Consider the following 144179-nt stretch of genomic DNA (forward strand, 5'->3'; position numbering starts at 1 on the left):
TTTTCTTGCTGTATTAAGTTCATTATTGTGCAAGCCTTCAACAATGTTTTCCTTGTGTTCTCTACCTTTTTAACCCTTTTTAACCCTTTTACTGTCTGTGTTTAGGTCACTGCTTTTGTTCACCACATTTGTGTAGCTCACCCTTTGGAGATATTTCAGTTGTGGTGTGTTCCTTTGTTCTTCTTGTAGCTTTTCTTACCTTACAAAGGTAACAGCCTCACCACAGCAGCTCAAAAATATTGGAAAAGATAATGAAGAATTTTCACAGTCATGAATCATGAGGAATTTCACAGCATTTAAAATAGTGATCAGTCTTAAAACTGTTTGTCTACACAATATAAGCAACTAACTTCCTCACAAAATGTAAAAGTATTCTTGACAAATTTCAAAATTATTGACAAAAGTCAGTTATATCTGTACCCCAAAAACAGTGGTATTGTTTAGTTTAGCAGCTTTTAAAAACTCAGAGATAAACTACTTCAAGGTTACAGAAGGCTTATGGTTAATCTCTATATTAAGAAATTTAAATGTGAGTTAATAAAGACCAAGTAGCATGGAGATATCTCAACAAAATTGCTTTCAAATTATTTTTCATCTCTGGAAGATCATCTTTCAGGTGCATATTGATCAGAGGACTTATTCTGTCCTCATAGCAATGTGATTTTCTTGTTTTAATGTCAGAAATGAAGTTCTAATGATCTGAATTTATAGTTTCACTGTCAAATCAATGCCTTGTATCTATCAGATGTCAAAATGATGACTAAAAGTATGGTGTATCATATAATGCCAGCAACTTACTCTTGCTCTTTAATAGCAGCCACTGGTCATAGATGTAGTAATTGAAGACCTAAAAATATTGAATGTCTTTCTGAAGCTCTCATTTAGGAGCTTGACATTTTTCATGCTTCTATGTATTTGAGAAAACAGTATATTTGAGAAGCTGATGCAAGCGTTGATATACGGTTTCTTACTTATAGGTTTGCATTGAAAGAACATTTTTCCCATTGTTTAAAAGTATATAGAACTACATTTTTTGAAAACTTCGAACAGAACTGCAGCAAAATATTCGAAGCTTGAAACTCAGATCTTCATATATAGATTCTTTTTTATAAGGAATCAGTGCTTTTCCTAGTTTGAAGGAAAAATAAAAATAGAGTCATACATGATTGAAAAGGCAATTTTTACTTGCCTAGTTTAACACAAAGCTCACAGAAAATGTAAATATAACCACTAACATTCGACTCAGTGAAAGAAGAACTTCAAAGACGAACTGGAACATTTAAAAATCAACTTATTATGCAAGGGCTCTTGCCCCTCTCCTTTCTTTTTCTTAACAGAGAACAAAATGCTTGGTAATCTGCTGCTATTAACTTTTAAGGTCCTCACCACTGAAACATCAAAATACAATACAAAAGTAATTTTCTAATGTGTTCCAACTTCCTCTTTTTTTTTTTTTTCCAGTGAAGTACGTGGAGTTTTACTGCTTTTAGTGGCAAAACATAGCGAGTCGAGCTGTTTTGGTAGTCAAATAAAATTTTGGTTAATCTTTTATGGGAAAGTGGTTTCATAGGGAGTGGTTTCATTCCTTTTGCTTAGAAGGGAATCTCTCATCAAGAGGAGACACTGCACAAAATAGCCAATAATTCGAAACTGAAGAACACGCACTTTCAAGTCTTCAGTGTGCTTGTTTCAAGCTACTGATGTGGGCAGGAGCATGTTTGTCTAAGGTGAAGACCTAAGGTAAAGGTCTTACTGTCTTACTTGAGTGTGTGTCTCCCAGTCCTTTCTCAACTCTGGTTGAACTTTGGCCTTTCATGTCTTTCTCCTGCATATACAAACCATGGCTGTTTGTCAATTCTTTTTATTGACTATAAGGAGAACCTGATGTGACTAGCTGATATGTAGATACATTCACTGTATACATCTAAAAATTGGATGATTTCAGACAACATTACCGATGACTTTAGAGGTGCATACGTGAATCAGGGATGCATGCAAATAACACTTGGGAGCTTAACTCTGGGAGAGCGACCTCTGGAAAGCCCTTCTGTAAGGACTGATTGAAGCACCAAAATAAGAGTGTTATTTATAAGGAATGCTAAAAAGCTTTTAATTCTTCCATCAGCTGCTGTTGCCAACTATGATGGTGACATTATCTGATTCCTACCTTGTCAGTGTTGTCTTTCAGAATCTGTACACTGGCAATGCAAACAGCACAGGACTGAGATGTAGGAGATGGAAATGAGTGGAGGGTATCGAAGCTTTCTGCTGTTGTGGTACAGGGCTGATGCTGGGAGGGGACCACATGATAATATTCTTAATAGGCACGGTCTATCTTGGACAGGAGGCCTTAAAATCATTTATAATGCTTGTGTAAACCTTAAAGGACAGTGAATCTCCTGAACTTTTCCATGGCATTTGCTGGAAAAATGCAACACATTAAGGACAGAATAACTGAATGCACAAATGCAGGCTTCATAATTTATCCTTCTGTGGAGTGGGTTCTACTGAAATTGTGCATGTAAAGTGAATTCTACATGTACAACTTTGCATCTGATGCACTGAACATAGATTAAACAAATACAGTCAGAGTCAAATGTTTACCAAACCTTGGCATTGTCCATTCTTGAGTCTTGCCTCAAGTGTGCTGTGGCAAGTAACTCTCCCTAGCTGTTCATACAAGGAATCTGCTGCCTTTTATGCTGGTAGCCCAAAGATGGATAGATAGAAAGATACACATGCTACTGAAGGGCACATGAAGCACATAATTCTCAGATTGTACATGCATACTGTTATGAGGATAGATACCCTCTGGAAAATAATGAGAAAACAATTAATCTATTGCAGTAGGGATTTAGGGCAGGAGCCAGCCAACTGTTGCATATCCACAGAATCACCCAACCCTAAGAAAGTATGTCTTAATGATTTAATTACTTTTCTCATCTGAGTGGATATTGTAATTCTGATTACAGAAGCTGAGGATGAACACACTTAAAACTAATAAATACAAAGTGCATTCATCTGAAATGAGCATCATCAGCACTCACAATGAAATTTCATTTATGGGCATTGTTTCATTAAATGTAACCTCTAGCTTATTATAGGCACATTATTTTTCATTTTTTATGCATGATGTCATTCCTTTATTTAAACAGACCATGTTAAATATTTTATGAAACCATTAAAGGAACAAATAATAAAATTTTGCATTAAAAATGGATCTGTGAAAGTGTCTGGCAACTAAAATACAAACAAACAAATAAACAAAAAGGGTGGAATTATGTTGCAATCTGTCAGAAATTCTCCTGGAGTTTTATCTGTGATTTGGCCACTGTTACTCTATTTCTCACTCAGTTGGCCTATTAATATGAGATGTGTAAAATGGTAGAAATATGTGAGCTACCTTGGGGCAGAATATGATGATCTTGTTCTACCTCAGACTTTTAGAAGATGCTAATTGTGTGCTGGGCTTTTTGTTTCCCCAAAGCCCTGTTTCATGTATTTAATTAGAGGTTTTTTAACTTTTAAAGTATTTCCTGTGTGCACTGGCAAGTATTTTTAAGAACCATGTCCTGTGTACTGAGGCAATTGTGCAGATTAGTTAAAAGAGTCATTAAGCATATCTGCTTGCACAAGACTGTCATAATCCAGTCTCCAAGCATAATTTTATGGCTGCTGCAAAAGGCAGGGTACAGATGGGGTGTTGAACTTGCAGTTTAGCACCTCCTGTGAATCCCATTGACTTCAGCAAGAGCTGAGATAATTCTTCAATTTGCAAAATCTGACACCACAAAAGATAAAAATTAATATAATGGCAAACCCCTCAGTATTTATGTAGTGAAAACTCCTACTAAACATACTGAGAGATCAATACAGTTCTATGGAAATCAAGAGAAAGATTCCCATTGGCTTCATAAGGAGCTGGATCAAGTAACTAATTACTGAAGATATGATCCTGGAAGAAGCAGAGCCAAATCTTCATCCCCCAAAGGGAATGGTTGTGGTGGTGGTGGGAAAATTCACTGTATTCAGCAGCTTCCAGTGCTGCTTTGTACCTGAGAGATTTGAATCTTAAATGAATGAAATTCAAGACATTTTCTTTGTGACCCAGAAAAAAAGAAAAATAAAAAACAATGACAGGAACTGAAATACACAGATCTGAGTTTCAGTGCTAATGTGTCCAGCTATTACTTTTCAATTTTCTCCTTGCAGAAGGACTAGCTTTGTCAAGGTCATACCACAGATAAATCATTTCTGCTTTTCAGCAAGGTCTTCCTAAAGCAACTGTAATCAGGACCTTCTGTAAATTAGGATTTATTTCTAAGGAATATGTTCTTATTTCAAATGACCTGTTATCTCTTTTTTCTCCTTTCTTCTTCCCTTTTTAACATCTAAGTGATTTGTAAACTTCTCACATTTCAAGGACATAATTAAGAATGCTGATTACATTGACATAATTCTCAACGCTGAAGAATGTGAACAGGAGTGCACTTACTGCGTTTTAAATACTTCTGTCCCATCCTCTACAAATAAATGGAAGTAATAGAACTTGAGAAATAAAAAAGGTCATGGTCCCTCCTCAAAAGGTGCTAGGTTGAGAGTAGGTCTTTATGCATCAAGAAGAGAATGTAGCTGTTAATATGTTGTCCTCAAAAGAGAATAACCTCTGTTTATGGCAAGACTCAGGCTTGATGAGAGTAAAAGGATGCTTCTCTGATACTATTATTTCTTCAAAGTACACATTAATGTCTTTAAATGCAACTCATGGCTCTCATTAACGCTGTTATTATGAATTAATAAGACCTCCATCCCTTAGTTTGGTCACAATGCTCTTAATTAATAGGTGACCTATCTTAACCAGATATCATATTTTACATAGATTTTCTGCTGATAACCTGAGACAAATACCAATGCATAATTAATTTTTTTTAATTAATTCTCAGTGTATGATGTTGTATGGATTCAAAACCAGAAAGGTACTAATTAGAATTTTGTTTTAATTAGCCTTGCTTATGCTAAGCGTATTCTGCAGTACTCAGTGCAACAGAATTGGTGATCAGGAGGATGGTTTAAAACTCCTGATGGGGTTAATATTGCAGCTCAATAGTAACGTGATTCCAGTGCTGCTCAAGGATGATAATTGCAGATCCATATTTCCATAGTCCTTTTCCAGGCTGTGTAGTTACTATCTCCCAACTGTGATCCTAGAGCAGTTTCAAATTAGTAAAGAGGTTAAGGAGTGTTACTGTAGTGGTCTCTAAGGGCCAAGGAAAGTGAGTACCTCTTATCCAACCAAGACTTAATCTACCACTTACAAGGCATTGCAAGAGCTTCTATGTGTTCCATTCTGTGAGTTTGCACTGGTAGACAGTGAAATTCTCTATAAGGAAATTTTGCTTCTACTGAATGACCCAAGTTCATCTAAGACAACCTGGATTATGGTCCTAAATGTGACAGCAATTTGAAGGATTTTTTTCACAAGTTGCCAACAGTCAATCTCTGGCACGTGGTATATAGCACTAAGCATGAATCTGAGTAACACATCAGAGGACCTTCTTCATATTTCTCAGACTTTTTGCTTTTTCTCCATGTCTTTTGAATATTTTGTTTTGTTTTCTTTTGGTTTATTTTCTTTCAAACATTGATAGGAGCCCGAATCATTTAGATGGGTTGAAAAATATCACCTTTTGCTGCTGTGAGGATCCTGGTCTCTCTGGCCCTGTGCTGTTTCCTTCCTTCTGTTACCTTCGCAAAGATCCACAGAACAAAGTTTTTCATGCAGTTTTCTGTACTGTTTGACAAAGACAGCATTATAGTCTTAAAGGCCATCAATAAAAGCTAGATTTTGACTTGTCCTTTCTTCCTCTTGCACCCTTTTACCAGGGGTGCTCTGTGCCTGGATCTCCAGCAGTTTGTCCATGTCCCATAGACCAATCCTGCTCACCTCCTCCTGTGGGGAAAAATGTACTGAGAACTATTAGACTTGGATTCTGGTAATGAAAGCTGTATAAGTAACAATCTTTCAAAGGGCTTTTTTAAAAATTACAAATGTTCAGCATGTTAAGGGACTGTTTAGGGGAACATCTGTTCATTCAACCTCATTCAAAAAAATCTGGAGTACGGAAACAATGGATAACTTTTAAAGAATAAGAACTTTCCGGGAGATTTTCAGTGTATTTAGTTTTTTTTTAATTCTCTTTTTAGCTTCCATAGACCTTCTTCAAGGACTAGAAGTCTTTGTAATTATTCCAGGCAAGTGCTCCTAGTACAGGGCTAGATGTCCTCAGTAGAAAACAAGAAAATGCCATACTAGCAAATTGACAATAGTGAAGAACTCTATATCTGGAATTAAAGTAACACACTTTGGCATTCTTATTGAAGATTTCCATTCAGTTCTAAAGTAAGCTTATGCTGTGAATGGGAAAAGCAATTTTTATACAATTGCTCAAATGACAGTATTCTTGTAAAGTTTTGCTTTTGTATTTCCTTTCAGAAGGAAATACATATTTTTTTTTAATCTTCTGAGGAAAAGTTTGGTAGTGACTGAGGGATGGAAATATGAAATTTTCCTTTGGGTGACAACATAAATTGTTCAAGTTAAAGTTTTTAATTTTATTAATTTAATGACTATGCTTTGGAATGTCTATTTAAGAAAAAAGTAGTAATTTTCCTATTTGCTGTCAAACAGATTCACCTGTTCTTCTGTTAAGTGATATTGCCGACTGAGGATAGCATAATATAGGTCTTTCTGTGTGCATTAAAATTTTATGAGATCAGAGCAATGGAGGAAAGAAAGATTATGTTTATTATAAAAGCTTTCTGGAAAGAAAAAACCAAACATGGTAAGATCCAATTAATAAATCTTACAGTTTCTGCTTGACCTTAAAAAAATTCAGTATAATGATATACCATAGGCCACAGTAATACTAAATAACCTTTTTATTTGTGAATCAGAAGGATCATTGCTCATCAGCTGACATAATTTTTGCTTGTGATGTACAATAACAGCTTCCAAGGAAAATCTTATACAGAAGGCTATTTCTCTGCTCTCATTTATGTCCCAGAAACCACCATAAAATCATAAGCTTGAACAGCATTAGGTGTTCATAGAATAGCAAAAAGTCTTCGGTTGGAAAGGACCTTAAGGACAATCTCGTTCCAACCCCCTGTCACGGGCAGAGGCACCTTTCACTACACCAGGTTGCTCAAAGCCCCATCCAACCTGGCCTTGAAGACTTCCAGGGAAGTGTTTCCAGCTTCTCTGGAAAACCTGTTATAGTGCCTCACCAACTCCTGGTTGGTTTCTTCCTGGTGTCAAGCTAAACCTCTCCTCTTTAAGTTTAAAAACTGTCCCCCTTGTCCTGTCCCTGCGATAGGAAAGGATGTCTCTACAGTCGTGTTATCACTGCTTGTAAGATACCTTCCATATGTAGTTCACCTACAGAGAGACTGAGAGAAGGTTTCCTCTTACCTTTCTATTTGATGTTCTGCACTGAGCTCCAACCTTTGGATCAACAAAGCTTTAAGGCCTTGTTTCTTTGCTGTTGTCCATGGTGGCTGCTGTATAAAACCCTGAAGATTTCCTCCCCTCCTAGTTCAAAAAATATCTCCATTTCCTCCCCATGAATGTTCTTGCCAGCCTTGAAGAGGGCAGCCACCTCTGCAAGCAGGCTGGGAGATGATAAAGTCTTTGACCTCACAGGTTCTTTTGCTTCTCTCTACTTTACTCTTTGTGAATATGTGTAGGAATGGAGAAAAGAGAGTTCATAACCTCCCTTTTGTCCCACCAGAAGCTTTTTAGAGGACATGGCAATGCAGCTCATAAGATTGTCATAATATAATGGCCAACTGATGCCAAAAACATGTTGGTAAGATAGATATATCAGACCAAATCTGAACTCAGTTATATAGCCACAAATATAAAGATATGCAATTTTTCAGAGGTGTGGAGGAGTCCAGAATCCAGCACCTTATAACTAACATGCATCATGCAGGTTAACACTTTATCTTTTGGATTATTAGACAGAATTGTCCAAGATATAATGATGCAGCAAAGTCCAAACTATGTTTGTTGAGTATGCCAACAAAAGTTTGTTTTAATCCATCCATTATAGTTAAAACTAATAAGAATAATTTAAAATTATGAATGATTGACAACCAGGGAAAAAAAATTCAAAATTGAGGGTTAGTTTTGGCTATTATCTAAGCAGAGGAAACTGTCTTTTAGTATAAAATAGCTGTCCTGTTGAGGTGTCACAATAAATTTATCACCTCCAATAAAATGTAGAAAGTATTGTTTTTCTAATATTAGTGAAAGATGATGTCCATTCAAATTAGATTTTTCATTCATTTCTAATTGGCTTAAAATCCGGTTCAGCTACAGCTCTTTCACTCATAACTTGTTTAAAGGATTCTAATTCTCATAGATAAATAGGCATCCTGACATTTTTCATTTTCATCAATCATTAAGTTTCTTATGGCTGAGGATACTGGTTGTGTATTGCCTTTCCAATATGTTATCAACTTCTGAAGTAACTGGGTTCAGATTGGATCAATTTATTTCATTCAGTACCTTATCTACCTCTTTCCCCCACTTTTTTAAGCACTGTCGAGGGTCATATTGAAAAACTATCTCCAATTCCAACTGAAATCAACCAGGAAATGGCTTTATTTTACTTTTAGCTGCGACTGGAATCAAACAGGACTGCATCATTTTATAAAATGGTCATTTACAATACAATAGCATGTATGCTATGTTGAAAACACCCTAAATTTCTTATATATGCCTGTTTCTCATTTCATTCATTTAGAATTGCTTAAGAAGTAGAAAATGTTGTGAGAAGTGCTGGTTTTATCTGAGGTAGAGGCAATTTTCTTCACAGTAGCTGGTATGAGGCTTTTTGGGATCTGTGCTGGAAGCAGCGTTGATAACACAGGGAAGTTTTTGTTTTTACTGAGTGGTGCTTACAGAGTCAGGGTCTTTTCTGCCCCACACCTCATCCCACCAGTGAGGGGGAACAGGGGAACAGGGAGTTGGGAGGGGACACAGCTGGGACAGCTGATCCCAACTAACCCAAGGGATATCCCAGACCATGTGGCCTCAGACTCAGCATATAAACCTGGGGAAAAAGAAGGAAGTGGGGGATGTTTGGAGTGATGGTGTTTGTCTTCCCAAGTCAATGTTACGAGTGATGGGGCTCTGCCTTCCTGGGGGTGTCTGAACACCATCCTGGCCATGGGAAGTGGTAAATTAATACCTTGTTTGGCTTTGCTGTAGTGTGGGGATTTTGCTTTTCCTGTTGAACTGTCTTTGTCTCAACTCATGGGTTTTCTCATATTTACCCTTCCAATTCTCTCCCTCATCACACTGGGGGGAAATGAGCAAGCAGCTGTGGGAGGATGAGTTGCCAGCTGGGGTTAAAGCATGACAGTCCTACTGAAAAGTAGGGGGCTATTAAAAAAAGTGTATTTTTTGGATAAAAGAGACATTTCTGTATACTGGATAGAAGGAACTTTAGAAGGTACTTTAGATGGATAGAGTAATGGGCTCTGAAGGGCAAAACAAATCAAAAGAATGTTCCTTTTCAGTAGCACCGAGAGACTTGAAAGAGAATGTCAGGCTGCAGAGGTAGTTTGTGTGTTTGGATACACCATTTTCAGTAACAGTGAAAGCTGAATGGGAGAGACAGAATTAGAAATTCCTCATATTTTGCTTTTATTTACAAATGCACTTCCCCAAGGACTGCTTTCTGAGGCAATCTGTAATATGTTTTCATCCTGCTTTAATCCTTACCCTTGTTTTCAGCTATCCAGGAGAGTCATCAGGGTGACTTTTAAAGTCTGGGACTTGTTTTTGAAGAAATAGGGCTTGTTCCAGATTTGTAAATATGTAACTTAAAGGTATCTTTTACAAGTGTGAAGAGAATGAAGCAAGGACTGCAGAATAGATCTTCCAGATGCTGTGGGACTGCAGGAGGTTGAGAAGTTTTTTTCCCTGTATTTCACCCAGTTCTTATACTCCTTTTTTTTCAATTTCCCATGGCGGTTATTGATAAGGACAGCCTAGAAGATGTGTGTGGGGAAACTGTTGTTATTCTTGAAATTTATGGCTTATAAAAACGGGCTAAACTTTGGCAATGCATTTGTTTTCAGATGAGGCGGGTGCTAGACATAGACATATTAGACACTTTAGATCAGTCTATTAAAGAGACTATAAATCAATCAGTTATATTTTATAGTAGTTTCTGTTTCCTCCATCTTTATCTTCACTTTTTAATAGAACTAATTTTGTTAAAAGGAGATACTGGGAAATTACCTCAATTATGTTGCATGAGACGTTCAAGAATGGGGATGCTAAAGCAAAAATTCTTGTATGTAGATCTGATAAATCAATAGAGGAAGTTTTAATGTCTGTGGTAAAGATCAGACTTCTTTTATGAAATGTAGAGAGTGAATAATAATTTTAGTGTTGTCTCAGGCTGTTTTCTTGTTAACAGTCTTCTAAGGAACATGGCATTTCCCATCTGCTCATGAAATAGTCACCAGGTCTACCTCAGGAATGACAGCTGGTTCACTGTGCTCTCACAAATGTGTGTCCTAGATACAAACTGGCTCAGGACTCTCCAGTGTTTTTCTTGTACGCTTTTTGAAAGGTTTTTCATCCTGTACTTGCTCTGTTCCTTATACTCTTTCACACAGCATCTGGAGCTGTAAGGATAGAAGGAATATTGACCTGAATCACTACTGCAGTTCATGGCACCCCTTGAGATTTTTGGGCACTTTCTGTGTGTGCCAGCAGGACATAAGCATTATTTCAAGGACAGGGTGTCTTTGGCAAGGGCTGATATCAACATCCCTGTAGCCCTTGGCCCCTGCAGAGCAAACTTAGCAGAGAACATGCAGTCAATGCCATCATATCAGATATCCTCAGGAACAGTATGGAGGACCTCCAGGGCTGAATGCAAGAGGTCTGACAGCATGTGCTATATCTCAAATAATTCCAAGATGCTCATACTGGCTCCCGGCTCTCTGTGTGAAACTGTGTGTTGGTGATGATAAAGGAGAGCAGGTTGGAGGAGGGTAATATATTTGCTTTTTGTGCATGATTTTCCTTCACTCATCCAATCCTGCCCTTCGTAAGCCATGAATTCACAGACATTTGGCATGATGCTCTTGATGTCTGGCAAGGGGGTAGCACAGGAAAAGGAAAGATGAACAGAACAAAGCTTGATATTTCATAAGCGGTTTACAGAACATTAAGGGGAATATTTTGTTCCAGTAGATTTTAGAATTCCTTGCAAATAAAGCTGGAACAAAAAAGCAGTACATTTTAGGTTTTGGAGGCTTAGACCTCCTTAACTCTTTTCTACTGATTTATTTGAGTGAATTTCAGATTTTAAATTGCACCTCCTATAATGATTGAATGCACTTTCCATATACCCAGTATTTATGGTGCAGCTGTTGGCAATGTTAATGTGAAAAGCACATCTCCTGAACATTGTCAAGCTCTTATTGTCACCTTTAGTTCCCTGGGAGATGGGGACAGAATTTTATTTCAGATTAAAAGGAAGAAAACTGTTACCTTTCACGGAAAACATATATTTATGTTTCTCGATGTCTCTAAAGTGACTCAGACAAGGAGACACATATTTGAGTTATTGTTGCTAGATTTCATTATACTTGGTGCCTGGGTGGCTATACTATATTTTATGCTGTAAGGTTTAGAGTTGTTTTTGAAGGGAAGGGAAGCATTTTTTTGATCTTGATGAGGATGATAAAATGTAAATTCTAAGGGCAAAATTCAGAGGTGATGCCATTGAGAAAGAAAGTTCGATTTTTCATGCATGACAGTCATTTAAATTCAGGCCTCATCTTATCTTTTCTTTCTTTTCCACCTATTTCTACCTGTTTTTCAATGAGTAAATAAGTCAAAATTGGTGAAAAGTAGATACTGGTAGCCTTTAGGAGATATGAATTAAAATACGATGAGAACAAAGCTAGATTCAAACCTAGGCACATAGGCACCTGACTTCCTAATATGTTTTATATGTCTTATCAGTAAGTCTTCCTAAGATAAATGTCTGAATTGCTTATGTGGTCAGTAGACAAAACAGACGCTTCTGCTCTGGTGGAAGGTGGCCCTGCCCATGGCGAGGGATCTTCAAGGTTCCTTCCAACCCAAACTATGCTATGCTTCTATGAGAGGGAGAATCTACCAGTCTCAGGTTAGGTACCAAATTACACAGATGACTTCTCTCCCTAGAAAGCCTTTATGTTCACCTACATCTCCTCACTGATATTATGAAACTTATTTTTGACTGTCTGACTCATTAGGCCTCTGAAATTGTAGAAGCAAGTTTGATGCAAGAAAGAGGAACTTGATCCTACCCTAATTGAGTCTCCCAGGGAGCTGTAGTGAGTACAGGGAGAACATATAACTGCAAGGCAAGGGTTCCCAAGGAACTGTTTCTCCTGTCTCAGGCTGTGACACTGCAAATAGGGTCACCAGCCCAACAGAAATTCAGTTGCTAATTTAGGTTCCCAGCTGAAAGCAGGGTCAAAAGCCTAATTATGAAACCTAATTAGATATTGAATATATGCAAAATAGAGCTCCTCCTTCATTTCCATCCAACATAACATTATATACAGATTTAATGGTACAGTAATACTATGTAGGAATGCAGCACTTCTAACTAATAAATGATAATATAAAGACTTTGTATTTAAAATTGACAACTTCTGATGGAAAAACATGACCCTATTTCCTTGTAATTATTTGATATCACTGTAAGTAACAATAACAAATATTATTAAGAACTTTAACTTGTACCTTGTAACTGGTACTTATACATTGATTTATAATAAAATCCCTCTTTTGCTGCAGGGTAGCAAAGGCACAGCAATGCAGCATGTTATATGATAATATTTGTGTGACTATGGGCTCTGTAATAGTACAAACACAAACCAGCATGTATATATGCACCACACACCTCTTAACAGCTTCTAGCTTGAAAGGGCAAGAAGCTGACCATCAAATAAACTTTACCTGTTAGTAAATTTGATAATTATCTTTTAATTAACTGAAATTAGTTAGCAATGATAGTAACATTGCTATCATGAAAGGTAGGAGTAACCTGTGGTTGGATAAATGTGTGTGATAAAGATCCTCAGGTAGGATAGTATGTGCACTGTGGAAAATAAAAGCTTACAAACATATTTTGATAGTTGTGAAACACCTTGGTACTGTTGCTCCACAGTGGGTTCCTGGAATTCATTCTGGAATTCCAGAATTGAAGCCCAGGGAAGCTTCATTTGTGCCAAGTTCTTGAAGGTTAGCACAGACTTCATTTGGTACCAGCCTGTAGGCCATCAAGTAATCTTGGTCCTCCTGTTGAGGCGTATTTGGCTTTCTGGGTGGCTGCAGTTCTTCCATTGTTTTTTACCCTGCTGACCAGTCTTTTTAAGCAGTGCTGGCCCACTTGTGCACTGGTGTGTTTTTAGTATTATTATGAAAAAACTGGAAATGTGCTATTTAAAATTCCTGTGGGTGTGCTTACTGCCAGCTTCTCATTCAGCAGCAACACATGTATTTTTTTCTTGGTGGAAAAGCTTTTGTCCATCAACTGAAGAGTTACAGTATGTCTTTGTGTCACAGTACAGTGTCTTGTGGTGATACACAGCTCTGAATTAGCTGTATAATTACCTGAGGAACAGTGTGTATTAGATTCTCAAAGAACCCTTTTTAGTGGATCTACATGGTTTCTGACTCCTGAGCCTGCTTTCTCAGAGCTCACACAGCTATTGTAGCACTGCTATGGAATGCATCCCCTATTTGCATTTAGGTTATCCTTTGTATGGAAAGACATGCCTGAAGCTAAAAAAAATTATTTATGAAAATTCTGTTCTCATAGAAATAAACAAAAAAATAATTTTGTGGCTCAAGTACACTCTTGGAAGAAACAGGTCTGTCCTAGTAAAATCGAGGTGTACACGGTGGGAGCTAAACTAGTTATGTAAGCTCCCTCATAATCAAGAGACAGAATGATTCATTCTGTGATAAATTTCAAAGGTAGGTGTGCCCTTACTTTAAATTAAAATTAATTCTCACTTGCTATAACTAGAATTCCTCAAAAATTACAGAATACAGACTGTGAAGGAAAAACAGTGCAACAATATCAATGAGGTCTTTGAAAACTTACATTTTAGAAGACCTGTGAGCATATTTTGAATTGACTAGACTGAACATCATCATGAAGAAGCTATCTAGACTTTTGAAAGCCTTTCTTATTTCCCCTGGTGGATTTAAAATCACTTCTATCCAAAACCAGATATTTAATTTAGATAAACTTCAAACTGGTACAAGTTAATTGAAGTTTGTATGGAAAAGCGAAGAAATTCATTTGACATTTCTAGAAATAAAAAAGAAGTAAGAGAATACACTATAGATTTTTCCTTTATAACAAATTTTCACTATGGAAAACCTGGCAAGATCTTCCTTTATAATTAGAATTTTTTTATTATTATTTTCCTCTCTTCTGTTATTGAAGGTCTCAGTTTTCTACCAAAACACCCACAAAGTGTATGTGCCCTGGGTTTTCATTTATTGCATTATTTCAGGTTACCTCAAGTTTCAGTTTAGATGAGAAATCATGAAAATAGCACACACCAGTTATTTTCCGTAGCAGATGGCTCTCAGAGGAACTTCTATACTGCTCAGCTGCATTTATAGGGTAGAAAAAAATATTAAAATGTCACACAATAAGCCAAAAGCTAAGTTTCATCCAGAGTCAGAAATTATTTATGAACTTAACATTTAGCACTAAAATGTGTCCTTCAGCAGCCATTGTCCAATGTGGAATTTTATTTCCTTGGGCTAGATGGCGCTGGAGTATGTAAAATATCCATTCCTGTCTCCCAGCACAGAGCTTCTGTCTGCTTGGAAAAGGAACAAGCCTTTCCTACATGCAGATATTCAGTTCCTTCTTTCTGTATCAACAAACAAAATGATAACTCTTCTTGTTTTATTTTGAAGGTTATTATAAGTTCCCATTTCACTTGGTATAAATTCTCTTTTAGTGAAATGTGGCAAAGCTGCATTTTATACAAGGAGTATTATATGTATGCCACAAGCTGAAAATGTACATGAAACCCACAAATATTTTCTGTGAACATTTGACATTTTAGTTTTTTTACCCCGGAGGAGGAGAAAGCAGCATAAAGGAAGAAGTTGTGGTATTCCCTGGGATAGTCTGTGTTTCTAGCACTGGATATGAGGACTTTGAATCTAAAGATTTGGAAGTATTGAGAACTACCAGGGCTAGTGTCAAACGCTACTCATATTCTGATGGTACTCTGTTGTGTCCTATCCTACTGAGACAGGACCTTCTATCTGCTGTGCAAATCCTCTGTACCTCCTTCTCTGCCTTCTCCTTTATACCTCTGAGTGTGGAATTCAAGCCATGGCACAGTCTTTCCACTCAGCTCTGGGAAGAATTGACTGTTTAAGAGCTGAGTCCCCATCTGCATTGTCTGCCCATGTGGTGAAAGAGGAGATGAGATCTTCATGTCACCTTGTGGTGAAACTGGAACAGTCCAGTGACATTCTCCAGGAATAGTTCCCCTAATAAGATCAAGTTGGGTCTCTATTCGTTTAGAGGAAGAAGGACATACGGAGGAGAAAGAGCAGTTATCACAACCCATCATCCCAGAAAACCCCATGACCCCAGGCTGAGATGTGTAGCTCCCTGCTGCCATAGTAGCTTTCTGTGCTGTTGATACCATGAAAGATTCAGCTACTGGCCAGGCTTTGGAGTGAAGGTAAAATGCAGGAGTTAAGGGAGGTGGTCCCATGGCCTCAAGTGGCCACAGAGTGTTTTTTGTAAATTACCTTCCAAACCTTCAACACGAGGTGCTGTTCAAATGCAACTAGCCAGAGATAAGGGAAGAGCCTGAACTGCTTGTGCTGAAGTCCTTCATTAGAGGATACCTGTATAGAAGCAATAAATACAGACTTGCTTGAACAGCATCTTTAAATTTGTCTGTTAATTGTGTTTTTCTGAACACTGAATGTACTCTGCCTTGGGAATAGAAATGAGTTTCACTCAGACGGTATATGATACTTTGAAAGCTTGCTGGAGTTACTAATAATTGCTTATGAATTTTTACATACATGAAAAAGAGTTAAAGTTCAGAAGAAAAAGAGTAGTGAACTAAGTTGTAACTTATTACAGAACACTGCTTACATGTCACTTTATTATGTTTTGATGACATTGGTGTTATTGTTTTGTAGCACAGAAAAACCTCGGGGGGAATAGCTGGAAGGTGAGGTGCTCTGGCACCCTTGACCATCTCAGAACCTCGCATCCCTTATTTCTCCAGTGGCAGTGCCAGGATAGCCACTCCTAACCCTTTCATTTCTGGCTCATGCCTGCATCTGCACTGAGCTTTCTGCAGTGCTGTTGTGGGGAACTGTACAGGCTGCTAAAAACCATGACTTGGATTGCTTTCCCAGGGGGTTGGATTTAGCTGCCAGAGACAGGTTTGGCACACGCAGTGGTGCTGCTGAATATAGAAGCACAGCTATTACCTGTCTAAGTATGTTCTGAAAAAAGACAGCTATAGATCTCTTAAACCTATTGGAAGGATACTATTACAGATGAAAGAATAAATACATCTGCCATTTTTGTTAAATTCTGCTCCTATCAAATTATCTAAATCCTAACCCTCTTGTGAATTCAACTTGATCTGTGTTTATTGGTGCTCTAAACAGATATTGTCCTCCCTTTTCCACCTGGCCACGTGCAGTTCTGTTAGGGGCTCATTCTGCCATTGGATGGGCATTGGGGCTTAAACTGCCTGTGGAGTGAAGCTACCAGAAATTGGGAGCAACTGAGTTGATGTTAGTAGCACTGAACTTAGATATCCTGTCATGCTGCTTGATGTAGTACTGCAGCAGATTTAGAAATTCTGGGCTTGTTTGTTTCTGCTTGTTTGCTTCCTTTAAATTTTCTTAATGAGGTTTTTAAGTGTCCGGGAACAAAAATATTTTTTAAGGCAGTATTAAATTGCTTTGACTTTTTAGCATAAAATAGAAATTTAAATTTGTTTTGCTGTTGGAAAAAGGCAATATTGCTTACATCTCAGATCTTGCATTCTTTGCTCACATTACCCTTCTCCTGGACTATGTTCTTGTACAAGGAGTCTAGGACCTCAGTAAATAAATGATACAAAAATTATTGGTTTGAAGTCTTCCACACTGAAACTTTCTAGATGTTGTCTAGATTCTTTTGATTTCAGTTGGAATTGAGGACACTTAGCTATGTTGAGTTACTGTAAGTTCTGCAGGGAAAAACAGCCATTTCAAAAGATGTTATTAAAATCAAAGATGAAGCTGGTGAGACTGAAATAACCAACCCAATCTATTTCTCATGGCTAGCAGAATTGCTGTGATTCTCTAGCTGTTGTTATAGATGCTCTTAAAAAGGATATTAAAAGCAGCTGTCACCTATTTTTTTTAACATCAAAATATATGAATTTCAAATAGCTGTTGCTATGAAAGCTAGGTCAATATTCTAGTCTGAAATGAAGACATAAATTCTTGTATTGTTTAAAGCAAAGGATAATAAAGATAATTTAAATGTTTGTTTAAACTAGAAAAAAAGTCTTTTATTTGGCTGCTAATAAGTAATGTCAGGTAGGTAGAGGCTGACAGGAGGATCCCTGATGTGTTGCATCCAGTGAGCAATCTATATAAAATATCACCAACAAAGCATTTATTTGTGATGAATTGCAGACATTGTTGAAGACACACATCTCCTTTCCTAGTACACTGGGAAACCCTACTTTGAGAAAAATCTTGTTAGTCCTAAGTTTAGTACATCAGTGTTCATCAGCCTTCCCAAGCATGGACACCAGCTCAGTTGCCCTTTTAATCTGGGATGTTCAGTCAGACTTTGGTTTTTCTTTTCCAAGGGACCAGTTTACCAGATTCTCTGAGTGTGTTTGGGCTTTGTTGCCCCTACCCTCAAGACTGCTTCAGATCCTGTCCTGATCACCAAGATTTCTGACTACATTCCATTTGTGCATTACAAGACCTGACTAATATCTGTTACATATATTTTGAATTGTTTTTCTTCTTGGTCTTCCCTTGGATTGTTGCAGGTGGTACATCCTTATCATTTCAGCAAATCCCTCCACTTTCAGGAAACCTCATTTTTTATGTGTTCTGCTGTCTGTATATTTCTCAGATCAGAAATGAAATTATCTGAACATGCGGACAGCAGTATCTGGCAAGCAAAATAATTGTGGTAAATTTTGGAGTCAGATTAATTAGTACAAAAATCTAAAATTCATATGATCTACCAAATGTCTCAAAATCTGGCTCTGGAAGTGGTATCCTCTCCAGACACTGTTAGAAATACCTTTTCTCATGTCAAAGGCAAACTGTCTTTAGCACCTTACAGCTGCAGGAAGGAGCGCATTGCCTGCAGACTTGGGCAGGGGAATCTACTAAGTCCTCATCCATTTTTAGATCTTCTAAGTCTGTTGTGACAAAACTTTCAGAACATGGATAAAAATTAAATGGTGTAATGAGGAATTTTTCTATTGACATGGGAGACTGCCTCAAGTGACACAATAAGAACACAGAGAGGGTTCTACGAGGTGACCTCTTGAAGTCATTTCCAACATAAATTATCTATGATTTCATAATTTTTTCAGTATCAGTGGGCTGGAGGATCACTTGTTTCTCTGTAAACTTGTCTTAAAAAAAGATATTTGACCTCTGTGAGTTGTCTGGATCCATTTATACGTTGTCATTTGTATTTCAGAACCAAGTTACATTCTCTGCAGCAGCACTATCAATTATTTGTGCTAAAAGATAATACCAGCTCCAGAGCACTGCAGTATAACAAACAGCTCAAGGGTGATGGGGAGAATAACCATACAAAACTATGAATAATTTGCCCAAATTCACAGAAAAGATCTATGGCCAAGCTGAAAACATATTTTTTTTCTAATGCGTGGATACTGTTTTTTAATCTATGTTCACTCCTGACAATTTTGCCTCCAAATAAATTTAGCCCTAAGAATATTTTTGAAGCCAAATGACTAATTTCACAGCCAAAATCCCATGCCAAACAGTAGACTGTAAGCTATCTGATAGTGCTGCAGACCCAGGCACATTTTTAAGAGGAAAGTTTTTGTTTGGCAAAGAAATGAATTGCAATTGCACTGAAGGGAAGCTTACACACCTCTTCTTTCACTCATGTGTGATACAACTGCTGAAGGCAATTTGGCAAGATTTTTAGATTTTTGCACATTGTTAGGTTAAGAAAAGAGCAACCAGTCCACTTTAACCTATTTCCTCTCATAGTCTATATATAGACAAATGGAAGTCCAGCAGCTGGCCAAAAGCAGCAGTAAAGGCAGGAGACCAACTGGCTGGTGGTTCAGCGCTGGTCCGTATGGTCCCACCTGGCATCCCCTGTTTGTATCTGGTGTCAGATGTCCTTGTGGAAATGTTTCTCCATGACCTCTATTACCTGGAGGGTGGGTGGGTGGGTGTGTAGTCAGATGTTGTCACATGTTGATATCATGGTGTACCTTTCCAGCAGTTTCGGATATCATTCTCCTGTCACTTGCTGATCCATGCCCTTATTGAGCTCATTACACTTAGGACTTTTTTGCACTGCCCTGCTGTCTGCAGCTCATTATACTCAGGCGCTCAGCTCTCCATCGAGGCAAGGTTGTAGTGCTCCCACGACACATTCCTTTGCAACAATGAAGGCAAACTCTGTCCAGGGGTCCATTAGCAAGAGCATATCCCAAAGATCAAGAGGTGTGATTATGCTATTTCACACTTGTTAGTCCACACCTCAACTGTCATGTCTAGTTGGAGTTTTTCCAATTGAAGAGAGACTCTAAACATCAAAGCAGGTCTACTAAAGGGCCAGCAAGAGGATTAGAGTGTTGATGAACTTGACATATGAAAAAAGGCTGAAGGAATAGGGTTCAGCCTGGAGAAGGGGAGGCTCCAAGGGTATCTAATCATGATCTCCCAATACCTCAAATGTAGTTATGTGGAAGATGGAGGCATTCACTTCACAAGGTTGCATGCTGACAGGGCAAGAAACATCAGGCATAAGTTAAGGGAAATTCTGGAAGGACATAAGAAGCAAATTTTTCATCTTGGGAAAGATTTAATGTTGGGGTAATTTTCCCAGAGAACTGGTGGACTCTCTCTTGCTGGAAATGTTCAAGACTTGGCTTGATAAATGAGGCTAAAGCCTCTTTCAAGGGAAAGTGGTACCTGATCATCCTCAAATGTTCCTTTCCACTCAAAACACTTCTACTACATGTGTCCCTGCCCATGGCAGGGGGGTTGGAACTAGATAATCTTTAAGGTCCCTTCCCACCTGAGCTATTTATGATTCTTTAACGGTCTGCATATTCAACTCAATAAAACTTAAAAATTGGTGTTGTAGTGAGGAACACGTTTCAGGATATCACAGATTTATTGTGCCTTTAGCATGATGACACTAGTAACTGACAAAAACTTGTTTTAATTCTGTGACTTCTATTAATTATCCACTAACCCTGTGAAATTTCCCATCAGCCCTTTCACTCATTGAAACTTCTTACATGAACTGGTTGGATTTTACAGATTTTTTTTTTAACCTGGTACCTGACTATCCAATTAGAAAGATAAATAGATAGTGGAAAAATCAATTAAAGCGGAAAAGCTATAATGTGTTAAACTAGAATTGGTTCTGACCTGAAAGAATTGGGTCATTATCTAAATATTCCCAAGTCTTGGAATTGCTTTCATCCTGTGGTTGAGCACTGGTTCCACTGCATTTCTTAAGAAAATTAATCTAAATTTTATTCTGAAGTAGGAGTTTTGAAGAGTTTGAAGATTTCTATATTTACTACATCAAACAATTTAGAGGCAAAATGAATGACTTTATGCTTCTATTCAAACTTGTGAAATTATGAGGTCATGAAAAGAGAGGGGTTCTCTTGTTAACTCAACTATTCCCATAATTAACATTCATTTGGTTACTTGAGGTTTAGTATGCTATTTCATTAAAATAATGCAATTGCAGATAGAGGAAAAAAAGTTTTGAAAGTATAATTGGTTTTCATTGTCAATATAACTTAAAATCCCATTAGCCACAAAATTTCAGCATTGTTTTCCTAATGACTTGCATAATTGGATCATCAGATTTCTCTCCTTAAAAAAAAAAAAAGTCTCACTTGGTGGCTTTAAAGGTTATTATTTGCATGAATTTTCCCCCCTCAGTGTTACATTTCCACTTTTATTTCCACCAGCACTGAAAGGTCAGAGACCCAGCGAGTTAAATGAAGTCATGTCAAGAGCAACTAGAGCTCTTACTTCCCCCTCCCTCTCTTTATTTTTAGATTCTGACAGCTACTGGCAAATGCATGCATGCTACCAGTTTGATTTGATGTACTTGTCCACCTCAACCCATTAAGGCAATTTAGAACATTCCTCTGGATCTTCCATGGTGCTGTTCTCTCTATTACATGTGCCTGTGGCAAGATTTGTCACTTCATTTCAGGAATTCCAGGGTACTGTTTCTTAACTTAAATGGAAACTTTTTTTGAGACATTGTAGAACTAAGAAGTGTTACAAAGAGGTGTAGATAGTCCCATTAATAAATATTTTCCAGAAGTACTGCATTCATATAAGTAAACTAGATCTACCATGCATATTATTAGAAAAATTCCCTTCTCATGTTCCATGTGTCTCTGTTATCACAGGATTCAAACCTATTAAATAAAAGTCATAGAAGAATCACATTTCTGGAAGAGTTCTGGAGAAGTTATCCAGTACATCCCCTTACCACAAGGCAGGTTCAGCTCTTCCTAAACCATGCCTGACAGATGTTCAGCTTACTGATTCTTAAAAATCTCCAGTGTTAAAAAGTCTGTATTTTCTTTAGGCAATTTATTCAAGTGTTTAAGAATATTTGATGTTCTTTCTTCTAATATCTAATTTATACCTTCATTGCTGCATTTTAGGCTAACTGATTTGTTGCTTTCCTGTTTGGATTTGCTCCAGTTCTTTATGTAGCAATCTTTTAAAATACTTAAAGACCAACAAAATGCTCTTCAGATGCTTCTCATCTACAAAAAACGACTCATTTTGGTTGTCCTCAAAAGTTGTGTTTTATAACCTTTTGATTATTCTTATCTCTTTAATTGGTCAGCATCTTTCCTGAAGATATCCTAAATCTAGACAAAGCACTTGAGATGAGTGAAATAAACAGAAAGTTTTTTTACTTTGTCTTCTATATGATTCTCTTCCAGGATGAAGCCTCCATTTTTCTTTGAAATAGCCTAGCATTGCTGACTCATGCTCAATTTATGATCCACTATAGCCCATGCATCCGTTTTCAGAAGAACTGTTATTACTCATCCTATAATTGTGCAGATGGTTACTCTTACCTAAGTGGAGAACTTTTGATTTTTTGCCCTTGTTAAATTGCATCCCAGTCACTTCAGATAATTTATCCAATTTATAATAATCAGTCTGAATTCTAACCTCGTCATCGCCTCTCCCAGCTTTGAATCATCTGGAAATTGAGGAACTATATTCTCTACTCCATTGTGCAGTTTTTATTATTGGAAGTGTTCCATAACCTACACTTCAAATCAGTCTCCAGCAGACCTCACCATTACATCCTTCCAGCTGAAAAGTTTCTCTTTATGGGTAGTATCCCAATCAGTTGTGTCCCTACCTTATAATAATTTCAGGAAGACCCTGGATTGCATAGAAGAATGCTATAAAAGACACTGTCAAAAACTTTTTTAAAGTAAAGATATTTTTCTTTTCAATACACAGGCCTATCACCATGTCATAGGAAAAAACTAGGTTGTTTGATGTGATTTGTTCCTGATAAATCAACATTGGCTGCTTCATATCCCCTTGTTCCCATCCAGACGTTTGAATACTCGAACCAGTATTTTTTTTTTCTTGGTAACTGAAATTAGATTGACTGATCTACACTTCTTTTCAGTTTTTTTAAAGGTAATAACTATGATTGCCTTTTCCTGTTTTCTGAAACTTTACCTGTTCTCACTCCATTCTCAAAATAATTGCCAAGGGCTCTGAGATCACTTCAGCCAGTTCTCTACATACTCTCAGATGAATTTCATCAGGACCAGCCCGTTCAAAAGCATCCAGCTTTTCAAAGTAGAATTAAACCTCTGCTTTACCTTTTCCATCCCGAGTTCTTACCCTTTTGTCATTGATGCTAATTGTGTTAGACATCTAATCACAGCCACTGGATCAAGTGAAGATTGAAAAAAACCCCTACATTTTCGTCTTTGGCCATCTGTGCACCACTGAGCCCTCTTGTACTTAGGAACCTGTGAAATGTTTTGATAATCTCTGCTTTGTATAGTGACAGAATAAGAAAAGAGAAAGATAGCACTGTTCTTATTTAAACTCGTTTTTCATGTCAGAAGGAAGTTAAGAGCCTACTGTGGGCCACTGACATATGTGAGATTCATCACATCATTTTGATCAATAAAAATGCTGATATCTAATTTAAGCATGCTCTTAAGTGTCCCTCTGTAGTCAATGGAAGAGAGAAAGTGATTTCAAGGATCAACTTTTTTTTCTCTCTTGCCACACAGTTTTTTTAGATGAAACCCAACCTGTCAAGAACACGTGATGATGATAGCAATGCAAGCAGACAGGGACTGCAGCTTGGTGAGGACTTGGTGCATTTGAAAGTCTTTATTCCATTTGATGACAGGCACATCACCATAAGCAAATGGTCAGCTTTGGTTTCAGTTACATCATAAGTTTTAAGACTGCATTGCCTTATCCTCATCTTTTACAAAATTTTAATTAAAAGTTATATTCTGATTTTCAAGATATTTATTTTGTGCACAGTATAGTGTTTGACATAACACTGGGTTTTACTTTTTTTTTTCTTTCGAATTTGAATTTACTCATGAATATATGTATATATAGTGGTCAAAATAATTTGGTTCTGTGTAAGAAAGGAAGTTACCAACAGCCATAAATTGACTACAGCCCACTTCTTGTTCTGTCTTCCAAAATAACTTCCAAGTTTAGGAAAAGATTGTATTTTAGTCAGTTTTAAAATGGCTTCCAAAAGTTGTTTTTTGAAATAGTTCAGCTTCTAGCCTGGTATCAGTTTAAGACAGCTTGTTTTATTATCATGTAACCAGTGTGGTGACCTAGGTGAAGTCCAAGTCTGTTTTAAAGAGCTAAATCTTTTTTGTTATACTACCCATGTAGTCAAACAGACCAAACTTACTGCTTCAGTTTCTCCACTTTTATTCAATCTCCATCCCTTTAAAGACCATGTCTTCCCCTACGTGTCCCTAGAGGCAAGCTGCACACAAAACTGTGAATCACTGTCATATAGTTAATTCATGGTGGATGCCAAAAATCCCAATGATATTGTATGTTGGTCAGAGCATACAGTAATTCTTCAATCATCTTCAAATGTCTAGTATTGCTTGAGTTTCCTTCAGGTCTTTTTCGTGACGTGACATCATGAACTTTTTTTTGTATTTATAGAATCTACATCTTCCCTTCCTTTCTTTTCCTGCACCTGTCTAGAATTTGATGTGTGCACTGTGCATTATGCAAATCTCTGCTCATGTTGGCTACAACACAATGTGTGTGTGTTTGTGTGTGCAGGTATACATCGGGACACACAGGGGATGGATTCCTGAAAAAAATAAAAACAAAGGAGGTTTTTCTTTTATGCCAATTTGAATGATTACCCTTCACTTGATAAAGTCTGGCACATACCTTGGTGTTTCATATGAACTGTCACAATAACCTGACTATAATGCAGATTCCTGCTCCAGCTTCCAGAGGTTTGTGATATGTCTTCTTATTCCATTAGCACTTTGTCATCTGCTCCCCCTGGTGCCACTGTCATGTGGAGAAAGCTTTAGGGTGAGGTTCTTGATAGTATTGAAAAGTCTCTTTGTGTTGTACTCACTCTGTCTCTCCCCACTCTCAATTTACACAATACCTATTTGTATGTTTCTGCTTATCTCTCACACAACTTGTACAGTCTCATTGTGGAGGCTTACAAATTTAAATATTTGGGATTTATTTTTAACATGATATAGTGTAATAACAAGGCTATCATCTGTTTGCTTTGGTGTAGTTCGTTATCAGTGTTTCAGAGGGGGGCACTTTGACATGACAGTAAGAATTGGCTGAACTAGTTTCTGGAACATCTATAAAGAAGGGATCTTAGCCACAGATTTCTTTCTGGTCGGGTGAGCACATTTTTGTGGTTTTTTTTTGGTTTGTTGTTGTTTGTTTGGGGTTTTGTTTGTTTTATTGTTTTGGGGTTTTTTATTATTATTTTGTTGTTGTTGTTTTTCTTAATGTAATTCCTAATAAATTCCACTCAATAAATTCATGTCTCAACAAAGAAGGCAGTGGAACAGGAGTGACTAAATAGATAAATAAACAAAAAAATAAAGCAGAAAGGAACTGCACAGAATTTCCATCCTTTGGTTCACATATATTTAAAGATATTAAAAATATTCAAGGTAGCAAATGTAAATATCTTTGTTAAGTAGCCATATGTAATCAGTTTATGCTAATCGTATGTATTAATGATGACATTATATAAATATAATCTACATTACTGATGTAAAATGGCCATAAGTATATAGTTTTTACTCTATAAGCTGCTGCATATAAAGGTGATGTAATATTTTCATATTTGTAATGTGGATAAAGTCGATTAGACAAAGCACAGGAATAGAGGCCAGAAAAACATCACTTGAAATTTCTTTTCTCTATAGCTTAGTGCAAATAACTTAGCTGCTCTACAGCATTTTTTCTGATCTCTGAAGCAGGAACAGTAGCTGAGTGTTAGTCTTTGGTGAATTACTTAAACAAGACTACATTTCAATAACTGAAATATATGATATATTTAGAGATTTTTTTCTGTTGGATTTCTCCTTTCATTTTTCACATAATTCATTTCAGTTTGCTAAGTAACTGCTTGGTTGTCAGCCCTCAAGTGGATGTTGAATTATATTTATTTTTCTGATGATATTTGAACTGGAATCTTTATAAACACAGGTAAAAATTCTGTCTTTATATTGTATTTTGACATAGTTGTGAATTTGCATAAGGCATTGTGTTAGGGCAAGGGATCCAATATCTTTATTTTTGGAGGTTTTAAGAACAAGTTGGAAGAATCACCTTGTGGGAAAGATTTAAGTTTAGTTTTGATGCAACTATGGGAACATAGCTACAAAATTAAATGCTCTGCATTCTACCCCATGTTCTGTTACTACACGGCCTGTTTCAATATGTGGTCAATAGGACATTCCATTTACATAACTGGAATAAATTCACTGACCCCTCTGATAGCAGTCAAGGCTACCTTTAAACACAAAGTGCTTTTTGGCTCAGTTCTACGGTGCCACAAAGTCTCCTTGCAGAATAACTGAATATTTTGCTTCATTAGACAAAGCATGGATACATGACAAAGCTCTATAACATGCTGCATGTTTTACACCAGTGTGCACCTGCTTTAATTCATTGGTTCTCAGCTATAATCCATTGCTAAGATATATGCTGTACAATAGAAACCTTATAGCTCATCCCTGCCTTGGTGTAGAAATTGTCCCTTGTTGGAAAAGGTGATGGGCAGTGTCAATGCTCAGAGACAGAGATGGTGGCAGACACCTATGGTCCATATTTCTACTAAGCCAGATGTGGTATCAGTGGAAGTTCAACAGGGCTCAGTCGTGTTGGGGTTCCCCCTAGTTTCTTTGAGAATCTCTGCCTCAGACTCTGCTGGCACGGGAACATGATGACAGCTGCCACTTTAGCTGTCTTTTGAGATTCAGCCCAGGAACGTTTTTAACTTAAAATCAGAAGTCTCTGCAGCTTGAGCTGAAAAGATAGTGTCTGCAGCCAAAAGAGAAATAGTTTTATATCCCTTCTGTAGACTGGGCAGCTGAGGCAGGTTCAAAGTATTGCCAAGAGTAGTTGTAGCCCCAGTCTAAGTGGAACAGAAGCATGGTGCTGTCAGGCAAACTGGCAGTGCTTATCTCAGTGCTTATCACCATGTTATTGTGGGAATTGGGAAGGTAAATGCACATTTGGTGGATTACACATTCCTAGTAAAACCCGAGTGAACATATATTAGGAGTAGATGGCAGACCATCTAGCTGCCAAGTCAGTTCTATTAATCAACACACAAACACCCAAACCTTTCAGCAATTAGAAGACTTGCAGAAAGTAATGCTGCTAGTAGTGTCTATAAATCAAGAGAAAATAAACAATCATTAAAGTTCTTTCACAGTAACAGAATCTGATAGTGACTCAGAAGCAGTAAGTGAGAACAGACAGTCTAGCTCCAGCCCTAATGGAGAAGAATCTTTGCCAGCTAATAATTTTCTGTTTCTTTCAGTAAATAAGAGCCAATGTCCTCGGTTGCAGGCTGGGTAACTAACGCAGGTTAAATCACCTATGTTCTGAAATTTATACACAGTCAAATGGCAATTTCTTTATTACTGACATAGTAACCCCCACGTATGTTCTTGTAATCCTCATTGACATTAATGAGAAATATACTGCTATGTGGACGTGTAAGGTAGCTACTGAGTCAAAAACCTTTCTCATTTTTACATCCTTGTAAGGCAGAGGTGCAAAACTGTTTTTATTGCTAGAGCCATACACAGATTAAGACAAAAATGTGCATCTTTTTTTCTCTTCACATATAATCCTGCCTGAATGCAGGACAATGGTTATCATGAGTCATATAAATATTTCTGATCTCTCTGGGAGAAAGTGAAATGGCTCATTCATTTCACACCATATTAATATTTTATTCTGTACCAACATATTTTGTGTTTCAACAGGAAGGCTGATACATACAAGACATGCACTATGTACTTTTTATCCAACTGAGTTTAACTGTTCCCAGTGAAGAGTTTTGAAAGTTATATTTGGATCCCTCTCTAGAGTATTTTTACTTGTTTCCCACTAGTCTTGAAAATCTTAGCCTGAAAAATAACCCAAAGGAGGTCTGGAAGAAAATAAACACACCAATATTTGGGAAAGTTACACAGGACAACAGTGATAATTATTAACCTGTTGAACAATAGTGAAATGGTTGACACAGTTCAAATTAATAAAGAGTTAGAAGAGGTTACTTTAATTATTGCCAATTACCATCAGTAGGTGCTAATAAAATTTGTTAATCTAGCTTGCTACATTTTCATGAAATTACAAATTTGATTGAGGAATCTGTTTAATATAGTTAGACATCTCCAGGGCACTAGACTTGGTACAGCGAAATATTTCAATGAATAGGAAGAATGGTGCAAAATCACTGGATTAAAAAGCATGAAAAAAAGTAATGAATGACCTTCAAAATGCAGTTGTGTATTGAGTCTTGCTGGGATGGAGTTAACTTTCTCCATGGCAGCCCTCACAGAGCTGAGCTGTGTATTGGTAGCTAGAAAGGTGTTGGTAGCACACCAGTATTTTGGATACTACTGAGCAGGTCTGGCACAGCACCAAGGCTGTCACTCTCACCCTCCCCCATCGAAGGCCAATGGGCTGGGGGTGGGTGACAAGTTGGAGGGGACACAGCTGGAACAGGCGGACCCAAACTGACCAAGGGGATATTCCATAACATATGATGTCATACTCAGCAATAAAAGCTAAGAGAAAGAAGATGGGGAGCACTCATTATTAAGTCTTTTTTCTTCTGAAACAACACTATGAGTACCAAAGACCTGCTTCCCAGGAAGCAACTGAACATCACCTGCTGATGGGAAGTAGAAAATAAATATTCTTATTAAAAAAAAAAGTCTCTCACACAGACACTTTGTTTTATTTAATTAAACTGCATTTATCTCAAACTATTAGTTTTTGATAATTTTTTTCCTTCTTTCCTGATGAATATGGGGTGTGAGAAAGTGGCTTGGTGGGCATGTGTCACCAGCAAAGCTCCACCCACCCCAAGCTGGAAATGGGAATTATTAGGAAGCAGACATCTTCTCAGGGAAGCCCCAGTAAGATCCATTCTTTGCTACACATGCATTATTACAATTTGGAAAATACAGAATTGTACTGCTAAAGCTTGTGGTTGAAAAAAATCTAGGGGAATATATAAAGAATGAAGAAAATGGGTTACGAAAATTTAGGCACTTTGATTGCTTGGAACTGTGTCACAGGGAAATTATTTCTCAATATTGTCCAATACATAGTCATAGGCCAGAAAAAAAAATCAGTTATACATCCAGGATTGGAAATATATTCTTGGGAGCAGAGAGTGTGAAAAGGACTTAGAGGTCATGGGAGTTAATCTGATGAAAATGAGCTGCTAAAGATAACACTGTGGCAAAAAGGTTAATGAGACCACTACATGAATCCACAAGAGGATATGAGAAGTTATAGAGAGATTAAATGACTGTATTGTTGGGTTTTTCACTGACCCCTCTGTATTAGGATCATTTCTGATATCCAGTGAAGAGTCCTAAAAAATGTGAGAAAATTTAGAGAAGAACCATGAGAATGATTAATGAACTGGAAAACACGTTTTATTGAAGGAGTAAATTAGTTCCATGTATTTAGTTTATCAAAGAGAAGATTATGGAGTCAAAGTCTGTTTGGTGAACAAAAGGCAATAGTGCATTCTTCAAGTAAAATATAGCTTGAATCTTAGTTAGACAAACTAAGACTGGGAACATGAACATGTCTTTGAAATATGAATTGTTTGCTTTTAATGCAGCTTATCAAGAGATTCTTCACCAGTGGTAAATTTGAAATCAGGATTAGATTTTGTTTCTCAAAGCTATCTTACTGTTGAGATCAATCTTCTGCAGTCAGAAGGTATCTGTTGGCTCTGCAAAGCATGAAATATTTTTTTTGTATCTCACAGAGGTATAAATGTTACATCAAAGCTTTAGTCTATATTAGAACTGGAAATTTTATATGCAAACGTTTTGCTGAATTCCTTTGTTTTCTCTATCTCACCTCTATTAATGTTCCCTTTGCCTGATGTTCTATAACAATTCATTTCAGTTTCTGTGGTATGAATGCTTATTAAAAAAGTACCTCATACATACATAGATATATGAGGAAACTTATTTACAGAAATATCTTCCTTTACTAATTGCTACTTTCCTAGGGAATATTAGCTTTTCACACCATTTCTAAGATGCTGAAATTTAAGGAGAGAAAAGTAAGGAGAAACAGAATAAGGAAGATAATTTGGAGAAGCACATTAGGAACAGTAAAATAAACACTCGTAACAGACTAAAACCAACCAGCACAGAGTCTTACATATGCCTCATATGGTATTTTCTTGTGATGATAAGCACATTTATAGGTGTTCACTTTCTCTTTGAAAAATTTCAAAATACCTATTTTGATTATTTGGTCTTTGTCATATTTCTCCCCTTACAACTTTCTTTGACTTCTCTTTTCCTTTTCGGCTCTTCTCAATAATAAGAAAAATCTTAAAATAACCCAGAGACATAAATTCAATGGAAAACATTCATTTACATTCAAGTTGGTTGATCCCCAGTAGAATCAGGGCAAAGGAATTTATTTTATGATAGTGGAAAAAATAGAAAGAGTCCCAATTCTGAAATGATTGGAAAGAGTTGATTAATTTAATATTGAAGCAATGACTACTAGGATTAATTTTGCTAATTGTTCACAATAGTAATTGACTGGACTACAGGGATAACCTTTTTCTCTTTCGGATCAACAGAAAAATTCCTAATAATGTAAGTAGGATGTGACTATGACTATGTTAACATGGTCTGCATTAAATTTATCTGAATACCTTTATAGGGGCCAAAAAAAGGTATTTTGAAATGAAAACACTGAAGTATTGAGTAGCTTCTAGGTAAATTAACATCTTTTGAAGTTAGTAATTACTTATTTTATTGTAATGTTTCAAATTATATCACCATAGAAATTCAAAATGACCCTCATGCCTGGAGTGACCATGGCATGGAGATCCAGGGAGGGTTTGTTAGCTTTTCTCTTTTAATATAGTGAGTGTGCTCACAGTCATGTCCATCAATCTTTCATACCCTTAATCCAGAATAAATTGTACAGTGGACATGCTTTAAGTTGTGGTAGCTTTGCTTTTGAAAATGTGGAATTGCAATTTCTCAGAAACTGGAATTATCATCATAGAATTGTCATAGAATGGCTTTGCTTGAAAGAGACCTTCAATATTATCTCACTCCAACCCCTCTGGCATGAACAGAGACACCTTCCACTAAACCAGGTTACTCAGAGCCTGGCCTTGAATGCTTCCAGGGATGGGACATCCACAATATCTGAGAGATACTTGTCAGATGTCACAGATAAACCCGAAAAGATTAAAATTGGCCTTTCGTGACCTATTTCCTGAAAAATCTTCATCTGCAAATGGTGAATACTACAAATTTCTAAATGGAAGAATTTACTGAAGTCATCTGTAAATATTTATTTTCTTTTCCACTAGTGATATTCTGCATAATGGAAGGTTACAGCTTGAGTGATTCCACAGACTACTATTAATTATGTGATAATGCACATGAAAGTTTCTCATCCAAAATCATTTCTTTTCCACCGAATTAAAAAATCCAATTGATATCTGTAGCTTATTATCAATCATGACTGTATTCTGGGAACATAAATGTGGCATTCATTTACAACTTTCTGATACTTTGGTCCAAGAACATCGTGAGCAGTACAGATGGTATTATTTGCTCCACAGCTCATCTCCTTGACATGTTCTGGATCTGTGCTCTATTCCACTGATGGATGTCTTTGTGGAAAGGTTATGTTCTGCCAGCATATTTACAGATGCCCCTTTTGCCTTCACAATTACTGAAAATTGATTAGTATAGTGAATGTCTGTGCCCACTTTGGCCCAGTAGTCCTATTCACAGAATATAAGGAAAGGTTATGCCCTTTGCCACTAATATGTTCCACAGACTTGTGGAACAGAGCAAGTGGGAGGAATTACTTCTCTTTTTTCCCCATAAAAAAATAAACTTTAATAGTTCCAAAGACTGTGGAAAACAATGTTTTTACACTGTATTCAGCCTGATGATCTGCACTTAGAATCATAGAATCAACCAGGTTGGAAAAGACCTCCGAGATCATCAAGTCCAACCCTTGACCCAACGCTGCTGTGGTTACCAGACCATGGCACTAAGTGCCACATCCAGGCTCATCTTAAAAACCTCCAGGGATGGTGAATCCACCACTTCCCTGGGCAGCCCATTCCAATGTCTGATTACTCTGTCCATAAAAAATTTCTTCCTAATATCCAACCTAAACCTCACCTGGCAGAGCTTAAGACCATGCCCTCTTGTCCTACTGCTGGTTGCCTGGGAGAAGAGACCAACCCCCACCTGGCTACAACCTCCTTTCAGGGAGTTGTAGAGAGTGATGAGGTCTTCCCTGAGCCTGAGCCTCCTTTTCTCCCTCAGCCTCTCCTCATAGGCCTTGTGCTCGAGTCCCTTCACCAGCCTTGTTGCTCTTCTCTGGACCTGCTCCAGCACCTCAATATCCTTCCTGAACTGGACACAACACTCCAGGTGTGGCCTCACCAGCACTGAGTACAGGGGAAGAATCACTTCCCTGGTCCTGCTGGCCACAGTGTTTCTGATACAGGCCACCTGTGTCCTTGTTCTCCAGAGTGTCTTCAAGACAGCAGTATATAAATGGAAAGACAAGGAAAAGTAGATCAGGAAAAGACAGCAAACTGAGGGGAAAAAAATCCCAACAAAACAAAAGACTACTATGATATTAATCAGATTTCAATTAGCTAAACAAGATTCTTTTTTCCTATGAAATTCATGTTTCTGATTCTTGATCTACCTTATTCTGCTGTCATTATTTTATAATGATATCAAAGACACTAGAAGTCCTTTCATATAAAAGTAGAAAAAAACAACTTTACAACCATGTGTTACAGGCCCAGAAGCAAAACCTCCTGGCTTCTGTGTGAATATAGACAAAAGTGGCTATGCTTAGGAACACCTTGTCCTTTAATAGTTGCATTTTTTAGGGAAAACTTCGTGAGTTGAAAGAACTTCTTGAGAAGATTGTAGCCCTGCAGAAGTTTCAGACTATCTGCAGCCCTGAGGATCCAATCTGCTATTTGGATCTGCAAAGTTTTTCTTTTTGAAACTTAAGAAAAAGACAAGAGGAGGGGAGAACCTTCCCTTCATCAATTTGTTTATGAAAGATCCCTACTTTATTAACATGATTTGCCTGTTCTCTTATTTATTTAGGGCAAAATCCTAGCACAGTTGCAGTTTTGAACTAAAAACCTGTTTGATTCTGGTTTGCACAGAACTTCTTTGTCTGTCATTCTTCTCTAAGATTATTGTGACATTTCCTGAAACTTTTGCCTACTTCCCACATTTATTTTCAATGAGAATGTAGCTGTAGGCCCTGGTTGTTTAACCGATAGCTAAAAAAATAAAAGCAATGCCTCTCATATCATGAGCCCAGGTAGCCTTAACCTCTAATGTTTTGCTTGTATCCAGTTTTTCCAATATTGCTGTTTATTTTCTCCTGTATTTGAATTGAATTTCTCTTTTCACTTGTGAGAAATTTTATTTTTCCTTCCTTCCTTCCTTTTTTTCTTCCTTCCTTCCTTCTTCCTTTTTCCTTCCTTCCTCCCTTCCTTCATTCCTTCTGTTTCTCTTTCTTTTTCTCTTTCTCTTTCTTTCTCTTTTTGTTCCTCTCTCTATCTGTGTCTCTATCTCTCTCATCTCAATTTTTAGGAAACACAAGAGACTTAACATATGTCAGTGATGACCCTTTTGCTTGTGGATACAGAACACAGGCTTTTTGAAGAGGCAAGGGAAAGACCTTAGGGTGGATGTTGCTCATTCCTGATCCCTGTGGTGCTACTGGAAACACTGAGTGTCTTTTTTAAAACTGAATAGACCTAGACAGGCACAGTGGCGTAGGACGCTAGGGATTAACTCAAAAGGTAAGGTTAGAGAAAAGATAAGGTTTATAAAAATACAGATTAAAGAAAAAAGAATAAGATTAAGAGGAGAGACACCCTTACAAATCAGTACAGTCAAGAGTGAAACTGCTGCATTCTCCTCACTGAAAAGCTAACCCTTCCTTTTTTCAGAAATGTTCAAAGTAATAAACAGTGCCTTGAACTCCTCTAGCCTCCTTTCTTTTAACCTTATCCTTCTAGCACACCCCATGTTATGTCCGCCAGGGACATCTTTGACTCTTTCAAAAGCAAGTGGCTCAATTAGAAAAGAAGCAGCATTTACCACACAGCCCACTGACTACCACAGCCTCCTTTAATCCCATCTAAGCTGAAAGCATCCATTTATATGTCTGCTTAGTCACAATGGAACATATTGATTATCAATACAGGCACCACATTTTCAAACCAAGTCAACTGTAGGGTTCACCATCTACAGTTGTGACACTGTTTTTAAAAAGATCCCTGGTCTGTGACATTTATGGCCATACTTTCAATAGGTTTTGTTTCCAGGGCTTCGTTACCTTTACTGTAGTCCCTTTACTTGTCTCTGGCCCAAAGGGCAGTGGTGCTGAGCTCTTCTTAATAGCTGGGAACTGTCTTCTGTTCTGCCACTTCATTAGCATAGTGAGACTGTTATCCTCGAGGAAGCTGCCAATAATGCCACCAGAACAGAAATGCATATAATCAGACAAAAGGAGCAATAAATATTGCTAACTATTTATAAATAAAACCATTAATGTTTATACTTATTAATCACTTTTAAATTCAATAGCAAGAAGAAATAACAACTACTTCTTGCTAGCTAACACCATTAAATAACATGGTCAATAGACTTTTTAATTTTTTTCAAGTTCCTTAAGGAAAATTGAAAACTAGGACATGAATCTTTTATTGATGAGCTTTGGATACATGGCCACTTCTTTTGTCATGGGTTCTTTAAATGCTGTAAAGTTCCCAAGATTGTTCTATATGATGTACTTAACAAGACTTCTTAATCAGCACTACCACTGTTTCAACAGAACAAGCATAGTTCTGATTTACCAACCCTAGTAGGTTGCTTTAACTAAGTCAAGTTTACACTTATTGCTTAATATTGATTACTGCTGAAAACCCGTGGGGGCGTGGCTAGGCAAGGCGTTTTGGGCTACAATTGGAGTGGTGTCCCTTTGAGGGACACCACTAGTCCCTTTGAGGGTAAGTCTATAGTCTAAACTGAGGCTTGCTCAAATTTTGAAAAGGAAAAACAAAAAAGGGAACCTCGTCTTTTCCTTAGCCTTTTCCAACTATACTCCTGGACAAAATACTTTAGTAGAGAAACAAGTCAAAGAAAAAAATAATTGAATTTAAAAAATGTGAACATGAAATCATTATTTTTGTTTTAATTTTCACCTGCCCAATTTGATGGCTCCTCAAACACCTCCGGGATATTGTAGAATTACAGGGTTATTCACAGAGTGTCAATTTAGGCAAGCATGAAGGGTTAATATCTGACGTAGTTTGAAGCATAGTAATGTGATTATACCTTTATGGTTTCATCATCATTTGTCATCCTCTTGAGACAGTGATTCGATGATGAGATAGCAGCTATATGATGCAATGTGAGTGTGTTTGCACACTTCTCTGCTTGATTTCAGCTTACTTTAAGGCTTTGACCTCATGGCTTCTGTTTTTAATGAGTTACAGTCTCCTGCTTTGTTTCTGTATGAGATTCTGTGACTCAGCCTGTAACAACAGACATTCCCAGTATTTTTAAAATCTGTCCCTAATTTAACAATCTCTCAGAATTTGTGTCAGGTGGAGTCTGGAAGGATTCAGACTTTATACACACACCTTAGTTCCAGATTACTTATTCCTTAATTATGAAATGAACACTCCAAAAGGAAAACTACTAGCACCAAAACTGAGCAGAAAAAAACCTAAGAAAAAAGTACAGCTGATAGGTGAGGGAAGTTTTTCGAAGTTGTGTTAGATACCTAAAGAAATGGAGTTTTGCACTGACAAAAAGTATTTTCTTCGGTTAAAAACCAGTCCTGGCTAAAAGGGAGGTGAAGTCCACGATGAAAAAATAATGGGAAAAGTATGGGGCCTGATAGCAATGAATAAATTCAGTATTAGATAATGGAGAGAACTGATAAAGAAAACTAAAGCAGTCAGTTGAAAATCTATGGGTAATAGGGCAAAGATAACAAGAAGTTCTTTAAACAGGAACAAAATGCTTACAGTTTGTAGAACTATGGATGGTAAAATTGTTAACTCTAGTAGAGAAAATGCAGAATTAAATATATACATCTGTTTTCCAAAAGAAGAATGAAATATTTTATTTTCTCTCGCTTCTGAGAAAGAGTTCTAAGCAGCAACACTAAATATTTTCAAATCTACAGAATTAGATAATTCACTGTCAAGAAAATCACTTTTCTGTGGAGCTACCTGAATTAATTTTTTAGCAAATCTATATTCTGAAGGACTTCCAGAAGCTTGGAAAAATAGTCATGGTCCAACATTAACAAATAGTGAATTAACTGGCCTTGAAAACAATTTGCTAGTTAGCCCAAGCCTTACCTAGGAAGAATTTCTTGGATGGAAATTGAAATTACAATTGACGTCAGTCAGTGCAACGTTATGGAAAATATTTTTTTCTAATGTTCCTTTGTTTTGATGAGATCGTGAAATATTTTCATAAAGAAATCATCCTGATGAAACATATCTATGTGTTTTATTGTTTCAGAAACGTTGCGTGCAGCTGGCAGATGTGACACGGCATCCATGGGTGCAGCCAGGTGTGATGCCTGAGGTATCTGAAACCACACAGAACTCCTGTGTCTAGACAGCTGGATTGTCCCCTGGTGACCACACTGAGGGGGATTCATCTGCCTCATAAAGGTATCCAAGAATTATTATTCCTGTGTTGAAACTAGATTCCTTTTAAAGTCAACAGATAAAATATGCACCTTCCCCAAGTGCCTTTTGTGGGGTGAAGTGAAACATCACTGCAGGGGGCTGAATTTCCATCCATCAGATATGGGGAAAGATAGTGAAACTGAAACTAGATGATGGCAACCCAATGCAGTTAAAAAAAAAATATTGACAGTCTGGAAAGAGTTTGGAAAAGATCTATTGAAGCATTTCAGGGTTTGGAAAAGATACTTTGTAGTGAGAAACTAAAGAAGTGCTATCAATTTTGTTTGTCCAGAAAGGTTAAGAGGTTGCAACCTACGATTACATCTGAAGAAGTTGTTTTTGATCATAGAAGGCTCTTTAATCTTCCAGAAAAAAACCCAAAACGCACAGCATAAAATCCAACAGTCGAAAGCTCAAACTAGCACAAAGTAAGTGTAGAAATTAAAGCACACGTTATTTACAATGGAAGAAGCTGTGTGGAGGAAGCTGTGTGACTGTCACAGCTAGTGACTGTAAAAGCTTATCTTGGGATATAGAGGCTTCTCGCTGCCTTGAATGCATACCTAAGCAATGTGCTGCCATGCAAAGCAAAGAGATGAGCTTGGTTACATTCCTGGTGAGATTTTGTGGCCCAGGATGCACCAAGCAACAGACCGAATACTCGCAATTATTCATTCTGGCTTTGAAATGTATGAATTTCAAAACCTGTTTTCATAGGGTAGAAAAGTAGCATTGTACATTTATCAGTGTTGCTTCAACTTCCAAAGAGGCCTGGGAGAAATTATTAACTAAGGCAAAAAGGAAAATGAAAAATGGGGAAATGATAAGGAGGTAAAATGAAAAATAATTAGAATTTTTACTCCCACTATCATCCATTTGTTTTAAATTTGATTTTGCATCTAAAATTTTTGTTTTTATTTATTTCAAATTTAATTTTTCTAAGTTTTTGGAAAAAATACATAATATTTAATTTGATATATTTTTATTTGCCTGCCATTTTTTTTCTCTCTGTCCTTTTCATCTTAAGCTTTTTATTTGGCTGAAAATAAAATGAAAGCACATTTCCGTTTTCCTTCATGACATACACATAGAAAAATAATGAAACAATACAATGACATTTTTTCACAGCTTAATGAACTTGGAAAAATTTTTAACCAGTCCTAAATAAATAGGGACTCATGTCTTATTGTTTAATGATTAAATGATTTTCATGACACCTGTGTACTTTTACCTTTTTTCCAGTACTTTGAAGAAAAAATTACCATAGGTTTATATCCACAAAGAATTAAGTTGTTTCTTTACATCTTTATAGAGCAGCTGCTGCTGAAATACTTTTATAAATGAGACCATTTTATAAAATAGCATCTTAGAGGAGGCTCTTCTGTTTAGGTAGCTGAGAATGCAGGCAGACTTAACCCACTTGGTATTATGTTTGGAACTTTTATATATATATTTTGATTTCTGTTTACAGCTTTTTTTATTAGCGTATCTTTTTTTCAGTGCACAGGTTTGTGGAGCAAGCAGCTGTTCATTTGTTTTGTCAGTAATGGAAAGAAGACTTGAACAGCTGATGACAGGTAATTTGGGCTGATGTTCAAGTTCTTATAATAGAACTGTGTGGAAAGCTATCACTTTATCTTACAGTGTCTGTATATGTGTGACAAGACTTTCAGAACAGAAGAAGAAATTTGCACTTCACAGGGTAAATAATAAAACATGAGAAAATAGACAGTGGTGTTAAGAATGGCGTGCAGAAAAACTACACTAGGAAGCCATTTCTGGTGCACAACAAGGTGTTTTGCTGGTTGTATGCTGCTGGAAGTTTTGATAAGGGTTTGTGACTGTCATGTGTTGGCACCTCTTCTATCAGTTTTTAATACAAATCTGGAGCATGCTCAGAATATCTTTTTTTTTTTTAATTGGAAAATGAGTAACATTGCCTAACTATAGGGTTTCAGGAATTTCTAGGGAAATTTAGTTTGCTTGCATTTTGTCCATTTGGAGCCTCATTTCCCCTTGTCATTCAGTCTCTGGAGATTTCTCTTCTGAAAAGAGAAATCTGGCAGTTCTTTGACAGCTCATGAATGTTTCCAGTAAATCATCCCCACATGTTCATGGCTGTCCGTTGTTCTACACATACTTGCATGCAGGAATTTGTATTTCTGTCATCCCTCAAGGGAAACTGTTCCTCCACGGTTTCCTGGAAATTGCATTTGTAGTAATTACAGTTGTCTTGTACTTCTACCTTTCCTGACCTTGAAAGGACCTTTTGTGTACCTATCCCTGCCCTCTGCTGCTTTTCTCTGTCACTGGCAACCCTCTCACTGCCTGTCCTACCCAGAGTTCAGGGAGTTCCCTGTTACCTCCACTACAGCAGTATTTGGCTCCCTGCTGCCACTTTTTAATTCGTTCTGTCAGATTTCCTACCACTGCTGGCTTCAAAAGTTTATTTGCTGTAGGCAACAGAGAGTCCACATATGGAGTGCCTGGAGATGCTGTCCTGGCTGCTGCCCATGCCTTCTGTTAGTGTGTGTCTCCAGTTGTTCAGTTGCTTCTTAACTTGCTCACGAAGCTGTGAAAAAGCCCTTTTTCCGTAGATATCCTCGTACATTTGCATTGCAGATGGAATGTCGGTCATTGCTTGTGAAGAGTAACTCAGTGGTTTTGCTTAGCATCACAAAAAAAAATTAAAAAAGAAAATATGTTATGAAGAGTTCAGGTGATAGTACAATCATCAGGAGCCATATGCCACACAAGAATGGCAAAAGCTATTTGTTTCAGCCAGAGACCATGTAGCATATTCCTTATCATTATTTAATAGGAGGTAATTATTAAGTATTTGGATACACAGAAATATATTCTGTAGCTAGTCATGGCACTTGAAAGCTTGCCACTTGCATAGTGAAACAACCTCAGGATATATATTGGTACTCATGAATTACTTATTAACTCTACTCTTTTCTGTGTCTTCTGCTTTCCAATTTAAGTGGTTTTGGCCTTATTGTGCTACATGGTGGGACTTAAAGGTCATTTTACAACCTGTGGATTCCCTAGTTGTCACTACACTCCTTCTGGTATTGTGTCTTCATGTGGCAGTTGGATTAAGACAGGATGATACAGCTTAATGACCTAGAATGGGAATGTGGTTCTTGGAATGCAAAATAGAGAAGAAAAGCTTCATGTAAGTTAATGAAAAATTGAGGAGACAAAATAAAAAGATACAAATAAAGGCAAGGGGGAAAGGTAAGGCAATGCATAAATGGCAAATAGACAAGTCAATAATTAATGACAATAAAAAAATGACTACCTGAAAAGTGCAAGGCATAGCTTTTATTCTGTGAAAGATATTCTCATTGGCCACTCTAAATTAAAAAAAGAAAAAGAAGAGTTCTTGGATGTTTTTTGTCCTTGGTAATCTTCAGCATTCCGTTCCCTCCCATAACAAGAATTTGTCAATATTCAGACAAATAGCCTGAACAGTACAAATATTGAAGTTTTTCCTTCTAAGTATAAAGGAAATTTAAAACTATCTAAACACATTTATTTTTTGATGTATTGCAGTTGACTTGAATTCTTGTTTATATCTTCAGCAAATGTCCTCTTGATTTTAAATCCACATAAAGCAACCTCCAAAATTAAACAACCCTGTATTTCAGTCCCTGTAAATTGCACTATACAATTAATAATACATCCAGTGTATTATTTTTGAGGAATAGAGAGTCAGTTATATACTTTTCGTGAGCTGTGTTGGGATTTAGCCACCTACCTTCCATTCACATTAATGGGACTCACGCAGATAAATTACCCTCAACAACAGAAGTTTTCACCCTTCGGTCTCAAGCCAGGCCTTCAATTACAACCCAGAGAACCAAACACACCCTGCAGTTATGAAAGATGTATGCCTGGGCATTCAGCATAAAGAGGGAAATATCAAAATAAGGTTATTTGGCAGGAACTGGGAAAAAAATGTTATTTTATAAACGACAGACAGGACAGATGGAACTAAAAGTCATGCAGCTGAGAGAAGGATCAAAGAAGAACAACTATTTCCTTGATGCAGAGAAGAGAAAGCAACAACAAAGTGTGCAGTACAGAGTGTGCTCCTGACATGGCTGGGTCAGCCAGCAGCTTAGAGAGACTTCTGAGCAGGGTAAAAGGGACTGGAGTCAGACAGAGGGAGATGCATCAATATTCTGAAAAGACAGAAAGACAAAATGTGGTTTTTAAAGCCTTCCCTGTGAAGTTGTCAGCTCTTAGTCTTTCCTTATGATTATGAAATATATTAAATTGTTTTAATATTAAGGTGCTATTGCTAGTCAGTCTGATATTTATTTTCTAAAGGAAAATGCAAATAATCTAATGAACAACATTTTGAGAAAAACAAACCCTCAGGCTAGAGAACTAGATTATTTGCATGTATTTGGGAGGGTAGAATGAAATGGAAAGAAAGACAGACAGAGAGAACAAGGGAGAAAGACAAATACAATTTAAATCAAACCTATGACTTTTATAGCCTGAGATTTTCAATTCTGGAGTTGTATTTTTGTTAAAGAGTCTTATTGTTTTCAATCTTTAGCTTTTATTTAAAAATAAAATAAAATTACATTAGAAATTGTGTTAGAGAACCGAGCAGGCTGGCAAATCCCCAGGTTTTTCAGATGTTCAGTTAATGTCCAGGACATGTAACCCAGGACTCAGGTCTGGACATACTAGCCCAGATGTCACAATGTGCTTGTGCTCCATGTGATGTGAGTCAGCCTCTCTAAAGCCCTGTGGTGAAATCCAGGACACCTTCCCCCACTGTCTGCCTGGCAGTCTTTCCACAGGGGCTGTGAAGCTGGGATCTTCCAGCTTCTTAAATGTATATTACCAGGAAACAGCAAGAGGGTGTCTTTAGTCTCTGAGATTAAATGTGTTTAGAAATGGTCCCTAGAGAACTGTTTCCTTAAGATATATGTTTTAGCCAGTGCTTCACAGCTATGTGTTTTTGGAGAGAAAGAGGACTTTTTAAATGGATTTTTTACATTTTTTTTTCTCAACCCGATGCTATTCAAAAGATGAATTAAAGCTTGAGTGCAGTTACTTCATCCTGTTCCAGAATATCGTTTTATTTTTATTTAATGTATTTAGGTTGGTGGATAGGTAAATGATTGTAATGTGAACCTGTTTCTCATTGATGAATGTGTCTAGAAGAATAAAGGAAGAGAGGGCAAGAGGAATAGATATTAAAGTGAACAATATATTTCAGTGTCTCTCTTGCTGTTCCATTAACAGTGCCCATGAGAAGACCCATCTTACATTTCATAGCCGTTCTTTTTTTCTCCCATTTCCTCTTCCCTCTTGAGCATCATTTATAGAAAAAGTATATCCCTAATATTTTCTATAGTCTTTGACTTGGCAATTCATTATTTGCCACAAACTAAATTTTTTTTGGTGTTTCTGGAGTCTTAGGTGTATTTCTACTGTATGTGGGCTTGAAGCACAAATTATATATTTATTGTTAGCAATACATTTTACAGCTTAAAGCTTGCTTCCTTCTGCCAGTGCTCCTTTTAAATAACTCATGGATTATTCAGGTAAAATAATAATTATCTTCCAAGGATTCAAATAAAAATAATCTGTACTGACTGTCACTGCTTTATCATAATGTTAGATAACAGGATAAGTTCAAATGAACATTTTTAGTTTCTTTCTGTCTTGGTAATTTGCAGCTAAGATTACATTTCTGTGATTTTCATCTCCCATGGCTCAAGAATTCTGACATTTCTCCCTGCCTCCTATGTAACCCCCCCAGACTCATTCATGTACTTCTTAGGCTAAAATTAATATAATATGAATGCAAATTGAACCGCAAGACTGTGCAAGAACATTTGGTATTTGAAGGAAAAGCTCTTCTCACATATCTGCATTGTTGCTGAAAGAACAGGAAGAATTTCCACTGAATCAATAACGGTTGGAGCAGATTCAAGTGTGGTTTTAGCAGAATGGTGAGGGAAAAATTCCCTGGTGATTCCTCCTCAGAGCTCGCATTATCCAGGAGCCCCCTCTTGCAAAGAGTGGTGGAGTACCATTGACATGCAACCTTCCTCTCTAGGAGGAAATATTTCACAACAGCACTGTTTTCAAGGTTATCTGTGGGTGAGCTTGGGAAATCCAAACCCCACAAATTTCTGCTCGTTCTGTTTCAGATACTTTGCAGTTTTGTGGGTGTTTGTACCAAAGTGGTGTGATGCCTTGTTAGCAATGAAGTAGCTTCGTGCTAAGATTTATACTGAGACTGGAATCCAAATTACATGCTGAGGATGTGTGACTCGGTTCCAGTACTGTGTCCTAGGCTGGTGTCATATGGCAGTTTGCTGTTATGGAAATTACCTCAGACTGGTGATAATGTTAAATGTCTGTTCATCTGTTCAACTTATGTGGGAATTTCTTTGTTCTCAAAACCAAGAATGTGCAGAGGAAGAAGAACAAACCAAGTCTGCTTAACACTTCTCACTAACACTGAATATGCTGCTGTGTGGGTGACAGTCAGTGTAAGTCATTTGAAAAGAGGAGCTTGAAAGTAGGTTTTAATAAATTCAGTTATCATTTTTCTAACAGTGTTTTATGACTTTTTGCCAGCTGCAATAGGTAGAATATCATCTGGGAATACTGCAACATATAATTTTTCACTGATGCTGTATCAGTGGAAGATGGACCTTGCCCAAAGTTGTGCATAGAGAGCTGTGAAATGTGGCAATGGAATCTCTCGAAGAAACAGTTTTCGTTGCTGAATATGTATGCTGAAAATCAATTATGTGTAGATTGGCTGTGAGAGAGACAAGCTGTTCTGTTGATTTAGGCATGACCTGTGTGATGACGCTTCATCTCCCACTCAACTAAATATTCTTTCAAATGACATATTAATGGGAGGGCATCCAAAATACTTTCTAGGCAAATGAATGTGTAATAGCTGGATGGTTTATTTGGTTTTTCAGTAATCCTTAGAGGATCAGAAAGGGGATTTATTTAGTAAGTTATAGTGTGTAGTTACCTGTGTTAAAGTGTCTTGAAATATAGTAGGTTATAGTTGCAGATCTGTTCTGTTCTTTTCTTATTTTGCCACATTTGTAAAGCACTGTGGAAAATGTCAGCCAACTTTTCATGGCATGGTAGGAGCGCAGGTGGGGGATGTTTAAGAAATAGGGTTGTAAAAGAGATGGTGAGACAAATTACCCAGTAATCCTTCCTGCTACTCTTAGGACTATTCAAGTCTTTCATCCTCCATCAAATTCCTTCTATTCAAAATTTAGCATAAAGAGCATAACACATTTCTCCATAGTTGAAATAAAACTTACCTCGTGAGCCTACCTACATAACTCCATTTAATACATTAAATGTATTTTGGGATATCGTCTCTTTACTTGAACATATTGTGCTGAGACAGAAACTTCTCATACAATACTATACAGCTTTTAGCTCTGTACATGTCTGGTCAAATGTCCTCAGCATATACTCACTCTCTGCAGCTGGGAAAGTGAGCCACAGGTGTTACACTTTAATAAAGGCTGTTTTTTCTCCATCTGGTTCCCTGATATACAGATTGAGGTTTTTATCCCTTCATGAGCAGGAATGAGTCCCTTTGATGCTACTGTATGTTCTGCATGGAGGAGAAAAGGAAATTGAGTTTCACTGAATGTTGGATTTGGTTTGGAGCACATCTCTGCTGGGGGAAATTGAACTGTTTCTGAAGCACTTCAGAATTTTGCCTCAGAAATTTCACTTTTGTAGACCAACAGTGATACTGCTATGTGTCCCACTGGCAGCAATAGTGGACCAAAATGATTCCTGTCTATGGTACAGTTAGGAAATCAGCACAACACTTAAAAACCAAATATGTCACTCAAATAAAATGATTAAGTCTAAATTCTGTAGAATTCAAGAAAACCTCTCCAAGTCTACTTGTCATCAGATTTGTCCCAGATTTTTTGGGAAAACCTTCCCTCAGACACTCAGAGTTCTAACACTGGGAATGCACAGCAGGATCACATGTTTACTATGTTTACTGCTTGGGAGATGTCTGTCCTGGTTAATTCAGAAAACCACCATTCATACATGTAGGGTCAAACTAGAGCTCAGTTTGTTGCACGAATTTAGCTGATTTGTATTGAGTTTTACTAAAACTTCTGCAACGATGTAAGGGCATGACAGGAAGAATACACTGAATTAATTCATTTTTCACAATGACAGACAACTGGATAGTCTATGGAGAAGGCAGATCATAGGATTTTCCTCCCACTGACTTGTAAGTCTTAGACACTGCGGTGTAAGTCTTGGCTTCTTTCCTTTTGGTTTGGTGTATATGACTTAGCTCTTACAGGCAGACTGCTTGCCAGATATCTGGATATTCTTGGAACACAGGAGTTGTCTGCCTCCTCTCCCACAGGCTGGGGATAGTCTAATCCTTAGCTGCTGTAATTGACGGCCAAATCCTTCAATGGCTGACTAGGCAGAGGAAGAGGTAGAGGTCTGTTCTCAGAAATGTGCTCAGGTTCTGCATCTGTCTCACAGGAATGCCAAGTGCAGTTCTGAGATACCTTCACAGAATCACAGAATAACAGAATGGGTGGAAGGGAACACAGTGGGTCATCTGATCCAACCTCCCTGCTCAAGTAGGCTCATCCTAGATCACATGGCATAGGCTTGTGTCCAGACAATTTTTGAATATCTCCAGTGAGAGAGACTCCAAACTTCCCTGGGCAATCTGTTCCAGTGCTCAGTCACCTGCAGAGTAAAGAGGTTCTTCCTCATGTTCAGGTGGACCTTCAGTGCATCAGTTTCTGCCCATTGCTGCTCATCTTTCCTTGCTGGCAGACCCTGTGCATTGGCTCTGATATCCCTGTGTGAGATAACTCTCCCAGCTCTGAACCACATCTGGTAGGACTAACTCTCATCCTTGGTGTTCATAGAGATATCTGGAGGTTTCAGCTAACACTAGCATTTTACCTGTCTCTGGGCGCCTGACTTTAAGCTGGGAACGTGCTGAGCCTCACTATGTAGACCCCCTGTTAAATACCTGCCATGTGGCAGGAGACCATCCATCATTAGTTATGTTTTATGACATATTACCCTTATTTTCTATGTTGTCACTTCTGGTGCTCCAATCCATAGTCAATGCTGTCCAGAATATCAGTAGCATGTGGAAGCATCTTTGAGAACCTGGACATAAAAATGCCTACCAATCCTTGAATTTCGAAGGGAGTCTTTCCACCGTTTGTCACTTACCACTCACTCAGTTTTTCACTGTGAGCTATGTCTCTACATGAAATGTGAGCCATAGCTATAAGCCAGATGTCAGTAAAAAAGTGGATTATCCCTCCTTCAGCATCCCTTATTGTGATTCAATTTTCGTACATGATAGACAGTGCTATTCAACAAGCGGCAGTGTCACTGGTCAGCATTTGATTTAAAAAAACAATATGAAACCATAAACTAGAGAGGTACTTGGTCAAAAAATTAATCAGTAGGTAGATGAAGCCAGTAATACAAACATGCTGTAAGCTGAGAGTAATGCAAGAAAGCAGATCTGTGTTTGAAGTCTACAATCTTGATTTGCATGGGTGCAGTAAAGAAGGCTATTTCTGAAAGGAATAGAGATTAAAGGTGTTGAGAGAAAAGAGAATAAAGGTTCTGAGAGAAAATAGAAGCATTTTTAAAAGAAAAAGGACTGGGTGTGTGTGATCATTTTTACTAGTTTAATCTGATGATAAGAAATATAGTATTTGGCTTGTCAGCATTTGATCTCAAAATTTGTTTAAAGGATTCGGGAACAAAATCTCACATGAACAAGAGCAGCTTCTGCTTAAGTAGGGCGTTGCTTTTCTGATTGTTTTAACAGGCAATATGCAATATGCAATATCAGAGGTCAATAGAGTTTGCTGTAGTTATCAGGAGAAAATAGGGTTCATGGTGAGTTGAGAAAACAGAAATCTTTTAATATCCACAATACTATTTAATGTTTGACAAATGATTCTGTATACACACATGTGTGTACATGTGCACGCAAACATAGACACATGCAAAAAGATATTGATAATATGTTTTGAACAAAAACATTTCCTGCATGTATGACTTCCCAGTATATTTAGGAAAACTACAAAAAATCCAGTGGAAAAAAGCAAAAAGAGAGGAAAAAAAAGGCTTTCTTTTGGATAAGTGAAGCTAATTGTAGGAACTTTCAGTTCACACCATGAATCCTGCATGTTATATGGCAAAACTGTTGTCAGACTGAGAAATAGTGTCAGTTCCTGACATTACTCAAGCCTGTGACAAACTTCCCATTGGCTTTCATGAAACAAAAATTACATCCATTATGTTTTTCACTTGGCAAAATACACCTACAGCAAAATAAGATTTCAGAACCCTAGTCCCCCTCCTTTTGATTATCATTACTTTGCCTTATTGTGGTGAAATCTTTAAACAATGTGTTACTCTTCATCTCAAAAGGAAAAATTTGTATATGTTTCTTTAGAATAAATCAGTTTTCTTGCAAAAAATTATGGGTAGAGATCCTGAAGGTAAAGAGTTTTCTCTGAAACCTAGGTCAATATTAAGTAGATGGTGGTTTGGAATATCCAGTAAAGCTATTTTCAGAATTTCTTAGGGACAGATTCTGTTCGTAATAAATCTTATCAAGTCTGTGTGATGATAGTATTTTTTTTCCTTTATTGATACTGAAGCCTTTCAAATATAATAGTTACAAATACAGGTTTATTCTGTGACCTTCTTTGCTCGTTTGGCAAAATGTACCATAGAGGCAAATTTAAGAAACCAGTTTTTAGTAGACGAGAGAGGTTTTTATTGTTTAGAAAATACAATATGGTCAATACTGTTGAGAAGTAAACGTGTGTCTAAATTGAGAACTCAGCATAATTGGAATACTACAGATTTCTCAGGGAAAGCTGGTCCCACACCTGGTGTGATCAGAAGCTGTGGTCAAATACTTGATGAAATTCTCAGCTGGTTTAAGTAGATGTAATGACCCTGACTTCAACAGATAGCTGGCACAGAGGAGAATTTAATTTGTTAACTTTCTGAAAGCAACCATTTTATTTGTTCTTCAGCTCTGAGCATTTATGTTCCAGCTGGTCTCAAAAATCACATAACTGAAAGTTGTAAAGACATGCTGGGGGGGGGTGTAGAAAGTGGCAGGAAATTTGGCAGGAAAAGAGACACTGAAAACTTGAAGCAGAAACTATAGTAACCTGAATTGTTGGAGGAAGCATGCAGCATATTTTGCCAGTGGCACCTGGAGAACCAGGGTTTCACCTCAGCAGTGATGTCTTGCAGTAAGAGAAACAATTCTCTCTCTAGATTTGACATGTGTGAGATGACAGCTCAGACAGCACCCACAGATGGTGCTCTTTAAAAAATCCCAATAAAAGAATGACAGGGACAAACTGGAGGAAGTCCAGTGTAGGACACTGTTGGTCTGGTTGGAGCATGAGGAGTGTCTAAGGGAGATCTGTGTGTTCAGAGGAGGCTCTGGAGCATCCTCAGAGATGCATAGAGAGAAGATGAAGTGCAAAGTTCAAAAGCTGGAACTCAGGGCATTCAGAATAGATATGAGGAGTGGTTTTTTCCTACCATGGGGGCTGCCAAAGCCTGGAAAAGAGGTTGTTGATGCTCTTTAGAGATATTAAAAACTCAACTGGACAAAGTCCTGCAACCAGATCTGATGTGGCTTTGCTCACAGCAAAGATGACCTCCAGAGGTCACTCCCAGTCTGAATTATTCTATGTTTCTGTGGTACTGCTCAGTTTACTTGAATTATTCTCTTTATTTTCAAAGAGATGTGACAATTTCAGAAATGGATCCAGCTGTTGATTATATGCTTCAGGGGGCAACGTTAATGGAGGAGATGCGGCCCTTTTAGCCCCCTGGTAAACTCAGGCCTCAGTTTTTATTATTTTCTACCTTCAGCTATTGTGGAGCGTTGCTGAGCTCATAAAGCAGCTGCTGAGAGTGGTGCGAAAAGTAATTGCTGCATATACTTCATACAGCTTATAAAATGATTTGGAAATTACTGTAGGGAAGTGAGCTGCTATGTTTTTATCACTATAGAAAACCTCAAGATGGCAGATCACTAGATAACTATATGTATATACATATATAAATATGTATATACATATATAAATATACATATGGATCCCAACTGTTAAGATAATTCATGCTATCTTAGAATCTGGCCTTAAAATTTGTCCACAGCCAATTTTTTTCCAGAAGTAATGCTAGTGCTACAATGATAACCTGAGTAAGATGGTGCTCCAGATGACATACCTGGCTGTTAAGATGGTTGTGAGGGAAAACTGAACAAGAACTTCAAAGTGAAATTCCTAAGTATCAAGAAAACACAAGCATCTCAAGGCATCCACTAAAATGCTAATGTATAAAGAGGTACAAAAGGCAGGAATGGTGATAAAGGTAAGGCTGCTGCAGGAAAGATGCATGTTAGTGTATAAATGGTGTTAGAAGGAGTCTCTACTCTCCTAAATTCAGACTCTGCACATGGGTTTAATTAATTTCTTCCAAGATCATAGTAAGAGGCATCCTGCTTGCCTCAGCTTCTGTTTCTTTCCTCTACTTTTTAGACAAGAATGTCCATATATCTCACAGGGTGGGCCTAGACTTTTATTAATTAAGCTTTCAAGACGTTTGAAGATGAAAAAATAAAGTGTTATTATCAAGGATTATTTAAACTATGTTTTTGTGAGTTTGTAATACAGTCCAGCTGAGAACTACATGCCAAAGCCTTAGTAAGAAAAGACAACTGGTGGGTTCTCAGCCAGTACGATGTCAAATTAAAATTATGCTTCACAACAGTAAATTCAGTGCCGGTAAATCCATGTGGATTAAATGTAAGAAGCTGAAAAAATAAACCTTTACTTTTCTCATCCAGATCATTTGTCTTTCTGTTAGGGTTTTATTTTCAAAAAATCAAACCTGAAATCTGTATGTTGGGATGTAAACAAGTGCATGGGGAAAAATGTCAGTAGTTAGCGGTGAAGTTTGTCCAAGGATTACCACAGTGAATAAAACCAACTTCCCTTTTAAAAGCTGAATGTACTATTTTAGGAATGTGACCCCTTTTCATGAATAAATGACGTGGTGACATTTACAGATAAAGCAAGATTTAACTGCTATGAAAGGAGATGACAAATGTCAGGATGTCAGTAATGATCTGTGAACATAATGGTCTCTCACCAGAGCACTGAGTAGATATATAATGTAACTATTGCCTGCTAATGCTGCCATGGAAGAAGAAAAGAAAAGCAATATGAGGAAAATCAAAAACCTCTCTGGAACCAACCTTAAAGCCTGATTGATAGGCATTGGCACAACTTAGCTAATAAATTATGCTGCTAATGACTTAGTTTTTACCTTGTGCATATTACTATTCCTTACTGTGAAATTCTTGTATAACTTACAACTGTATTGTGTCAGAGGATAAAGTGTTGGCCATCAAAATGGCTTTCTGACAGTTTCTTTATCCCTGTTGTACTACTGGGGCTTGGCTGCTGCAAAAGGTTTGCTGGAGTGGAGTGGATTTACTGCAGCCAGGGCTGGTTCATGGAGCCCCGGTCATTGCAGAGCAGAGCAAGGTTCTTCCTTGGCAGAATCTTGGGATTCTGGGAAAGATCATACAACCATAGAATCGTAGAATGGTTTGAGTTGAAAGGGACCTTAAAAATCATCTAATTCCACCCTCCTCCCCTCAATGGACAGGGATGCCTTCCATGTGACCAGGTTCCTCAAAGCCCCATCCAACCTGACCTTGAACACTTCCAGGCATGGGACATCCACAACTGCTCTGGGCAACCTGTTCCAGTGCCTCACTACTCTCACAGTACAGAATTTCTCCCTAACATCTAATCTAAATCTCTTCTCTTTCAGTTTAAATCTGTCCCCCTTGTTCTATCATTATCGACCCATAAAGATCGAGACCCCCTACCTGAGGTTGTCCTCCTCAGGTATTCTCAAATGTGATGTCTCCCAGTTTTTCACACCCTGGAAGACTGTACGTTGGCCCAGCCTTGTGATTGCTGTCAAAATTGCCTTGATAACTTCCTTGGGAAACCCAGAAATATGGCAGGGGAAAAAGAGCTTGGCATTATTTATGCAGTTGTCTTCTGAAGTTGTCTCAGGCAACTGCCTCCCACCCCTGGGCCCCAGAGCGAAATCCCCATTTGTCTCACACATTGAGTGCTTCCTCCAGCTGACAGATAAATTGATTCCCGTTTGCTATTCAAAATGAGGAGAGTGTTTGGAAATCTGAAGGTTTAAAAATCCTGAGACCCGAGATCAGTGTAGCATGGAAGGCAGGGAGTTTCTTTGCATGAGCTCCCCAGCCTCCTGGCAGCTTCACAGCTCTCAGCTGTGCGGCGTGCTTTGCTCTTCTTGTGCTTTGCTTCAACAGTTAGCCGACCTTTTCTCAAAATAGGTTAGCCTGCCACAGGGCTCATGCTACCCAGAAGACCAAGGATGTTTTCAGAGAGATGGTGAAACTGTGATTAAAAGCCAGACATAGCCAAGCTCTGGTGAGATCAGCCAAGTAGCATTTGGCCGATAGTTTGTTTATGAGAAGAAATACGACTGATAAAATATAAACATTAATACAATAAAAACGCCAAGCCCTGGAACATAGTGGAGATGATGCTGAACAGTGAATAAACGTATTTCTTTAGGAGATACTCTGAATTAGATCTCCTGTTAATAGTGCACAAATGTGTCTTTAACACTAGTCGTATCAATACAGTAATCACAGTATCTCTCAGACAAATCCCCATTACAAAGGAAACCCATCCCAATCTGCTGTATCTTTTGATCTGCACTTTACAGTCAGAGCCATCTATGACAATGAAGATGGAGGTGGCATTTCGGATAAGACAGCCAGCATTGTAGCAATCATATATTGACATCCAGCAAGGATTCACCTCGATTAACTGTATCCATCTAAAAGATGTCTTCTCTAAGCGAATTCTTTTAAGCTTCCTGTAAAGTCAATGGAGAGATGTAGGCAGTGCAGAGGGTAATCGACCCTATCCTGAGATAAGTATTGTAAGATAAATTGTGCCTATTTCTTGCTATTCACTCTAGAGGGGTCCCAACTCCAGAATCAATGCCTGCTTTTGAGGTGGCTATGCTTAGGTGAGACATGTGGGAGGGGGAAGGAGTAAAGGAGTGCTGTTCTAATTTCCATGGAATCAGCTGATCTGAAGGGTCAATTGCTTTAATACAACCTTGTTGCTGTGCAGCATTAAACTATTAAACCTGATTAGGGATTTATGGTGAGGAATCTGTCAACCTCCATATCTTACGCGGACACAAGAAAATAAATACTAAGGAAAAGAAATGGACTTTCAGAATAGAAAATACATAATTAAAAAATGCACAAAAGAAGAACTAAGAGAAAACCACTTTTGGTATTATGAAAGCATTGAGCTAATTAATCAGTGTCTGTGTGTGTCCTTTTTTAAAAGATACTCAGTTAAAGAAAAGTGGCTGATCGTTTTGGTGTTGAATCTTGAGATGGTAATTCTGAAGATTTTTTTTTCTTTCTGATGTAAAGGACGCATCATTTGCAGAAGCAATATAATCATTTCAATTGTAACTTGGGAGAAGACAGTTCTCAGAATATAATACAAAATGTATTCCTGTGTGTATCATTATGGTGTTCCTGCTGATCCAGTGGGGATCACTGGGTGCATTTGTGTTGAGATGAGTGTCCCAGTAAGTAAAGGTTATCAGTTAAGACCAGGTTTTGTGATGTGAAGCAATCATTTTAGAGGCTGTACATTCGATGATTTTAGTCCACAAACCTTCTCTTGAGAATAATAAAAGGTAGTTTCTAGGTGAACTAACCATGGTCTGATTACTGCTTAGGTCTTACTTTTAACTCATCCATCTTGATACAGGGACTTCTATTCTCACATGTTTCTGACTTGTTAGATGTATATTCTAGTATTAGTGGTCCATTTCTGTTTAAACTACTTGGGATTTTCCAATGTAGGTTTTTTTACTTGATTTATTGTAATATTTAATTAACTTACAATTGGATGGATTTCTAGGTTACAGTTATTGGACTATTATTTAGCTCTGTTGGGGTGAGAAGCTCGTTACAAAGTGTGCTAACAGTTCTGCTGCTCAAGGAAACCTAGGAAGGGATTTTATTTTTTTTATTTCCAAAATACTGAGGTTTAGTCTCTGCTTTTAATGCCCTTTATACTTACCAGCGAGAGAAGGATATTAGTGGTTATCTCAGCCCTGACATTTGCTAACAAAGACTAACAACTGCTGACACAACAACCTGCCTTGAATTATTTTTGGGTAGGGGATGGAATGGGTTGGCTTAACAGAAATGTGTAATTTCAGTAAACCACCATTTTCAGAAAATGACATTGTTTCAAATTTCCTTTGCTGAAAGGGAGATGCATTTTTCCCCAGACCTCTCTCAAAAAAAATCGTGCAGAAGATTGAATAGAAAAATGGTGCCTGAGAGGAGAATTTCAGGGTGTACTCAGTGTCAGTCAAAATCTTCCATTTTAATTTTTATTCTTTCTTCTCAAATAGAAACGTGTATTCAAATTTTTATCCTTAATTAGCTGTAGAGATTACAGAAAGCATTTATTGCTATCTATTTCTTTCCTATCTCCACTGATAAGAGCTGAATTTTGAGCAGACACACTATAACCCCATAATTTGAAGATACTAGTATAGTATCAATTCTTCTGGATGATACCACACCTTGCCCGTCAAAAATGATTTGAGCTTAAATTGTCAGCTAAAGATACTCTTCATTTTTATTGCCCTGAACTTGTGGGCAGTCTATTGGACGAAGTGAATTACTTTGTTGTTGAAAATGCTTGTTATTTTGTGTGAAGGACACAATCAGAATACACAATATTTTTTCCCCTTTGCATTTCCCAACCTACTCTGCTCCTTTGGTGCCCAAGCATATTACAAAATTGCTGACATCTAAGCTGATCAATCAAACCCTTTGCAGTTCTGTAAATGATCAAGCTTAACTGTCTATGCAGCTGTTATTTGGCAGTGCTCCATCTGGAAAATAAAATACAAACATCAAAAGAAGTTCAGCAAGGTTTATGTTTCACAGAGGTTTTTTGATAGCTTGTCTGTTATATAACAGTCTCCTGGGTAAAATTAGAAGGTGGCAGATCTTTGTCCTTTCATAAATCTCTGATCTTTGAGTTAACCAGATGACAATCACCTCCCAAAATAGGGACACCTAAGCAGTGTGTTGGTGCTGTGCTGATACTCTGCACACTAATGTGCACAACCTCCCAGGAAAGCATAGGATATATAGAGGAGTTATTATATGGAAGCTAAGGAAAGCTGGGGCAGCCATATATTTTATAGAATTAAAAGGGCATATCTTTTCAGCGCTGGATCCATTTTTGCTCCTCAGTTCTCCCCAGTTCTCTACCAAGCTTAACACCATGGCGTGCAGGGACTGGGCCGGTTGCCTTTAAAACTGCCATTATTGGTCCAATGCTGGTGTACTGTAGAGAACTCTGTGTATATTAGGTTAGTCTCGATTCAGAAAAAATAAAACATCAGTGTTCATGAAGTGTTTTCCTTCTTCATACTCTGTCCCTGCATTTAAATTATGGCCTTCCTCCTTATTTTATGAGTTCAGCTAAACTGATGATACAGCTTGACCTGAACACATTAAGCAAATGTACCAAACTGAAGAAGGAACACAACATGCATGGATGGTTTGTGATTTATCTAGAGGTGAGTATGTGCCACTATCCCTTGCCACAGATATATAGAACCGGGCAGAGCATTAATGCTCTGGTAGACTGCAGGAAGATATTTGCCAGGACTGTAGAGAGACAGCAAATCTCCTGACACTTTATGCTCTGATTGGTCATGCCCAAAAGGCGTATCAGCCAACTTGAACAGATCAGCAAAGTTCTCATTAGCGAAATTCAGAGCTAACCTTTCTACTCACTGACTTGCAGAGAGGGCAAAACAGTAATCACAGTGGAAAAGGTGTCCTTAGCACTCTGAAAAGAAACCACCAGGCAATAAACATTGTTGATCAGACACAAAATTGGATAGAGGAAAGGAAAATGTCAGTGAATCAAATGTCTTCTCTTCCTGGACAAAACACAGAGATGAAATGCTGCAGTTATGAGTGAGAACACTTCACATGGTGCGATGGACACGCTGCCAGTTGGTCCTGGTCAATTAAAGTGGTTTTTTTTGGCATAATGTGCAGAAGAAGTTTTCCTCAAAGGACCGTAAAAGAAATGAAGTGCCCAATACCTTTGCCAGTTTTATAGCTTTCAGTCTATGTGGAAAATTTCAGCCAGAAAGAACTGGCAGGGAAAAGAAAATAATAACAAGAAAAACAAAACAATGTGCTGTACAAGTTGGAACGTATTTAAGATAAATTTTTTGTATTCTCTCACTTTGTGATTTGCTTTTGCACTGCATTTTATACATTGCTTAGTTAAAGACTGCAATGTCAAGACGTGGTAACATACAGCAAATTTTAAGCCCTTTAACCAAAATCACAATATGCATCTAGAAAAATAGATCCATTTTTTTTTCTCAGCAGAATTTAGAACTGTTGCATTTAGAAGCACATCCCATTTCTATCAAATATACACCGTTTCCCCTGCAGCTCTTTTTATGTTAGTCAATATCTTTTAATGTTATCTGATGGTTTCCTAGGAGATGCCCTAAATGGCTAAACTCGCTAGTTTGATGCTGGTGTTGGATAATATCTATATGCACTAAACATCTGTTTTGTTCAATGAAGTCTGCTCTGCCCTTTTTCCACTGGTCATTATGTTCCCCCTGAGGGTTTCTAATGGTTGCTAATGAGATAAGAAAAATGCTCCATGTACACTTCCATCTTCTCCGATGGTGTGTGATCAGAAGTCTGTGCTCTTTTTTAGCAGAAATTGCTTCAAAATCATTGTTAGTGTTTCTTTGTACAATAGTTTGAATGCAAATTTTACACTTAAGGACTAAAGTGCCTTTTAAAAATCTGTAAGATGCAATTAGAAGGAGAAAGATCACCACATTATAGAGTAGAGAGTTCTATTTGTGGAAGGGTGGTCTCATTGTTGATTCATGTTTTTCAGATGGTACAGTACAGGTTGCATCATTAATAGAAGATTAAGATGCCAAATGGGGAATTTTTACCTTCTGTTTCTGAGTTTTTCACTGTAGGAAATCACCCAGATATGGCTAGAGGTTGATTTTATATAACATGATGAGCAGACAGAGTGTTCCTCAAATTGAACAGAGCCTGCTGCTACTGTGGGAAGAGGGGCTGACAACTTGGGTAGTATCCATACAAAGCTATAATTTCTAATCTGTCAAAATCACTTCCCTTTAGAAAGCCTGATTTCATTAGCATGTTCTTTGTCGAATGTGATTGTCTCTCTTAGCAGCTTTCCTTTTACAGCTGTCACAAAAGCCAATCAGACTATACCAAGGGCAGGAAATAAATAAGTCTTTTTGCTATAAATTAATTTAGGCAAGGCTACATTGCATATGCTTAGATTTAGTCCCTACTTTGAAGTGGGAAATTTTAGCAGGGTAACAGATGAGGGCTCTTAGAGCAGGTATTGGCATAAATTTGGTTACAAACTGTATTTCTTCTGGCACTCTAGTGGCAGGTAGAGAAAATATACTTACGTTTAGCCTATGCCTCATAAATGGCAATCCAAGATCTCAGTTAAACTGGGAACATAGGCAAAATTGTCTTGGACAGAGAACTCAAACTAAGCTTTTCTCCAATTCTGTCTGTGCTGCACTCTTCTGGGGTAGTTCTAACACAAACACTAAGAATTCATTTAAGTTAATTTTCTTCATATTTGATCTTTGCACTGTTCAGTGGACTCCACTGCCATCTCACTAAAGTCTGAGATTTTTGTACAGCTTGCTGTACTCTGCTACCAAGGAGTCTCCAGGCTGAACTTGCCTTGGTTCTTCTCTTGCTGTGGACCTGAGCATGTAAGGTAAGGAGGAGGCAGATGTTTGATGGAAACCTGTTTATCTACTTGATTTAGCTCTGCTTCATTCAGATCTGTGTTAAAGCTTTGCAAATTTGTGAGGAAAAAAAGGATCAGATGGTTACTCTTTTCAAAAAAGTATTTCACTCTGGAGAGTAAGAAAAAGGCAGTTGTTTCATTTGCCTTCTAAAGCTGAAAAAAGAGTATTTTCAGAAGTCTTTGGTATACAGAAGAATGGTGTGATGAGTGTCATAGAAAGAGGCCAATCAGTGTGTCAGCTGGTTGGTCCATCTTTCCCTGTGTTGTTTCAAAAAGAGATGCACGAGGTGACAGCAAAGCTCATCACAGGAGCTGTAGCTTCACTTTTCAGTTGCTGTGACCCATCTGGAGAACTGGTGAAACTGTAATTTTTTATAAAGAGTCTTTCTGTACAGGTATTGAGAACCATTCTAGAAGTCAAAGCATGTACCTGTGGTGCTGTATGGTAAGTTTGGTTAAGGATTTCCTTTATTTTGGAATCTTTGTAAGTCACAAGACTCTATTGCTTGTTAGAAATATGTAACAAACATATATGGATCAGTCACCATTTCCCTTAGAGGTACTATATAGCTGTATCACCTGAGCGTGTACAATATGAGTCCCAATGTCTTTTCATTGTGCCCTGAAATAAAAGTGAAAGCCCTCAGAGTCATTATTTCTTATAACTAATTTTTCTTTCCTTTCTACAAGGTAATTGGTCTTCCAGTTTCCAATTTTGGCACATTTGCCTCTCTAAAGGCTCATATTTTTTTTTTTTAAGCTAAGAGAATCTTTTGTTTTTTAAAACTTCTCCCATTTCTTTGATTATTTGTAGTAGTCTAGCTCATTTTCTTTCTCTGCCTTTTTGCCAGTTCCATCTGGACATTTAAAAACAGTAATTCTGTATCTTTTCATGTGCTCCAGATCTTCTGCAATGCCAGTCTCTAACTGACAGTATTTGATCTGTTTTATGATTACTCTTCATCTGTTCCTGGCCCTTTCTCTGTATGCTGGTAAACAGCTTTGATCACCTCTTGGCTATAATCTGTGGCTTCTCATAATTCCTTCTGGAAAGATTCTTTGTCTTAATTTAATTACTTTTTACCATTACCTGGCTCGCATCCATTGCCTGTTTTCTGTTTTTAATTTTCGCCACTGTGAAAGCTAATAGGACTCTTCTGCATTGGGACATTTAGGAAAGTCAATCCAAATTAAATGTTAAAGTTCACACTTCAGCTGCGTTAAATCCCTGTGTTGACAGCCTTGTTAGAAGTAAAGAAGACCTTAATTTTGTTTCATTTAATACATACTATAAACGAATTAAGCTAAGTCAAATTTAACCACTTCAACTTTGAACAAATGTGTCTACACAAGATTTGTGCAATTTAGCAAATCAATTTTAGCTTCATATTTTAATTAATGGTTTTGATTTCCTAAGTTTTTTGTTGACAAGACCTGTTTTCTTTTCTATAGGAATAATGTTTTTCTTCCAAGCTTATTTTTTTTTCTCTTTGTCTCCTTTTCTTCATATTTGTCTGTCATTCCTCTGCCCTGATAGTGGCTTTCATTATTTTCTGAGGCGTAAGGAAGACTTAATGAACATGGTTATTCTTACTATTTTATTAATTTACATTACAACAAGCTATATATCTCCATTAAGTTCAGGGTCACATTAAGGTGGATGCTGTAAACATGTACACACATAGAATGGAGTTTATCTCACATAACCTTACTGGGAAAAGGCAGGCAGATGGAATGTATCCTGAGCCAGTTTGTAGATGACCAAAGCTGAGGGGACTGGGTGATACACCAGATGGTTGTGTCTCCTTCAGAGAGACCTTGATGGGCTGGAGAAATGGGCAGAGAGGAATTTTACAAACATGGGGTAATACAAACCCCTGTATCTCAGGAGGATTAAATCCATGCACCAGTACATGCTGGGGGCTGACTGGCTGGAAAGCAGCTTCCTGAGCAAAACCTTGGCATCCTGATGGACAGCAAGACAACCACGATCTAACGAAGCACCCTCACAGCAAAAGGTCAAGAGAGATGATCCCGCAGCTCAACTCAGCACAGGTGGGGCAACAGCAAGAGTACTGTGTCCAGTTCTTACTAACCTTAACTATTTGATCATGCAACACCTAAAATATTGTTATCTAAGCAGAGAAGATCCAGTTCTGACACAACCCAGCACAAGTCATGCACGCATCACTTTCAGACTTGTCTCATGTGCTCCCCTACCTTTTGAAATTTCCTATGTTTTAATTAATACGTTCTGGAGTAACCAAGCCCTTAGGACAGTACCAAATTTCCATAGCTTGGTATGGAAGCAGGACATCAGAAAATTCAGTGCATAGTGTGTGATTCCATAAATACTTCATTTTATCCCAGAGGGCTGCACTGCTTTTTCTTGTGTATTATAAAGCTCCAAACAGAAGAAGCTAAGCCCATAGTCCTAGCTGCTCCTGTGAGCTGCTGATCTGAAATTAAAGTTAATGACCTAAAGGGTCTAATCCCATGGGTTTAACAAGGTAAGTTTAATAAGTATACTGGCCTTAAAACTAGAATGAATCCAGCAGCTCCTACTGATGATGATGAAAAATTATATTCAGAAGTTTTTTAATAATTATTTTTGGGGAATGAGGAGAGACAAGGATATGAAACCTTCTGTAATGGAAAAAAAGATGAACTCATGCTGCTTTATCTATCTTTTTCACAGAATTTTTTTGCTCGCTCTTAAAATTGTTCCCAGTAAGTCTGTCTCAGCAGCAGACAGATGAACACTCCCATTTAAATCTCCTCCTGTCTGATAGGTAGACATTTGCAAGCCAAAAAAGAATCATCCTCCTTCTGAAAAGTATGGTCTGCCTTTCAGATAATACCTACTTTCCCAACCTTGTCAGGTGAGGCAGTGCTTGAAAGCTTTTTAGCACTTACCCTTTTGTATAACAAGTTATCTCAGTAGGAGACTTTGCAGCAGTCTTTAACCCCTTTTGTATTCTCATTCCATCTCAGAGATGTCTCATGCAAGCTAATAAATAATTCCATGAAGTCTCTCTTTTTTCCACAACATTAATCTCCCATCAACTAGTAATGAGCCTTTGCAGTTTCCTTGTGAGAATCTAAGCAACCACATTAATTCCTTAAAACTTTTTTAGAAATAGTGATCCTATTGGCAGAGAGTTTAGGAACATCTGATCCATACATTTAGCCTTAGGAGCTTTTGGTGGCCTGTGTTTATGTGCCTTGAAATTCCTAAAGCCCTAGGAAGATGCTGCAAGTGCTATGTGCATTGATTTCTAATAAATTATATTTCTATACTGTCTGATGTAGCAAATGAGAACTGTGCTGCTAAAATCCTGGTTTTTTCATGGTTGTTTCTTGGGCTGAATGATTTTTCTTGAAAAAAATCATGTAATCAAATATAAAGTTCATACAGGTTGGTGCATGTTTTAGAACATGTGAAATGACTGTTCTTTATGATGCTGTTTTCCCTTAAAACATGACAGAATACCAGTTAACACGCAGCTAGACTTGTCCATGTGATTTCCCACAGTCTTTCATTTTAGCTGTATAGAGAAAAATAGGTCCCTTTGGAGGTTTACAAAGGAAGTTTTTGTTGCTTAAGCTTGGGTATCTAAATTAGATGCCCAAGATCCTAGTTATCTAGCAGTCTACTGACTGCCCACCTACAGCAGTATGATGAGGTTAAAGAGAAAGGGCTAAATCCTAGCAGAAAATATGAATTCTTTCAAAAAAATCTTGTGTTTTATAAACGTTTCAGACAACATTTAGCTTCCTATTGGCCTTGCTTCCACATTCATGTCAATTAAAGCACCAAACTGATCAAATAATAAAGCTGAAAGTGGAGAAAAAAAGGGGATTGTGGACCCACAGAAGACAACTGTGCATTTGAGACATTTTTTTTTTGCATGGCTCTGACATTACAGTCTGCACTCAATTTACTTCAGCCAAACTCTGCATTGCTAAATGGAGAAAGGATGCCCATCAATTCAGCCCACACATTTCTGTTTCTTTTCAGCATCAACTTTTCAGTGAATTATTTCCTTCTGCTACAGCAGCTCTTTCAGACTGTTGTGGTATTTTATTTGTCTCTTTTCCTGGTCCCATTGTTTTATTCCATTTTTATCTTTGCTTTGTTCTCTTGTGAAATGCAGTGAAACCAGAAATGCAATTAGCATATTTAGTTACACTCATTCTGCCCTTTGACTATTTATGAAGACACTTTTTATGAACTTAAAAAAAAAAAAAAGAAAGAAAAAAAGAAAATCAATCACCCAAAACTTGAAGTGTCTTATACTTTACAATTTCCCCCTTTTCTTCTGAATGTGTGGAAGCCTGATAACACTAAGAAAATGCTATATAAACAGACTTCACATATGTGTTACATATTGTTTGCAGTGAATTGATTTTGTCATAAAAGAAAGCAAGTTGTCATTGTAGTTTGAGCTACCTTCAATATCATGAAAGCCTCCATGAGTTTTTTCTCTAAAGCTGTAATCTGAACTGAAATCTGCTTCTAAACCTCCAGAAGGATTATTGATTGGAAGAGACTATATGCAAAGGGATTCAGTTCAGATGAAACCAGGTTTTAATCTATATTACAATAACACTTCTGTGTTGCATATATTGATATAAAAAGAAATAATACAAAGGCTGTTGCTGAGACTGTGACATGAATAGGGAGCCCGGTACATTCATTATTTAGCCATGACAAAAGAATGGCAATAATCTGTCTTTTCTCTGAAATGAGAAGAAGGAGAACAAGCCATGGCTGGCAAGTGTTAAGTCACACATCTTAAAGGTCTTCAGAAAGCTCTTAAGTAAAGAGGGCTGGCACTAACCATCTGCCCCAGTGTGATTACAGAGACTGAGTCACAGTGGCTCATTGCACCGACTTGCTGGTTTGGCCTTTAGAAGGTTCTGATAATTTTTCCTCCTTAAACTCTAGGCATTTGAAGGGGTTTTTAATTGATTGCCCCAAATCATTGTTCATTTCTGAAAGCTGAGCTTCACTGTTTAGCTCGGTCCATTTGAACTTCCTTAAAGTAACTTAAATTGTTGAACAAAATTCAGGCCTTTTTGCAATAATTGCAGTCCATTGAGCAAGTGATGTCTGGTATAAACTTACAGGATAAAAGTTCCAGCAAGGGAAAAATAACTTCAAATACTGTTTTTCAGCACCTTCTGTTTTTAAATCACCCCTATGTGGATTTTCTTAGAAACTAATCATGGTAGTTATAGGGAAGTCTAATCAAAAATGAACATACATTATGTATAAATCATATTTTCCTGCACTAATATTTGAAGTTTTAACCTTCTGTATTTTAGAAATTGCATCTCAGAATAGGTAGATGTTCAGTGCTGGAAAACAAGGCTATTTTGTGTCAAGTCTCTGAGGATAGAAGCAATTACAGCTAATGAGCTGGGTTATTGTTTGATTATTAAACTTCTAGTTTTCCACAGTATGGCCATCTTTGTTACCTGGCTGTGAGCCTCTTCTCTATCAGGAAATACAGTAAACTCCCTAGGCATCTTTGACCTGGATATAGTTTAACTATGATGCAAATTTTTCTGAATATGCCTTTTTTGGGGGAGCTCTGGAGTTTTCACTAAAAAAATGGTGTGCATGTAAAGCAGGAAAGCTGCTGGATTTATTTTTTGTGGTTGCTCATCTCTCTCAGTCACACATTATTTAGTTGTATCCACTGCAACTATTATCGTTTAGCAACAGAATGTCTGTTTCGTGATATGTGCTACTGTACCTTAACAAAATAAAATTTCTATCCTCTGTCCAAGTTGATGCAATGTTTATTGCCCTTGGCTGTACTGTTTATGACTTTATACCTCTGAGTAACTGTGTATGTATCCAATCTCCTGTGCCTCTGATGAAAATGTGTACATGAATTTGGATTTAGGAGATAACTTTAAATGCTATCTTGGTGTGATCTCATTTGAAACAGTCACTACACATTTCTCCACTTGGCTGAAGAAACAACGGTAGAAACTGTTGCTAATTTTGTTTTTAATTAATTGTGCAGCATGGATTTGTTGATGTGGCATGGATAGGGGTCAACTAAACAGATTTGCCTTGGGTTAATAGAAGTTTTCCATCATCTTCTCTGTTTCTGGTGCATAAAATATTCCTTAACAATCTTAACTTCATGAATGAGTGCATAAAATCCTCACAATCAACCTGTCAGCCTTTAACCAAGGCTGCCACCACCCTTTGTATTCTTCTGCTGGTAGGAGACCTGTGAAATGCTTGGAAACAATTTTATGAACAAAAGAGTTTCAAGTGCTGAAATACACCTTGTATAAATTAAAATAATGTCTTTTGGACTTTTCATAAAACACTATATGCTCTACTCATCCCCAGAGTGCATTTCGTTTACTATTATTGCTTTGATGACACATAATTAAGTCAGATTACATTTTTATAAAGAGAGAATAGCTAAGACACAATTCTAAATTATTCATCAATAAGTTTCGCCAAAAAAAAAGGCAAAAGATAGGAATTTAAATTGTGCTCTCTGTTGGTTTTTTTCTTCCTAAAACTAGATAATTTTATAATGGTATATTGAACAAATAAGTCTCTCTCTTCCTCCCCATGAGAGAACAAGAGACTTCATTTAACGCCACATGTGTTATTGTGCTTATCTGCTGATTACCATATTACTTTGATTTGTATGGTAGATTGTAAGCTCTTGTAGGATTATGGAAAGATTTCTTTCCCCAGGCTGAACCAGTGAGATTTTCAGCATCATGAAGACAGAGATGCGTAGGAAAGAAGCAGACTGGTTATTATATCTCTATGTATTTTTTACCCACTGGTTCATCTCGTTTTTATTACTACAGAGTCAGCATGAGATCCAAGTAAGTTAATACACCTCCACAACGTTGTCACACCACTAAGTTTTAGTGTCTCTTCATCCCCTCAACATGCTTAGTGAAAATGTGAATTGCTAAAATGGTGTAGCCATAAAGAAGAGCAGGAGTAGGCATAGATATGCTTTGATTCAGCTAGGTTAAAATACCCCTTTTGATTAGGAATTAAAAATATATGATAAAGGAGTGATGATTTCCTAAACAGCATGGGTTTGTTATGTATCAGTCTTTCTTTCTGATTTTGGATGGACCCATCCAAAATTGCAAGACAAATTATTTGGCATGTTAAACTGAGCATTTCCTGGTAGAACATTGAAGGAGAAGCAGTAATGAAGGAGGAAATTTAGACCAGAAAAAAAAAAGGAAAAAAATAGCTAACCCCTTAAGCTAAAAAAATATGAATTCAGCTACTGTATCTTAGTGCTGTGTATGTAACTCACACTAGAAAAAGAAAAGTAGTTTAAAATCAAATCAGATGTAAATTTAAGATATGCAATGGGGATAATCCAGGGTGTTCTGATATACTGGAAGCCTATGGAGAAACATGAGAATGGACAGTGAAGTGGTTGACTGGTGACTGGTGGTGCCATTTTGAAGTCTCCTCTCTTTTCCTGGGAAATATTGGTGATGCATGTTTAAACTCAGTATGAGTATGTCCTGACTATGTGCAACAGCAGTGGTACGAAAAGGAGGCAGCATAATGGTCAGGACCAGACAGACTTTGCTGCATTGCTGCTGGGTTCTGAGAGGTCAGGGAAGTGGCTTTGTCTCCTGCCTTATGAAATAAACCCAACTACACTCAACTCCTGTGTAACCGAGAAAAATGAACCTGGAATTCCGTGTGAAATTCTTTTCAGCTGTATCCAAGATCAACTGAATTTATGGAGAAAAGCAGAACGCTAGCTGAAAAGATGGGCCGCATAGTGTAGGGATAGTTTTACTGTTTTCACAGTGCAAAGAGACTGTCAGTACAGATTAAGGGGAACTTTGGTAAGATCTGTACTGTTCATCACAATTACAAATTGTTTGGAAAAGCAAGTGCTTAACAAGATGACCGAGTCTGCTGATGCTACAGAATTCTTCAAGGTGACTGAAACTAACTCTGACAACAAAAGGGTAAACTGAACTTGTGATTTTGAGTGGTTGGAGATAAAACGGGAGACAAAATTCAGTGCTGATAAGTTAAAAGTAATAGATGCAAGAAAGTATAATCCTAATAATTTTCACACTGCCATGGGTTCATAAATGAGGTATAGATATTTTGAAAAGACATTTAGAATCATTGTGGTTAGCTCAGTTCTAAGTGGTGCTCAATGAAAGCTGAAGATCATAGGAACAACAAAGAAAGCATCAAGAACAGAATAGTTGTAATTTTCCTCTGAATAAAACCAGGATCAGCTCATGTCCTGAATACTGTATGAAGTTTTGTCCCCCCTTTTCCCAACAGAAAAATTGTTGAAACAGACAAAGGCAGCAATGGTTAGACATGAAGAAGTTTCTGTGTGAAGAGCAATTAGGCTAGGATTATGGGTCTTCAGGGAGAAAAAACAACTCAGGGACAAAATTATAGAGTATATCAAATAATAAATAGCAGAAAGTAGGTGAATTGCAATGTTTTCTATTGACAATGTTTGAAGAATCGAGGGCCAATTGATGCAATTATCATGCTGCTAACTTAAGATAAGGAAGCACTTTTCTCACACAGCACATTCTAACTCTAAAATTCATTGTCAGAAATTTTTGTAGTGCCCAAAGTAAATTTATAAAAGGTTTGGAAAGAAAATTAGGTAGAGAAAAAGACTGCCCTGTACAATATTAAGATTTTTTTTTTAAATCATATACAGGAGGTATATTTCTTACACTTCACCTTTAAACTATGACAAACAGTAACTTCGACAATAAGAGAGATGGTTTGTTGGGTCTGATGAAACTGATTTTTACCCACTATGACATTTTCTATGTCACAGAATTGAACCCAGTCCACAGAAGGTGTTCTGTGGCATTCAAAGGGAATTTGAATGACAGAAAACTAAATTTAAAAAAATTACCCATTTAATCTACTTCATTTACAATAAGAAGGAAAGTGACTTATTGTGAGTTGATCAGAGGATCCCTCAGTTTGGGATGGCAAAAATCCTTACAGTATAGGACAATGGAGGTGTGTTCTGGAACCTGTCTCTAAGATATAAACTTAGCGTGGGATCACTCATATCAGATTTGCATCCAAGCCCTGCATCTTATACAGCATTATATCAATTTAGAAGAAGGAAAAAATCCAGTTCTGAGAGGTTCTTTTCCCTGGTAGCCACCTGTTAGGTTGTGACAGGTGGGAAGACTGAAAATAATTTTAAATAGCACTTCTCTCACTTCACATGAGGATAACTGTGGAACTGTTGGAGCAACAAGCATTTTGGTTTTTTTCTTGGAAATTGTAAAGGTACCCAAAGGTATCAGGCATGAAACACAGGAATCTTGCCCAAGCATTGTACAAGTTCTTACAATGAAAATTTGGAGAGATGTTTAAAGATGTGCCTGAGGGATGTGAGGGCTTGAGGGAGACAGAGTGATTCTGTTCTGTCATTTTTACCTCAGCCTGAATCTTGCGTGTAGCATCAAGTTACCTTCTCTTAGGGCTGAGCCTGGAACACACACATGAGATGAGCTGGCATGCCCTGAGGTGGATCTGGAGTTCTGGCCTGCTTCCCAAGGACTGCCAGATACTGAAATTCAAACTTTATGGACTAATGATTTTCCTGCCTTAGTGTAAGCACTCTAGGTATTCTGGCTGCAAATTAAGATGTCTGTCTAAATGTAAGTAATGTCTCTGTCCAAATATTCTGTATCCTGCAGGGTTAAAAAAATACATATGTTAAAATTTGAGGTATTCTGATGCCACAGTGGTGAAGTCACATAAAATATGGAACTGTATGGGTAAAGTGTAAAATGTGTTAGATGTATAGAGCTTAGTCGAGCTGAAACCTTCGAATGCAAATTGTGATCTGAACTCACTCCCAGGAGCAAGAGCTTCGGGTCAGGTGTTACTGTTCAAGGCTATTTCCAAGTGAGTGCCTGTGCCTTTTTTTAACGTGAACCTTGTTACACTTTGATTTCTTCCTCTCTCCTGGTCTGAATTATGTTACTTTTGTTGATATGAATTCACAGCCACTAGTCAATGACCATAAAGGCCATTCTGTACCACATATTGACTTGAAAGATTTAGGTCCCCAGTATCAAAAGATGGCACTTTATCCACTCAGCCAGACCAGATCCTTGATTTTACATTGCTGTTTTCTCTCTGAGTTTCAGAAGTCCTTTTAATATTTCAGAACCATGTCAGTGCTTTCATAAACTTTCCAAAGGGTGAACAGTAGTACTTGTATTCCAGCTGCTGCTGAATCTGCTGTGTTTGTTCAGCCCTGTAATGATCTTTTAAGATGTGAAAATAAAATGTCTCACCAGTACAGAGCCATAAATGCAAAACTGACCAGGGATGCAATCCACCCAACAAAAACTACCTATTAGAACCACTTTTTTTTTTCCAGCTTTCTGCACAGAGACCTGATTCTGATTTAGCCTGATTTTTTTCCAGCAGAACAGATAAAATAATATTAATAGTTATTTTTTTAAGTTTTGAGAAGATAATGGCTATTACTTTGCTCTTAACTGTACTACGAAGCCTATTGTAAAGCCCTTTTTTTCTTGTAGAAAGCAAGCAAACCTCATTTACTTACTACAGAAATATTCCTCCAAATGCTCCAAATATTTTTACTCAAGTCACAAAGCTACTTAAGTGTAAGATTGCAAACTGATCCTCTGATTACTTTTATAGATATTTCCTCATTATGCATTATTTATTTGAATGCGTGAAAAATCATATACTTGTATGTATGCTGCAGAGATTTTCTTAATAATGCAAGAAAATGAGGTGCCAGTACAGGGAGCTCTAAAATTCGAGCGCTTAGTGTTTATTGCTAATAGAACTCACAGACTGAAATATGAACTCTCAGCAGAAGACGTACAACTCTCAAAATATTTTTTTGCTCTCTTTACCTTTATCAAACAATTATTAGGGGAAAAAAGCAGAACAAAACAAAACTTCATTCTTTAAATTAAATGCCCAGCTCAGGCAACTATAGATCTAAGATCAGACTGCTATAGAAATTTTCGAATACCACTAAGATTGACTTTTTCAGCCATGTCATCCTCTCCATGCCCTCTAGGTTTCTGTCCAGGTGGAACTTAAAAACTGAATTTTCAGGTCTACATCAGAACCTGAAGTTGGGCTACAGGTGCACAAGAATAAGGAGAAAGGGCAGGTTCAGCTGTACAGATTAACCTGTACTTGACATCATTGTGAAGTGGTCGTCAAAGAGAACATGTGGAGCAAAATGTAGAAAGTGGAAGACTGAGCTGGGAATAGGGCAGGGATTGTGGTGCTGGACTGAGAAGAATGAGGATGTTTGAGATTCATGAGAGAAGAAAGTTGAGACAAGGCAAAAGAGAAGAGTTGAAAGAAATATCTCTAGGTGTGTTAATGGAGACAGGGATGCTTAGGGTGGGAAAACTATGGATCTCCAGGGTCTTAAAAGGTATGGAACTGGAAGGTTTGAGATAATAGGAATCCTGAGCTGGTTGCAGGACAGCTATGTATAAAATTTTAATGTTGGACTTCTATCAGCAAAAGGAGGATAGTATAAGAGCCCTAAATACCTAGTGAAGTCACCTCTTGTCAACTCACACAACTACCCTCAAGTACCTGTTCTGTTTGCAGGCTTTATATGTAGGCAGGTTCTACCATTTGGGCTGCTAAGGCATCTTCTGTACTTGTAAAATACATAGTGCTCAAGTCTCAAGGTTAGACACTGCAACTCCACTGACACTTTCTCTCACAACCTGAAATGGTATAGTGTCATAGTTTAAAATTACCCCCCCAAAAAGTTCGGGGGCTCAGAGGTGATTGGGTGCCAGGGCAGTGTTCCCTGGAGAGCCAATCTCTGTCCATGTTGTTTGCTTCTGCTCAAAATCATATATCACAGCACCTGAAGCTGTTGGCAGTCTTGGTTGTTTTGCTGTTGGTGTCTGCTGCGTGTAGGTGGAGAAGGCCAGGGAGTGGCTGGGCTCCGTCTTTCCCCCTTTGGGGGGGAAGGGGAGCCCTGTGGCCCCCAGCTCTGCCTAGGCCAGAGTTAGAGGCAGCATTGAAGTGAGTGTTTGTGAGGGACATGACTCACAAATGACTGGTAAGTGGGAGAGAGAGGCAGGCCTTGCGGCTAAGTTTTCTCCCCCCGCCCTTCCTTTGCAGCCAGGTTGCAGAAAGGGGCTGTTTTTTCCCTCTCACTGTTTAGTGGGAGTGGATGCAAGGCTCAGCATTTAAGCAAAGTGGACGGGCTGATAATAAACCAGCAGAATCCCAGGCAAAATTGGAGACGGGCCAAGTGCTCAGGAGTTGCCCTGCCAAGGCTGACCGGCGGCAGCCAAAAACCGACTCGGAGGACGCTTGATAAGATGAACTACACTGCAGCAGCCTACGAACCGAGGTATGAGACCAAGAGAGAGATCACACAGCAGAAATGACACAGGATGGAGGAGAAAGGACTCAAAGCTATCTTCTTGGACTTTGTGAGGAGGAAAAACTGCAACAAACAGCTGGAGCTTGGTGAGGGAGGAGCTTTTGGGCCCCAAACACTCCCACGAGGGAGAGACTGGTTATTCCCCAGCCTGAAAAGGCTCTTCCTGGACTAAAGAAAGGGAGGGGCTTAAAGGACTGATAGAAGTGTAATGTAATATATATATATGTATATATAGTTGCCTTTAGTTTGTATAGTATTTATTTGTGTAAATAAATGTATATACTTCCCCCTTCGCCTATAGAAGCCTCTGGCCTGAAAGTTTCTCTCCGGTGTTAGGATAAATTGTGGGAAGGGGTGGGGAGGAAGCCTGGAAATTGGATTTTGGATTTCTAATGTGGCTCAAACTGCCACATATAGACATGGAAAGTTTACCTTGGCCAAAGTCAAGTGTGCTTCTAGCCATTTCTCAAATCTGAATAGTATGGATAGTTGAAATTTAGTTCCTCTACCCTGCTGCAGATTAATATACTGATATAGCACAAGTAGACCATATAAGACTTGTATCTTTAATTTTAATCATAAATCCATTGTCCATCAGGACATTTAATGTTTTCTGAATGTGCTTGGTTTAGATGTAAGGTCTATTGTGAAGTGTTGGCAATGTTTTACTTCTAATATCCCTATCACTTATTAGCTATGGAGTGGGTATAAATCCTATTCTGGGTTCCACAGCAAGCTTGTAGGTCAAAAGTGCAGTGAAAAAGTGCTGAAGTGTTAACTGGTCCTATACTTCCTTCTGTCAACATTTAAGAAGCTTCTCAGGTCTTGACTTCTGTGGGAGTACTGAAAGAATAATCTTGAGTAGCTCTTTTCTTTTTAAAGGTCTCCCCTAGCTGGCAAATGGCACCATAACCCAAGAGAAATATATGACAGACATGTTATTTCTATGGAAATTATCAGAGTTTTCAGAGTCGGTAGCAATTCTAAATATTGTACATAGCAGCTTCATTTATTTAGTAGAACTACTTCCATGCAGAGAAGGAAACAATTTTTTTATTTCTTTTCTTTTTTTCCTTTCAGAAAGACCTTTCTGGAATTAGCATAAGTTTACTTCGAATGATAGAAAAATTTAATATCTACTGGTACAAAACAGAATTTCATCTGATAAGTCAAGAAAGAACAGCATTATTAGGTGTGGCTTTATTTACTTGGGTATTGGGAAGATTGTATTGCAAGCTCAAGAGATGTTTGCTACTACTAGAGACAAAAGTGGAAGAGTAGAATCTATTTATGGTTTTGATGTCATTGAAGTTTCGTTTGATGACAGTTACTTCAGCTGTGCTTTCTAATGACCATTTTATGCTGGGAGCTAACCCAAGCAATCAGTCTTGAAAGACTTTAGAAAAACACACAAGGCATAAATACACACTGAATTTTTCATGTGACTGCTTTGCAGTGGTTTTTAAATGTTTTCTTCTCATTTACCTATGTTCAAATGCAATCACATGGCATAGAACTGAAAGCAGTCCTAGTCTTACCTTAATAATAGGAGTTCAGCAGTTGCCAAGTATAAGTTAGGTAGGGATAGACACTGAAGAAATTCTGTTCCACTTTGCCAGTAATACCAGACAGTGTGAAATGGGCTCTTACGACCAAGTCATATTTTGATAACTGTTCAGCATTGCATTTCCTTTGTACTTTGAGTTATATTCCACATCTGATCACTGCTGTGTCACATAGCTCTGAGTCTTACACTAGATGAAATGATTTACTAATGGCCTGAGCAGTGATGTTTTCTCCTTTATCCAGTTAAGTGCTGCTCACTCCCTAAATTCTCAGCTAACACTTTCTGAGCTACAATGAGTGCATATCCCCTTGTATTTTCTGAACCCTGTGGGATCTAGAACCAACTGACCTGCAGGGCTATGCAATCCAATTGTACAGGTAATGTGACACTTCTTCAACCAAGAGGTTTTTGGGTAATGAAGAACCTATTCAGAGTACCTAATGTTAGACAAACATGCTGTAATGGGCAGGGTGTGATTGGTGGAAGGTCCAAAACCATTAATAAAGGTTCCTTGTAAGGTAATGTCCATTGAAACTGTTCTGTTCTGCATTCCTCTCCCTCAGTGTGCTCCAGGGTGCATCTTGCGGATCAAATCCTGCGTGTCTCCTGCATTTTGTTACATTACCTACTAACATTGTTAATACATAATCCTGAGGACTTTGAATATACCAGTAGAAGAAATATGCTTGACAAAACCAGAGGACATTTTCTCTTCTAAGGAAAATCTCAATTGTTTGTCTGTTGAAGAGAAATCCCTTGTAAAAAGGAAACTTCACGGTGAAACTCTTGGAAATCCAACTGAGAGGCTAGAAATCATCTCCTAATGGAGCCTACATCGGAACAGATACTACAGGGATTTTATTTTCCAGTGGTAAATAAAAGGTTAGGAATCCTAAAACACCAGTAGTACATTTTATAACAGATGCAGTAAAAGAGAATCGGTGACCAGAAGTCTTATGATTCTGCTGTATATTCGATCTTTTATTAGCCTTTAACACTCAGGACAGGATGTTAATTAATGCTTGGTCTCAGAGGGTCCTGGTTAAGCCTAAAAACCTACAGGAAGCTGTTAAATTTAGGGGCATTGATAGTTTCAGTAAAAAGAAAAAAATATTCCAAAAATACAGATGAATGTTATCACATGTTTTCTTAGAGATTTGTCGGCAAAGTTAGCTTTCATGCTAGCCAGCTGAGGTCTTGGGTTTCTATATGAAAGGAATAGCTCAGCTATGTCTTGAGGCTAATGCTGAAAAGGTCATGAGATTCTCTTTCATGAAAGGAATGAAAGTAAGCTGAAAAGTACAGGAAAACATAACGTTCACTATAAATGATAGAACTGGTTTAGTTCTATGCATTTCTCTGCATATAGAAAATGACATTGAAATACATTTGTATTTAGATTTAGGGAGCAACTTACTTTCTGCCTCTTCGTCAGTTTATTATTTATTTCCAAACCTCATTATTTTAAAATGCTATAGCACCCAAAATATGCTAGATTATTTCTAAACACATTCACATAATGGATTTTTCCTATGTGAGCAAAGCAGCCATTTGAAGTTCATTCACTGAGACCCCTTGGCCTTTAGAGCATTTAGTGAAGGGTTTGTTTTGTTTATTTTACAGTTCAGTGGAATGGAAAACAATTTTTCTTAAGCATTACTGGAGGCCATCAAACAGCGAGAAGGAATAATTTTTCTGCTGCTGCGTGTTCAGCAGAATTTAAAGGTATCTATTAAAAACCAAACAGGTGTAGTTATAAACCTAGATTCCCCCCTTTTCTGAAAAAGTGTAATTATACTCATCAGACATAATAATCTGCTATTTTCCCCATCTTGCTATTGCTCAGAGTGTAATGAGAAAAGTTTGCTGATGCTGGGTGCATTTGATTATTCCCTGTTTCTTGATTATTTCCTACCCAAAAAGAAAATAGAAAACCACCCCCCCCACCACCAAAGAAACAAAACAAACCAAAAGAAAACAACAAACCACAACTAAATTAAATTGTTTACTTATTCACAAAATGTGATTTGGATATGCAGTTTACACATGGAAATAAAGTAATTGAAAATATACTTTTCTCAGCCTGTTGCCGTAGAACTATTTAGATTCAGATTTTGATTACTTGGAGAAGCATTAGGAGGTCCTGTTTTTACTCCTTGTTTTGTGTTTTTCAAAAACTAATTTTCAAAAGACATTACAAATATTATTAAGTGGAGGCAGGAAATAGATAAAACTATTTGAACAATAATGAGGTAAACTGAGAAATCAAATGATTGATGATACTGACATTTTGTTCATGCAAGTTGAAAACCTGGAGCCTAAACTTCTATTGAAGTTAACAACAAAAGTCTACCTGCACAGCAACAGAGTGTTTCTTCTTAAGAAGCCACTTCAGTGAAGTTTTTTGGACTTTACAACCATGTAGATACAAGCTGCACCTAAATTCAAATTGCATTAAAAATAGCAGTCTTAAGAAGAAGTTTGTAGAGCTGAACTCTTGTCTGCTCCTTATTCATTAAAGGATGTGAATAGTATTTGACCTTTAAGGAGGTTTGGGAAAGAACTCTGGAAAACATCAAAACTCAGGGTCTTTTGTGTGTGTGTGTGTGTATGTGTGTCCCATGGCAGTGCAGTCTCATTGAATACTGGCAGGGCTTGATATTAGATGCTTAAAATGTTAATGTCTGTCCCCAGCAGAATGATTCAGGCAGGATGAATTAGGATCTTGGTCCCTTTTTTTCTGCTAATAGGTAGCTTGGTGCTTATTCCAGATGCTCAGACATGCCATGATCTTGACAAGCTGAACAGCCTTCATTTTTTGGAAAACAGTGACATAACTCGTTATATAAGGCACAAGAATGTTTTATCTGGAGGCAAACCAGTGGATTGAAAACTCCTTCACCCTTTTTCCAGTAGGATATCCTAACCATGCTGCTTACCTTTTCCTGACATCTTGTCAGAACTGGGGAGCTTCAGAGTCAGGCTGCTTCCTACTTGCTGTCCTTTGGTTCCATGACTCTCTTGTTGCTGGGTAGTTGTAGGACCAGCTCGCCAAGCACATTTTACAAACTCTATCTCTAGGATTTTAGTGACAGTCAATTTTGTTTAGTGGAAGATTTCAAGACGTAGAAATGAAATCAATATTCAGCTTCTCTTAATAGTTAAATGCCTTGAATATGCACTTGCAACACTGAAGAAAGAAAAACCCAACACCCTCTTCATTTCTGCCATAATAGTGTTTTTCCATTTGTTTGTTTATTTTTATGCTGAACACAGGTGCTTTTAACAATGCATAAAGTGACATTTTCAGACTCTGGAACTCATTCCCTGCAGCATTAACTGCCTGTTACTATTCAAAGGTGACTTTGTATAGGCTGGGGTTAGTTTTTGCTACTCTCTAGCCTAATATTTCTTATTTAATGTCATGATTTTCTTTCTCTTGGATTCTTACTTTCTATTTTAAACTGCTGTAATGTATTTTACCTTTTTATTTTCTCTTTTCTGAGCAAGGATTAAATAGAGTTTTCTGGTGCTTCTAGAGCTTTTTAAGAGATCAGTTAGATACCTGGATTTCATATTGGAAGGTCATTCTCAGTGAGATGAATCTACCCTGATTTAAGGCATCTATAATGGAATAGTCAAACTTCAAACTGTCACTGTAGAGTCCCTCCATAGTTAATGAGAGAAATAAGTATCTCCAAAGGGCAATTCATGTGACCTATTGCATGCATCTGTCTCTGAATGAAAACAATTGTCTCCTGGAGGTGCCTATTTCACTCTATTGACAATGTGGAATTGTACCACTAACTCTGACACTGATGCCAAGGCAGACGAATTTCACTTGGTGTGTCTAGGCTATAATTTTTTATTTTTTTTTAACTGTGCATCTGAGAAATTTGACTTTACACTCATTTGGTATCTGTGCACATTTTTATTGCCTTTATGATATTCTTTTGCAAGTGAAGGCTAAAGTAAGTGCTCAGCTGGGTTTCCTGCTTCCTTTGGAAAGTGAAAGCCATTATTTTTAAGCACTTATTTGAAGAAATGAAAAGTGAAAGATGAATGATACCATAAGTTATGTCTTAAGTTAGAAGACATTTTCAAAGCTGTGATTTTCAGTAGACATCCAAGAGCTTTATTTCATGGGCTTTGGTTCAATTTCCAATTAATAATTTTTCTTCCTTTCCTCTCCACTTTCTTATCACTATACATTAAAAAAATGTGTTAAAATGAAGGAAAGACTTGCTGCTGAGTAGGTCCAACCAAACACTGTCATCATGCCCTGCCCTTAGGAACCTTGCTGGAAGACTCAATAATCTGAAACCAGAAAATCTGCAAACAAAGACGAATATATTTACCTGAAGCAGTCATGATTGCCAGGGCAAAAGCAGAGTAAAGCAAAGAGGGAAAACTAGAGCAGGACACTGAGGTCAGCACACTGTTCATATTTCTCTGAAGAAAGGGATATTAGAGTTCATAGATCTTTGATTTCTTTCCACAGGCTTTGCTGGCATAGCCTTTTCCCTCCCTCCCCTCCCCTCTCCTTCCCTCCCCTCCCTCCCTTCCCCTCCCCCTCCCCCTCCTTTCCCTTCCCCCTCCCCCTCCTTCTCCTTCTCCTTCTCCTTCTTCTTCTTCCCAGAAGGTCTTCAGACCTGGTAACCCTGCATGCAGCACTGGTCATAGGGTTTCCTTGCTTCTTTACCCTCTTCCTGTAGCAGAAACCACTTTAAAAGGCCAGATGCTTCAACAGCAAAGAGATCTATAGGGAGAAATTGAATCTAAGAGGATAATTAAAATAGCAAACCCTAGCTAACAAGATAATGAAGAATCCTTTTGACACTTTCAGCAGGGATCGATGGTACAGTCATGATAATCATATTACTTTGCACCTTTCATCCTGGAGGGTGTCAAAATGCTTTGGATATTCAGCACACCAGTACAAGGAATTGTTAGCCTTGGACTAACATAAAACCACCTGTGGGTTTGCATCTGGCAGCTGCACTGTAGGGAATGTCAGCACTCAAAAGCTGAAGTGTGGGTAGGTGGAAAATCTATCTGCTAAAAATTAAGAATAGAGAGGGCATTAAGCCTGCTTAGAACTGCTGGAAAGATCCGACCTCACTGTGTTCAAAGGTAAAGTGTCTCTTTTCCGAGGGTGTTGGTGCCATTAGTCAGGTCCAGTGCATGCAAAGGAGAGATGTACTGCCAACAGGGTATTTGCTATTGTTTATACCACATTTTCCAAAGATAGAAGTCCAGAAAGTTAGCTGGAAATGTGAACTTCTAACCTACTAAAATGAAGGAAATCTGAACTGACAGGAGGTTTAAATATGAACTCTGCAGAAGACTGGGTTCCAGACTTCTTTCCTACATGAAAAATTAGGTAAGGTTTTCTCCAGAAGAGTTGCCACAAGAGACTGGGAAATGTATTTTCATCAGTTAGTCCCATTCAGTGCAGGATGTCTATTTTAATTGTATTTGTCTCAGCAGTTTCCCAGTCTTCGCTGTTTTTTCCTGTTATTTTTTATGCATTAACCATGCTGATATATTTTTGGCACTGTCTCAGCCAGATTACTCCTTGCCGTTACAAGGCCTTCTTGCTTAGTATCCAGCTGCTGTTGAGCTACATGTTTTCTTTTTCAAGGAATTTAGTTAATACCTGAGTCTCTCTAGCTATCCTCATCCTCAATATTCTCAGCACAAGACAAATGAAGGCTCAAACTACAGATATATTACTCCAGCTCAGCAGGTTGTGGAGGTCCAGCTGAGCTGTGGTAGCTCTTGAAGATCTCAAAGTTAGACCTTGGCAAATAAGAGGTAATGTAACTTAGCTCAGCCCTCTTTCAAAATGGCATAGATGGAGTCAAACTCACCTAGGTTTATCCAGGTCCAAGGTGTCTACAATTGTCTTCAGTCCTTTGCCCCAGCTCATGTTTGAACTGAAGAAACTTGAGTTTTAAACTTTCTTGAATGATGTGCTTCTCAGGTTTTTTTTCCATTAGCAAAGAATACATAATGATCACATAATACTTTAAAAACTTTGCCGAACAGGCATTGTATCGCTACAGATTTTTGTGAAACTGACTTTTAAAATACTACGTGAATCCGTGTGCATCAAAGTGACTCTCATTAAGGAGCTGTCTGAAGACCTGCAATATTTTTTTGTCTAAAAACTGGTATGGGATATTGGTTATGGCCAGGATGAATCTAAAAATGGCAACATTCCCTATAGTGGGAAAGACTTGAATAAAATGACTGTTGAAAAATTGTAGTTATAAAATGCTTGGTTATAATATATTCTTTCATATCTGGAAGTAGCTGTAGCACCTGATATTGTTTTTCTGGGAGTGTACTTCTCCTCCTCCCTCTCAGCTGGGAAGAGAAGGGAGCCAGATGAAGAACGAATCCTCACACAGGTTCTGTGTTCAGCAGGGCAATCCAAAGCCTTTTGCTGACATGAGAGAATCTGCAGTGGGCTTCAGTTCAAGCTCTGAATAGTCTGTGCTGACATCTTTGGCTCATGGCATTTGCTGCTGCCTTCGTGCTTCCCCCCGTGATGGCTCTGATAGGATATAATTTGCTACAGCTGGCTTAGGTGCAAAACCACCACGGGCAAAGCTCTTTGTCTTTCCTCAGCTGTGCCATTTCATTGTGTGTCTCATCAAAATCAGGCAAACAAATGTGGAAAGAGTGGGTGCTCCTGCATGTGTCATGCTCTGCAAATCAAGTGTACAGACACAATCCCTTGCCCAGAGCCCAGCTTGTGCCCCCTCCCACACATCAGAGCTCAGTGACAGAGGTTCTCATTTGTTCTGTTTCTACCCCTTCAAGATCAGAAGAGTTTTAAACACCTACCTACTGCTAAAGCTCGTTATTTTCTACTGGAATCCTAAGAAGGGGTGGGGTACAGAGCTAAAGCATAATTAGATGCAAGATTCAGGTAGGGATTTAGATATGGTTTGATTAAATCAGAGTCCTTTTCTAATACAAATGAATGTTACACTGAGAGTCCTATTATTTAGGAGAATTTTCAATGCCAGTTTAAGAAAATGTGCTCTCTATTCTTTGAAATCATGTATTAGCTGAAAATGCCTATCTTCAAGTATATTCAGTAGGGTGTATCCTCAGCTGAAATATATCCTTGTCATTCCAATCTCTGGTGTAATTATATCAATGAATATCATCTAAGAAATGGACGGATAAGAGAAGCACAGGACATCATGAATAGGCACATAATGTTGCTCACGCTCTGATCATCACTGAATGAATTCAGCTGACAGTCTGAACTAAAAGGATAAAACTTTTGGGCTTCTTTTAAAAAAAAAAAAAAAGAAAAAAGAATACATGAAGGTAAACTTTTATACATTCATTATATTTCATTATACTAACACATTAGTGGGAAACCAGAGGGAGAAATTTGCTATTGTAGCTCCTGCAAGTGACTTTAATAATGAGAGATAGTTGTTAAATTATGTTAATTCCAATGTTAAACTTCCAAGAAGGGTTAACTTATATTTATCAGTAATCAGTGACCTATACTGAGCTGTGTATTAAAAGAAAAAAAAAAGCCAACAAAAAAAAAACCCCCAAAACCCCCCAAAAAACCAACCAAAAACCCCCCCAAAACCCACCCCTAAACATTACAAAAAGGACGTGAGACTATATATGAGGATTTTAACTGGCTGGACCAAACACTTAGGGGTTTCTATTTATGCCAAAATGTGACATACCATAATGGGTTGGATAATGGGAGCTGTTAAATGAGTAGTGCTGGATGAGTGACATATGGGATTTTGAAGGCTGATAGAAGCTTAGGCATGGTGGATATGTCACTGGCAGGCATGATCCAGGAGCAATGAATGGTGCCGATCTCTTGCCTATTGGGATGATCTCTGTGGTTCCCTGAGGAGCCAACAAGCAAGCAAAAATTTCTCTTCCTCCCATTTACTACCATGGGCTTGAAGAACAAACATTTTGTTAGTGTTCAGCCAGCCAGAGGCTGCAACTAACACCAGGACTTTTGTATCAGTTGCAATAACAGAAAGCCCTTAAAGGCTCCCGAGTGCCTTTCCTTTTTTATGGTGCATGGTCTGAGCCTCTGACTCTTCCATTTGGCCTAGAAAATTCACAGCAGTGTCTTAGAGGCAGCTGAACTGGCACGTGTTGGCTGGGACATGCAGCAGGCCTGCCAAGTTCCTCATGGTGTGCCTGCCCTTTTGGCTTTCAGTTCATGTTCTCTCCTGGTGAGCAGTGCCTACAGCACACACCCCCGCAGCACAGCTCTGCTGAGCCTCACCCACACCAGGACAGTCTGATCAGTGCCATCTCCCATAACTGGGGAGGTGCACAGAGCAGCTTTGTGGCCCTTTCTCCATCCTGTGACCAGACAAATTCCATTTTCTTCTTCCATACAGCTCTTCCACTGCTCCCTTTCTCCTTACATTACTCAGTAAGGTAATGTCTCAGGTGAGATGCATTTATGCCACTACTATCAGCCTTCCAGCTGAACCATCAAAATGCAGTATTCCTTTCTTCCCTAAGCAAGGGAATAAATATGGAGTTTCGGAGTTTGGAGGTGCTATTAAAGCTGTAAAAAGTTTGGAGTTGCTGTTAAAGAAATGCAGGTCATGATAAACCAGTATCAAAACATAATATCTGTCCCTATGAAGTTGAAGTCTGCAGGATCCTTATCTGAGTCTAAAGAATCTGTATCTTAAAGGAAACAAAGAATGTGAATAAAAAATGCAGAACTTTTTCTTTCTTTTTATGTTTATATTGTTCATCAGTGAGACACAGTAAGATGAAGGACAAAAAGTAGATGAAAAAGAAAAAAAAATATGGAAAAGCAAATGCCATTGCAGCTGATTTGACTTATTTCTGACTTTGGAAGTGAGCTCATCTGCTATCATTGCTAACAGAGTCAAGATGAATTCAAAATATTCTGGCACTTGTCTTCATTGTTTTGAAATCTTTAGATGACATCGTGAGAGGCTGCTTCAATCAGAAAGACTATCATTTCCTTTTCTGTAGATATAACATACCTAAAATTCAGTAATATTACCTTGTCATATTTTAATCTATATGAGGTGTTTTTGTTTTCTTTGTTTGCCTCTGAAACATATTGTAGCCGAGTTTGCAAAGCCATAGGAGTGCAGAGAAAAGGGAAATGTTTGTCAGTTGTCTAAGTGCAATAGATAAATTCTCACTTCTGCTTTCCAGAGGTGTTTTTTATAATGCAGTGTTCGTTATTATTGTTAGTATTGTTTATTATTATTGTTGCTCTGATGACAATGACAGTAGAAGCTGTTGAGGCCATTCAGCAGTCTTCGCTCAAAATGCAACAGTAAGAGCAAATTAAGATAAAGTGACTTCCTCAGATTCAAAAAACAAATAAGTAGCAGAGTTAACAATAAAACTCACTTTTAAAACCAAAATCAAAACCTAATATATTTTGTAATAGGCTAAACATTTATTTTAAGTAATTTAATTTCTAAATTGTATTGAGTTAATCTTGACTAGCTGAAAAACTTGGAAACGTGCTAATGGAAAAATAAAAACATCACAGATGTGGTAATCATGACTAGGTGCCAGTAAAATCCTTATCTGTCTATATATATAGAAAGATGCTGATTGAGAAAAGCAAACCTCTGGAAGTCCGTCAGGATGCTAGAAGTTTTTAAGCATTAAAACACTTGAATAAAAACTGAGGACAAATACCAGTGCTCAACAATGAAAAGCACTTCACAGTTTTTCGTACACAAAGGGCAAAAAGTATTCTATGCTAATTTTATTTCGCCTGAAGGAAAATAATAAACAAATTATGCATATGAAATCCCAAGGGCAGATATTCAGTTGCTGCATGTTGACTTTACTGGAGTTAAATTATCTGATAGTTCTGGACACTCTGACCCTCAAACGTTAAAAAAGAGACACCAATCTGCCTGTTTCATGAGCAACAACTTCTGTTGAAAAATATTAGCTTTAATTCGTAGATGTATTTGCATTCTTCATCTTTACTTCTTGTTTTTTCATCCAACTGCTGCTCTGCGATATGTGGTATAAAAAGATTTTTGAAGATTTTTAAATTGCCCTACCTTTTGCAAGAAATGTCGCTATTTCCTGTTTGTGCAGATAAAACATTTTAGTAGAAAATTGGATATGAATTTTGATACTGGATAGTTTTCCAACCTACATTCAAACTAAAAAAATGCAATTAAAAATATGCCCTGACAGAAAAGTCAGAATCTTTCTAGTGTGGAGATTTTCTTCTGTTCCAGATTGTAGTTTCAAATAAATTGAAACGCAGGTATGATGAGACACATTTCTATGTATTTTTGTGTGTCTGTACGCATTCATGTGTTTATTTTAAATTCTCTAATTTTTGGCTCTTAATGGTTCTTCCAGAGAGCTAAACCACAGCAACAGAAATTCTGGAGACATTTGGGGAAGCTGTCTCCACATTTTTTTTCAAGTTATTTAAGTGGAAAACTATTGAAATCTACTGGTCTCTCCAACTCTTAGAATTCAAGCCATGACCTACCAGATCACTGAATAATGAAAATAAGTAAGTTAGAGGTTAACAAAGAAAACTTCGCAATTTTCCCCTCCTAAGGGAAGTTACTGATCTATATTCATGATAGGGAAGAAGTCTGGAGGAAATCCATGGTAATATTAATTATTTTAAAATGTGCGTAGAGAGATATCACAAGCTTAATATTGTATACCATCTGGATTCAGATTCTCTGGTTTAATATTGTATACCATCTGGATCCAGATTCACTGCTTGAGAGAATATTTATAGTTACGAACTGCACCTTTCCTATAAGATTTACAGACTTTATTCCTTCACTTTCATGATACTGTAAAATAATCAGTTTCCAACTAAAAAATACAGGCCACAGTTGAACTTGTATGAAGTCAATGCAAATTCTCAATGAACTCTGAATCACATCCCCAGGTCAGACCTTAAAGTGGGGTAAAGATGCTTTCAATCACGGGTGACTCACAACGCTAAAGAAAGAGAGTTGTTTTTCATTTTCTGCTGCGTGGCTCTGAATGCCATTGACAGCCAGCCCTGCAGAGAGATGGAAACAGAATACAATCAGACTTCCAAATCTTCCCTTAATGCAGTGTCTTTCTTCGGAGCTTTTCCCTGTAGGGTACCTCTCAGATGGGGATAAGTAATGCTGTTAGTGTATAATCCAATCACTGATGCAGATTGCTTCTAGACAACCCTGAGCAGCAGATTTGTACCTTTTTGGGTTTTTTTACTTTATAAAAAAAGTAGATTTTCTGCAGTGAAAAGAAAAAAAGGATGTGGCTTAGAAGTTATTAACAATATAAATAAGTCTTGTTATGTATTTTCTGCATATGATAAAATTGGAAGCTTAGTTTACCATCAAATATCAGAAACCAAAGTAAAAAAAAATGAAATGTTTTAATGTTCAGAACAAGATGCCACCTTGGTGCTCTCGTCTCCCTATTGCATCGTACAATCAGCCAGGGATGTACGCTTTTCCTTCTTATTTCCAGACTGATCCCATCTCTGGGATTGCCAAGGTACAGGTCTCTTTCTAGATCTTTTGCTGCCATTCGTGTGCTCTCTTCCTTTTGTTTCTAGCACTGCACCTAACAAAGTGTTAGTGTGGTTACTGGACTGGGACTTTCTAGATGTGATTTCTCTTTTCAGCCCTACATCTAACCTGTTATTTGAATTCACTTCATCTTCCCTACTTACACCTCTCTCCCACCATGTCTCTGTCTCCTCTATTTTGACTGTAGACTTTTTGGGCATGGGACTTTATCTGCCTTTTGAATATATAAAGCTTAGCACTCTGGGTGGCTGAACACATCTGGAGACCATGTAAGAAGCAGAAAATCATGGAATGGTGTCTCCACTGACACAGTTTAAGCATCTAACTTTGACCTACTGAAGGAATTATTGAAGTTCTCTATAGAGACAATAGAAACAGTTGAGTGCCATTGAAGGTCTCAAGATTGACTTGGTCTAGTGGAAGGTCTTCCTGCCCATGGCAGGAGGGTTGGAACTAGAATGATCTTTAAGATCCCTTCCAAGCCAAACCATTCTGTGATTCTGTGATTCTATAAGATTAATGCCCTTTGGGTATCTAGTTAAGACCACAGTATCTGACTCTCCAGACTATCAGAAACATCTGTCTCTGTTAAAACTGTATACTTATAAACTGTAACCCTCCCATAAAAAGGAATAAAAATAACATTAGAAAATATGTGTGGTGTTCCAGAAGAACTGAGTCACTCAGATATTTTGATAAATGCATTGTTTCCTCAAAATCTCTCAGGATTCTTTTAAAATGGGGCCTTAGTACTTCCCAGTCTTAAGATGGTTTGTTTAAAAATGGATTTTTGACTTCTGCTAATGCTTCTAACAAAATAAAATTTGCAGATGTAATGTAATTCTAAAACAGATGTCTAAAGTGAAAAATATGGGGGATATGGAAAAAAGATGTATGGAAATATCATTATTTACATCCTTGAGTAATTTTTAATAACTTAAAATGTTTTATATGACCATAATCTCTCTTCTTTTCTTGAGTATTTGTCACATGAAGTTCCTCGTCAATCATACTATCAGAAAACAGATTCAGATCTATACCCAGGCCATCTTCTGCCTTTTGTAACAAATAATGGATTGTCAACAAATCAATATTGTTAAAAATTATGGTGGAAGCATGTGAAAGGTTTATTTTAGAAAAAGTAAAAATTTAAAAAACAATGAGATGATGCAATGAAAAAAATTTTACCAGTCTTCTTTGTGCTATTGTTAATTACTGCAACTTTATTGGATTTCTTAAACAAATACTAGGATCTTCTTACCTGTGGTAGTTGCTACAAAACATGAAGTGGGAAAGATTATTGATTTTGAAGAGTTTATAAATTAGAAGAAAAAGTGAAGGTCTGAAAAGTAAACCATCAGAGAGATGTGAAAGGATCTGTTTAGGGCCACAGAAGGAGAGAGAGCAATTAAACCAATGATTTCTGACCTGGGATCAGTTTGTGAGCAATAGACCAGGTGTTTTTCTTTGCCTGGTAGATTATCAGTTGCTTTTAGTGCTGCTAGGAGAGGTCCAGTTTTCTAGGAATGTATTCTGCCATCTCTTCCACTAGAACCCCTTAAGTATCTTTACTATTAAGAAAACTATTAACAAATGATTGAGCAAAGTAAGGGAACCTGACCTACTGCTTCTTCCCTTGCAGATCACTGTGTAATATAGGTAAGAAAACCAATTTTTGGCTGATTTCATTAGGGTGGGATAACCCAGATGCAAAACCAGAAAACAAAGGGTGCAATCTGTATTCCAAGCTAGCAATTTCCACCATCTCATATAGGACACAGCTACTTACGCATTTCACATGGAGTTGGTGCTTGATGGAGGTGAAGAGGTCAGCGTGGGCTGGCTGGTTCTTGCCTTTTTCTTTATACAGAAACACAGCAAGGATCTCATTTTTTAGCTACTTGTTTTGGCTGAAGGGGGCAGGGGATGTCAAAATGTATGGATTTCTTAGCAGGTTTGCTAAAGTTTTTGATTCCCTTGATTTATCCTTTCATAACTATCAAAAAAAATGAAAGTGCTGGCAATTAGAGTTAATGAGTGTTTCATTGCTCGTGACTGTTTCAATTAGCATTGTTGCTATTTCTTTTCTTCTTTAAGTGGGAAAAATGTTCTGAAAAGCTTCTATGTTATCACATGGAGCCAAGCTTGAGCTCTCCAGAGCTGGCTGAGAACAGCAGACACAACTTGACCTTTACAAGAAGGGAATATATTATTCTTAAAGGAGCCTTCAGCTCTCTGTTGGCTCTGATGCATATATTTATGTGGTTCTTTAGAAGATTTTTGCCACCAAAGACCTCTCTATAGGTGGACCTGTCACAGACCAAATATCACACTCATTTCTACGGTCTTTGCCAAATGGGCTGTTCGACACACAGAAGTAACAAATGCAATCAACCTTCCTTCCTTTCTTCCTGTTTGCCTCCTTGTCTTCCTTCCTGCCTGCCTTTCTGCCTTCCTTCCTTTTCATCTGCTGGTCCATCCTTCTGTCCTTCCATCCCTTCTGCATTCCTCTGTACACATTGGGAATAAGGAAACACAGTTGAACTCGAGCTATAAATAAGCACAGAGGTGATGTAACAAATGTTTCTCAGAGAGTTGATGAAACATGGAACATGAGTGTTGATAACTGACAATTGCTCATGTTAGTTTAACAGAACTAGTTTCAGAAAAGTCATTCTCCTTCTGAGAGATGAATCAATGAATCTGAGTGTGAAAATCAATGTTTAAAAGCAATCAGCCTGATCCTGCAATTGTGGGTCTATAAGAAATTTGATTCTGCGCAGAGTACTTCCAACCAAGGTCGAGTTATATGCAGCATTTGACAGTAGAAAGACTGGACTTCTAAAATAAACTTCCAGTTCTATATACCCCTACATCCATTCTCTACATTTTTAAAAATATCTTGGTCTCTCCTCATTGTTCTGATTAAATAATACTCATTCATGTTACTTTATTAAAATAGATTGTAAATTTCTCAACAAAGCAATATGCAGTGCCTTAGAAATCCTAGACTGACTGAATTCAACAAAAGCTTTGTGGAACTTGTTTTATCCATTTAATAGAATAATGAATTGTACCATGGAAGGATAAGACTATTGTTATTATTTTGAGTATAATTTTTATTTACATGTAATGAGACCTACCTACATATACAATAAGCAAGAAGTTTGACAAAGTGTACAGCAAAGCTCTCCTTGACTAAATAAATGCTTTCTTTTAGGTCAGGTAGCATAAAATGTTCTAGTTAACTTAGTTGCCCCAGAGTACTCAAAGATATCATGTTTCATTTAATTTCTCTAACAGAAACACTGTCTAGCTGTCTCAAAATTCTTCTTTCCAGGTTATTCATTAACATTATTGTCAGCTTTCATCAGGAGAGCATTTAGTCTGACTTCTGAAATAGGAAAATCCTGATTTACCCACTTATTTATAATATCACGTATTTTTGTTACCAATTCACTGTTGACTGGAGTAATTTCCTTAGCACTTCTTGAACTCAAGTTATATTCACTCAAACAAGTAAGACAGATTGGTTTTATAAACTTATCAGAGCAGTTTAATTTATCCAAAATAGAACACGTCATTATATAAGTGCATTAATCTGTAATATTCCTGTATCTTCAATACTTCCTGAAGTCCTGAAAACCCCCCTTTTGAACAGGCTACACAAGTATTTAGGAAGAGATAAAGAGGACATCTACAAGGACAATTGTAGGCATGAATTCCATGTGTGAGAGAAAAAGAGAGGACTGAACTTTAGGATCAACAATGTTGCTGATAAAGTGAATGCAATGCACAACTAAACTGTGGTTATCTTTGCCATGGGATGTTTTGGAGGTCAAATGTATAAATGGGTTTGAAACAGGATCTAGCTCTAAGGTGATTCTAGCTAAACATTTTTCTTATTAAAGAGCATACCTAAACCAGAAGGAAGTTATAATCTCAAAAGCCAAGTTTGAACAAGAATTAGAATAATTAGCTTCTGTAAAACTTACAGTGACTGCAAAGTTGACTGCAAGAGAGAGAAGTGAATAAAAGTTCATAGACACCTATTTGTTGTAGCCTTGAAGAGCAATTCTTTACTTCAAAACACATTTATTACCAGGTTGAATTTCTGATTGCCCCAAAGTCTCCAGTGACTTTCAGGAATTTTTATTTTTTTTTAATGGATCTGTTCCTGTTTCTCTCAACAGTTATTCAGGCACTTGGCCAATCTACAGGCTCTCATCTCTTTCCTAAATATCATCCTTTCTTTGCTTTCCACCCCTTTAACTTTTGAAGCTCTTCAGCTTTGTGGAGGCTCCATTGGTCTCCAAGGGCATGGGCATGAGGTACAGCCAGACACTTTTTCTTTTTTTTTTTAAGTGCATGATATTTAATAAAGAACTTGCACAAAACATATGAGTGCTATCATTGAGTTCATAAAGACATTCAACTTTTCTCTCTTTTGCCTCATGCTTTTAGTGATATACTCTGTATTTGCACCTGGTAGGGTAAGACCCTGTGGAAATCAATTCACAAATTTTGCTTAGTGAAAAGACTCCAAAAGAAAATGGGAACTGTTCTGGTTTTTTAGTTATTTAAGTACTTGAAAAGAGTAACTAATCTTTTTTCCTCCTAGCATAGTTCATAGGGTAAAATCAAACTGATCATCTTGGTCAACTTTTATTTGACTTCATCAGAACATCTCTGGATTCCTCTCCCAAAGCTGGCTTTTTTCTGTTCTACAACAGAACATTTCTGTTCTGCATCTACACCAGAGTCTAATGGCAAAAATTAGGTCACATGCATTTCACACATGCTTTTAAACTAGCAGGTATTTTAGAAGGTGAATTTTCCAGTGCCAGTTAGACAGGATGGTTAGTAGGCTGTTGAAGATTTCCCTCAAAGTGATTGGAGGCTTGTGTTTCTTTTTTTTTTTTTTTTTAACTCTGTCTCCTAAGAAGACTTGAAGTTGTTTGCTTGAATCTAATAACTATAAAGCAAACTTGGGGGCTCAGCTCACAAATTCCTACAGGGTTTGTACAGCCCAGTTTTCCATGTATAATTGATCAGCCCCTGTTCTCACCAAATCAAAATTTCTCTGTAACTAACTGTGAAGTATTGCTGCAACATCTGTGAAAGGAATAATCTCCTAAAGCCTTGTTCATGACTCTGTTAGGTGCTCCCCTCATGCTCCTCATGAGTCCTCCTTCACACACCTCTTTCTTCCTTGACATATCCTGTGAAATGTGAAACTGTGTCCGAGTGGCCAGATGTGCACATGTATGAATGCAAACAAATTAAACTGCACACTCACCTGATTCTGTACACACTGGAAATGCCACACTAAGAAGAATTCAAAGAACCCCTGAGGAATAGTTTATATTGCAGAAGTCAATGATGATAAATCCAGGTAAATCCTATTTTAAGACTGGAGTTCATTCAAAGGGCAGAAGGACTGGCAAAAACAAACAAACAAACAATAAAACAAAACAAACCCTTTGTGAGTAAAATTTTTTGTTGTGACTGACATGTATGTAACAGAGAGTATCAGAGACTGACACCTAAAAATATCTATGCCTGTAGTGAGACTAATCAGAACAGTTAATTTAAATGTATATTTCACAGTTTATTCTGGTATTCGTGAGCCATTTTTTTTCCTATCCTATAGATTTTTTCCATTTTATCTATGGAGAAAAAAAAAATCTATCCTTGAGCTTTGATATGGTACAGCTCTGAATAGTACAGCTGAGCCCTGATTACATAATTTGTGATTATGGTAAAAACAGAATTTCTCTTTGCCAAGACATTTCCACATTTCAAAAATGTTTTCAAACCAAATGGATACAAAATGTTAGTGTTTCCTGGAGAACAGAAAATCACAACAATTTATATTAGAAAACATTGACTAACCATGATGATAATTACTCAACTCTTGAATTTGTCTGGATAATCTCAAAATGCATACAAGTCACCTGCTCATCTGCATTATCAAGCACAGTGCTGTAATAGTTAATTAATAATCTGAAAGTCAAAACACAATGAAATAGACTTAAGTTCCAAACCTACATATATTCAGGTGCAGACCCTGGAGACTATAGGCAGAAATATTTTTATTTAGATCAAGAAGTAGTAGCTAATTAAAGAAACATTCTCAACCATTTTCCCTATTGAACACTTCAGAAAAATAATGGTGTACTGAAGCAGTTTTCCCTTTAAAAATGTCATCAAAATGTGGTATTTCATCGAAGATATTTCAGTTTTAATCAAAAGTCCTTTGGAAAATGGATGAAGTTCTGAAAAGTTAGGGGGAGAAAAACACTTGATGTTGTGCAATTCATCGGCCAGGTACTATTGTAGGATTTAGAAGATCCTCTTTATCAGGTAAAGCATTGATGAAAAATTGGACCAGGCACATTTGACATCACTAATCCCAGAAGAAGGTACCAGTCACTTGTTTTCCCTGACATAGCTGTACCTGTGCATAATCAAAACTTCTGGTTTCAGTTAAAAATGCAAGTTGGAGATTAACAGTACTGACAAATAGCCGCAGAGCCACATTAGGTACCTCTTTTCTTTCCACATAAATGCTATTTTCATTCTACTGTATATTTATAAAATCTGTAGTTTTGTATCTTTATCTATACAGCTCTGAGTAGAATTAAAAAATTGCTACTAGTAGATGTCAAGGGATTCTGTCCAAGCATTTAGACACATGGCATATACTTAAATTTAAGTTAACTATACATTTGTGGTAATCTGAAGAAATTTTCTCTTAATATCAAGCTTGGAACTTTATTACCACAGTTGATCCACTAAATTTAAACAAGATCAAATTATTGCTTTTTATTTTGTGACAGACTTCAACTTATTTGAAATTTGTTCTCATGTCTTCAGTAATTTTTTACTTTTTCTTTAACAACAACATTTGTTCAGATTTCTCTTCCTAGCAATGTTTTCTAGATCTTTGACCAGTTACTGCTACTGCTTTTCTAAGAACTGTTCCAACCTGTCCATATTTTCAGAAATTTAGGAAACTGTATGAAGCTTTACTGTTGGTGCTTGTGTTGATGGAGTGCACTGGAAGGATAACTCTATATTTTTATTCAAACATCAAGTCTGCTGCTTCAGTGGAGAACCAGACATATGTTTTTTAGTGGTATCAATTGATTTCTCTCAAGTCTTGAAAGTAATTGCCCTAAATACATTTGTAGCACTCATCCTAAAAATAACCAAATGCCATATAAAAGACTCTGACATTCTCCTGACAAGTGTGATTCATGAGGAGCAGCAGAGAGATGACTGGAAGTTTTCCCAGCCAAAGTGATTACAGTGACAACCTCACTATATGGGATGAACTGACAGAACAGCTGGTTTTACATTTACTCTTTATATATTCACAGCTGGCAAGCACCGTCTTTTGGATAGACGGATGTCTGTTTGTTTCAGGGGCAGATAACATATTTGTCATGCATCCTCTGTCATCTCCTGAGACTATGCAATGCAATAAATATTAAACATAGAGCTTCAAATTATCAGAGAAAAAGGAATTTTAAGCCTCAGTATGTGGTGCAGTCAGGATTACAGCTTGAAACACTGATTACTGCTGCAGTTCTGCAAGGCTTGCTCAAACATTATTAATAGGAACAGATGGAGACTACTAACAGTAAAGGAAGTAATCTGGTGGCATGAGCGCAAAATGATGGGGGAAAACTAGAATATGAATTGTCAAGACCTTCAGCTGTTTTCGTAGAGTCACCTGGGCACACACTCATCCTGACGGCACTGGATGTGCCTCTTGCCGAGGAGTTCCACTGCATTGAGCAGAAGGTGAATGCGTGTACCTGTGCCATCACTGAAGATAGCTAACATAGAAACATGGAATCATAGAATAATTTGAGCTGGAAAGGATGTTTAAAGATCACCTAGACCAACACCCCTGCAATGAGCAGGGACCTTTTCAACTAGATTAGGTTGTTCAGAGCCCAACCTGACCTTACATGCTAAGTGTGTTCCCTAGTATGGCCTGCAAACCCACAATTGAACGGATCAAAGCAAGTGACATACTTACAACAGTGACTACGCCTGTCCAAATATAAATTGTTCTCATACTGGAATGTTTTCTTTCTTTGAGGTGCTGTCTTTGGTAATTGATTACTGCCATTACTGCATTGCAGGTGTGATCACTGTGCAAGTAATTTATGACCATTTCTATAACTTTAGCAGTAAAATAATGTGAAACCTGCCTGTGGACAAACCCGCAGTTACACAAATCTTTCAGAAACACAGCCCTTCTAAAAGCAGATGGTAAAAGTATTTCTTTTTACCTGTGTGTTTTCTCAGCAGAGCAAAAATGCCTTCACGGTTCATTCTCATTTTATTTAATACACGTGGTGAAAACTTGAGAGGTCACAGGGATTTATGCTAGCAGATTTGGAGGCCTTTTAATATTTACTTAGGCTGTAAAATATAATTTGAATTTTAGAAGTATTTGTCATTGTATCTTAGATGGATAAAGGTATGTTTATTATAGCTGTATTTGCTATGTGTGATTTACATTGTTATATGTTGACTTTTCATTTCCTCAAATGTCACAGTTGCATTTTTTGTCTTTCTAACTTCCTCAAAGTATAGAAAGTTAAATATTTTTTTCACACTGATGGCAGTCAAATCTTGTTACAAAGTCTTAGGGTTGGACTGCTATACCTACCAAGCGATGACTTATTTTTTTAAGAATACCCCATAGTGCAGATCATCTCGAGTGCCTACATATTTCATGTATAGGTCCTGCCTGAATAACCTTCTCCTATGACAAAGTGACTCACTTAGTGGATGAGGGAAAGGCTATGGATGTGTCTGTCTACCTGAGCTTTAGTAAAGCCTTGAACATCATTTACCACAGGATTCTCCTGGAGAAGCTGGTAGCCCATGGCTTGGATGGATGCATTCTTTGCCTGGTTAAAAGCCGGGCTCTGTGGCTGAGTCCAGAGAGTGCTGGTGAGTGGAACTAAGTCCAACTGGGGGCCAATAACTAATGGGGCTCAATATTGGAGACAGTCCTGTTTAATACCTTTATCAACTATATGGATGAGGGATCGAGACATACCATCTATAATGCCGCTGTTTCCTTTGAGAACGCACGCAGGATCACTCTCGAGGAGAAAAGACAATGCAGAAAGAATCGTGTCTTGCAGAATTTACCACCTAAGGAGTCTTTCTGCTGTGCCTTTTACAATTGGATATGTCTGTCTCGTATTGACCTCATTAGCCACCAGCATGCTTGTAACAAATGTGGATAGAGCCTTCCCAAATCTTCACTCGCGAAGTGTAGCCATGAGGAGAGGATGAGGGATCGAGGGCACTTTCAGTAAGTTTTAAGATGACACTAACTTGGGTAAGAGTGTAGATGTGGAGGTCAGGAAGGCTCTGCACAAGGATCTTGGCAGGCTGGATCAATGGGCTGAGACCAACCGTATGGGGCTCAACCAGGCCAAGGGCCAGGTCCTGCACTCGGGTCACAACAACCCCCTGCATTTGCCCACTGAATCTTTAGAAGAGCCCCTGGCTCTTTAATACCTTGAAGTAGCAGAAAGAGAAGACGCTGCACATATTTTCTCTGGAGGTACTTTTACTGATAAACTTTAGAAAATCAGGGAGAAAATAAGAGAACTCAGCAAAAGTTTATAAGGGCAACATACAACCAAAACAAAGCATTCCACAAAGCACTGACTTAGCACATGCCAACTCATATAACTTAGCAAAATCCAACCCATTCTGTCCCAAGTTACCTAAAATATTAAGAAAGAAGTAAAGAAAGGGAAGAAGAAGGTGTGAGAGAAGAAGGAGAAAGAGAGAAAGCGATTATTAAACATCTACCACCAGAGAGTCCTGTGCAAGTCCAGCTTCCTCAGTGCCAGGTAGCAGGTCTCAGGCAAAGATGGAGCTACATGTTGCTGTTTTTATGTGCTTTGGCCCTCTGTGGCCACCCCTCCCAGGCAGGACTTCTACCCCACAGGCCACTCTGGGGTTCTGCGGCAGCGCTCCCTGTGTGCCAGCCATTCTGGGGCTGGGTCAGGGGGTCTGGGGTGTGGTGTGGGCAGTGCTCCTGGGCTGCCTTTGACTGACAGCCCGTGACTCCAGAGTCACCCCAGGAGTCTCGCAGGGGTCAGCATGTGGGTTAAGGCATCACCTCACCTCCGTGAGACTTGACCTATCCCTTCCACCCCCACACACACACACTTGAGGTGGTTTGATCCAATAATTAATAATCCAGTGTCTCACAGCATCTCTCTTGCATAATCTGAAGATTGTGTCTGGAAGTTTTGAACAATAACCATGGAGGAGACTTCATGGTGCTCTTAAAAGATGGTCTAATACAACCAAAGTGTTTATTCTTTTCCCCAGAGCATAATTATGATTCTCAATTTTTTTTCCCTTTCTCCAGTCTAATTATGTAGAAAGTAACTTGTTTATTCAATCCTGAGGCATTAGTTAAGCAACATTTGTGGAGAGGTTTCTACTTGTTTATATGTGTGTTTAATATACAATAATATACCACACAAAGTGCTTTAATTTATTTCAACACAATTCTGTCATATTGAATAGGTCACATTAGTAAGTTATTTAAACCATTTATTTCTTTGTCACCACTATTAAACTTTTTAAACCCTCTTTTCATCAGCTATAAGCTTTATCAGCAACAGTCTTTATTGACTTTCAGATCACAGAAAGATTGGCCACAGCCTTTCGTAAAAATGGATCCAGGGAAACTCATGCCTGTTTTATCCTGGAAATCAGACCTCAGGCACATAATCTTTTCAGAGGAATATCAATTACTAGGTGGAGCAAATGTACCATTTGCTACATCTCTTCTTCCTTGTCTGTAGACTGTGAAACTCCTTTGGTTGATGCTTGGACAACTTTATGTACTATACTGTACCTTATTTCTGTGTCTCTAAATTCTGGATGAAGAGAGTCAAACTTACTAAGTGTATGCATCAGGAGCTCAGACTCTTTGTACCCTTTCAACCACTGCTGAAACAGTACCAGTTAAAAAGTAAGCACTTGACCAAGAAAGAGCATGTAAGCTATTTGCAGGAAATCTGCCCTCCGCTAGCTGTCATTTAGACTGGACATAGATTAAATGCCATAGTTCCCCACTTAAGTAAAAAAAAGCATGTTTTCAAACCTGATGAAGATGTATAGTTTTCACAAAATTCAAAGAAATTTCTGACTTTTCACTGCTTCTGATAATGTGACCTCTTTATGTAGCTACTTAAGTAGAAACTTAGATGCCTCTAAGGTATTAGTTTTGCCTTTTATTCAGCCAAAATCAATCCAAATCTCTTAAAAACAGGGCACAAAACCAATCCAAATTTTTGTAGTACAATGAGCTAAGTGTTTAAGGATGAAGAATCATATAATCATGGAATGGTTTTAGTTAGAAGGGACCTTAAAGATCATCTAGTTCCCATCCCTCTGCCATGGGTAGAGACACTTCTATTAGACCAGGTTGTTCAAAGTCCCATCCACCTTGGCTAGAAAACTTCCATGAATGGGACATGCACAACTTCTCTGGGCAATCTGTGTCAGCATCTCACTACCCTCATAGTCAAGAACTGCTTGTAGATACCTACTTGTTTGCACACAGTCCAATCCCCCATGAAGCAGACAAAATATGTGGAATCTAAGGAGCACGTTGGCATAAAATTATCATTAATAGTATGTGTTACTTACGGAAAATAAAAAAGGAAATCTTTATGTGCAATTTTTTTGCCTTACAGTCTCTAGTGTGGGCAGAGATAACATTTGAGAAACATCTACCCTGGAAAAAAATGTGACACCAAAGGCATCTAATGGCAAGGTTGGGAAGTCAAATGACAGATGCTTGAGAAGCTGAACAGCAAGGGAGTTTGAGAGTTCAGACAGCAGATGCACAGCAAGGCAGAAGGAGTCATCTGAGAGAACACTTGCCATTTTTCATGCACCTGTTTAATTTTTGAACGATAATATTTCTATATGCGAGGGGATGCGAGGAGGCAAAACCAAAGCCAGAAACCCAAGGGGGTGAGGTCTTAGGTTTTTTATTTGGGACTATCAGCCTAGTTGCCCTCGTGAAATCCTTAGTGTAATCAAATGAAGCAGCTGTTTGCACTGCTGGATCTATTCAGACTGGGAAAAAAAAGGGGTAAACACTTCTAATGCAAATATCAGCCTTGCCTCTCTACACTTGCTGCAGTGATTCTGTTATTTAGCCACTTACGGTGGCAACTGGTGCAGAAAATCTCCAGAGCAAACAAGGCTTTAATTAATAATCAGTTATTTTCCGCAATAAGTAATTGGGAGGAAGCTCAGTTTAATGCTTAGACTTGAATATATCTTTGTGGTCTGATAAAGAAAGTGGTTTGCTCAACTGCTTTATTAATATTTCCTCTATATCTGCATGTCAAATTTTAGGATAATGCTATGTTTTTCATAGCTTTGATAAAGAGAAGGAATAGAAATGTGAAGTGGTACTAATCATTAGGATGTGTTGGCTTATTGGAAAATCCAGTGACTGAAAATTTTAATGACTTTTCACACTAAATACAAATAATCCCTAAAGGGAAGTTGACATTGCTATGAAAGCTTGCTTCGCAAGCCCATAAAAAATGGAAGATTTTATCTAGCACATTACAGGAAATTCTTTTATTCCTCAAAGCCCTGATCATTGAGGCATAAAGTTAGAATACAAAAAATATGTGTCTGTATAAACTGAAGCACTCTTGTACAAATGTGTCAAAGTTCTTAATATAAAGCAGAACTTGTTTCATACTTGGAAACTTTTTCTATAGTACATGTATAAACAGTAATCAAAAATTATGGCTCTCTGATGAAAACATTTACACAGATACACTGTGTATATGAAAACATATACACAGATAAATGTGTATGACATATAATTTTATGGATGCATTTGATGTGAGATTTGCTCAGTTGGTTAGAGATGGTGCTACCACCAAGGTAGTGGGTTTGATCCCTGTATGGGCCATTCACTTAATAGTTGGACTCAATGATCCTTGTGAGTCCCTTCCAGCTCAGAATGTCATTCTGAGTAATCTTAGTGGTTGATTATTCCAAATTCAACTCAAGGATAGAGTTGCAATCCTTTTTGATTTATCTGTAGCACTAGCCACAAGTTTTTCTCTCTTTCTGGCCCTGATCCTCTGCTAAGTTAATGAAAATCATTTTGTGTCATTAAAAGGAGTACTGGATGGGACTACACCTTTCCCTGTTTGTATGTTTCTCCTGGCTTACTTTAGCAGGTAAAAATTCGTATGACATTCTAAAACTGTTTTGTAAGTCCTCAGTTCCTATTGGGTTGTTTCTACTAGTGTACTTGATGAATAAATTCTTTGAGAAGTGTAACAAATTAGCCAACTTACCTTAAAGACATATGAGAGAATGCATGAAAATTTATTACCCAGGCATGTGCTAAAAATTATTTTGCCTACATATCTTATCAATTTTTTTTTTTTTTTAGTGTATAAGCTATGTGTATATATAGCATTTAATAATTTTTTTCCCAGTGGTACTTATGTCTATTTTGACTGTCACTTCATTCTTGGTAATCTTTTATGCAATATAATAAATGTGATAGCAAAAAGGAGCAGTTTAAGATCTCTGATGAATATTATTTTAGGTATATAAGTGTATCAAGCAAATATTTTTTGGCACACAGTTATGGGAGATATCTAAAATATGTAACAACACATTATATCCCTTTTGCTCTTCAGTGGGTTGAAATCTCTAGCAAGTGACTTCACCCTTCTTTGTCAAAGCTAAATAATATGGAATGCAGAGTTCTTCCCCATGTAACATTGTCAAGACTGTTCACTAAATAACCTTCATGACAGCTACTCAAAATAACTGTCTAAACTTTCTTATCCCCCTTTTAAACATACAGTAACAGAGTTTAAATTGCTTTCAGATGATAAGTCAGATTTGAATGCAGATGTTTCTCTTTCTTGCTCCTGCTCTCGTGTTTTGTTCTTCTACAAAGAGCTGTATATTGGAATAAATCTTCTCTTTCGTGGTACCTAATTATCCTAGAAGTTCTTTAACAATCCTTTTTTTACAGCACATATTTGATGTATTCTAAACCATACACTTGTATGAAATATTCTGGAATTGTGATAGAAGTGGTGGAATTTTTTAAGCAAATTTTGGGGATAGATGTCAAGCTGTCAGGCTGCTGGCCACTGAATTTGCTTTGTGTAACTCAAAAGTCTCAGATGTTGAAAGGAGACTGGCTTGGAGAGGAGTGCATAATTTTCTTTCACAGATATTCCCAAACAATAACTTTATTCTTATATCCAATGTCCATTCCAAAACTGGTTTTGTGGGGGTGAAGTATACTCTTTATCAAAAGCTGGCAATAAATCAACATTTGTCATCTTGACAGCTGCATGCACAGATAGTACTGTTACTCACGTGCTTTTTGGTGTGTGAAACAGTTTAAACCATAAAGGTTTTAAAAATGTCACTACCAATGAGTAGTTGACTAGAAGGAAAAAATCGGTGGTTTCATGTGAAGCAGATATTAGGTAGTGGAGGAAAGGCAGAGAATCAAAAGCAGCACTGTAATTAAGAGTGATGCTAACTTCCAAGCTAGTGCATCACTGCCATCCTCTCTGTGTGATTCACAAAAATAAATCAGGTGAATTGCAAGCAAAGAATAGGTATTTTTCTTCAGAACAGGAACCTTGTGTGCATGTCTTAGTTGGAAATACCTCCAATGTTGATGTCAAATATTGAGATGAGTTCTACTGATTTGTTTAAAAAGCATAGGAAACATAAAAGTTAGGATACCTCACCAAAATTCAGTCACCGGTCTCCTAGTTAGATACAGGACAATCCAAAGGTTTTATTCTGAAAAGCTTCTCTGCTGACTGGTTGCTCCTTCAGTCCTGTACTTCATAAACTTCATTTAGGTAACTTCACTCCATTGCTGTCTATGAAACTCCTTATTCTTCATTCATCCTCTGCCACCCTTTCCTGTGCTAAATGTGTCTGGTTTTCCACTAATCAGCTCCTATGGGACTAGCCTTTTCCTTCCATCATTTCACTATAAATGAATTAATAACAAGCTTGTAAATAATGACTCGCTTTTAAATCAACCTTATTCATTATGCTTGTATGTTGCAACCAGCCACACCATTTTTTCTGTTTAAAATAGAAGTCTGAGAAGTCTTGACATTATTTTTAATCCTAATTTTTAAAGACTTAAAATGTATCCTTACTCCTGTGAGAGGTAAAACAAATTTGTATGTAAAAGATTGTCTACAGCTGATCTGTGGGAACGTTTATTTGGGTGTTTTGGGGAATAAAAATTGAGAATAAAAAATTAAGAGATCCCCAAGTAGCTCTGGTACACAAAGAAATTCATGGAAATGCAGGAGAGCCAGATGAGCAACATCAGCAGGAAGCTTGTTGGCTGTCCTCAGTACTTTTTACTGGAATTATCCAAACCTCTATCATTAATTAAAGATTCATTAGACCATGAAATCACCTCATATCCCAATGGAATAGGTAAGTTACCTAGAATGGGAGAGATTGAATAAAGTTCCCATCCTGAAGAAAAAGATTTCCACATTTAATTAGTTTTACAACTTGACTACTTGCTATTCTGAGAAGAGTTGCAGTCTTTTTGTATGTTTTACCAGAAATTCCATCCTGGACCAAAGGATCAGTTTCAATTAATCAACATTTTCCAATGAAAAATTTCCCAAAGGACATTTAAAAACCATTATAAGCTCTTAGTGGTAGTTATTGGCCTGTCCTACTCATTTTCAGAAGTGTTATACAGAATATTTAATACAAATGAGAATAATTAACACATGAAGCAATAGATGGAGTTCATGTAGGGTATAGATATGATACGAATTCAGTAGAAATTGTATCCAAGCTCAAAATTTGACATTACTTTTAGAATTAATTTTATGCCTTTTATAGTCTTTCATACACTTATTTTTGGATGGTATGAAAATCGCCCTTTGGAGGTGCTGGTCTCTCACCATTGTCAGGAGAGAAACCTTAGATGACTAGCCTAGATAAGGTCTGTAACTTTTAGATTAATTCCACTTCACATAATTATCTGAGAAATGCTTAAAAAGACTCAAAATGTAAGAATTCTGAAAAGTGAGTCCTGCAAAGTGGGAACTTCATTTAAAAAAGGGAGGTGAGGGAGCATAAAATGTCCTTGTGATGGGTTTTTAGGGTTATATCTGAAAGACAGTTAAACTACAGTGAAATACGTGCTTGATAGCTCGTTACTCCTATATCTGTAGACATAGATTTATTTTTTTTCTGAGCCAGTTTCATCAGAACAATGAAATAGGCAACCTGTATAAATTCTCATCCGAAGAAAGCACAAATAGGGAAGTTTATGTCACACAAAGTGAAACTGGTCAATAAGAAGAGGAACCTGCCTTTGCAATCAATAAGAGATCTTGAGGCTATCTGAAATCTAATAACTCCTCCTGCATTGTCACAGAGCAGAATAACAGGGTCAGAGCTGGGCAGACTGTGACTCCTTTCAGTGCGGGTCATGCTGATCATAATACTTTTATTATCCTGTTGTTGTGGATCATCAAAACTGATCAGTGTGACCATCTCTTTGGTTTCACATCTGAAAGGTCCTTAAGGGATAAAAAAAGGAGTTATCAAAGCTATCTCAATGAAATTATCAAAGAAAATAGATTTTTTTTTCAAATGTCTTAATCAACCTACTTGCTAGAAAAGCTTTAAAGATATAAAAATGATCATCCATTTATCTTTTTGTCAGTTAAGCGTATACTATTGAATACTACTATATAAATATACATCATTGTAGTATGGCTGTTAAATGTAGCATGTAAATTATAACAAACAGCCTTCAAACAGAAAATAATTAACTTCTCAGTGTTCTCAGCACTTTGTCCACATTAACTGAAAATTTCTGTTATGGAAAATCTTTCCTTTGTGACAAGAAATAAGAAGGTGTTCTAACCCCTTTTGTTGACATGTTCATTTCCTCCTGCCACATGTGCAAAAATGTATGTAGAGATGCACTCACATGCACACCCTGTGGTCAGAATGAGGTGGTATGATCCATTAAGTGCACTGACATAATGAGTGAGAAATGATGACATAGCAGTATGCCAGATATCCTAAGTATCAAAGCCTTGCTCATGTGGCAGGGGAACTCAAGAGGTGTCTGGTTCAAGCTACTTGCTCAGAGCAAGGTCAGCAGTGAAATAAGACAAGGACTGGGTCTTCCCTCCAAGGGTGGAGGCTATACATCTGCTGTGGGCAACCTGCTCCAATGTTGGATTGTCCTGGTGGGGATGAAGTTTTTTCTTCTATCCAGCTGCACTTCTCTTTTTTTCAACTTATGCCTATGGTCCTCTTATGACAAAGTGTTTTTAATGTTTATTTCTTAAATTCCGCTGTGGTACCACTTACATAGATGCATGGGTATACTTGATGGCAGGAAGACACGCATTTACAGCCTACCTACACATATTCTTTGATATTTTTAAAAATCTGATTTCTTCTGATTTTTTTTTCCAACTCCCTTTATGAAGTACTAATGAATTACATATCTGTGAAAAATCAATCTTGCTATTACCTGAAACTTTAATCACCTAGTACAGTGACTCAATAAACACATACACAGCTCCCACCAATTGCTTGCAAATTGCTGTCTCAAGAATCCCTTGCAAGGGAGGATACAGCTGTATCACACTGCCTCAAGAATCAGTGGCATTTTTCCTAGTGTAAGTTTACATTATGAAATTAACTGAGTCTTTATAGTAGTATGATGTTGCCACTACTTCAAGAATCTAGCCAGTTTTCAGGTGGAAAAAAATCCACTAATTTCAAAGATGTTTCTCAAAAGAACTGGGGAAAAAAAAAGCTGGACCACTTTGAGTGTCAATCTCAGTCTCATTTAAACTTGGATAATTAGCTATCATGGTGGTAATCATTATTGTTATTAGTGGAAATGATGCAAACCTCAAAACTCTATAGGTTTTTACCATATGAAACATCACCTTAAGGAAGTTGTTTTATTGTTAGGTGTGGAAGTACTTTATCACAGAAAGCCCACTGGAAAACAGTGTGCTGTCCAGGAGTCACTGCTTAAAAACATGTAATTCCTCCCATTTGAAAGTGGGGAATCTTCCTGTCCCTAATCTAAAACTAGAATTGAGTGATTACTTTGATGCTGTTTCAACACATGCCATAAGCCCACCATCACCACTGACTCCTGAGGGCTGTCATGTTCCTTTCACACTGATACGCAGATATTCTTCCAGACACAAATGCTTCACACTTAAACTGAGGACTTTCACTGAACCTCATGTTTCCTTTCTTCATTATGATGATTCAATATATTTTTTTTTAATCTTTTGCATGCCCTGTAGGGATACATGTACATTAGCAGTTTAGTGCAGAGGGAGTGTCCACGACTAAAGCAAGTACTTGTTTATTATGCTTTGCTTCCTGTTGAGAAGCAGTTTTGGAGCTCTCAAAATGGATTTATTTGTGATGAAACTAACCCAAAAGATGTACAACCAATGCCCAACCACTAACAGACCACTACTGGAGCAGAGCCTCCAAATGCTTGTAGTGAAGATGACATAGCACCAACACCAGCTCTTTCCTTTCCTTCTGTAAACCTCTCCTTTGGACTGCTGTGCCTGCTGATGTAAAGACATGCTAAGTTAGCTGAAGAATTCATCAGGCAGCAGAGAAAGAAGATTTTTAATCAAAAAATGGCCTGGGCATTATAATTTGACTGTTTGAATGTTGAATTGTTCAAAGATTTCCTAGTACATTTTGCGAAATAATTCATAAACCATCCAGACTTCGGGGTTCTCCCCAAAAGGACCTATGGACAAAGCCACCCAGGTACCTGAGGGTGTCACACAGGCATAGCCAAACTGTGCCAGCTTGCCTCAAAATCAAGGCACTGCTGCTGCTGTTGAGATTACTTGTATGGCTATAGCCCATATTGGTTAAAGCACAGGCAAGGAATAAAGAAAGAAGGATGGTGGAGGCACAGTTAAAATGTTTTTTTTTGCTGAGACACTGAGTCACATGTTTGTGTAACATTTGACATGCTGAGGCTTTCTCTCCTGGATGGCTGCAGAGGAATTTTGGTGCAGGAAGGTTTTCGGATACCCTTACCCTGGCTTGCTCTGCAACAGGGCAACCATTATTTCCTTCTTCCACATTAGAGCAAATTAAGAAACCATCTCAGTCAGTCAAAGCATTTTCCCTGGCATTCATTAAGTCTCTAGATTAATTAGAGAATGAACTGAAAAAAAGTTTCTTTCTGCCTGTTTAAGTGTTGTTCAGGAACTGCAAATAATGCAGCCACAATTGAAAATTCATCTTTTCTGAAGTGCTGTTAGAATAATTTACTTGTAGGCTTGTGTACAGGGCAAATTAGGTTATTTATATTGTGGGCAGCAGCTGACAATATGCATTTGGAATTATTTGTTTTTAGAGCTCAGCTTTCTCTTCTCAGATGCCCCTAGCTCTGCTGGCTGGCAAAGGAAAATAGGAAAGAGATGTCATTCTGTGACAGAATGATCTTTTCTTAATTTTTTTTTTAAGGCATCAACCCACAAATCTAATCAATGCTTTTCTCTCTACTCTCCTAGTCTTCAGCCCAATACAAAGAGATTTTATATGCTGGATACTGACTTCTTTTTTTGGCCTGTTCAGCCTAGTATCTACACCACTTTTTTGAATATAATTTAATAAAGCTCCTTTAAATAAAGATACATTTATAATTGTTTCCAAAATGAAAAATGTGGGAGGAAAAATCTATTTTGTTATATTGCACAGAACAGAGATCAAAACAGGGAATTTCCAGTTCAAACTACAGCCAAGATACAGAAGTGAAGATAGAACCATGGACATTCCTAACTATTGTGAATACTTTCCCCTGATAGGTATGTTTACTAGGAAACTTAAAACCAAAGAACTGAAGTAAATGAAACATGAAAGCATATCTACCATTGTAGTTATTGCTGTCCAGTGATATCATATTTGCCAGTTCTGTGTAATCAGACAAATCTTCTGTAACCTAAAAATAATAATGTGACTTACTTGAAGAGCCTTATGTTACAAAAAACCAAGATTTATCCAGGAAATTTAGATTTTAGTTCCTTCATACCATTGCTGAGAAGTTTTATCTTATTTCTGTGAAGAATTGTTCAGGTAGGATTTACATGGGCTAACTTTAGCCATCAAAATGTCAGCTGTAGCATCACAGGAAGCAAACTCCTGAGGTCATTTAGACCAAACTTCTTCACAGAGCTCATGGCAGATTATACAAATCTTTAAGTAGTTGGTACTCAAACACCAACAAAGATAAAGATAACCCAACCCCTCTGCTATTGTTTGACCACCTTCACGGAATTCTCCCCCACACCCCCCCGTATCTAATCAGAATTTTCCATGTTTTCACTTGTCTCTGTTGCCTCTCCCTCCACTGCTGTGCACCCCTGAGTCTCTGCCTTTCTGTGTGTTTCAGCTGGGTAGATGTAAACAGCACGAAGCTCACCTCTGAACCTTCTCTTCTTCAGGCTGAACAGACCCACCTCTCTCAGCTTCTTTGGGGCTCCATATGCTCCAGTTCCTTGACTGGCTTGGTGTCCACCACTAAACTTTCACCCATCTTTCTCGTAATGAGACATCCAGAAGAACACAGCATTTGAAGTTCTTGTGAGGCTGTTTCTCCAGCCTATCCAGGTCCTTCTGACTGACAACCTCCACTGCTTGACCACACCCCCAGTTTGATGTCATCCATAAACTTGTTGAGGGTGTCCCATCATCTGGACTGTGGACAAAAATTCCAAATAGTATCAATTTCATCTGGTCTAAATAAAGTGGTCGACTTTTTTCTGTGTTTAAGTGAGAAATACCAGTCCAAAAAAGTTATTCATCACAGCCTAAGCCTACATCTAAAAAAAGCCCCATCAAATAATGGAGACAGCTTAATTTCTGGGGCGAAGTGACTCAGATTTTGTTTATGTAGTGGTAACACCACTTCGGTCTGGAGTGGATGTATATGAGACCAGTGGAGTTAAATTGGATTCATGCTGCTTTAACTGACAGAGAAATCTTCCTTTGTTAACTTCTTCTCTGCGGGAAAATCCTTCAGGCTTTGTATGATCAATGGCCATTTTACTGGTAAAAACACTATTAAGATTAAACCAGTGGTTTACAGCTCTTAACTATTTTATCTTTAGTCCACTCAAGATATATATGAATCTTTTGTAGTGATTCCCTAAATTAATTAGATGTAGTAGTTAAAAAATAGTACATAGGACATGTGAGCTTTTTTGTGATCAGGACAAGCAGTTTGTTTTAGTGAGATGACAGATGACTTTCAATCACCTAGAAAAAAACCTGTCCTCTGAGTAAATCTTCTTCTGCATGAGCCAATCCATGTATTTGGACTGGAATTAGTGTCTCCTAGATATCAGTACAGAAAGACTGTTTTAATCCATCTGTGACAGATGGCAGACCAGTGATTGGTCCACCTCGCTGTCATGTCTCTACACTTTGTTTTTAATCTGGTCGATAGTGTTTGCCAGGATAACTCTCAGATCTGCTCCCAGACCCTGACATTTTCAAATAATCAACCGGTTTACTAAAGAAATGCATTTAGACAAATTAATCAAATGGCTTTCAGGAAGGAACATTTTCTAAGGTTTGTTCACCAAGAAATTCAGAATGAGAAATATTATTGCTGACAAAAACCTCAGTAGATGAACAGTTCTGAGATACAGAATGTCGAGGATAAAAATCAGAAAGACGGGATTTTTTTTTTTTTTACTTGTAGCAAAAGAAGAAGAAAAGGTCACTTGCCAAAAAGACAGCTGAAATGGAATTAGTTTTCAAATTATAAGATTAAAGAGTGTTTGCTTGAAGAGAGTGTTATTATAAAGTCTGTAAAGAAAGAGAAGAGATTAAAATGTATGGAAGATCTAATCAGAGCAAAGATAAACTGTGTATCCTATAGGTTATAAGGGTTTCTGTGAGCTTTGTTTGCCAGTAGAGTTTCATAACCCACACAAGACTGAAATCTTATTTTTAAATAAGAGGGTTTTTTCTCATGTGCAGGAGGGGCTGACCTCTTTTTGATTTTGTACAGATGATAAAGGAGGAAAGCTGCCACCAAACAGAGGAAAGAAAAATTACTTAAGTTTCTCAGAGATAAGTTGGGCATTTTTGAATGTCTAGGCCAGATTCTGCTGCCGTTTTGGTTGGTGTAATTCCTCAGTCAGGGTGGCTAAGTCTTCTCCTTTGCTATTTACAGAGGAGTTTGTGTGACTATTTGCATTGCTTTTTAATAAAAGAAAGTACTTACCATATGCAAATCCGGCATTTTATGGTAAACAATGTACCCTCTGAACTACAGGGCACCACACCTCCCGCTCTGTGTTGTCAAATGGCTTTCAAAACACATGGCAGGGCTCTCTGTCATATTCAAGTGTATTAACCCTTCAGTTTCCATTTTTTTTTTAATTTTTTGTTTTCTCAGTATTTTATTTCAGCAAATGGCGAAAAGGGAGAAATGAAAGTTTATGGAAAGGAAAAGTCTTGCCACGGTGGTTTGTTATGCTGCTAAAATCCTTTCATCTCTTCCCTGCTGCTCTCTCTGCGGCCAGCCCCTCTCTGCACACCTGCGTGGTGGGGTCTGTCTCAAATTCTGGAATTTGAATTTCATGTTCTACCATTTCTCCAGCCTGCCAAAGTCCATCTGAAGAGCAGCACATCCACCCTCCACCCAATTTTAAGAGGAGTGAAACTCGCCCCCATTGCCTTAGTCATTGATGATGGTATGAAACAATGTCAGCCCCAGCACTAGCCCTGAGGATGGCACTGGTAACTGGCCACCAACTGGGTTCACCTCCTCATTCCCATCTCAGCATTTCTACTTTGTAAAGTCGTGACAGTAATTCCCTGTAATAACAAACATCTTTTCCTTTATTTAGGCTTAGTTAGTCAGTCCTTTTCTTTCTTTCCCTGAAATCACCCCCCCCAAACATAAACTTAGTATTTTTTCTTGTCTACTAAACTCTTCTCACCTGTAGACTTAGAGTCTGATGTTCAGCAATTCTGTGTTTCTGATCTGCCACTGGTTTTGTTTGGGTTTAATTTTTTAAAATTTTTTTAAACAGCTTTTTCGAAGCTTTTTCGTAGAGAGATCCAAACCCCTAGATCAGCACAGTGATATTTACACAGATTCCTCTTCATTTTTCTTCTTTTCTTCTTCTTCTCACTTTTTTTTTTTAATTCCCCCACACCATCTTGCGTATTTGAACATGTTTTCTAGTAAGAGAATTTTGTAAAGTTTTCAAAGTCACTTCTGAAACATGATTTGTGAATTTAGCATGCATAACTGTGGGTGTAATTCTTCACTTGTGGGGATATGTACAAAAATGGGGACTGACATGATTTCCAGATATGCAAATGCACTTATTTCACTATTTTATTCTCTCTCTCTCCCTTCCTAGTTATGTATATTTCATAACTGCTACATGTAGATGTTATATAGTGCAATCCCCTTCAGGAAGAAAGAAGTGTCCTTGAAATACTAGCTACTACCTTTGGGCTTTATGAAATGCTCCTTAGTCATTTGTTCGCCAGGGAAAATTCCCATTAAAATCAAATTTATTTATAGGAGTATGTCAGTTAGATTGAGGTACTTACATATTTCACCTCTAACCCTCTGACTGTCTATTTTTCATACTGAAAAGATAACCCTTAACTCCAAGCAGTCATATTTCACCTTCCTGTGTTTTGAGAAAAATTGCCTTGATTTCCATGACATAAACCAAAGTAGCTTAACTCACAGTTAAACAGTCTTCAGGAAAAATTTCAAAATACTACTTTTTCATTGAGACGATCTTTTCGAACCCAACTACTATAAGGAGGAATCCAAAAGGAATGTTTGATGTCTATCAGCAAAGTGTTGAGAGCACGTTTAATGATCTCTGTAGACAGGAATTGACACAACTCAAGTCTGTGATATGCAGAAATGAGAAGTAAAAGAGCTCTAGAGTGCCCAACCCACCATTTTACAGCTGCACACTATTTATCATCCACCACTCAGAGCACAGCAGGTGTCCACTGTGGTGGTGCTTGGCAGACTTTTCCATCTGTCTTTAGGAGAGCTATGTGACTTCTTTCCTCCTCCCCTCTTCCTCACAAATCACCTCTTTTTTTTTTTTTAGTACAAACCAGTTTCAGAGCAGTCAGTCTGGTATTTAGAACAGTCATCATTATCTTAGTTGTAGGCTTTTTAATTTTTTTTCTTTGCAGTTAGGCAACTGTTCCCAAGGCTGAAAGAAAACCAGAAATATGGGGTTGCTCATTCTCCACCATGCAAGGACATTTTATGGTCCATGTTTAGAACTTGATTTTAGAATCTGTACAATACGTGCTAGGAGGGAAAATATTGTTTTGGTTACTAATGAACTAGGTAGCCATTCCTAAAATCCCTTCTATCTCTAATCTCACTTCATCATGCTTTCTCACAGTATCTTAATTACTTGTTTTATATCCCTCTGCCTCCTCTTCTTCCATCCAGTTCTTAACAAACACTATTCTCAATTTTTATTGAGCTGAGTAGATGTGATGCGCATTCAGTGTCTTTCATTATCAGCCCAATAAATCCAAAATGATTTACATCATCTATCTTAACTCTATTCTGCCTTTTGGGCACCACCTTTGTCAATTGATCTCTTTTAAGACTAGAGCATTTCTCTTTTCTGTTGCACTCTGTTCCTCCACTGATCATATTCAAACCCTAATCCACTGATTCTTTTCAGTGGGAGATGAACATTATTGAGGGGTGAGAAAATGCAAAGGCAGAAGAGAAATGTGTGAGTAAATTGATCACTCAGGGCAGAGAAGGAAGACAGGAAGATTAGAAGGCAGAAGGAAGCAAATTATTAGCAAGAATGTTGTGCTGCACAACAGAGACTATATTAATTTGAGTTTTAAACTTGTGATTCCATGGGATGTGGCATAGAATCGTGTAGGCAGACTAGCTTATATTTTTTCTAGCTCAGAGATCTTTGGACTACACTTGATTGTGACAGAAGGCAGTATAGAAGTGTTCAAGAGAGCACAGCTTTGTTAGGCTCTTAAAACAAAGCCTGAGAAGGGACATAATTGATTCTTATGAGCAAACTCAGGAGAAAAGCAATGGAGAAGGGAAATAATTGTTTAAGGCAGAGGATAGCATCAGTGCAAGAACAAATAGTTACGGATTTCCAGTGAATAAACTGAAGGCAGAACCTTCAGATAAGACAAGATACCTACAGGATTATTGAGGATTAAAAAAAAAAGTAAAAAAAATAAAGAGCCATCTTTGAATCTGATTTTTGTTTTCTTGCTTAAAAACTTGAGTATTTTGGGTCAAGTTTATAATTCTTGATTCAGAGGAGAAACCTCTCCTGCCGTTATCACAGATGCAAGTAAGGGAGCCAATAAATACTCATTTTTTTATGCCTTTCCCCATCTTTTGGGTAAACGTATTAATAGATGCATGTCTATTTGTAAGAATTTGTTATATGTATAATGGAGATCAATAAGAAGACCTGTGATGAAAAAATACAGAAGGAATGATACAAAGGAGATTCACTGAGGTGGTGCATTAAAATCTTCAGCTTATAGCACAGACTGGGGAGAATTTTCTCCTTTTCCAGACAAAGTTTCTTTTCTGGAAAATATAACTTCAAGGTAGCTAAACTATTGACAGATTTAGGTCACAGTCAACAAATATTTCAGCAAATCAAGGGGAAGAGAAAGGTTTGGTCAACATGTTTCATGTTAGCATTCCATGAAAAGTTCACTTTTTTTAGTCTGTTTAAATGGAGTAGGATGTGAGACTGTGGTGGCAAATTTGGGCCAGATACTTTCTTTCGAAAGATTAATGTTAATCTCTCATGTCAAATAGATAAAGACTGCCAGAAAGAAAAAGGAAGAGCAGCAGAGAATGAGTGCATGCTGATGCCTAACTTAATTACCTCGGATGATGAAAAATGAGCTCTATTATTTTCAGAAAATAAATAAATCCAGGAGACCTTTAAAAATAGGAGAATCACTATTTTTCTAATCCATAACTCAAATATTTTCTGTACTGTTCATCTGCTACTGGAGAAGAACTCTAGCTAAAGATGTACAAGGATCTTATACACTGGAAAATCTTTTCTATCCTTGAAAGATCCCATGCCTGCATTTCCTGATATTGATATAAAAGACAAAGAAAAAGTCAAAAAACCACCACAAACCAAAAAAAACCCCAACCAAGCAAAAAAAAGGCAATTCTTAGACTTTTTGCAAGCAATGACTTTCTCACAGTAGAGATTTGTTTCAGCAAGAACAGTAAAATTTTACAATCTTTATGAAGTTTAAGGGCTTGTACTACAGAGAGAATAAATAAAAACTGTCTCAGAATTAAAACCAGCCTTGGTGTCTCTGTGTTAATAGTACATGGATGTAACAGCTGGGCCACTCTCAATCTCTGTTCTGAGACTCCTACACTTACCCTTTTTCTTGTATAAACAATACTAGTGTGACAATTCAGTCACAATATATTTCCCATTACATGTGTTATATTTGTTTTTGAGTAGCCTGAGCAATAATATTTCTTCAAGTGGGGGAAGGGAGCAGCAGTGCTTTATCAAAATTTTCTCTCAATTCCATCAGTGCTTTGCTGACTTGGACTTAATTCAGATCCTATTTTAGTTTCACATAACTTCTCAGATTTCTACTTCTGTCTTATTCCAGAGGGCTCTCTCTATGGCAGGTCATATCTTGGGTCATTACATTTCCCTCTGGGCAGTAGTGGATGCTTTCTTCTATTTGTCTTATTCAACTGCTGTGAAGTCTGCCCATGGGTAGCAAGAGTTTATTACTTTTTTTCCCCTGGTGGGTGTTTTTTTTCCTTTTCCAGCTGCACCACACCAACGTGCTGCTAAACTCTCAGAACTCCTGCTTCATTGGTTTCATTTAGAAGCCTTTTGTAAGTATGTCTTTGCCAGAGCATCCACAGAATTACTCTGAGTCATATGCTGACTATAATCCTTTATATTAATGGTACACTATCTGTTCAGCTCTCTGCTGCTTGACCCTTGCCTTGAGCTCTGTTTATTTCTGTTAAATATTTTCCAGCACATGATCTTGAAGCGAAAAATAGGTTAATGCTTGTATTTTTCATAGTATACGTTTCACGCTCCTCTCTGTCTATTTAATGGATTTTCCAATTAAAAGGGACCTTCCTGGCCGTTTTGTCTGACCCCCTGCATTACAAGGCTAAAGAAAGATGCACAGCAATTGCATGATAATGCAATGACAACAGCCCATCTTTTTTGTCCTTCAGCATTGAGGAAAGCACGTATACATGCAGATGTTTATAACTGTTCTTAATCAGTCACTTAAAAAAAGGACAGTCAAAATTTCAAAGGCACTTGGAAGTAGATGCACACTAAAAAGTCAATGTTTATGAACAGAACAAGATTATATGGACTATCCTCTGAACACCCACTGTATATTTTCACGGTTGGGCAAAGTCTTTACCAGATGGTCATGCCATGCCATAGGTTTCAAACTACTGACACATTGAAAAGATGCAGCAGCTGAAGAATATTGGTATATTGCAGGTTGATTTGCTTTGTGTTTCAGAACCTATCACTACCATCGTGTGTGGCAAGAATGTCTCAAAATGTGTCCTTTTACCGATCTTTATCTCTCCCTCAGGGTTAGGGCAAAGCTGATCAGTTGTAGGTGTGCTTTCATATCAAACTTGGACAAGAAGATTTCTATCCCCATCTCACACAGGGTACATGTTCTCTACATGTTCTAGAATCTATACTAGTTTATATTTAAATGCCAGTACATTAAGGACTCATACCTCCTGCAAAATTGACAACAAAAGCTGGGTGGTTAGAAGGCCTGATACCCCTTATAAAAAGGAACAACTTTTTACCAGTTGAAAAAATTATCTGGAATATGTGGTGAATTTGCCAAATGTGGTTCATCCTATAATAGAATCATAGAACAGGTTGGGTTGAAATGGACCTTAAAGATCGTTCAGTTCTAACCCTGCAGTTATGGACAGGGACACCTTCCGCTGGACCAGTTTGGTCCCCATCCAACCTGGCCAACTTTTTCAAAATCCAGAGTCTTTGTAATTCAGTTTTCATTTTGTAATGTTGGGAAGAATTTCTGAGCCTTTGAGTTTTACAGTTTTCCTCACTGAGTCCCGAATTATTTGACTGATATTCTTCAGTATTCAGTTATCTCCAAGGTAAACACAAACTTTTGTGGCAATTGACAAGGTTAAACTTAAAATAAAATCATAGAACTAAACAAAATTTAATTAAAAAATAGTATTTAAGAAATGATTTGTTGTTTTTCATAGAGAGTATATTTGTGGAGGTGATCAACAGGTGATTTTGGGAAATTCCATGCTGAGCTTCAGAGACTGTCAGAAGGCAGACAACCCACAAGAAGTTGTTTCTAATTTAGGGACACGTTTGAGGTGAAGATATTCTTATGGAAATGTGTGAAATGATATCATTGAGGTGTGTGTCTAGATAATCTACAACATATCTGAGTATGTGCTTTTAGATATATATTATCTTCAGGGATCACATAGAACTTAGTCTCCTTTTTTTATACTTTTGAAGTGCTCTTTGTACGTGGTTATGGAAGAACATGTCTTCATATTGTCAGTATTGATTACTCTGTGTGCAAACTATTTGGCCATGTAACCAACTTCTGAAGACTTAGACCCTTCAAGGGAGTGAAGATGCTGTATATAAAAGTAATATACTTTGAGTGCAGCGGGTTTTCCTTATGATAGCATCTGGATTAATGGAAAGCGGTAAAATCAAAGGATACTCTCTGTGAGTGGATATATATGGATTTTGGTATGGAGTTAATCAACCTTCAGTCTGGGATATACCGAATACACTCTCAGCAGGGAAATCTCTCTATGAGTCTCATCAGGCTGGTAGGGTTTGTTCCCATTCATGCTTGCACCGGGGATGAAAAGGTTTGCTTATATATTAAAGATGTTGGTTTAGGGAAAAGGTATTCAGTGGATTGTCAGTAACAGATGGAGATCTGTCTGTAGAGGAAAGGGATATGAAAATAACAGCAAGTAGAGAGTACACTTCTGTCTTTCTATATATGGAAGCAACAATGAATAGAACATATCAGAGCCTGAAAAGAAATTGCAAGAAAAAAGAGAAATAGGAACCAAGACCTTAATTCCTCTTGCTTTTTATTTTTTTTTTTACTTTCTGCAATATACATCTTATAAAAATATGTATTTCTCTTTTTTTTAATCTAATCACTTCAAAGCCAGATCTTTTAAGCCCTCTGGGTAATACGTTTTACAAGTTTCCAGCATAGTTATTTCATTATTTTACTACTGGTTGAGACTGTCCCTTAAGATTGATGGACTGTCCTGTGCTATGCAAGATTACACAGCAGTCACTCTGGGGTGCACACTTGGAGGATGTAAGAGGACCTTCCAACTACCCAACCCATAACTGTGATGTCCATTTTAAAACCAGGAAAAATCTTTCACATTTAGAATTAAATGTAAAGATTATGTTATGCAGGACCATATCAGAGGTGGAGAGACTGAATAATTGTGGATGTCTGCTAAAAGTGTATGTTACCTTTTAGGTTGTGTATGAGAAGGGTAGGATGGAGTAATCATATTCAATATCACTGCTGGGCTATAACACTGTAAATTAGAATGTATTCCCTACAGCAGAGTAATATGCCACAGTTTTTGAATAGACAATAGAATAATTAATTGTCAGTCCATTAGGAAGAGTTGCAGTGAATTAAAGCCTAACTAATAACTGTAGAATTCACTGAGATTGAGACTCTTATACTCTTAGATTCTTAATTCTTCTTGTTTTTTAAGTATTTTTGATTTCATGTTACCTCAATTGCTTGAAAAATACGGGTTTTTTTCCCCTGGAATATCATGAGAAGCTATCTTCTGTACTGATTTTTATTTTGGAGATTTGCAGGACATGGTTGTAAGCAGAAAGTTGCCTCTTTTGCAAGGGATTTTTTTCCCTTGTCCATAAATTCAAGCAACCTTTTTCTTTTATATTTTTCAGGCTGAAATGTTCTGATAAGGTGCCCCATCCTTTTCTGACACTAGATTTCTTTGTGGGCAGTGGCAAAGTTAAAAAGAGTCTGTATTTCCAAGATCTTTGTAGGTCATAAGAATGCATCAAGAAAGCAGAAAAGTTACAAGGTGGTGTTAGATTGATCAAGCACAGTTCATTCCTGGGATAACACCCTGCCATTCACTATTGCTATTTTCTTATATTATTGACATTGTACTATGAAGGGCATTTATTTTTATAATAACATAAATATAATTATTTATTCACCTGAATTCTATATATAGCTTTTCCTTCTTTAGTAATTTATAACCTAGATTTTTAAAAAAAATAAATCGGGGATGTTATTATATTTTATGCATTGAATTGTGCTTTTTAAAAAGGCTTTAATTTTTATAGAGACAGTCTCCTTGGGTGAGAGAGGTTTGTTGCTTGGGGTGCTTAGAAATTGATAGTCAGGATGAACAGAAGAGGAGCAAGAATTACATACAACTGTATTTTCTCTACAGAACTTTTTGAAAAGTAAAACCAAATTATGTTAATGACTGAAACAGGAATAGCTTTAATAATAAGTTTGGGGATTTTCTTTAAATAGCTTAAAATACAACACATATCTTTTCTAGAAAACACACCACCAGTGAATATTACCAACCTAAAAACTATTTTCAGACAAATTCTGTGTGTCTAGAAATGATGAAACATTATCTTTTTCTCGTGCTCTTAGATGTGTCTGTAGAAAGCCAACTGTCATTTTAACCATACATGGAATGACAAACACTGTTGGACAAGAAGATTTACTGGGGATTTTTTTCATTCCTCCCTGTGCTACCAGAATAACATCAAAAACAGTAAAGTTTGGGTGGAGGGTTTTTTTGCCTGTTGTTTTTTTTTTTTTTCTTTGATTGGTTGGTTGGTTTTTTTTGTGGGTTTGTTGTGGTTTTCTGAGGTTTTTTTTTTTTTTCAGAACAATTCTCTGATCCAGAACTGGAGGACGTGAGACTACACCAGTGAGGAATGCAGTCTGGGATGTTGGTGGAGAAGCTGAAGAAAGTAGAAGTCTGTCTCTGTTTCTCTTTACAGGGAGGAAAAGGCACTTCCGTTCATCCTTTCTTAGAACAAACAACTAAAAGAAGTCAGATGAATTGAGGTCTAGAAAATCCTACTTTTCTGTGTTGATCATAATAAGTCATCATACAAAACTTAGGCAGAAATTTTCTATTTACAGATGTTGTCTGAAGGCTCACAAGATATATCTTACCCTGTTCATACCGTACCTAACACCCAAGCTAGTTTGGGTTTCTCCATGGTCCTACATTGCAATTGAGAAATAGACTGTAAGTTGTCCTGAAAATCCCAAACAGGGACTTGTTCCTCACTCTACAGAGAGAAACTCTGTTATAATCACATTTATGATTGAATAGGTACTTCACAGTTTTATGAATTAAATTATTTATCCCTTTAAAAATATCAGCTGGCAAATCTTGAGTTTTGTATGTTGACACTTCTCTTGGGAAGCAGGAAGGAAGAGATCAGGAGGGTATCAAAGTGCCAATTAATGAGGTTAAGCCTTCAAGTATAACATTCATTAGATTATGTGGTAGTCTCTGCAAGCTGTTCAGAAATGCAGTCCAAAGCATATTTAACTGTAGAGCAATACTTTCCAAAATGTACAGAATAACTGGAGGAAAAGGAAAATTATGTTATAGAAATGCAGCACTTTCAAACAACCTCTCCCCTTCTCTGTGTAGAATAATAGAGAGTCTGAAGCTAACACAGTAGCTGTAGGGTCAGAATGAATTTTGACCTGTGTTGAGTTTCTCACATTATTAGCAGAGCAATAGGAATGGGCCGAAAACACATTAATGAAAGGGTGTCCTTTCATAATGTTGTTTCCACTATTACAAACAGATGACTAATAACCTGATTTTTCCCTCAATTTAGTATATTGAGCAAAAAAGAACAAGTGAAGTAAATGGTGGAAAGATAGAGTGTGAGAAATATGTATGAAAAGAGTAATGGAAAGAAATCAATGCACTCGGTGTTATCTTCTGAATTCTATATTTGGGAAAAATATTCCTGTTGGGTGAATTTTGTATCTTTATTGGTAAAACATGAACTGTAGAAAAATTTTGCTTTAGAAATTACACAGTGTTTTGGGTTATGGAAGTATTTCACTATATCTTACAAGGAATTTAAAGCCATAAGAGACAGGACAGGAAATATGTCCCTATACTGAGCTCAATAACCTCAGTTATAAGCTAAGGCACTTAGTTTTCCATCAATATAAATATGGATGCACCATAGGTAAAGATCAAGTGCAACTGAAATACCAACAGTGCCAGAGGCCCTTGCAATGGCAGGGAATCAATTGTGTAAAATATACCTAGATGAGCTTACAGAATACATATATCCTATTCTGCTGAGTCCCAACCAACCTTACCTAAGGGAAATTCCTTGCTGACACTAAATCTGGAAATGTTTGATCTTAGGTATCAAAGTAAGAGATAGTACCAAAGAATATAAGAAATAAAATGTTTGTTTCACTGGAGAACTGATCTACCCAACCAGTGTCTCCATTCTATCTGTCAAATATTTCTAATGGGAAAAGGGGGTTAACAGTTATATAACTATTTATTGGCCACTACTATATATATGGGAAAATTATATATATATATATAAAATTTAGGTTATAGCAAGACAGCTTTGGATGCAGGTGGGACAAAGGAAGAGGGAACTCCCAGTCTTATGCCACAGAGCCCTTCTCGTAGTGAGTGTCTTGGGGACTGTGAGTTTATCAACAGGAGGATGTTGATACATTCCTATCCTCTCAGTAGACAACAGATGAAGGGAATGAAATACTCATCAATTCTGTCAGAGTTCATTCATTAACTCTCTCCTTTTGCTGCTCAAGTGGTGCCAGTGTTGTGGGAGGGGATATGGGTGGGAAGAATAAAACAACTATAAGATAGTAAAACCCTCCTGCACATCATTGCTGCATCAGGGTGTGAAGCCCAAACTCTATCCTAAACCATAGCAAAGACAGTGTGGATGCTGTTAATATTGACTAGCTAAAGGAATCTCTCTCTCTGTCTTGCCAGCCAGGCAGTTTCAACTACATTATGATAATACTGCATTACTTTTCAAAACATTCTACCAACTCAAAAACATGACTTATCTTCCTGAAAGTAGAGCAGGGTCCTACTCCCACCAGCTCAGAGCCTGTGCTCTCAGAGGGCTCCACCTGGGGAGCTCTAACCTGTCACACTGATCACTGCAGCAAAGGCAGTGTCAAGAGGTGGGTGAATATGTGTGTGTCTTTGGTGGGAGAACACGTACATTCTACAGGGTGTGGATTAAGGGGTATAAACTCACAGTGGGACATAGTGTTTGAAGTGATTAGTGAATTTCTTGCTATATTTTTTTTCATCTGTTTTATCAATTACTGCTACAAGACAGAATTAATAATTTATTGTGAACTTGTTGAATTATAACTCCCTTCACTTGTGAAGAGAGAAAAGAGGAATATCTTCTCTCTGGGGCAAAATCCCCTTCTTTCTTTAAGCCTGTTTCCTGGTCAGTTGAACAACCTTTCTTTGATTTTTTTACCTACTTGAGACTTATTTATTAATCCTCTGTGGTCCATGTGGAGGCTTTTTATAAATGATTTAATAAAATATATTCATTAAGTAGGGTTGGTGTCCATGTGAGTTTCAGCATTCTGTAGGGAATGGTCTAAACATGGAGGAAGATCTGACAGCAATACTTATCACCCTTCCAGACCTTACTTACCTGTCTTAGTTACAACCTTTCAGGCAATATTTTGTGTGATTGCCTCCAATTTTTCAGATTTCTTTGAATTATTTACGGAAACCTTTTTATCAATATTTTCTGTGTCAGGAAATATGCATTATTGACATAATTCTTTGTAAGAACATGAATGATTATATTACTGGTGGAACAAAAGAAACAGACCCACCTTCTGCCTAGATTCAATTGGAGGGAAAAAATCCTTCCAGGCCATTGCTGGTATAATACTAAGCCAAAACAAGAGCAAAATCTTACTGCCCCTAAATGTTTGACACTAAATTCTTTGTCAGTTACTGAGTTCTTAGTCTATCATTATCTAGAAATCATCTCACTGTGAATGGTTCTAAATAATTTCAATCAGTTTTGTGTGAACTTTTGTGGTTTTGCACTTAAAGGTCTTTGCTTTCCTTTTAGTTTGAGAAGGATAATACATTCACATTGTTTTTTCAGTTAAAGGAAACACAAAATGCACCGGTACAGGTTGGTGACTGACCTGCTGGAAAGCAGGTCTGTGGAGAAGGACCTGGGGGTCCTGCTGGACAACAGACTGTCCATGAGCCAGCAGTGTGCCCTGGTGGCCAGGAAGGCCAGTGATATCCTGGGGTCTATTGGGAAGACCATTGCCAGAATGTCAAGGGAGATGATCCCACCGCTCTCCTCAGCCCTAGTGAGGCTGCATCTGTAGTGCTGTGTCCAGTTCTGGGCTCCTCAGTACAATAAAGACAAGAACCTACTGGAGAGGTCCAGCTGAGGGCAACAAATATGATGAGGGCACTGGAGCATCTCTCTCCTGTGAAAGTTGGGCTGAGAAAGTTGGACCTGTTCAGTTTTGAGAAGAGATGACTGAGAAGGGAACTCTGCAATGTGTAAAAGTTTCTGAAGTGTCGGTGTCAGGAGGATGGGCCAGGCTCCTCTTGGTGGGGCCGAGCAATAGGACAAGAGACAACAGGCAGAAACTGATGCACAGGAAGTGCCACCTGAACATGAGGAAGATTTTCTTTAGTGTATGGGTGACATTGCACTGGAACAAATTGCCTAGATCCAGTGCAATGTGCCCTAGGATGACCCCACTTGAGCAGAGGTTGGACCAGATGACTCACTGTAGTCCCTTCCAACCTTGCCCATTTGACAGTTCTGTAAAAATCTCAGACTAACTGATGCTGCTAAAAATCCTTTTGTGCAGAAATCAAACAAAACCTGTTGTATTTCCCGTGGTTTGCTCAAAATGCTGTCTGTATACATCTCTGGTACCTGGAAGTGGCTCAGATCTCTGTTCAAGTGTGTAGAAACCCTTGTGAACCTTAATGTATCTATCAGTAAACATGTTCTCAGTCTAGGATTCATACCACAGCCAGTCTTCTGCACACCTACTTCTGAAATATGACAGTAAAAGAAGATACTCTGACCTTTGTTTTATTTATTAAAAAGATCAATCATTGTTCTAATTTTTTTAATGACATGTTTGGGACAAAAGTTTCCCAGAGAGATTCTAGGTAAAGTATGAGTGTATATGCTTTCTCTGGTGAAATGGGAAAATGTTTATTCCTCTTCTGCTCAACTGCAGAGACTTCCAGGTAGCTACAGGAGGATGTCATCCTACAAGTAATGCTTCATTCACTTGGGCTTGAGAAATTTTATTTATAATGCACTATAAATGCATTTATTAATTTATTAGCATTTTCCAAAACTGAAAGTTGCTTAAAATAAAACACGAAGAGTGTGGAAGACAGTGAGATATGTATCTTTGGTGTTCATCCAGACATCGTGCTTCATCCTAGCGATGGTGACATTTGTCACCTTAGGTTAATAATTATAAAGTTCTTGCAATCCCTCAACATAAAAACCATAATGTAAAAAATACAGACATTTATCTTTGTTGATAATGTGGCCTTCCTGAATACTTGCTCTGCATTGGCAGTATTATATTGAAAAAGAGATGTTTTAAAATTTGGCTTAATCTAAGAATTAATTAACTTTCAAAATAAATTTCTGGCCAAGGAGGATACTTGGGGGTTCCATACAAGACCACTTGCTGGAGACTGGCAAAGGAGATCCCTCTGTGTTTAATTGGAAACATTTTGCCAGCTCATCACTGTTTACCCATTATGCTCGGGTTGAAAAAGCAGAGCAGGAGAGCTGTCAAAACACAGATACTTTTATATCCAAGACAGTCACTTTATTTTAGAGTGAGGCTAGTCAGGGGGGAAAAGTTCATGACCTCACAATAAAAAATAGATTACAGGAACAAGCCTAATTGTTTGTTTTCCCTTACCCTGCCAGTACTGAGTCTCAGTCAGGATGTCACTTTGGAGAATACTGTATCTTATTGAAAAAATAAATAATATCAAAGTAAGGAGTCTGTTTATGGTATGCAGGATTTTTTTTCCACTCCTCAAGCTGTAGCATAATCTGTGTACTGGTCTAGTCACAGCTTGTATTTGAATTAGTAACAAAGGCAAATGATGTAGGAATTTGCCCTTGATGTGATGCACTGGAGGGATTGACCTGGACATTTTCCATTTATGTTAATGGTAACGATGTTCATAAATCACTCACAGATCAGTGGGGAATTAGATACTTGAGTCTACCAAGTGTGTAATGTTTCAGTATCACAAACCCAGAGCTGATCTTTTAATATTTAAACAGTTATATATTCTTCCTAAATATACAGAACATGAATGATTTGTCCACTAATTCTCAGTTTGATGTAGTTTCTACTGGGAGATGGGCTGAGTTGGTTTGTTTTGTGTTTACTTTTCTTTAACCAAACCCTTCAAAGATCTTGTAAAGGACTACACTCAAAGTCTGGAGGACTCTGGCTACAAACGTGTTAGTAAGGGAAAATGTTCTGATGCCTTCTCAGACACTGCAGTTCATTTCTGAATGCTGTTAAAAAGCTGGAAAGGTTTCAGGCATGCTGGAATCTTGTGTCACCTGTCACTCTACCAAATAATTTGTGGTCTTATTTTGAGAGTTAGCATGAGCTGAGGACCATTCTTAAACAGTTGTCTAGGTGCAAACATTTTTTTCTGAAGGACAGGAGAGCTTAATAGTATTGACTCTGGCTATTTCTTGTCAAATGAATGATCTGGAGAAAATTTAATTTTACTAGTATAGACTTAGTCTCTTTGTGTATTGTGTCACCCATGTAGTTCCTAAGCAAGACTGAGTGCATTCTGTTGCCATTAATCATGTCTCCATTTGAGAACCTTTTACAGAGGCTGAAAGTGTCTTTCTAGAATAAATACAAGAAGGAATAAAGCCATAGCTCTTACGGGCTCTTCACTGTTCTGAATCTCCTTCCCAAACCCTAATATGACCTATTAGTGATAAATGTCAGGAGGCAATGAAGCGGATACATTTGTATTAGGCATAAGACTGAGAAAAGCAATTCATTTCAGTCCCTCACCCAAGTGGCACAGAAGGACAGAATTCTGTATAACTGATGGATAGACAACACCTCCTTTAAGTGAGTGAATTTGTGTTCTGGATGAACCATAAAGATGATATTTATTATTTGTGTACACCAATAGCAATGCCTACTTTCAAATCACTGACCAAGAAATAATTGGTCCTGTTATCCCCCCAAAGTAATTTATTCTCTATATTGCCCATTTTAGCAAAACATCAAATTATGTAAAGGCTTGGCTACCAGTGGTGGTTTGTGAAGTTGTGGTTTTGTACTCTAGGGAATCCATCTGGTGTTGCTGCTAATTTATTTATTAATGCTTTACTCACAACAGGGACTAAATATTTAAAGTTTGTGACATGCTCTATCTCCAGCAGCTTGAGGCTTCTAATTTTCTTATTATTTTTTCCACATACTGAAGAAAAAGAAAGCAGACTTCTAAATAGTTTTTTCCCTCTCCTTTTTCCCCCTCTGTGGTTCTCCGAAAGGTTAGGTTTGACAATAGGAATATAGTCACAGATACTCTAGGCAACAAATGAGAAATGTTCTTTTGTGACCTTAATGTTGGCAAGTGATAATAACCAGTGAACCATGAAATACTGCTGCAATATTGTTCATGACTTTTCTGTTTTCTAAGATTAATTTTATGTTCTGAAATAAAGTGACAATCATTTATTATTCTGTTTTACATAGCTTCCACCGGGAAGCAAATATGAAAAGCTTAATTTCTACTCCACTTGCAGCAGTGTTCCTAGTGAAAGATTATGTATAAGTATTCCTCGGTTAATGTATACAATACCATCCTTTTGTTTAGTCTTAGTCAGAAATGTCCGGGTTAGGATAGAGTCAGTTAATGTTTAAAAGTGGAAATTACTTTTCTCTCCTAAGGGTTAAATAGTTATAATACCAATTATTAATACACTACAGGTGTGAACTTTGCAAGAACTTTGCAAGAATATTTAATTTTGAGCTGCTGTTTTCTGAGAACTTTTTCTAAAGAAACATTTTCTCCTTTTCTCTTTAAAATGCAGCAAACAGTAATTAGCCACCAAAAACTTCTTGCTGCCAGGTATTTCTATTCAACAAGCAGATTAGAATAACATTTTCATCAGAGGATGCATATATAGTTCTCATATCAAGCCTAGTTCACCTTTCCATGTAAACCATTATCTTTTCCTCCATAGGCTGTTGGTAAGCAAACAATTTTAGGGCTTGATAGTGCCAGTCTTGCTCATCTGGAGTAGCACTTACCCATATCAGTGCTTCTATTGACTTCAGTAATATTGCTGCTCTGAAATACATCAGGTGAGTAAAGCCAGGAAAAAGAAAAGCTTTTAATTTCAAGGTCAAATGGATGGGGGAAAGTAGATAGCAATATTTTTAAAGTCAGTGTGGTCTGTTCTTTTCTTCAAAATGTGTGTGGTTATGCATTATGATTTAACCATTTAACTAATTAAGAACCTGATTCTCAGAGGAGATGAATACCAATCAATTTTGTTAATGTTATATTTCTCTGTGAGTTATTTCAAGAAGTTAGCAGTGGCCAGGGATTATTTATTCTGGAGTGGAATCCATTCTGAATGGAATGGGTACCCTTTTTTTTCTGGAAAATGAAAGAGTTTCCAAATCTTGGGGCATAAAATTATGTGATGGATCTTTTGTTTGGTCATCTCACTTCAAGTAGGCTGGATCCAAGAAAGGGTGGATTAATTCAGAAGGAAATTTCTACTCTTTTGAACATCAGATCAAAACTGGTGGAAATTATTTAAACAGAGGATTAGGTGCCTGGCATCAATGACTTCTAGCAGAAAAAATACTGATCTATGTACACTTGAATTAAGGACCAAAGACAAGGGGCTCTGGTAGACTCATATGGACACTATGCTCCTAACATCTCTCACACTGACTAGTATTAACTGGTAGATCAAACAACCACTAATAATTCTGGAGTCTTAAAATAAACAGATTAAAAGGAAATCCTCTGTGTTAATATTCTGATAAGTAGCCTAAACTCCAAGGTGATGTGCTGTAACATGGCTCAGTTGAATTCCAGCTGTTCACACATTGCAGGCTGTTGTTTCCTGGTTTAACAATAATCCCTTTTCTGGAGTGTTCTGATTAGATAATTGTTAAAAGCAAGAGTAAAATGTTAGATGCACCACTATTAGTTATCAAAGTCTCGGCTACCAGGAATTAGATACAGTGCTGCTCCACTAGATGTGCAATAAATAATGTTTGTGTTAAGAGTCAGAGATTACTTTTGTTCGAGACATCTCTGCTCATTATAGCTCTACTTGAGGATCCCTCTTGAAGATTCACAGCAAAGCCCAAGCTAAGACTAAACATAAAGCCAACATCCCAGTGGGATTTAAAACAAATAGAAGATAAAGGACCCTTTTTTATCTACTGAAATGACCACAACTTGAAGTGGATAATTTACTGAATTGCATTTCATTTCCTTGTAATATAGTACATGGCATACAAGCAAGATTAGGTGCTGGGATTCAGAAACAATGAAACAGAAGTCTGTGGGTGCTTAGTGGATATTTTTACACTTCTTTAAAACATGTTTTATCCAAGGAAATTCAAAAGGAATTTGAATTTGTTATGCTGTTATTCAGAAAACAGTTTTATGGCATGATCATGGATTATGCAATCACGACATGCAATGTTTATATATGAAATGCTCAAGTTTTACTATGTAATTCAGTAAGACTTCATAGAGGAGGTGTATACAAGAGTGAATAGTAGAAGTATTTTCTGTATGGAGAATAAAGAATTTTGCCTTAAAGTTATTAAAATTGACATAGATAAAAAACATTGCACAGGACATTTTGAAAGATTGGGAAGTATTGGTTTATACATCTACAGTTTTCCATTCACACTGAGATAATGTTGTCCCTCCTTTCTGTATTTTGTGGCAATTTATGTTGTCATAAAAGCTCCCAGGTGTTCACCACAGGATATGTGCAGAGTGGGACTGATTGTTTCAAGGGAGACTTCGAGGTTAAAGTCAGAGGTGTAGTTTTATCTCAAGGTGTTTAAGTCTTCAGGTATGTTTTCAAATGTCTCTAGTCCACCCAAACTCTGTTCTGGGCCCCATGTCCATTTTGGGGCAGGTTTAGCCCTTCAGCTACTGAATCCTTTGAGCACTGAAGCTTTCATCCTGCAGTGCTGTATAGTAGCCATCCACATCCATTATCCTCTAACTCATAGATTTCAGCAGGAATTTTGGAATTGTATAATTTCATGTAATAAGAATATTTACAAAATACACAGGTATCATTTGACAAATAATAAGAGCCTGAATAAGTCTATCAAAGAAAATATAGTACCATTTTTGTTTGAAAATCTATTTCTTTGTTCCTGGTTGTAACCTGTTCTGAATTGCACATTCTCTGTATGAAAACTCCCACCTCTAGCAAACAGGAGATAAAAACTAATTAAAGGATAGATTTCTTGCTCCAATTTTAGTGATTCATATTGATTTTTTTCTGGTATATAAGGAAGTTGTACCTAGACCTGAACAGAAAGTGAAGTAAAATCAGGAAATTATTGCATTTCCTCAGCTAGAGATCTGTTCTTTTTCTTTCTCCTAGGAAGCAAGAAGTTATATTTTGCTGGAAATAACCAGATTTCTCTGAGTGGCAAATGAAACTTGTTTGTCACAGCAGAGGGCAGAGCTGAAGGTCAGAGCAGAAACTCTTGTTGCTGTGACACATTTTCATGAGCTGGATCATCTCTCTGTGATTGACAAAGCTGACACTTGCAAGAAAAGGAGTGAAGGTGAAGGGGCAGCAGATTTCCTCATGGTTCTGCGTAGAGGGGGGGAAGGTAAAAGAGGCACTGATGGTAAGGCCCTCTAAGCATGAATATAACATCATAAAAAATAAATAACTGGCTAAGTGGCAGAGCCCAAGGTTGAGCCCTTAGAGGGACAGGTAGAGGGACAGATGCTTTCCAATGGACTTTAATCATCTGCTGCCTCAGTGACTTTCTCTACCAACTGCTGAGGTTCAGGGCATCTGTTTCAATGGAAATGCAAGGGAATTAAAGAGGTTTCTGATATCTAGGAATGAAAGAGAGGAATTTTTGCCATAAAAATCAATATATTAAGAAGAGATGTTGCAATTACGTTCACTATAAGACTAGAATCTTGCAGCAGGATCCCAATGTAACTTGGAATGATCAAGCACTGCTGTGAAAGGTCTGTTTCTTTGTGTTTCTTTGATTTCACCATGAGACATTCATTTCTCCTTCTGGTGATACATCTACCTGCCATAAATTTCTCTCCATGTTTTTTTCCCACAGCTTCAACCTTTATATAAAGGGAACAGGAAAATCAGCAGAATTCTTCTGTTTCAACATAATTATTTAGGCTTCTTTTCTGCCTGCCAGTTTGATATGCAAGCTTGAGAAATATGATTGAGAATAAATTTCTAAATGTTTGATGAATATCTATTTGTAAAACTGTAATCAGAGAGCAGTAGAGGTGCCTCATTGTCTGCAACAATGCATGTAGGTAAAAAAATAGGGGAAGGTGTAAGCACAATGAAAGACAGGATTAGAGATCTAAATTATAACAAACACACACATACAAAAAAAGATGCATTTGCTAGGATTCACTTTCAATTCCCCCTTACCACAATCTCATATGCTGACATATAAGAGTTGCATCCCCTTTTACCACAGTCATCAACTCTAAAGTATGTGACCTTACCTATCACTGTTACTCTACTCTACTCTTTCTCTCAGGATGGAGAGCTGCATCTTCTCCCAGGTCTGTTAGTTCCATCACTGTTCTATCTAATTGCTTCCCACTATCATTTCTATGAAAAAACATAATCACTTTCAGCCCTAAATTCATGTTTCTTCAAGGATATCAAGGAAGAAGAATTACACAATGCTGCAGGCGGAGGTAGATATTGGTTTTTTCCTCCTGACATCTTTTTCTGTATTATTATTTCAATGAGTTTCCCTACTGCATCTTGAGTTCTGTATGAGTAATTCTCTGGAACAGAGGAGGTTATAGAAGCCTACATTTTCAGAGGGTTGGGGGCTGTTTTTGAGATCTACCTGCCAGGAGAGGCTAAGGGATGGGAATCAAGACAGAAATGTTTTTTGACATCTGTGAGTTCCACGCAGTCAGTGGCCTTCAAAGCCTCTCACACGTGTTCTGCTCCTACAGCTGGGTGTGGAGCTTGTTCAACTCAACCTACTCATCCTTTCAACTTTAGTGAGATTTTAATCAGGCCAGTGCACTTTTCACTTTGGTTCCTTTCTAGATTATTCTCTAGGTTTTCTTGTTATTTTCAGCTCATTTTCTGTCACTGTTGTTTATCATTATTTATGAACCCTAAGAAACAGCAATTTCAGCAAAATAAGACTAACTTCTAAGACTTGGAGCTGGCTGTCTGTACAAATCCAGCAGGGAAATATGCTACTGCTGTTCACCAAGCTCAAACTCCTCCTGTAAATCTTAATAGGGTCTCAAATTTGGCAAGGAGGGATACCCTTGGGAGAGCTTTAATGATTTGACAGTACTAAACATGTAGAGGACAAGTAGGATGCTTTGTCTCCAGACTTGTAAGATATAAAGTGTTACGGAGTCTTGTCAAGTTGCAGACTTTACATACTATAAATAAGGATAATGAAGCATTGAAAACAGAGGTGGGGAATCTGAAAACTCTTTATTATAAAGGTAAATATTTCTTTGCATCATTAACCTAAAATTTCACAGAATGACAGTAAAGCAAAAAACCTACAAATCAGAGAATTGCAATAAGGGGATGAAAGGTCAGGACTTTGTCACTATATTTACTTGCATTTTGTTTTTCCACGGACAAGGATCAACTTCTAAATCATAAAAAATGCTCTATATTTGGTTGTATATCAGAGATTATTTTTCTTTTTCCGTATGTCAGTTTACCTTCTCAAACAACATAGATAACAATATCACCTGAGTGCTTCCCTGGTAAATTCCTTTTTTATTACTTTTGTTTTTAATGATTTCATAAGGACCTTGTTTTGTCATCATTTAGTCATTTTGTCAAAATAGTTATGTATGTTTCTCAGACAGTTTCTCTTTGCATCTCTGCTTCTTCATTGCAATTGTGATAGCCATAAAATAGAATTTTCTAAAACTGGAGAACAAGCTGATATGCTTCATCCAGCAGAGCTGCAGGCTATTTTTCATGATTGCACATATATTGTGTTGATTATGATGAATCCAAATGATTTTTAAATAGGAACAAAAAAGGTAGATAGGAAGGGGGGGAAATAGCCTGCCTTCTGCTGCCCAACAGAGGCTCCTGAAAGATTAAATGTCTTATGACATTGTTACTATTCTGACTTATGCCTAGGTGGGTGAGCATTTTTCCTGTTGCTGGGCAATTGCTTTGATGTTTTCTTTTTAAAAAATTGTTGATAATATATTTGTGTTGCAAAATGTTGAGCATTTTGATGCATATGGCTATTTTTGTATATTCAAATTATTTATTATGGCAAATTGCTGCACTATAACTACTGTAACTGTAGCTTAAACAGCACTTGCCATTGTGAGTTTTACTGTTACAATGGCTCAGTAAGACAGGAACATGTACACCACTGCATCAGAAACAAAAGGGGAAAGATGTGTATTAAGAAAATGAGAGGTAGAACAAATGAAAGAAGTCTTGTGGTTTTCAGGACAAGGACATTGCTACTTCTTAAAGGGATGGATGCATTTGTTTGTACTTCCTTTCCTTTGGGATTGTCATTTCACATGGTTTATGCAGATCCCACAGACAAACAAATGTGTAACCATAGTGCTTTGTGATCTTTGTGTTGGTAGTGGTTCGTGTCTAAAGGTTTGTCCACAGCAAGCAAGGCTGACCACAAGTACAGCATGAAATATACATCCTAATTTCTTAGGGTTCAGAGAACATTATTATGGAATAGAATTAAGCTACCAAAACTGCCACTCATTCTTTATTCCATCAGATTTTTCTCCAACCTCCATTTGCTACAGTACTTAGCAAGAAAGATTTCCCACTGCCATTGGCCTTCAAGAGAACTTTTTACAGTGAATCAACTGTGGTTGCTGCAGAAGTAGGATCCAAGGAAGATATTAGGAGTTCGAATTCTGGCAAGATTTTTTAAAATAGATCTCATTTACACAGAATAACCCCAACATTATTATGACTCAGCTTTTAAAGTGAATCCATTAAATACATTAAATTCAGTAGCTAAAATCCTTTCTGAGGATAAGTTTAATTAGCTTCCTGCCAAAATTAGACAAAGGTTCTTCACCCAGAGGGTCATTGGGCTCCCCAGGGCAGTAGTCACAGCACCAAACCTGACAGAATTCAAAAAGCATTTGAATGATACTCTCAGATACATGATGTGACTCTTGGGGATGGTCCTGTGCAGGGCTAAGGGATGGACTTGATGATCCTTGTGGGTCCCTTCCAACTCAGCATATTCTGTGATTCTGTGAAAACAAGTAGAAACAAGTTGACTTAATTCTTCCTAGGAGTGTTCACAAATACACGTCAGCTAATCCACTTTCCAGTCACATTTTGAGTTAAGTCAGGTTCATTTTCCTGATTGCCCCTATTTAGACAGGTCTTTGGAAATGGGCTCCAGTTGCGAAGCTCAGATTAGGATGTGAATATAAATCAGTGAACTCTAAGCCTGCTGTTGGGATCCTGCCTGGGTCAGACCAACATAGCTTTGCCCAGTTAACCTCTTTTACCCTTCATCAGCAATGCCTTTAGCATCATTTTACTGTTATTAATGCTGCCCCTTTCTGTAACTTTTTGAGCGAAAACACATTGGGCTCTTCTGAGGTAAAGCCCAGCTGTGGTTAATAGCAGGGCTAGTGGCACTGCTGCTGAGGAAAATAGCAGTGGCAGCAAGAAATACAGATAAAATTGACACTGAGACTCTGACATGGTAAAGATTAGTTTCCAGTGAAAATTACTCCCTCGTGTAAGCCAGCAGTGAGACCATTGGGGGGATCATGCCACCAGCATCTCCTCCATGGAAAGAGAAACCAGGGAGTTTAATTCCAGGTTGTTGTTGTTTTGGTTTTTTTTTGAAAAGGGGAGCTGATAGCCTGCGTCTGCCTCCCGTAGGTTCAAATCTGGCATTTAAAATCCTTATTTTCATTGCATCAGACACATCCTGCAAGTGCACATCAGTAGTGACAGTAGCACCTTGCTCTCTCACAAACACCTCTGCACTTTCTGCCAGGCAAATACATACTCTAGGAGTGCCTGCTACCGGTCTGCAAGCCAAGACACCTCTTTACCCACACTCAATCTCAGCTCAGCTTTTATTCCCTGTGTGTGGCATGTCAAAGCAGAGTTTTCCAACAGAAGAAATAATCTGAAGGACTCCTAAGACATGTATGAAAAAGAGCCTGTGACTGGTTTTGCAAGTAAGTGCATGGGAATGGGAAAGAAATAGCATAAGCATGTATCTCAAAAACAGAAAAGAATGTATGGTATAAGGGTATCTTGTATGTCCCATGAGTTATGGAGCAAGGGGCATTGCTACTGTGCATCTGAGGAATTTCTAGAGTTTTGGTTAAAAATGGCGTTTGATTCCCATTTCTGACCTGCAAGAATTCAGGTTGAAAAGGGAAGAGATGACTTCAGGCCAAAGCTGTTCTCTCCACAGGCTGAACTTAGGCACAGATTTCTTCCCATCCTAAATTCTGCTCAACTGCAACAAATTCCTCTGACCAAGTGTAGACTTTTCCAACAGACCAGCTGAATAACGCCCTAGCAGTGCTGCTTGTCCTCATTTAAACATAAAAGGGATTTAGGATGATTAGCAAATTGAATATCCAGGAAGAGAAACTGCAGGCGGGATGACTCACACTTGCCAATGAATAAGTCCAAAGACTTGGAAAAACCCAACCAACTCCAAACTTGCTCTGAGGACAAAAATAGTAGTGGTGACTCCTGTGGGATCACACACATGCTTACAGTTACACATGTACAGTCTTATCTATCTCCACAATTGTAACCCTGGGCTAAAGCTCTGGTAAAGTCCATATGGAAGATCAATATGATAGGACCATAGGGAATAGCTTTAAACTAAAAGGGAGTAGGTTTTAGATCAGATATGAGAAAGAAATTCTTTACTGTGAGGGTGCTGATGCACTGGCGCAGGTCACCTAGTAAAGCTGTGGATGCCCCATCCCTGGAAGTGTTCAAGGCCAGGTTGGAGAGTGCTTTGAGCGACCTGGCCTAGTGAAAGGTGTTAAGGACCCTTGCAATCAAAACCATTCTATGATTCTCTGATCAAGGATCTTTTCCAACCTAAAGACTTCTGTGATTCTGTGATGTTTTATTATGCCATGTGAAGGTACTGCCTTTGAGCTCTGCTTGAACTGCACTCCTTGAGCTCGGTTTGGTGGTGGGTACAGGCCTAACCCGTGATGTCACCATTGTTACTCCTTCAGTTTCCTCGTTCAGTTCCTGCTTTAGAACACTATCAAATGCTCCTTTGTAATGAGTACCTTTATTTGTCCTGGTGTGCCCAGTTCATGGTTGCAAGTCTGAAAAAAGAACAAGGATAATTGAGGTTATTATGACAAGGAGAAGCTTGTGGTAGAGTCTGAGAAAATTATAATCAGAAATTATTTCCTGTTCTGATGACCTAGAAGCTGAAACTTTTAAAAACAAATCACAGTGATGTAACTGATAAATTTTGATGCTAATATTAAATGTCATTCTGGCTCAAAATAAAAAAACACAATAAGATTTTGCAAACCTGTCCAAATGTATTTGTATTACAATAATATACATAACTTCTTTCAGGGAAAGAATTAATGTGGTTTAGTCTCTGGAGCCTACAGCATGGTCTAGTCAGGTTGAGCAATATACATAAATAGTACAGATACAGAAATGCAAGCACAGTTATTGACACATTACCTGCTTGTTCTCAGGGATAAGGTATCTGGGTTTTGACACTAATCTTTTTTTTTTTTTCCTTAGGCAAAGGTCTAATTACATGCATTTTATTCAGTTCATTGGTGGATTTACTATTAAATTTTTGATTCTTTTCATATAGTTTCACAATTCAAGCTTGTTCCACTATCCATTATATGCTGACATGAAGACAAGTTGCTTTTCCTGTTAGTGTTTGCTTCATTGGATTTAGCCCCCTGAATTTCATTCTGAGAGTTACAGAAATTATGGGAGCAGAAGGTGATTTCAAGAACACATGGACAAAAAGACATAACATTAAAGCACTGATAAAAAAGAAGATGTAAATCAAAGATGTACAGCAAAGCTAAAAGAAATTTTGAAAGATTTTCTTAGGTAAAATGCCATAAACTAGGGTGGAAATTGCATCATAAATTTAATATATAAGAATGCTATTAAGAGTTTCTTCTTGAATTGCAAAAATACAATTTCCCTGGTATTTTAGGCTTTCTGTGATTGAACCTTGACAGATTTGAAAGCAAGATTTGTGCAGACGGACCATATTTTTTTAGTAAGTTCTGAAAGTCAGGATGGTCTTGTTCTTTAGTTACTAAATCTCAGTGCTCAGCAGAGCTTCTGTTCTGGCTCAGTTGTATATTTCCTATGCAGAAATAATTTAATATCTTTCTGCCTTTTTTTTTCAAAAATCAGAATGAATTTGAACTAATTCTCCCAATATAATTTTCCAGATCTCAAAAATTTAAAACTCATACCATTTTTCTTTAGCAGTTCAGAGTCCTCCTCTCTTAATTCCTATCTGGTAGTTAAACCTACCTTCTTTTTCTTGCCTAACTCCGTGACAAAGACTGGAATACACAGACAAAGCATAATGAATAGGATTTCTTTGCATTTCTTTCTCCAGAAAGATTTATAACTCAGTATTCAGAGAGCAGCTGAATTTACCTCTTCCTACACCACATATTCTTATTTTTCACTTATTGGAGTGTTTTCCACAGGGAAATTAAATGTTTTTCATGGCAATAGTTTTGTGAAAAACCATACATATATGTGTATATATATTTATGCAATAGATACAAAAGAAAATCTAATAGTTTTTCATGTTAACTATGATACTAAACAGATGCAGGCATTAATCTGGTTAGTTTTTGATGTTTTAACTTTGTTTTGTGAGAATAAACTTATGACATTATCTGTTGCTTCTTCCTGACTCAGTGATTTAACATCTCAGGAAAAGCTCATTTATGAACTTGTGTTCTTAGCTACCTGGAACTGATGAAAACTTGGAATAAGACATCATAGGTTACATTCTTTCCTGTGAAAAATGCTAAGTAAATCAAACAGTTTAGTTTAAATGTATGCTAAATTAAGGATAAACAATTTTTTTTTTAATGAAATGGCTGCAGTATGCAACCTTGCTCTCCTTTAGCTTATCAGAGTGCATATCATGAAGGAGGAAGCAGATATTAAAATGACAGTGAAATCCCAGGTTAGGAGTAGTGAAGGTAAGAGTGGTTTGTGATTGGTAGTTCTCATATCCAAGCTCTAATTCATGGGGGAAAATAATTGCCCATATATACTTTCTACTGAAAAGGAGCTGGATTTCAGAAGTCAAACTTTATTTTTTCTCAAGTTCATTTTCTTAGGACAGTCCCACCTATTTCAACAGATTTCCAGTGTCCACGAAGAATTTCCTGAGTTTTACTTGGTATCTTAATCAATTTATAACTCTTCTCCAAAGGGATAACTATGGCTTGACTTTGGCTCTAGGAGTGCTGATGTCTTTTTGACAAGACAAAAAAAAATAATTTCACAGCCAGGAAATAAAAGCTGTCATTAAATGTGAATGCAAAGTAGGAAGTTAATATTCAACTACTAAGAAATCATTTATCTATTGTGAGTGAAGGACTCTGTGAGGAGTGGTAGGGCATAATTCAAACCTTGGTACATAACCTTTTGTGCGCTGAAAATATATTTTTCCTATAAATAGGCATTCTGAGAACTCATCTTTAAACACTCACTATGAGTGTACATGTGAACCTCACTCTTGATGGAGAACAGGCACTATGAGATCCAATTAACTTTGGGGTGATGTGTAGCAATCCAAATTTTGGTTACCAGAGAAAGAAACTGCTGGGCCTCAGCAGAAAGCCTTAGCTGGGGAAAAATACTCTTCATTGACCTCATCTCTGTGGATTTTTCCTGCCTTCTCCATCAGGATGTGAAGAGACTTTTTGCATGATGTTATCACATGTCCTACTGTGTTTTTTCCTCCCTGCATAAATCCTGTCTCAAGAGATGTGAATATCTCTCCCCCATGTAAATCCCCAAAAATGTAATCCTAAGAAAAGTGGGTTTTCCCTATGATGTAAGTGCTAAACCCAAAAGGTGTACCTTGGGTTTTTCCCTTACCTCATCCTTGTAAAACCCCCTGTTTGTAGACCCCAGACCCTTAAAATATCAGCCTGCATGTCCAATAAGTGATTCCACATTCTGCCTCCAACTACGATCGTATTAGTTTCTTTGACTCCCACAGGGATGGTAGTTTTGTATTGCTGGGATTGAGGGACAGTGCAATACAGGAAAAAAATTCCTGTAAATGGTTCTCAGAGGAGCTTTTGACTTATCTTTTTGAGGGTTTGAGCAGGGAGAAAAAAACCAACACATAGTGCTAGCCATTGCCATCATTCAATACCACTATGACCACAGGACTTCCCATTCATTCATTTTGAAGTAGTTCTCATTCTTCTTTAAAACTGGCTTCTCATGATAGAGAAGATCTAGAGCTTGATCTCTAGAAAGATGTTCACATAATTTCAGAAATAAAAAGGCCCATCCATCTGAACACTTTATACAGACACGGCCATATGGTTGCTCTGTCAGCATGATTAAATGTGCCTGCGCCCAGCTGCCCTGCATGTACATGGGCAACATGTATATTTGTATGTATAAATAAAAGAAGTGTAGAGTGTATGTTTATAATAACTGTGAGTGTATATTTACAATATCTGTGTGGGCAATTCCGAGTTAAGGCTTCTGTCTCTCTTTAGGCCTCTGTATATGCATTAACAATAAGATTTGCATCCTAACTCACTTGCAGCTATGTCAGAAGGTGCACATTAAAGGGGCAAACACCAGCTTGTATATAAAGCTACCTGATAAACTGTCCCCAATTTTTTCCTTTTTTTTCTGTCATAGTAATTTGCTCTTTGAAATTAGATTAAACATTCTTAAACAGAGTTAATGTTTATTTCCAGATTTGTCCAGTTCTTTTATAATAGTTCTTTACTGCAGAATTAAAGTTTAACTTGAATGACAGAGGATTTTAGCTAGCAAAGTTTCACAGAAAACTTCCATCAACACTGAGATCACTTGCTTAGACTATGGATTTTCTCTCTGAAATTATACAGCTCTATACTAGTCCATTCCTATAACTCAGATGTGTGAGCCCTAAGTTGTGAAGCAGACAATCGAGATCTCGGAGGCAAAAATGAGAATCCCTAATGGTGTTTCTGAGGTGTTAAAAAGAGATTTTCTTTGATGGCATACATGTTGTTCTACAGATAAAGTGTTGATATCTCTTCACTTGTACTTAAAGTTTGTAGGTTGTCTTCAAGTCATACTTTGTTGTAAATTCAACTGAAAAAGAAAAAGAACAATTTTGCTACCCTAACCATGTATCACTACACTCAAATATTTGCATGTATACGCACAAATATTCAAAGGTATTTACCAACCCAGTAACCAAATGCAAAACTATGAGCCTGTGGTCTCATTTTGTTATTGAAAAGTGGATTCTGCTACATAAATAAGTAGGAACAAGGGATTATTTTTTTTCATAGGAGACTCAGTAATGAAGGATGACAGAAACAGAATATGATTTTTGTCTGAGGTCCCACTTATTTTTGGGAGATAAAATTATCCTTGATGTCAAGTGATTCATTTTGTTGGTTGTTTTAATTAATTTTAAACCTACAAGGCTAATGTTTATGTCTATTTTTATATCGTTACTAGATATCCTTCAATTTTTCCCAAAGTCTCCTCTAGATGCCTAAATGCATCTATTACTGATAGGGTTTTTTTCACATAGATCACTCAACAGCATTAGACCAAACTTGGAAACTCAGAGTGTCTCATTGATAACTTTTTTCCATATGTCAAATTGATCCTTCATCCATTGAGTTGGTTTTCTGCAGCCTTGCCATTTTCTAAAAATAGAGCGCATTCCACTTGCTTGGAGCAAAATCCCAGTCCCAGTGGAGTCAATTTTTGTCTTTCTAACAGTCTATTGTAAAAGACTGTATCAAAGGCTTCCAGGAAGTTCCAATAAACTATTTTAACTGGCTCTTCTTTACTGACTCTTTTGTTAATGTAATAAAAGAACTCTAGCATATATAGGGCAAGACTTGCTTTTTTCCAAACTGTATTAATGCCTGCTAACTGCTGTTCATGTGTGCAGTTTGGTTACTCTATTTAGCTTTAATTAGTATTTCAGCTATTTACCATGTACTGAGAAATATCTATTCTGACTGCTATTGCTAGAATCTATTCCTCTTTCGATCTAGGTACATCATTTGCTACTTTCCAGTCTTCTACAATAGAGCTGATTTTAATGAGCAACTGCTTACTGTTAGTGTCTCCAAAGACAATACTTTGTGTTTATTTCAGCTATTTCCTACTCCCTGGAGAGACTTAATCTTCACTTACATCTCAATGAAGATAGATGTGACTGATTAAGTTGACAATTAATGTTGTTTATGGAAATTATTTTTCAAGTGTTTGCAGTTCGTAACCCAGGTTCAGGTTTTGCTTTTGGATACCAAAGCTATCTTTGCAAGGACAGTGTGGTCTAGCATCTAAGGTCAGGCTCACACCTGAAGGCTGAGGCAGACTCTGTTATAAGCCCTGGTTAGGACTTTGTGTATGATGTTTAGTGAGTCACTTTATCTTGCCATGTCTCCAGTCCCTTACAAGTACCATCATGATCAACTTATTTGCCAATGAGCTGTCAAACCTTCTGGTTAGAAGGTGTAATGTGAGACCTCTCACTCTTTTGGACATCTTGTCCTTGCTCAGAGCTGATGTTCCTGCAGTGGTGGGGAGCTTGAACTGCAGTGCATCTTATTTAGAATCATATTTTATAAGTTGGGTCTGACTCTAACCCAGCCTTGGTGAAACCATAGAGTCACTGCCTTTGTGATGGTGGAGTTGAAAAGGATTTTCACTTATGTTACTCCTCTGAGAACTTTCCCCTCACCATTGCTGGAGATGCTTGATGTATTAATTCCATTTCAGTTTTATGCATGATGCATTTTCTTTTTTACACAGGTCAAGTCCTCTAGGTCACATAAACACCAAAGTCATAAACACAGGAACCTCCCTCCATGATAATGAAGAAACCATCAACACTAATTCAAATTCACATTTTCATCTCAGTCTTTGTATAAGATGAAAACAACAAAATTAATTGCTTTGGCTACGAGATTATTTTCAGGCTGTAAGGTGGGGAAGTGCTGGCAAATTTTAGTTATAGAGGTTAGAAGACAAACTGAACAACAATAAAGTAAATTTAGAAAGAGCTCTAAAGACAAAGTACGAGCCTTACTGAATCTGCCTTTATTGCTTACTACCTAACATTTTATCTACTCTAGAGAGAAGATTTAAATAGAGTGTTAAAAACCTATGTAAATACTCCCCCAAACTCTCCTTTTTGTATAAAGCACCTTTCCATGCTCATAGCACAAACAGGATTTTGCATGTGTACCTTCTGTGCAAGGTTCGCCTAAAGATTTGCTTGTATTTTATTCAAATGTTGAGTATGTTTGTTCCAGCCTTTTCCCCTGTGAGTTCTAATGATTTTTGTTTTCTCAGTACAATGTCTATAATAGTGTGTTGGTCTAATGAAAGCAGTGGAGGGTTGAGCAAGTGAAATATCTGTATTCCACCTGTAAGGGTAGCTTGCTTGGGAAGGTCATTTTTGCAACTTACCTGTGGATCAGCAGATGGCACTCTCGCAGGCAATATATCAACTCAGAAACCCTATTTGTAAAAAGGGAAAAGAATATATAACTCTCTTTACACTTCTGCTTTTTTCGTTATCTCACCAGGTCACACCATTCTGTTGCCATCTTTTCGATACTGTCTCACAAATTTATTTTCCAGCTTCTGGTCCTGCTTTCCGTTCTATCTTTTATGTATTTCTCTGTCCTCGACTTTCACATCTCCTCTTAACTCTCTTCCTGTTACCTGAAACTTAACATTGGCAAAATTAAATGTAAAGCTCATTTTACTTCATTTTTTTGTCTCTGACTCAGAACACCATCAAACTTTCTTTGTCTCAACTTTCAAATGGATGTTAAAGTCAAAGTTTTTCCTTTCTTTCCCTCCTGGTTGTTCCTAGTTCCTCTCTTGACCACTACTGGACAAAGGCTCACATCATGTTGAGTTTTGAGTAGCACAACCTCTCCACTGACTTCTCTAAAGCAAAACTGAGTGCAGAACTGAGTAATGTGTGCTGCCATGGGTGATGGCAGAAAAAGACCAATCCTGTCAGACTGGCTTGGAACTGCACTTTCTTGCTTAGGAGGAGCAGTTTGTCGAGCAACAGACAGCCAGAAGGGCTGCCTTTAGCAATGTACCTAACTGCCCTGGGTCTGTCTGGGATGGGGTTAATTTTCTTCATAAAATTTTCTTCAGACTTTATAGTTCTGTGCTTTGGCTTTATGAGGAAAACGTCGATAACACACCAGTGTTTTGGTTATTGCTGAGTAGTGCTTGCTCAGCACTTAGGCTTTCTGTTTTTCCTGCTCTGTCTCCCCAGCAAGTAGGTAGAAGTTACAAAAGAAGCTCTCCTCCATTAAGTTAGACTTGCCAGGTCTGTACCTCTTGTATCTTTTTACTGGATTATAAAAATGAAGTCCTTACATTCTCACTGTGATCAATCTTTTTGTGTATTCCAAGTGATTTGCTCCCACCTTCCTCACACCACTACAGTGATTCCTGTTCAATGACATCTTTCTTGATGCCCACATTTCCCCACAGGTATCCCTGTGCTGTTCTTCCATATTGCCCTCAATTTGTGGAATAGGCTTTGGTTGGTCACTTCTTTCCTCCCTGTCAAACAGTCTGTCTGTCCTCATCTTATTTTTGACAGGTCCTCTGTGCAGTGATAAATTTCACCCATTAGAAATTAGTGCAGAGCCTGCAATTCAATATAATAGTATGCAAACAACACGTCACCTTATCCAGCTTTCTCTGAGCCACTTCCCCTTCAAAGGCTGTTTCCTTACATTTTCCTCCTACAAGCAATGCATGTAGTCTGTGTGACTCTTGTCAGCTGCAAAGAGCTAAATCCACATGTAAATCTCTGAAATTTTGGGGATGCCTTGTCAAGTCTTAGATTATCTATGCTCTAATCAGCTCGATAAATCTGATTACGTATCTTTCAAATAAATAATGGTGGGTTTTGCCTGAAGCTTTTGCTGTTTTTCAATCTGTATCTATCATCTGAAATTTCATGTGCACTCAACAATTGTAATTCTGTTGTTAGGAATTCTGCTATTGCTGGCTGTAATAACATTCATTTGAATGTTATGAATGTAAAAGATTCTTTGTTTCTCATACAGACCTATTAAATTTTAAGACAGCATTAGTTAAAAAACTGTCATTATTATGAGAAGTTTTATATCTGATTTTTTTTACTTTTTCGCATTCTAAATAGCTTCTGAAAACATTTTAGGTCTAACTTAAGGTAGCACTTTCAAAATTGATGATATTACAGAAAAGAACTTCACTATCATCACCTAAAAGTCTTACTAGAATTTGGTTAAGTTATAAAATTACTTGAAATTGCTTTTTAACCCCATTTTTTCAAAATATCAAATTTGAGTTAATTCAGATTAAGATACTCCACCTGTAACTCCTGTATGCATCCAGAGCTGAGATGTGTGAAATCTGCAAGTGTCTCTACACATCTGTATTTAGACATGCCTTTTAGACACACCCATTTACAGAATCACTGTTCTGATGTTTTTAATTTTACATTCACAAACAAGAGCACCCACCTTTTTTACTGTTACCAAAGCACTTTACAAACAAAATTTATATTACTGGCATGGCAGAGACATATGTTTTACAATCTTGTCATGTTTAGTAAGTGAAATAGAATTCATCCTTTGTCAGCTTAGAACATTGTCCCCAAACACCATAAGTTCCAAAACTTTTCAGTACTGGACACATTTATGCAGTACCTGACTCAGGGGACATGGGGATGGGAGGAGAATGCCATTACCATGAGGTACGCTGGGAAAGTGAGAGTCATGGGAGTGGTGTGTGTGACAGGCACTGAGGAACTGGCTTGAAATGCAACCTGTTTTAGTTTTGCACCCAGAACTGGCAATCCTGAGAAGAAGTTGGGCCTCTGGTTTTCTGTCTCATTCAATTGGAATCATAAATTGCTTAGAGAAAAGGTTCTTCTTGCTAGTAGTATTGTAAGGCTCCAGAGCAACTGAGAACAGTCACAAGAAGTGCACAAAGAATTCCTGATGAGATGCATAACTAAGTGACAGTCTTGGCTGGTGCCTTTATGTGTTATAAAAATTATAAATGTTATTATAAAAGGTGAAGTCAATGAGAATCTTTGTATTTACAAGGAGCTCTGAATCACACCTGCAGATAGCAGATCTGCAAAGCAGCTCGTCGCTGCTGCAGTCAGGGGGAAGCAGGCACTAAATCAGTGACACAATGCTGTTCTGTAGTGCATGATATTGTTGGAAGCATAAAACTCTTATATAAAATGTAAACCTGCTGCCTGGAGACCCGTTAATAATAAAGACCAACAGTCATTTATGTTTTTGAGATATCAGAGGCATTGACTCTAACAGTCTGGGTAAAATCCAAACTGGCAAATACTTATCAGAGGCATACAAAGCATTCCTAATGAAATGCAAAGCTGATAGCAGTTCAAGTTTTGGGGTATTTTATTACAGACATCAATATAAGCTTATCTGAGTGGAGTAAGCACACGTACTTTCAAGTAAAATTAGGCGTTGTATCCCAAGAAGGTGGAAGAAGCATTGAGTCTATCTGCCTTGCTGAGTGAAAGGGATCAGATTTTATAGATAAGTCTTTCATGCTGAAAAAATTTGAAAAATGTTCATACAGACATTTGAATTGGAGAGACATATTTTCCCTAAAATGCTTAAAAAAGAAAGATGCAAATTGGGCGAGATAGAGAAGGTATTGGGGGAAAGTATAATTTAAAAATAGAAGAATATATCTTTTGATATTTAATTAAATTTCACACAATTTTAGAAGGTGCAGTATTCTCCTTACAACTTCCCTCAACATATTTCACATTCTCTAAATCCTTCCATTACTTTCTGGGAAAACTATCTATTGTGGCAACCGGAATGGATTTAGATGTCCAGATAAGCTATAATCTGGGGCTGCCTATTCTCAAAAGCTGAAAACCTAGCAACACCTCCATTTTAGGACATTCATTTCTCCCAGTAGCTAAGCACAGTCACCAGTGCATGCTCAGAAATAAACCAAATAACACCTAGATATTTATCTGACACTTAAAAGCTATTGGTAGTCAGGAGTTGAGGACAGGGAGGTGCCAGTGAAATTTCCAAGATCATACCAAACCTAAACACCATAGTGTCTGTCTTTTCTATGCAGATGAGAGCAATTTTGTTTAAACAAGACAACATACATTTGAGCCTCACTTCAACCTGAGCTGATACGGACCCACAGCTTATATTTGCCAGGAGACAATCCCAACCTCAGTAGGTAAGACTCTTTTACTGCATTAAATGTAAGATTTCTGGCATCGGGGAGACAATAGGCAAGGAGGATCCAGGGAGATGATGAACTCCTAAGATTTGTTCTCAGTAGAAGAAAATCTTTCCATTATATTTCACTTTCTCTGACAAATATTACCCAGCCGTTCTCTGACCTTCATCGCAGATGTAATTTGCTAGCATTTATAGTAACGCAGATGGGTCTGCCAGTCTTTCAGAGTAACTTTGTCATTCTGCATTTTGCAAGGGCTGAAAGGCTTTTGGAAATTAGAAATGTCACCTACAATGTCAAGTTGAGTTAAGTGTCCTTTTGTGTTCATTCTCACTTAGCCACTTAGCCTTCGAGCTTTTACTCTCTGCTGTTCTTCTGCGACTGCAGTGGTGCTCATGTTGTCAGGGAGAAATGACAAGATACATAGGTGATGAGCCCAACGAGGTTCTGAAGGCAAACAGAAGACCAGTGCTTGCACAGACAGCAGCAGGAGCTTTGAAATAATCTGATTCACTGAATAGTTTCAAGGGAGGAAAATCTATGTGTGCAGGGAATATGTTGAAATGGTGGTGGTGCCAATAGTCTGAATAGCCCAGGGAAGGAAATGAAATTTATGAGTCATTGAACATCCCAGGTGAGTTGTGGTGATTTGCTGATCAGCACAGCTGTTCCAGTGTGCTTTAGGCACTGTACTCCCACTCAGTCCTCGCTCTCTGCATTTTCTATCTAGTATGTCCCTGATACTTTTTAACGTTAACAAATTCATAACCAGGGATGTGATGTGGTTGCAAAGGCAACTACAGACCTCAGGGGTTGGATGACAGGGCTCCAGAAATGTGTTAGTAGGAGAGTCCATGATGAGTCTAAATGAATACAGGTAGATAAATAAGCATTCTTATTTTAGTTTTATTAATGAAATAAAGAGATAAGAACATAAGTCTAGACCTGTACTCTTTTTTTGAGCACAGAGCCCTTGCAAACCCACATTCTAACCTTGGTTTTGAATTTCTCTGGAGATAAATCTGTGATCATGACAACAAGAAAACTCTATAGCAAGGGAAGATGAAGAGCTTTACCCTGCATTGTCCTTCAGGGCAAGTCAAAGGGTGACACTTTCTCCTGTGTATGAAAGTCAAGTATTTCAGAACTACTTGTGCTGCCACAGTACGCTATGGTTTCTGAAGAGGTTATGAATCACTCCGTCATTCTAGAGTATTTTATTGTGTCTGGTCTCAGTGAAAAACCAGAAACATACATAATTTCCACTGAAAACCTAGGCTACTTTGCTTAGATATTCATATCATATACATTTTTAATGCAGAGACCAATTTACTGATTTGAGTTCAGTGAAAGACTCGTTAAAGGTGGAATAGCCACCAAAGAGAGAGGTGAAGACTTTTACATCTCATTGAAAAAAAGTTGTTTTTCAAACAAATTCAAGTGGTGGCCCCCAGTCTAACAAAAATTCATTTACTCACCTACTGAAGGGAAAAAACATTTTCTCTAAATAGGATGATGGGCAGTCAGTATTCCATTTAGGGGAAAAAATAATAATTAAAAAAAAGCATTTTGGGGAAAAGATTGAAACTTTTGTCATTCATATGTGACTTCAGGATTTGGCACAGAAAACTTACTCTAACATATCAACATCTAGAGATAAAGGAGGAAAGCAACAGGGCACAAAATGACAAATCTGTGTTTTGAGAACAGAATCCCTCGTATGTCCCCCTTGTAACTGTCTCCCCCTGGATTTATCCAAAGGTCCCTAGAAGTCAGTGGAGATAAATAGGCCCATCTAAGTGCTGAATTAGCACACTAAGACAGGATGAATTTCACTTTAGAAGTGCATCTCTCTCCTGACTTATCTTAAAGAGAGCTTCGAGTGAGTAATTTAGATACAGCAATGGGATCAGCTCACTAATTTAGACATGTAAATTTAGGAATCTATGTGCAGACACATATGTCAACACTGAAACACAGGTGTCTATCACCTGTGCAAGGGTCCAAGGCACCAATTATAGCCAGCAGAAGTCTAATCATTGCCGCCACTGGAGTGTGGAGGCAAGTTCACATCACTCTAAAGTAGGAATGAATTCAATTGCTCACATGGCAGTGCCTGTTGCTGTTGGAGCTGGTACATTCCACCTTGCAGCAGGTTAATTCTGCACAGGATCTTTTGCAGGTCCTGTGTTGTATCTGTCAGCTGAATAAGGATGTTGTGGACACCACAGAACTTCTCAAATAGCACTACATGTCTGATCTTTTCTCCATTGTCTGGCAGGCTGAAATCTATTCTTCATAAAACACAAGGGGAGGTGAGGCCCCAAGTGTCCCTTTAGGCACCGTCATTTGGGTGTCCTTAAGCCTGAGTTGAATTCTTGCTCTGCACTTGTTCAGCTGAATCCTGTCATGGGAGCTTGTCCCCCTAGTATCTGTTTCACAAAAAGCAGTCTGGAAGTAAACCCCATAAAACTCTGTGAATTCCAACTTTAGGGCAGTGAGCTTTGGAGCCAGGCAGGGCTCTGTGAAGGTGCAGGTAACTCTTCACTGCTAGACATGTTGACCTAGACCTCAGGCAGGGGTGTGCTCATTTAGATAGGTTTTTGCACTTCAAGCAGGGGAGCAGGCAGAGTTGAAAAACATGGAAAAGTGCTCAAAGTTACAGTGGCATTAAGGTAGGAAACTGGGTGAGAAAACATCTGTTTCTGTGATTGTTCTTAAGAATGAATGTTCTGGCATATATTGAGGTCTGCTTGATTAAAGAGACTTTTCCAGTGGCAGAGCCCTGACCCTTTGGCAACAAGCCTCTGTGCCCTAGGACTGCACAGTGGCAGTACTGGGACAGCAGGGACCAGAACTGTCTGAAAATCCACCTATTGTTCATTAAAGAACCACTGAATCCATGAAGTTTTGGGATAGAGTTCTCCAGATGATTTGGAATTTTTCTGTTCTTTCTCAGGAAAAAAAATAAATCCTGTTAGCTTTAGTTTTCATTGGGGAGAGACATTCTCTTAATCACAGGGGTTTCCCTTTATCTGAGAAGGAAAGTATTAGGAAAGCTACTTTGCTACTTCATCTATATCTGCCCTGTCTTCTGCACTGTGTATATCCTAGCTCTAAATTTGCTCAGAAACATATACATACATAAGTAATGTAGAAAAAGACAGTAACATGACTAAAAGCTGGAACACAGACAAGACAATTGGTTTCACTGTATCTTTGTCTGCTAAGGTGCATTAATCTTGCAAAAGCAAAATGATATTAATGGTAATTTGAAAGAAAGAAGTAGGTTACTTTCAGACTGATTTATTTCTTTGGGCAGCTTGACTGTATGCTGGTGTATTTACAGCTACAGTTCAAGGACAGTAATGTATGCAATTGCTGGCAAGCCAGGTAGCCAGACATATTTTCAGGCTTGATAGACAAATGTCCATTTACCATGACTTCTATTTTCAAAGTAGTTTCTTTGTATTTTCAACATCTGTTGACAGAACCCTAAATATAGGAATTATGCTAAGTCTTTGCTCTGACTATGCTTTTGTGATATGATCTATTGCAGAAATATCAAGTTGAAATTGGATCAGGAAAACATACTTGCAATTGTGAGCTATCAAAACGATGTAGTGTTGTTATACAGTATAGTTTCAGAAAATATAGTGGCAAAAAAGATTGCTGCGGCTATTTTTAAGTTGTGAGAATATAAAAGTAGAGGCTTACAAGGCTTCTTTTTTCCAATATTGCAATTTGAGATTTTATGTTGACCAAAGAAAATATATTTAATGGGGATGAAAAAAAAGTACTTTTTAGAAGAATAACTTATAAGAACAGTTATTTAGGCTAGAATATCAATACTCAGAGTTATTTTTCTTCTGAGGCAAAGATCCTGAGAGGGGCAGTGCATACTTTGCCAGTATTCAGCACTGTAATGGAACCATTAGAGTAAATCACGTAAATCACTACATTTGCTTCCCTGAGTACCCATGTAAATGATTGTGTTAACGTCTCGTCCATCAGCTTAACAATATTCATTATGAAAATGTGTGTTTCAGCTCCAACCCAGATAAAAGGAGGCTGGGTGAAGGATATTTTGCAGAGTTCTGTGCTGGCAGGTCCCATAGCAGGACTGATATGTGTAGCTGAAGGGTTCAAATTATCACTGGAAGCCAAAATTGGCAGTAATATATGTTTCCAAAAGCTGAGTTGACTAGATCTGAGCCACTACTTGTTTACCTGTACATGAATCTTTTCCTATGGTCCTAGCCTATAGTCAGAGCAAGGGCTCACAAAGAGCTATTTCAGTCTGTCCTGACATCTTTATGCTTAAAAGAATGTGATGTTCTATGTACATGAAAAATCAGTTTAAATATAGCTAAAGCTATAATGAAAATCATCAAAGAAATGTAAAGTTCC

General features: G+C 37.6%; 1 long non-coding RNA gene across 1 annotated transcript; it reads left to right on the plus strand.

Annotated features, from left to right (window-relative positions):
• Positions 1 to 37234: 37234 nt before the first annotated feature.
• LOC127481571 (uncharacterized) lies at positions 37235 to 115780 on the plus strand. The gene is made up of 3 exons (XR_007908256.1): positions 37235 to 37366; positions 38439 to 38515; positions 113785 to 115780. It is a non-coding gene; the product is annotated as an uncharacterized LOC127481571 (long non-coding RNA).
• The last annotated feature ends 28399 nt before the right edge of the window (positions 115781 to 144179 follow it).

Source organism: Manacus candei, unplaced genomic scaffold (assembly GCF_025592945.1).
Source record: "Manacus candei isolate 608988 ecotype Guabito, Panama unplaced genomic scaffold, ASM2559294v1 h1tg000007l, whole genome shotgun sequence".
NCBI lineage: Eukaryota > Metazoa > Chordata > Aves > Passeriformes > Pipridae > Manacus > Manacus candei.